The following is a 144,179-nucleotide window of genomic DNA, read 5'->3' on the forward strand; positions in this document are numbered from 1 at the left end:
AGGGGACATTTTATTCTGGGTTCGAGTCAGCTTTTATTTGTTACAAATTAGCAAATACCCACAATCTATTAAAAGGTCTCCCCATACAGTCAATATGTGAAACAACATGTGTTTCAAGAGCCAATATTTGGGGCTTCTGAATTAGTCTTGGCAATTCATTAAGTAGCACTGTGTAGAAAAAGAACCTGACCACCCCTGAAGGTGAGAAAAAGTGAAAAGGGGGGAAAACAACAAGAAGAAAACACAAACCATTTATTGACAGAAAAATATTAAACAACCCTGACTCCTCCCTCCTGGTACTTACACTCACTTCATCCCTTTAACTGAAAGGTATCGTTAAATTGCAGCTTTATTTTATTTTCTCAGTTGATCTCTGACTTGATCAAAGTTTTATTCAATGTACCGGCCATGCAACCAGCGCGGTCCCAAAGGGGCGCAAACCAACTTGAGCAGAGTGGAAACAGCCAACAGGTTTTCCACTTGAGGCTGGAGTCTGATAATGTTGTTGATGCAGGTGGAATGAAAGTCTTCCTTTTTACCTACAATGTTTGTTAGGATGCTCCATTCAGATGGGATTTCATAGCTCCAAGTTCAAGTATTGGTTAAAAGTTGCACAAGAAAAAAGTGAGTCTGGAGTAGGGTTCTTAACTAAATTGTTGCAGGAGCCCCACAAGTCGAGTCTTTATCTATGTTTGCTACATAAACGTCCCTCTATATTTTCTTGCTTGTTTCATCTGAGCCTCAGCACTGTGGAAAGGTGTGGATCCAGCTCCCAGAGAGCCTCCATCAGGACTGAGCTGGCTGCACTTCCTTTTCTTCTCACCGTGTCGATCACGTCTCGTGCTCTGTCTGCTCGGCCTTTCGCTCTGAGTGACTGCATTTCTTCATCATTTATAACGTGAAGCTCCAGGAATTTATCCAGAAGCTGGTTCAGAACAGGATCAGAGACTCTTTTTACAAACTGTGTCCGAACCAACAACAGCTTATCTTCTGGTGGGTCAGCATCTTCTGCTGGGACGCTGTCCTCTGCTGGGACGCTGTCCTCTGAAGGGACAATGTCCTGTGCTCAGAGATTGCTTCTTGGACCTGGAAGATAAAAGATAACAGATGTTTGTTTAATAAACAATGGTTACGTTAAAACAGACTTTAAAATATTTGTCTGAAATTAAAGTTTTTGTCTGCTCTGTAAATCAGCCCTGTCCTCTGTACCTGTCAGACGAACATTACGTTTCCAGACTTCTCTCCTCTCTTGGTCCTGAACAATCAAAGTCATTGTCTCTGGGATTGTAGCCAGGAAAACTTCAAATGTTGGATGGTAATTTGGTCCATACTTCAAGCGAAATGTTGCACTCTGAAAACCAGTAGTGAAGCGTCACTTTCAGGCCTGATAAAATGTTTATCTCAAACTTTCTTGACAGTTTCCAACATGCAGCCAACATAATTCAGTTGTTAAACATGAAACATGTTGACGTGACCTGACTCACCTCAGGCTGTATCTCGAGGCCCTCAGGTTCACAGTGGACACTGTAACTTCGACCAAAGCTGAGAAGACAGTCGGAAGAGAGTCTGACATGCTCAGAGCCTCGCTGTTTCTTTTGAACCTTCAGGAAATATATTTTCTTTAGTTTATGCTCAGATAATCAACTTACTATATTTTTTAGCAGAAGAAATGATGCAATTGTAGAGAAATGTGTACAAATATGTTTCTGGTAACAGGGGGAAACTGATGGAAAGTAACTAATACAGATTATTAATATGTTTGACTTTTGGAGCCCATTATTTAAAACAAATGTCTTGAACATACGCTGAGTGAGGGTTGATAAGGGAAATGGCTTCTTCATATTGTAAGTGACTACATTATTGTGTGTTTGTGATAGTGACAGAGAAAGGGAGGGAAGGGGAAGGCATGCAGCAAAGGAACCAGAGCTGGACTCCAACCCAAGCTGCCACATGTGACAGAGAGCTTTACCTCATCTACCAGGACGTTGTCAGGCAGCAGTAACACATCCAGTACTCGGTACTCTGAGTTCAGAGGTCGGAGGAACAGCAGAACTTGACCCTCTATTGGCAGTGAGATGTTCAGGAACCTTCTAACAAAATCCCAGACCAGACCAAAGGTGGAGAGGTGAGGAACCTTCACCATCACATGAGTTTTTGTGACCTCCAGCGGCTCCAAGAAGCTCATTCCATCATCAGTGATGTGGACGACAGACAACAGGCCGTCAACACCCAATGCTGAGAGAGAAAACAACTGTTCAACGTTTCTTTTACTGATAACGGGTTCATCTATCCTATTTATATTTTACCACACTGGAGCCTCTGTGATGTGCCGGTTCACCTTTATTCTTTAACTTCTATTCATGAATTCTTTGTTATTTTCCTGTCCCACGTTATCAGTCTGGATGTCTGGATGAACTCCATTGTAATCCTTTTTGCATGTCACTAAATGCAGCCAGTTTAAACTAGTAGTAATACACATGAGTTTTAAAAAAGATCTGCACTATTATTTCATTCTTTAACACTGAAGACAGAGATGTCTTTACCTTCCTTTGTTTCACAGTGTGGCAGGTGGAGTTGACAGACAGCAGCATCATCTGAACTCTCGATTCTGAACAGCGGCCCTGCAGCCGTCCTGCCAGCTGATTGGACGAGGCTCTCGTCCCATATGACAGTGTTGTACTGAAGCTCCGCCTCCTGAACCATAACAAACACCAGTCCAGTCAAAGCACACTGGAACACACCTGGACCGGGACACCTGAACCTGTAGGACACAGAAGATATCAATTAATCATACAAGCCTTTATCGGTCTGTGAGTCACATGTGCAGCAGGTTTAAGTCATGATAATACCAGAGAAGAAGCGAAATGTTTCACTCAGCAGTTCCTGTTTGTGTCACCTGGTTTAGTTACAGCCACGCCCCTTTAGGAGACGAGCACAGAGGTCAACCTCCAGGGGCCTTTCTCAGTTCTCTTAGACGCAAGGAAACGAGGATAAATATTAGTCCCGCCCACCAGAGATGCAAGGAAACCAGGCGAGAGGAAAAGTTTTAAGAGACATGAGACGTCCTTTTGTCTGAAGCATCACGTGAAGCGACATATGTTTCTAATAATAATAATAATAATAATAATAATGATAATAAGTCTTTCTCTGCACATGAATAACAAGCTGCATTGTGTATTTATACTGTGAACTGTGTCCTGCTCAGGGCAGGGACTGCCTTTATATTATTTATTTATAGCACATTTATTTATAGCGTCTATATATAGACGATCCTGGTGATAAATTCATTGTTTAATATCCAAGAACATGATTGTGTTGTCTGTGTTTTATCAGGTTAGATGATTAAGGGAAAACGTAAATGATGTTACTCAGCAATGATCAGCCTCACGTGGGACTGATGAAAATGACAAAAGATGTAAAAGTGTTTCTTGCTGAAAGACAGACTCTCATACTCTCTACTGATTTTTTTTTTTTTACTTTAATATTATCCATAACAAATCTGAATAGGGGAAATAACAGATCATCAAAAGAAAAAAGCTTCTAGAGATCTAGATCGTTCTTTTAATTTATTATAGATGTAGAAAGATGTTTGTGGTCTTTTTGTTGTCTAAACACAATAAAACAGATTTTAACTACACGGCGAATCAGAAGATAAATATAAAATATAAAACTTGTGATGATACACTTGAGTTTAATCTGTGATCTGTCTTCACTCCGGTTTGAAACTACAGCGATGTTGATGTATAAGATCAGTCCGATCAGCTGCTGCGTCTAATCAATAACCGATGTCCAGTCAGGGGGCGGGGCCACCGCTAAAAGACTTCCGCATAGGATGCTCTCATGTATCCTCGCTTGTGGCTCCTCCCTCCTTCCTCCTCCCTCCTCCATCCTCTATCTTTCCACCTTCCTCCTCCGAGCACAAATAAGAGCTCTGGGATGGTCGTAAAAATGGCGCATGCAAAAAACTTCCAGTTCAAGCGAGGATCAAAGAGGGAGGAGAGATAAAAAAAGAGAACTGAGAAAGGCCCCAGGTCTGAGTAGTGAAGTAGTGAAGTAGGAGTAGTGACTAATAAAAATTAGACCTATTTTTCACAGGACACGTCTTCTGAACATTCGAACACAAACATTAACTTTTCTGACAGAACAATCAGGAGAAAATTAACTTTGTTCCAGACCTGTCTCTGTCTCAGCAGCTCACTCTATCCAGATCTGGCAACATAGATACCGTTATTGTTACCTGAAATCTCACCAGAAATAACCTTTACAAATGTCCTTGCTAACTAATTTTCATAATGCTAAATGTGACTGTTAGCTTTGAAAATATCTCTCCTTATACATCTAAATAATATAATATAAAAATATAAATAAATTATTGTTGAGGTTCACAATAATTCCGAATGATTGGCGGGAGAGGAACCATGCCCACTGAGGAGACAGGAAGTGAATATGATTACCATGACCGCATATGGTTTCATTGCATTTGATCCTTATTACTTATATGAAACTACATCATATTTATTTATACAGATCCATTCTCCATGCCTGGCTTCTAAGATATATTTTGTTTAAAACGCTAAAATATATATTTATAATCATTACATTCAAGATGTTTTGTTTATCACTCCAGTAGTTTAAGTACACACTTTTAGGAATGGTGACACTGTTTAAAACAAATGTGTCTAGTATGGTATGAACAGGAAGCATTAATGAGGCTTTGGGGTGATGGGGGGTCTCCATTTCAAAAACCTAGAAAACAACTGATGGAGTCACACTTAGAAAATAAAAAATTTCCATGCATGACTTTCATGGACAGGATTTTTTTTTGGTATTGATTTTACATGGTTTGCTGCAGCTGGGTGTTATCCATACTCTGCCAACAGTAATTAGCTCAACTGACCACATACAACACACTCTTGTTTATTATCACAACTTAATGAACCATAAAAAACATTGGAATGGTGTTTTTTATGAGAATACCTGTATGAAGATTCAGTTGTCTGCCCAGGAAAGAAGGATAATGGAGCCTGGAATTAAAAAAGGCACAATGTCAGTTATCTTAGTGATGAAATACTTTACCCACATTGTCATCATTGAACTCCAGCACTTTTTATGGATCAGAGAGGAAATTAAATCAATGGAGAGTTTTCAGTGTAGTGACGTTATAATTGAAAGAGGGTAGTAAAAATATCTTTAATTTAATGTTTAACGTGTTTGTTTAAAAGACACCACTACAATTAAAGACAGCAAGCAGGATTAGAATAATTAGAATACATATAAATTCAGATATTAGTTTTAAAAAACAGTGACAAGACACTGAGCAGCCAGCAAACTTCAGATGTCCCAGAACGATGCAGTATTTCAAGTCAGGTTTACAAAGACAGCCAGTGAGCAGACTAACACTGAGCTTTTTACTTGTGTTTTCTGTTCATAAAACTGAGTGGTTATTAGGTGGTGTGGGTTTGTTGGTGTGCTACAGTGTCACCTGTTGGTCAGGCTAAAGTAAAACAGGTGCTGCAAACATCAGTTGTGATGAGGGACAGTCGAGAGCACACAAACTTCTCTTGTAACAACAGTTTTTTATGTTGTTGCTTGGAAAAATAATTTTAATAATTATGCTGTTTCAGGTCAGAAAGAGCTAAAACTGTACATCAATAATTTAATTTACAATACTTCAAGTGTTATTTTTAAAATCATTGCTGAAACCTCAAAAAATATCCAAGTAAAGACATTTTTGGTTTATACTGTTATATTCTCACCTTTTTGTTTTCTTTGGGCATGTGGAGCTTTTCAAGTTTGACATCAGTGTCATCTGCTGGAGTGAAGAAGTGAAAGAGATATTAATAAAGAATAATAAAAAGATTTTGGGTTCCAACATGGCGGCGACCTGAACACACGCGTCTACGGTTGCTCCCTCAAGCTAACGGCTAATCCTGCAGTCAGTATCCTGAATGCTCACAAATAGACCAGAGAAAATATCGTGTTTGACTCGCTACATCTTCTATGCTTGTAATGGGTAATAGAAAGCAGAAAAAGGACACAAACCAGCCTGCTAATTCCACTGAAGCGGAGCCTCTAGCCTCTGCCTCGTCAGATATGCTAACAACGAGCAGCGAAGCTGGCAACATGGAAAATGATGAGGAAAACCCGGTCATGAAAGCTATATGCGACATGAGAGATGACTTCTCAGCAAAAATTACAGGGGTTCTAACAGCCATAATAAACTCGAGGAGGCTGAACAGCGTATTGGGGACACGGAGGACAACGTCACTAGTTTGCAAAAGTCAGTTGCCGTGCTCCAGAAGCAGGTAGTGTCTCTCACCGCCAAGACGGAAGACCAGGAGAATCGCAGCCGGCGCAACAATCTCCGTCTCATCAACCTGCCGGAGGGCGCAGAGGGGCGAGACGCCGCGGCTTTTCTAGAGAGGTGGCTTCCCGAGGCGCTTGGGGCTGACTCCTTCCCCAATCCGGTCTTCATCGAACGAGCCCACCGCCTGCAGGGTCGCCAAGATCGCAACATCCCCAGAGCGCTAATCATGCGCTTCCTCAACTACAAAGATAAGGAGAGAGTGATCCGGGCAGCCAGGGCCAAAGGAAAGGTGCTGTTTGATCAACAGGAGGTGAAATTCTTCCAGGATGTTGCCAGAGAGACACACATAAAGAGGAAGCGCTTTGATGAAGTGAAGCAGCAGCTTAAAGCCCTGAACGTCCAGTACGGGATCCTACATCCAGCCCGGCTCCGCGTGACACACGCAGGTCGATCCCAGGTTTTCGACACCCCGGAGGAAGCTGCGACGTTCGCCCGGAGTCTCCACGGCGATCGTCATGACGTGACATAGTCACCGGCATAGATCCTGAGTAAAGGTGAGGACAATGACGGGACATTTGAATTTTTTTTTTTTATCGGACTCTTAAGCTTGTACGGAAATAACAAGACAGCTAGAGGAAGCGTGTTTTTGCCTAAGTGCTTTCTTTTTTTTTTATTTCTTTGAGATTGAGCATTCGCTGCTCTTATGCCGTTTAGCGGAGCGACTGATGATGGACATGTGTTTGAGTATCGTTACTCTGCTCCTCTCTGTAGGATCGGACCATCGTTATGTTGTGCTTTCACACGGTTGGGTTTTTGGGAAATGCTGTCAAGTTCCAGATGACAGCAGGGGAGGGATTTTCTCATCCATCTCTGAAATTCAATTTAATATCATAGAGCTACCAGGCCTCTTATTGTTTTCACTTCAAACATTTCACATGTCTCTTAACTGCTTGTATTTAGATGACACTCAGCGTGGTACTTACCATATCTCTGATTTTAAATGATGGGTGATAACTCAAATGTAAAGATAACTACTTGGAATGTGAGAGGCTTAGGGAAACTATCTAAGTTAAAGCAGGTTATGACAAGGCTTAAACATCTTAAATCAACGGTTATATTTTTACAAGAATCTCATTTAATGTCCAGTGACTTGTTAAAAGTAAAGAGGCGTTGGCTGGGCCAAGTTTACTATGCTTCGTTTTCTACTAATGCAAGGGGAGTTATTACTTTAATTCATAGGTCTCTCCCTTTTCAAGTTATAAAAACACTACCAGACCCCACTGGAAGATATCTGATTGTGCAAGGTTCACTCTTTAATGAAAATATTATACTGGTGAATTTATATGGTTCCAACGATGACTGCCCCCAATTTTTTGAAAATCTATTTCTATTATTATCCTCACTGTCAGGGAAATTACTAATTGGCGGAGATTTTAACTGCACAATCGCTCCTCACCTTGACCGCTCTTCTGACATTGATATTACTCATACACAGAGTAGGAAAACGGAGATGGCGATTCCACCCTAAATGGTTAAATGATCCCAGCTTTTTGAAATTCGTAGAAACACAAATAGACTATTTTTTTGACATTAATAAGGATGAAACCTCGGCCTATATAAGATGGGAGGCATTTAAGGCTTATATACGAGGTCAAATAATTAGTTACACCAGTTCAATAACCAACAAAACAAATTTAGAATTGCTTAATTTAAGCAAGTCAATCAAGCGACTTGAGAAGGAGGTAGACAAGACAAATCCCCATACACAGGAATTGGCTACACTTAGGGCCAGATATAATGCACTCTCTGCCTCTAAAGCAGAAAATTCCTTAGTAAGATTGAAGCAAATCTTCTACGAGCAAGGGGAGAAAAGTGGGAAGTTATTAGCTTGGCAAATAAAGAAGTTGGATACAGAAAGAGCCATTAACAGTATTCAATCTCCAAATGGTGATATGATTGTTGATCCTGTAATGATAAATGATACTTTTGCTATGTATTATAAGACCCTTTACGAATCAGAACGATCAGAATTAGGGGAAAAGAGCAATCTCCCTTTCTTAATCAACTTCCCATCCCCACCATACCTGAGCAAGACAAATCCTGGATGGACCGAGCACTTGAAAGTCAGGAAATCTCAGAGGCTATAAACCACATGAAAGGAGGGAAAACAGCAGGTCCGGATGGACTCCCAATCGATATCAAAAACAAATTGATAGGTCCATTAAAGGACATGTATGAAGAATCTTTTCGGAAAGGTATCCTGCCCCCCTCCCTGAGAAATGCACTTATTACATTGATATTAAAACCAGATAAACCTCCTTTAAGGTGTGAATCCTATAGGCCTATTTCACTATTAAACTCAGATATAAAGATAATTGCTAAAGTTTTGGCGCTCAGGCTTGAGAAATGCCTGCCATCTCTGATTCACACTGACCAAAATGGATTCATAAAAAACCGCCAGGCATATTATAACATCAGAAGACTTTTAAATATCATTCAGGAAAAAAAAGAGACGCAAGATTCATGTATTCTGTCGCTGGACGCTGAAAAGGCGTTTGACAGAGTTAAATGGCCATATCTATTTGAAGTACTCTCCCGCTTTGGTTTCGGTGTTCACTTTAGGCAATGGGTCAAACTTTTATACTCAGGACCATGTGCAGAAATTATGACCAATAATTATATCTCCACCCCATTCAATCTTCATCGTGGGACCCGACAGGGCTGTCCCTTGTCCCCCCTGCTTTTTATTTTAGCGCTGGAGCCCTTCGCCATCTCCATTAGAAACCACCCCATTATTAAAGGAATTCAGATAGCAGATACAGAGCTTTGTTTGCAGATGATACATTACTTTTCCTGACAAACTTAGAACAGTCCTTTTCAGCCCTTACTGAGGTGATCAATAGATTTGGGAAGTTTTCTGGGTACAGAGTTAACAAAACTAAATCCTCTGTCCTCTTCCTCAATGAGCGGGAAAGACTCCATCCTACTGTTCGGCATTCATTCATAAATGCACCTCAAGGATTCAGATACCTTGGTATCACTATTACTCCCAATCTAAACTCGTTAATCTCTTCCAATTATGACCCAGTTATCTCAGAAGCCAAGGAGTCTCTTAATAGATGGGTCTCATTCCCCTTGTCTGTGATTGGACGTATAAGTGCTTTCAAGATGAATGTCCTTCCCAAATTTCTTTATCTCTTTCAATCACTCCCACTCCCGCCGCCTCCTTCTTTTTTCCAAGATATGAAAAAAGTTCTTACAAAGTTCATTTGGAAAAATAGGCGCCCGAAACTCCGACTTACACTACTGTACCTCCCATTTGACAGAGGAGGCCTAAAGGTACCAAACCTAATATGGTACTACTGGGCAGCCCAGCTTAGAGCTGCTCGCTTATGGTTCTCATGTCCAGACTTACCTTGGGTAAAAATGGAAGCATTGTCCACAAGAGGGCTAACATTAGATTCTTATTTGTATTCTGACTATCTTAAGAACTTGAAGAAAAATACACTAAATCCATTTGTTAGAAACACCTTGATGGTATGGCATGAAGCTCATAATGCTGTAGGCGATAACCCATCTCTGTCCTGCTTTGCACCCATTTGGGGAAATGCAGAGTTCAAACCTGGTGCAAAAGACTTAGGATTCAAACAATGGTCACACAAAGGGATTAGAAAGATCATGGACCTTTATATTGGTGATACACTGATGTCCTTTAACGAAATCAAAGATAAATTTAACATTCCACAATCACACTTTTTTAAATACCTACAGCTGCGAAGCTTTATTCACTCTAAGCTAAATCATTCATCTAATTGTCCCCCCTTAACGGTATTAGAACGGTTTACTACCCAGCGTCAGCAAACCAAAGGCCACATCTCTACACTTTATGATATATTCTCAACTCATTCTAAAGAATCATCTGACTCAAAAAGGAGGTTATGGAGTGAGGACTTACAGGAATGTGTCCTGGACAGTGAGTGGAGCCAAATATGCTCAAAGTCCAAGAGCCTCTCCATTAACTCTAGATTTAAATTAATACAATATAATTGGATAATGAGGACCTATATTACCCCAGTAAAACTGAATAAATTTAATCCAGATATTCCAGACACGTGTCAAATGTCAAACTCATAAAGGCACCCTCTTCCATTGCATCTGGGAATGTGAGAGGATGCAAAAGTTTTGGAAGGAAGTAATACATATAATTTCCCAAATAATTTCCAAACCCATTCCTATCTCCCCTAAATTGTGTATTTTAGGCCTCTATCCTGAAAATCTCTCCTTGAAATCGCATGAAATCAAATTGATTAATCTCTGCCTTGTCCATTCAAAACGTCTCATTGCTCTGTATTGGAAAAATATTATATGTCCCCCTATTAATCACTGGCTGAAGGAATTATCATCATGTCTGGCTTTGGAAAAGTTAACTTATAGTATTAAACATAGACTTGGTGAATTCTATAAAATCTGGGGCCTTTTTTTTACATTTTCTTGAAAGTGCAGATCTGCAGTGTGCCCTTGACCATTGAATCTTATTGCCCTGTAATTGTCTGTACTGCTGCTCTGATGTCTGCATCTGTTTTTGTTTTTTTTGTTTTGTAGCTGCTATTGTTATCTTAATGGCATTGCATTGTATGTGTGATTATATGGCTCTATGTATCCTCATTTTTTATTATTTTCCACTTGCTCATTTAGTCTTTCTGTTTTAGTTTTTTTTTTTCTTTCTTTTTTGGACCTTGATGGATGAGATCTTTGGTGGGTGGGGTTCGTATTGTTTGTTCATGTCTTACTCAAAATGTCAATAAACATATGTTTAAATAAAAAAAAAAAAAAAAAAAGAATAATAAAAACTTAAAACTGGTGAGAAAAATGTAGACGTTTCTTGAATTTTTTTCCGAACTCTGTTACTTTACATATTTAACTAATAAAAGGAAGACATATTTCCTTTCCTTTTTGCACTGCGGACTGCAGCGGCGCTGGTGAATCACCTTTGAAGGCAGCCACCAATCCCTCAGGGCAGCCACTCTCAGTTGTCATGAAGGGGGCTACAGAGAACAAAACTGTTAACATGTTTATTCATGCTGTAAAGTTGGACAATGAGAACATTGTCATTTCAACATCATTGTTTCAATACTCACACTTTTTATGTTTGTCAGCTGTGATCAACTTGTTGGCAATCCTGTAGAGAGAAGCACAGTCCAACAAGTTTTGGATCAAGTTTCAGATAATTATTTGTTCTTGAAGCAGCCAGCTTGAGAGTCCAGACACAAGCCAACCGATCAAATGCTTGTATCATTACTTCAGTGCAAAGACTACAACTGATCGCAGATACTCATGCTCTGTGTCTGCATGAGAGGAATCTAATATCTAGATCCAGAAAACACTGCAGAAGAACAAAACAAACTGGCCTTTTCACTTGACTGTACATTTCCATATGTCTGATAAAATGTCTGTTGTGTTAGGCTAGGCTACCTGTGAGCAGTGGTACACCACCCCACCACCACAGAAACCTGAGACTTGATTCCCAGTGAAGGGACCTCTGTATTGTCAGCTGTGAGGGTTCTCATCCTTGTTGGCACTAATGGCTGTAAATGTGGATGTTTTGATTTGATTGGATTTGTGTACTGTGTTTTGTGCTTGCTGGACTGGACTCTACTGGAGATCAGGACCACCTGATGACAGAGGAAGACTGACAACAGAAGAGATGAATCAGAGTTCACAGAGACTCCCTTCATCAGCTGTCAGTCAGTGATGCAGCACATCCAGTTTAACCTCCTGAACCAGAGAATTATACAATTTACAGCCTCATTCCATCATTTACAAAGAAACTAATCATCTATTGACAGAAGATATAAATGTAGTAGTGACCTGAAAACAAAGTCTTCAGCTTTCTGAATCAGTAAACGACTCATTTGTTGTCCAAACCTCATCTTTTTACAAAGTATGTTCACAATAAAGTCGTGGAAATATAAACTTTGTCATTGTAACAACATCTTGTGATCAAAAGATTCAGGATCATTTTCATTACCACATAGTTGGTATCGCTGAAAACTAAACATTCCCAGCTTTAAAAGACATTAAATGCACTGTGATTGCATTAACGTCCCATATTTCTGGAGAAATTAAACATATTTCATCTTTAAATATTACAAATGTGTAAATATGGAGTCAGTTATAAAACATGCGGAGAGAACAAACAGATGGACAGATATATATGTGATGTTAAAGCCTGAGCAGTGAAACATCAGCTGTAAACTCTGGACTTCAGCAGCTTCTGCTCTGTAGAAAGACCACATGGTTACTAAATGTAATGATGGTTCTATGAAACAAGAGGCTCTCAGAGCTGTGACAAAGATGAACTGATCAAGTGTTTAGTGTTGAAATGAGAGAACAAACACTTTGAGATCAGATGTGATGAATGAGGACAGCTGTCTGTACATGTTGTGATGCTGTCAGCTGTAATCCACATTTATTTCCTGGAGACATGAACACAACAACTCAAACACATGATCACAACAAGCCTCTGGCTGATCTGATTGGCTGACTGTTCTCTCTCTGTGTTTCTGTCACCATTCTCCTCTCACAGCTTCACTGAGAAGGTCGGAGGTTTACAGGAAATACTGGATCTTTCTCTGATACTAACTGTGTTCAGTACAATACTGCTGAAACCCTCTACTGACCTCAGAGTCTCCAGTCTGCAGTGTGGACTCTCCTTCAGATCACACAGCAGCTTCACTCCTGAATCCTGCAGCTTGTTTCCTCTCAGGTCCAGCTCTCTCAGATGGGAGGGGTTGGACTTCAGAGCTGAGGCCAGAGAAGCACAGCTGATCTCTGACAAACTGCAGGCAATCAATCTGAATAAAGAATAAATTATGTGACTTTAGAAGATAAAGTTCCTGCTTGAAATCATTCAGTGCTTTTCGTCCAGTAACCGGAAGGTTGGTGGTTCGATCCCTGACCATGGCAGCGACATGTCGAAGTATCCTTGAGCAAGATACTGATCCCCAAATTGCTCCCGATGCTGCGTTCATCGGTGTGTGAATGAATTCCCAATGGTGGCAGGTGGCACCAGTGTGCCCATGTAGCCTCGGCCACCAGTATGAATGTGTGTGTAAATGGGTGAATGAACGTAGTGTGTAGTGTAAAGCGATTTGGATAAAAGCACTATATAAGTGCACCCCATTTACCATTTGAACTCAACATGATGGAGGTTAAAAACAAGTTGTGTGAGAACACTGACATCAAATCAGACATGATGTAATAAAGAGATGTGACACGGAGCTGGAATACATCAAACCAATTTGGGAGCACTCCACAGTTAAACAGTTTAAATGAACCATCAAATGTTCTGCTCTCCACCGTTTGTGTGGTACCTTGTAACGCGCTGCTCTAATCGCATTTCTTCATCACATTTCACCTTCACATTACTTCTAACGTCAAATTATTAGAACAACATTCTCTTACATTCAGATTAACTTGTTGTATTTCATCTGATCTAGTTTTCATCATCCAAGAGAGAAAATATACATCACCTACTTTGTATAGTAGCTAGATAACAAAGTTTCATTACAAATATATCAGAATAAACTTTGGGAAAATGGAAACAAAAGATATTTACAATATTTATTTTAGGAATAGTGGAGTCATACATTCAAAGTATCTTCAGTTTAAACTATTCAGTCAGTAGAAGCATCAGATAGCTTCATAACAATGATGGAAAAAGAAAATACTCAATAAAGTTGTTGTTGTCTGACAGTTGAAAGAGATTTTTATAAAAAAAAGATATTTTATTCTCATATTTATCTACAACCTTTTATACTACTTGTGCTTTAATGATATTGTACATGTTCTGTTATTCTCTGTTTCCTGCCCAGGGACTAGAGATGGAAATGAGCTTGTAGCTGACTCTAGTACAGCTAAGAAGCTGTGCATTGTCCCTGTCAAAGAAACAAATACATACAACAAAAACTGTTTAAGATGTTCAGAGTAAATGATCCAGTGGAGGATTTTTCTTCTCATATTCAGGTTTTAAATGTGCAGCTCAACACTGCTCTGCCACAGTTAACGGACTAAACCACTGAAGAGGAAAATGGACTTTAGCATTCAGATCCTCAGTGTGGATCATTATAATTCCAGCCTTATGTCAACACAACTTTCAAATCATATTCATCTCAGCACACGAGGAAAACATAGTGTCTGACCTCAGAGTCTCCAGTCTGCAGTTTGGACTCTGCAGAAGATCACACAACAGCTCCACTCCTGAATCCTGCAGCTTGTTTCCACCCAAGTCCAGCTCTCTCAGATGGGAGGGGTTGGACTTCAGAGCTGAGGCCAGAGAAGCACAGCTGATCTCTGACAAACTGCAGCTCCACAATCTGAATAAAGAATAAATGATGTTACTTTAGAAGACAAAGTTCATGCTCGAAATCATTCAGTGTTTAGTAATGTGTTCAGAGCTGAAGAAGCTTTAGAATGAACAAGTTTAGTAAATGGAAACTCCTGAAAACACCAGGGGCCTCATGTATCAATGCTGTGTACGCACAAAAACATTGTGTACGCTGTTTTTCCCGAACATGCCAGATGTATGAAAACTGAACTTGCCGTGAGAATGTGTCTCTCACAGATAACCTGCCTTAATCACTGCGTCAAAGTCCCGATCCCCGTCTGTTTCCCCTTTGGTTTAACAGATGTTAACGCTGCCTGACACAGAGATCCATGATGCACAGATCCCTCTCCCTGGAGAAAAAACATGTGTGTGATATCCTTTTAGATTAAGTCAGGTGTGCTGCATATTTGATCCCATATGTGAAGTTTAATTGGGACAAGTTAAGTGTATCTTATAAACTGATGCGTAAAAATGATTTTGGCAGCATTAGGCACTGGCAGCTCTGTCAATTTTATTTTCAATTCAATTGGAACAGTGGATTTTAGACGCAGCTTGTGTTGAGGGACACTTCTGCCATGGTGCAGGTATCCGACCCGGCTGGTTAACAGCCACAGTGACACCTTGTTGCTGATCCCAGACCTGAGGCAACAAAAAGCTGATTTTCCTGCCTCCACTTCGGAGATCACCACGTCCACCTCGCTGCAGTGGCAGCATGTTGATTTGCCGTTGTTCTTTCATTAATCAGAGGGCATGCTGGTAGTTTGACACATGGGGAGGTGAGTTTGCGTAAGTACTTTTCTCGTTTTGGGAGTACGCCATCTTTCAGCATGAAAGCTACGCACTCTTTGATACATGAGTCCCCAGTACTCAACATGATTGAGGTTAAAACAAGTTGTGTGAGAACACTGACATCAGATCAGACATGTTGGATTCAAAATGAATTGTTTCCCCTGATTCACAACAATCATATCATATTATGAAAAAACACTAAGACAGATGTTTTTTGGAGTCTAAAATGGTCAAAATGAAATAAATAGGACTTTCTATAATAAATAATAAGTGAGGTAAATTCAGTCACTTCTGACTGTGTCATTTCAAAGCCCAGATTGAGGCTATTCTCATCAACGCACAGCTAAGTGAGTGTGAGCTCTGCTTCATCCTCAGTCCTCTTTAGAACTGGATCAGATGTTCAGAGTAAAGTGAGATACATGTTCTCTTCATCTGAAATGTAATCTAGTAGCTCCCTGAACAAACATACCTGCAGCTCATTATTTATGCTCCTGACAGATAGAGACTTTCTCAAAGTTTTCACAGTGTTTGTTCCTTTTGATGACTGACTATATTTAGAGAGAAACCAGCTGTTCAGGTAACCTGACGCTGCCAGATGTTTTGTTCCACAGAACCGTCTGAGAAGCCGTCATTGGAAACTGTTTGGAAAAAGGCAGATGCTTTCAAAAATATCTGTCAGGTGATTGGATGAACTATGTGTCTATCAGCGTCTATCACAGGCTGCTGAAGCCAGTTGGGAGAAGAGCTAAAACATGTCTTCCATGGAGAAAAGCCTTCAGTCTTCTTTGATCTTCCTTTAATGAAGAAATACTCTCAGTTTGAATACAACTGATATTATTGCAGCTCCTTCGCTCGCCTCTTTCTTTGTTTCATTGTTTTATACAACAACAAGAAAGATTTGACCTGAGCCACATTATTGTTTTCAACAAACTGCTGTCGTCACACACATCTAAAGTGTCGCTATAGCAACCAGTAGCTCCTCACAGGACACTGATTGGTCCAAACACATGACCTGAAGCCTGACCACATGGATTTTTGTGATGTGAGTCCAAGTGCAAGAGAACGGAGCGACAAACTGGGTTCTAGATCTGTGCTCAGGCAAACTCAGAAAACAAAGGAACAAACCAAACTAAATCTGAAACTTCAATTATGATTTAAATTCAGCAGATATACACTGTGTGTGAGCACAACACAGGAACTGACCTCAAATTCTCCAGTCTGCAGTTTGGACACTCCAGTCCAGCACACAGCCGCTTCACTCCTGAATCCTGCAGGTTGTTTCTACTCAGGTCCAGCTCTCTCAGATGGGAGGGGTTGAACTTTAGAACTGAGGCCACGATTTCACAGTCAGTCTCAGAGAGTCGACAGGCAGAAAGTCTGTGATTACAGATAATATAACATTTTAAATATAACCAGTTCTAACACTTTAATCTGATTTCTTTTCATCTCACATTTAATTCATTTAATGACTCCTGATGCATTTATAGTAGAATCACTTCTAAAGATTGTAATATTATCATTTGTTGACTGATTGAAGGGGCTGAAGTTCATGTTTTGGAGCTAAAAATGGGACCAGTGAAATGAAGCTCTGGTTCACTGGCAGAATGAACCTGGAGGTCCCAGCAGCTGACTGTGTGATGAGCTGCTGTCTGAGTACATCAGCTGCTAAATACACAGACACAACACATGTTGAGCTTCATTAAATACACACACATTCACTATTATTAGCATGTGGTTGGACAACGCATTAGTTGAGTTTCGCCACAACACGTGGGTGTACTAGGGGAACTGCCAAGCTAACGCAGCTGGACAGAGCCAAGAGGAGCCGCCGTTTCAACGAGAGACGTAAGGAGACCGGAGCTGTGCGTGTCATCCTGTGGACGGACGTGAGGACGACTGCTGGAGGACGTAACGGCACCTGTGCGGTTGGTTGCAGACACAGACAGAAACGTGAAGGTACTGATTCATTTATTTTGCTCAGCTGGAGCATAACGGTCACTTTGTTTGAGGCCGCAACGAACCCGAGCCATGCATCAGGCCTGCAACTTTATTTTGATTTGCATAATTAAGTAGTGCCGGCTTGTATTGTGTGTGTGTGTGTGTGTGGGCCCACAAAGTGTGTTTGGTGTTCATGAGGGACATTTGAGTGTTTTTCTCATATATTTGAAATAGAGATATGTATTTTGTTTAATATGAGTGAACATAATTGCATAAAAAGTGTAGAAAATAAGTCACTTTAATTTACTATTCTGAATGTGTAAGGACCAAGCCAGCTGTTAAGGCTTTAAACCATGTTTTACTGTCCTTTGTTTCAACCATGAGGGATTATGTTAATTGACGGCCATTTTGATATTGCAAAACTTGTGCGGAGCCCCACCCTGGGGGTCCTCTCCTCAACACTCATTGGCCAACTGACCACTGACCGGTGACGCTCGCAAGAGCTGAGCGCGGTTTACAAAAACCAAACGCAGCCCACTGCTCCTGGTTCTCAGGTATTCCATTGACCTAAAGAGACGTATTCCAGGTACCAGGATTATTTGTTTTCCCTCCTTTTTTTTAACAAGACAAAGGGACCGTAGTTTTTCTAAAGTTTGCTTTTTGGCCAGAGTAAACTCAGATTAATTACCTTTGTGCAACGTTTTAAAGGACTCAGAAAACCCACCGGTTTATTTATTCACTAAGGGACAGTGAATATAACTTTAAAGGAAAAAGGCGACCAGATTCCTTTTTTTCTTTTTCTTTGTCGACACTTTTTCCCTGCATCCTTCATCCGAGGATAATAGACTGTTTATTACTGACGAGTATTAAACACCGCCGTGCCACGAAGCCTGCAGCTGATCGACTCCACGTGTTTCCACGCCGCCGCCATCGCCTAACCGAATCAGCTGAGAAATCACGGATCGATTTCTCTCAAGTAAGGGCTTAATATATCTGGGCAGATTTTAGTTAAGAAAGGTTTTTCTTTTAAATCTGTTTGTGAATTTTGCTGTTTGTGTTACTGTAGTTGTATTACTTTGGTGTGCTGTTTTCTCCATCTCTCTCTCTCTCCCACTGCGCCGGCTCCAATCGGCGCATCTCTCTCTCTCTCTCTCTCTCTCTCTTATTCTTATTTTGCTGGTGTTATTACTGCATTGTAGAGGTGTTATTTGTGTTTGACCGGTACGGTCAGTTTAACTGTGAGCGACCCCCGACCAGCTTATTCGCCGTCTCTCTCTCACTTTCTCTCCCTCTCTCTGCCTCTCTTTTACGCGCGCTGTGCGTAAAGAACCCAAGGCGCTGTTCCGTGGTTGATTTGGTCATTGTGTTCAAACTCCAACGCTAATTCACCCACGTTACTGTGCGCTTTGTTTCTCGACGCCACGTGGGCACTCAACCCCCATTGTTGGCGTGTTTATTCTACCTGGGTAGTACGCGGCAGCCATCTTGCGCGTACCACCCCAAAAGGAGGGGGCGTTCGCAACCCCTCTCTCTCTCCGCCCCTCCTCTCTCTCTTTCTCTCTCCCTCACTCACACACACACACACACACTCTCTCATTTCGTCTACACACACACACACACACACACACACACACACACACTCACCTCAGTACACATAGACGCCTATACTTAGATGCATACATACAAAGTTATACACACATAGCTTCGTACATAAATCCCATTATTAACTATTACTGTGTGCCTTATTTGTAATTTACAGTATTTTACTTGAATGTTATTACCGTAAATAAATTTTTTTCCTATTTTAACAAGAAGTTTCCTGTTATTGTTTATGAAATATTGTGTGAAAGCCAACCTCTGACACGTCAAGGATTCATTGACTTTTAAGATTTGAGACTGTGATTAATTTTGTCAATTTCTGATAGCAAAATTGACCTAAATTAGCTTTTACCCCTACATATGTTTAAAATTGTCTTTTTTATTTGTGGTTAAGTAAATAATTGAGGTTTCTTTACTTCAAACTGGTGCTTGATCATTTTATTTGCATGATTCTGAATAAGGATTTATTTCATAGGTTAAAGGGACAAATAGGTTAAAGATTGATAAAATAATTGATATTAAAACCAGTGAATTAGAGAGTTTAAAAATCAGACGGATAAGATCATAGAAATACAAGATTATATTTAAAGTCTGTACAATTAGGGTTAAAAGTAATATTGATAACAGAATAAAAGAACCCAAAAGCTCTCCCCTTATTAAATATTATTGAGGGAAGCGCTACATACATCTGGCAATTCAATTATGATTTAAATTTAGCAGAATTACACTGTGTGTGAGTACAACACAGGAACTGACCTCAGAGTCTCCAGTCTGCAGTTTGGACTCTCCAGTCCAGCATACAGACGCTTCACTCCTGAATCTTCCAGGTCGTTGTTACTCAGGTTCAGCTCTCTCAGATGGGAGGGGTTGGACTTCAGAGCTGAGGCCACGACTTCACAGTGAGTCTCAGAGAGTCGACAGTTAGAAAGTCTGTGATTACAGATAATATAACATTTTAAATATAACCAGTTCTAACACTTTAATCTGATCTCTTTTCATCTGACATTTAATTCATTTAATGACTCCTGCTGCATTTATAGTAGAATCACATCTAAAGATTGTAACATTATCATTTGTTGACTGATTGAAGGGGCTGAAGTTCATGTTTAGGAGCTAAAAATGGGACCAGTGAACTGAAGCTCTGGAGCTCTGGTTCACTGGCAGAATGAACCTGGAGGTCCCAGCAGCTGACTATGTTGTTGCTGGCGTTTAGCCTTTCAAAAGGCAACATTTCCACTGTGGTGGAAAAAGTGTTTGCTCTGCCGTTTGCTGCACTAAGGGAGGCATCACCTGGACTATCAATGCAGTCTAACAGCACTACACATTACATTTAATTACACTTAGATGCTTCTCTAAAACACCTACAACTTATTGCATCCAATGATAACAGCCCATGTAAAACATGACTAACATCAGGGGGACCCGGTTCATAGAGAAAACAATGAGCAGACTTTAAAAATGCTCCTTATTCATTCATTGTTGGGAACTAAATGTAAAGTTGGAGCTTTTATTGAAGAGAACTGGAGATGTTTTGTTCTTTCAGATGGAGGATGGCATCCCTCCACATCCTCCCAAAACAAGCAAGAATTATAGATTCTGTAGAAACTGGAAACATTCCTTCATATTAAATAGTTCACAAACTGCTGTGAATAAATATGTTAGAAATAATTGATTGAAGCTTCGTTGAGAACAATAAAACTCCAGTGACATAATTTCCAGTAGAAGACAAATACTACATGTCTGTGTGTCTATACACTGTATACTATGTCAAACAGGCTGTGTGTTGTGATTCAATGATGAGTGTGGAAACATTTACAGCACACACTCTTCAGTTTTCTGGGCTGGATTTGTATGAAGCCTCCATCACTCCAACAGAGACAGATAGGAGATGATGACGTTGGCAGTGGAACATGGAGAATGTTTTCAATACGCAGGTTTAATGGTAGTTGAAGAAAACTTTGATAGTGTGCAGCTTTTATACTGTGCATGTGTGTAAAGTGTGTATCTTTACTCTAACACTGATGCTTCAGCTTTACATTGCTGTATAATGTTGATGATCACATCTGGACTTACTCAGCTTTCCTGCAGTTCCTCACAACTGGAATCAGTCTCCATCGTCCCTCGTCTGATGTCTTGTACTTCTTCAGGTTCAACTCATCCAGAACCTCCTCTGAAATCCGCAGCATGTAGGCCAGAGCTGAGCAATGGATCTCAGAGAGTTCCTTCTCTGGTCTGTTCTCTGACTTCAGGAACACTTGGATCTCCTGATTTACTGAGAGGTCGTTCATCTCCATCAGACAGTGGAAGATGTTGATGCTTCTGTCAGGAGAGATCTTCATAGTGTTCATCTCCTTCAGGTTGTTGATGGCTCTCTGGATGACTTTTGGACTGTTGTCTGTCTGACCCAGCAGGCCTCCTAACAGTCTCTGGTTGGACTCCAGAGAGAGGCCATGAAGGAAGCGGACAAACAGGTCCAGGTGGCCATTTTCACTTTCAAGGGATTTATACATGGCTCTCCTCAGGAAGTCATCCAGAGATGACCCCCTATTGTCCCAGTCTGTTCCCAGAAAAGCCTCCAGCACCACTGTGTTCCTGTTGGTGTAACAGTGGAACATGTAGACTGCAGCCAGAAACTCCTGAACGCTCAGATGAACGAAGCAGTAGACTGTTTTCTGGAAGATCACACTCTCTCTTTTGAAGATCTCTGTACAAACTCCTGAGTACAACGAGGCCTCTGTGACATGGAGACCACAGCGCTCCAGGTCTTCTTGGTAGAACATGATGTTTCCTTCCTGCAGCTGTTCAAACGCCAGCCTCCCCAGCTTCAGAAGAACTTCTCTGTCAGCCTGCATCAGTTCCTGTGGACTCGTCTCATGTCCCTCATCATACTTCTGCTTCTTCTTCTTGGTCTGAACCAGCAGGAAGTGTGAGTACAGGTCAGTCAGGGTCTTGGGCAGCTCTCCTCTCTGCTCTGTAGTCAACATGTGGTCCAGAACTGTAGCAGTGATCCAGCAGAAGACTGGGATCAGACACATGATGTGGAGGCTCCTGGATGTCTGGATGTGTGAGATGATTGTGCTGGAGCGCTCTTCATCACTGACCCTCCTCCTGAAGTACTCCTCCTTCTGGGCGTCAGTGAAGCCTCGTACTTCTGTCACCCTGTCGACACACGCAGGAGGGATCTGATTGGCCGCCGCGGGTCGGGAAGTTATCCAGACGAGAGCCGAGGGAAGCAGATTCCCCTCGATGAGGTTTGTCAGCAGCACGTTGACCGATGACTTCTGAGTGACATCAGACACAACCTCCTTGTTGTTGAAATCCAGTGAAAGTCTGCTTTCATCCAGGCCATCAAAGATGAACAGAAGTTTAGAGACGGCGAGCTTCTCTACTGTGACCTTCTGTAATGTTGGATGGAAAACATGGAGCAGCTCCAGAAGACTGTACTGCTCATCTCTGATCAAGTTCAGCTCCCTGAACGAAAGCGGAATCATCACACTGACATCTTGGTTCTCCAAACCCTCTGCCCAGTCCAGACTGAACTTCTGCACCGAGAAGGTTTTTCCAACGCCAGCGACGCCGTTAGTCAGAACCACTCTGATGTGTCCCTGTTGGTCAGGTAAGGCTTTAAAGATGTCCTGGCACCTGATTGGAGCGTCGTGGACGGTCTTCTTCTTGGAAGCTGTCTCCAGCTGCCTCACCTCATGTTGGGTATTAACCTCTTCACTCTGTCCCTCTGTGATGTAGAGCTCAGTGTAGATCCTGTTGAGGAGGGTTCCACTTCCTGTTCCATCACTTCCTTCAGTCACACGTTCACATCTGCTCCTCAGACTGATCTTATATTCATCTAAAACCTCCTGCAGACCACCACACTTGGGATCAGAGTCCTGTCCTGATGAAGCAGACTGGCCACCTGAGGATCCTGGTTCATCACTGGAGTTCAGAGGAGAGTTGGTTACATTTTAGTTGGTAAATACGATTTAGTAGAAATTTAATATGCAGGCACAAAATGAACCTGACATTTTACAGAGGTAAGTAAAAATGAGTCAAAGAAACTCGTTGGTAGCAGTTCTCTTACTCTGTGTCTGAGGGTCCAGGTTCATTACTGAAGGCCATAGGCCAATCTTTGGAGTGGTCACTCTTCATAGACTGACAGCCAGAAACTACAGACTCTGCTCTCTGTCTGGACTGAAATCTGCAAACACAAAATAAGTTTCAGTCATATCACATGAATCATTGATGAATTATCTTTATTTCAGCTCTAAATACACAAACTGCTGTTCCTGCAGATAATAAGGAGGTTTAATAGTTTGTATTCGTGCCCTTAGATTGGATTACAGGTTTCCTAGATGACTAATGATCTTCTCACACATAGACTTCTGTCACTGGCATGTACGGCAGCACTCAAACCCATATAATCTCTCTATAAGAATAAGATTACTTTATTAATCCCACAATGGAGAAATTCAACCTCTGTATTTAACCCATCCTTTTTTACACACAAGTGAACACACCATGCAAGGAGCAGTGGGCAGCAAATTACTGCGACCGGGGAGCTGTGGAGGGGGGTTAGATGCCTTGCTCAAGGGCACTTCAGTCCTAGACCTGTCAGTACTGAGATTCGAACAGGCGACCCTCCAGTTGCAAGCCCGATTCTCTGGATAAAAACCCTTCTCCTTCCATATCTGTAAGACCCTTAAAAAATATAGATAGATTTGCCTGTTTTCTATACAAGAGTCTCCATGGTCTAGCTCCACCGCCGCTGAATAAATTTATAAAGAAAGGGACTCTGGGAGGTGTGAGCTCCAGGGCCTGTGGGAGGAACATGTTATCTATTGTGGGGGGGACATTTGGATCAGTCTTCCCTCCACATTAAGGGAATGTCCCACTTACTCTTCTTTTAAAGGAAATCCAAAACAATGGCTCAAATCACATCAAAAGTGTGACCACTAACTGGATTTGAGACAAATTGAACATTACTTTTTATTGCATAGTTATATCCTGTCTGGGTCTGGTATGTGTTGTGTTGTGTTGTGTGTGTGTTGTCTCCTCTATTTGTATTTTACCTATGTACTTGCTGTCTTTTATACTTGTATTTATTTGTATTTTTTTTAGGGACTACGGATGCAAACTAGCAGCCTTGCTATAATCCGGCATATTTACAAAGATGTTTTTCGATGTTCATTAATGTGCACTGTCCCTATCCAAAATAAAGTATTAAAGTAAAGTATTAAAAGTAAACAGCTGTCACTGATATGAAGAGGAAGATAGAACAAATTATTTATCTTTTTCGTCACAACAAAAACACTGAAATGCGTCATAGAAATGTGTTAGTATCAGTTCTTACTTTGTGTCTGAGGGTCCAGGTTCATTACTGAAGGCCATAGGCCAATCTTTGGAGCGGTCACTCTTCATAGACTGACAGCCAGAAACTACAGACTCTGCTCTCTGTCTGGACTGAAATCTGCAAACACAAAATAAGTTTCAGTCATATCACATGAATCATTGATGAATTATCTTTATTTCAGCTCTAAATACACAAACTGCTGTTCCTGCAGATAATAAGGAGGTTTAATAGTTTGTATTAGTGCCCTTAGATTGGATTACAGGTTTCCTAGGTGACTAATGATCTTCTCACACATAGACTTCTGTCACTGGCATGTACGGCAGCACTCAAACCCATATAATCTCTCTATAAGAAGAAGATTACTTTATTAATCCCACAATGGGGAAATTCAACCTCTGTATTTAACCCATCCTTTTTTACACACAAGTGAACACACCATGCAAGGAGCAGTGGGCAGCACATTACTGCGACCGGGGAGCTGTGGAGGGGGGTTAGGTGCCTTGCTCAAGGGCACTTCAGTCCTAGACCTGTCAGTACTGAGGTTCGAACAGGCGACCCTCCAGTTGCAAGCCCGATTCTCTGGATAAAAACCCTTCTCCTTCCATATCTGTAAGACCCTTAAAAAATATAGATAGATTTGCCTGTTTTCTATACAAGAGTCTCCATGGTCTAGCTCCACCGCCGCTGAATAAATTTATAAAGAAAGGGACTCTGGGAGGTGTGAGCTCCAGGGCCTGTGGGAGGAACATGTTATCTATTGTGGGGGGGACATTTGGATCAGTCTTCCCTCCACATTAAGGGAATGTCCCACTTACTCTTCTTTTAAAGGAAATCCAAAACAATGGCTCAAATCACATCAAAAGTGTGACCACTAACTGGATTTGAGACAAACTGAACATTACTTTTTATTGCATAGTTATATCCTGTCTGGGTCTGGTATGTGTTGTGTTGTGTTGTGTTGTGTGTGTGTTGTCTCCTCTATCTGTATTTTACCTATGTACTTGCTGTCTTTTATACTTGTATTTATTTGTATTTTTTTTAGGGACTACGGATGCAAACTAGCAGCCTTGCTATAATCCGGCATATTTACAAAGATGTTTTTCGATGTTCATTAATGTGCACTGTCCCTATCCAAAATAAAGTATTAAAGTAAAGTATTAAAAGTAAACAGCTGTCACTGATATGAAGAGGAAGATAGAACAAATTATTTATCTTTGCGTCACAACAAAAACACTGAAATGCGTCATAGAAATGTGTTAGTATCAGTTCTTACTTTGTGTCTGAGGGTCCAGGTTCATTACTGAAGGCCATAGGCCAATCTTTGGAGCGGTCACTCTTCATAGACTGACAGCCAGAAACTACAGACTCTGCTCTCTGTCTGGACTGAAATCTGCAAACACAAAATAAGTTTCAGTCATATCACATGAATCATTGATGAATTATCTTTATTTCAGCTCTAAATACACAAACTTCTGTTCCTGCAGATAATAAGGAGGTTTAATAGTTTGTATTCGTGCCCTTAGATTGGATTACAGGTTTCCTAGGTGACTAATGATCTTCTCACACATAGACTTCTGTCACTGGCATGTACGACAGCACTCAAACCCATATAATCTCTCTATAAGAAGAAGATTACTTTATTAATCCCACAATGGGGAAATTCAACCTCTGTATTTAACCCATCCTTTTTTACACACAAGTGAACACACCATGCAAGGAGCAGTAGGCAGCACATTACTGCGCCCAGGGAGCTGTGGAGGGGGGTTAGGTGCCTTGCTCAAGGGCACTTCCGTCCTAGACCTGTCAGTACTGAGATTCGAATAGGCGACTCTCCAGTTGCAAGCCCGATTCTCTGGATAAAAACCCTTCTCCTTCCATATCTGTAAGACCCTTAAAAAATATAGATAGATTTGCCTGTTTTCTATACAAGAGTCTCCATGGTCTAGCTCCACCGCCGCTGAATAAATTTATAAAGAAAGGGACTCTGGGAGGTGTGAGCTCCAGCGCCTGTGGGAGGAACATGTTATCTATTGTGGGGGGGACATTTGGATCAGTCTTCCGTCCACATTAAGGGAATGTCCCACTTACTCTTCTTTTAAAGGAAATCCAAAACAATGGCTCAAAATCACATCAAAAGTGTGACCACTAACTGGACTTGAGACAAATTGAACATTACTTTTTATTGCATAGTTATATCCTGTCTGGGTCTGGTATGTGTTGTGTTGTGTTGTGTGTGTGTTGTCTCCTCTATCTGTATTTTACCTATGTACTTGCTGTCTTTTATACTGCAAACTAGCAGCCTTGCTATAATCCGGCATATTTACAAAGATGTTTTTCGATGTTCATTAATGTGCACTGTCCCTATCCAAAATAAAGTATTAAAGTAAAGTATTAAAAGTAAACAGCTGTCACTGATATGAAGAGGAAGATAGAACAAATTATTTATCTTTGCGTCACAACAAAAACACTGAAATGCGTCATAGAAATGTGTAAGTATCAGTTCTTACTTTGTGTCTGAGGGTCCAGGTTCATTACTGAAGGCCATAGGCCAATCTTTGGAGCGGTCACTCTTCAGAGACAGACAGCCGGATACTACGGACTCTGCTCCGTCGTCCTCTTCCTCCACACGACCACTCATCTTCTGATCTGAAGTCAGTCTGAGAGGGAAAACAGCAGCACTGACTGTTAACTCTGAACATTAAAGGAGAACAAGTTTGGTCAAGAGTCATGCCCAAAACACACACACACAAAAAAGTAAAACACACACACATTGCACATTGCAGCGTCCAGCGCTGAGCATTGCATTTGGCTATGATTCTTTCAATAAATGGTTGACTTTATTCATTTGTTCTGAGTGTTTTGTAAGACCAAGTTTAGAAAAAAGAACCCGGGTGAGAGTTGGGGGCTGTATAAGCTTTACGCTCTAACTGGGGATTTCCACCGGGCGCGTTACAGCAGCAGCACGGCTCCACCGTGGTTTTGCTGCGTCTTCTGCCCGGCGTCAATTCACACCGGGCGCTTTACAGCAGCAGCACATCAGCTTAGCGAGCCGGTCGTATACACGCGAGATAACAAGATCACGCTATAATCCTGACCATACGGGAGACCGCAAGATCCCGTGATAAACTCTAAACTCTATTTATACAGTCTATGGATAAGCTGTCTGTATAAAGTAAACAACAACAACAACAACCAACAGCTTATTTTGCTTCTCTGACGTGAAAGATCTGTTGATCTAACCATCTATCCTTATAAAAACAATATGTTATGTCATAAATGATTGTATGATGTTCCACTTCAACAGTCAGTCTCTTGTCGTCCGTGTCGCCAATCCTCTGAGACCCTTTGATTGATTGATTGATTGATTGATTGATTGATTGATTGATTGATTGCTGATCTGGTGCCCCGGTCATAACATAATGTTGATGTGAAGTAGTTTTAGGCTGCATGAACTGCGTATTGTGTTTTATTTTGAAAGGGGCGTAAGTGTTTTACGTTGATTCTGAGTCGGACTTCCTGTCTTGTGCGATCTGCTCTGTTGAGATTTACGCGATTTGGCAGCGTCTCGCGGAGAAATAGAAGTCCTACCTAATGCTCGCGGAGAGACGCTGCTGAGACGCTGCTGTAACGTTACGCAGCGCGCCCGGTGGAAATGCTCTCATTGATTAGAGTGTTACCTATTTGCAACGGCGAACGCGACGCTGACGTGACGCTGCAGTAACTCGCCCGGTGGAAATCAGGCTTAACACAGTCAACCAAGTTACCATTATTTACTAGATTGAGTCGTATTCTTATCAATAGTTATACAACAAACGTGAAAAATATAAATATATAAAAGAAAAACGGAGTGCCATTTTATATTTTGTGGCAAGGGCACCGCCATCTTGCGGTACATTATCCTGTGACGTCACGGGGTTGGTTGGCTTTGCGGTCCGCATCACACAGAGAGAGATAACAGGAGAGATAACCAAGGGAACGATGGAGACTGGTGAGCCAAAAGAGACGAGAAGACAGAAGGGAGGACACTACTGTATTGTTCCAGGGTCTAAAATGAGTTTTACTAAGTTAAGGCCGAGGACAAAATAGTCCATTTTCACAAACTTTGGCTGAAACGGAGAGCAGTACTGCTGCGCTGACTGGCGGTGAACTTAAAAACAGCTCCAGGCTTTAGTCTTCTGGTCCGGCGGACCACTAGCTTGCCAAAACTCAAAACTCTTCTGCTCTATGAAATCTTCCTCCAGAAAATGCTAACTACAGACGCTGGAGTGTTTTTAATTTCACCGCCATTATAACCGGAGCTCTACTGAGCCACAACACTCTGACAGTGCAGCTGCACCAATCCACCGCAGTGACAGGTAAAGTCAGGTCAGCAGGTATTAAGTCATCAGCTATGTCCAAACTCCAAAACAAACCGTATACACAAACACTAATACAATCATTGAAACGTAGCTCTCCGACTCCGTCCCTCTGTGAGCCTCTTATTAAACATGAACATATCTGCAGCTCAGGATTGGTCTGAAATGACTGTCAAAAATAAAAAATGTAACCAGAACAAAAAATAAAAAAAAAAAAACACCTGTCCTAAAACCCAAATAATCAACACTATTTAATTCCTTAGCCAGAGGTGCTCATCACAGCTGATGCAAACCTCCCAAGAAATGATTAGTTTTACTTATTATTATTTCTTACCGTGACTCCACGTCAGTCAGTCAGGTTATCCTACATTCCACGACCTCCCTCACCACATCTTGCAGGCTATATTCTGGTGATGCGTGCAGTTTAGTATGCGCTATTCCTTTACTTGGCATAACTGCTTCAAATGCGTCTCCATGTGTAGTGGCAGATTTAAAAAAAATAATAAAAAAGCTTTGCCAACACGAACCAACATAATGCACAATCACTTAGTTTTGGAAAAAATATTTCACTCAACAGAAGTATTGACAGTCGCCAGCTAAAAAAAACAAAACACTTGAGGCTCACCTTAGGTCACATGGGTTCCTTTGACCCTTGAACCCACCCGCCCTATTCTGCCTCTGATTGGCTCTGACTCTGACAGCTCAACAACATGAACCAATAGTAGCGCCAGTATACCAAGTATATTATATTAATCAACCTGGCGAATTTTCAGTATTTGAGCCTAGTCCAACTTTTGTATTTGAGATTCTATCATAATCAGTTTCTATAACTATTACTAGCAACTTTTACATCACCTAGTATAAAAACAAACAAAGTGAAGAGCAGAATACAAACCATTAATAAAACATTATACAGGACTTGATGCAAACGCAAAATGTTTTGAAAAATAATTGGATATAGGGATATAACCATAGCTATGCTACACTATGTGCTGTATACAGTGCACAATGATGTTAATATGTTATACACTGTACATAAGTGAAGTCAGGTGGTTATTGTTAATATAGTAAGGTGCATGATTGTCTATAGATGTTAGAAGTAAATGCATATTGATACTTTTGATAGTCACAGAAGAATGTGACATTAATATAATTATGTTCAACATCCCTCAGAAGCACACATTTATCATATGATGACAACACACCAAATAAAGGTAATTTTAGTGATTCAACCAGCACTGGTTGAACTAAAACAACAATTACCCACTACTGTAACAAAATGGAGGAAACATTGGACAGTTTTTATGCATGGTTATTGTAATAAATAAAATCACAACAAAGTGCAGAAAAATATTACAGTAAATCATATTTAATGGCAATCACTTTCATGCAACATTCATAAATCATCATAAGCATACTCAAATCCATGATATACCAGGGGGGGAAACGGCTCTGATGGAGTGGATGATACAGGCTGGAATCAGGATCCTGTTCTTCTTCCCCAAATGCCCCTGGCCCAAAGGGTTAACTGTCTGTACGCAGTCAACCTAAAGAGACTCCAGAACTGCTAGTCATGCTGTCTCAAATGATTACATTCATGAAATAGTTGTTTGTAGTTGTGCAACAAGCTAATAAAAGGTTAATTTATAGGGTGACAGTCCCTGTATATGGGGCTCCGAACCTAACGTTAGCTGGTGCTGTTACCACAGATGTTCCTGCCCCCTCCCCTCCTCATAACGTGCTGGCCGATACAAGATAAACAAACAAGCCAAACAATGCTTCATGGGTCATCATGTTGTCACCCAGACTTCTCACACATGTTTTGCATCACACTCTCTCGTCCACAAGAAAACGTGTTATTGCAACCTAGTCAGCCATTTGATGTCATTGTTAGCTAACGCTAATGTTAGCTAGTAATTAGCTATTACCGTTAGCATGGAGCGACATAAACTAAAATGTTTTCGTCTGATAACTATTGAAAATGGAAACATTGTTCGCATCTTCTCCACCACATTCCTGTCTCACTATAGCGTTTATTTATTATATTTACGTTAAACCACCGGCAATTACTGACGTTAGTTAGCTTGACCTAGTTACCTGCTGTTGACAGGAAGCTCCGGTGTCTCCGCTCGGACATCCTTCAGGGACAGCACGTCCTCCTCCCGGCGCAGTACTCCAAATGTTCGAACATTTGTTACACATGCTTCACCAAGCATGGTATGGTCCAGGTCAGCCTCCTGTCCTGACCACCGCTCCAGTCTCAGCCGTATTAGCTCGAAAGCCTCGGCAATGGGTTTGAGATGTTCACTCAGCCTTTCTACTTCATCTTCATCCATTGTGGTTCTCTTCTGAAATGAATTACGGACGTAGGTGTAGTGTAGTGTAGCTGGAAATACCTATGGGTTGAACCGCGCCGAGAAAACCAACCAACCCCGTGACGTAGGCAATGACGTCACGCCAAAATGGCGGCGCACTGTCGAGCTAGCTAGGTTAAATTACGATATTAAATTGGTAATTTCTGTGGTTTTATCTACTTTTATTTAGTTATTTTTAATCAGTAGGATGTTTTTCGTGTATATTTGAGCGATACAAGTGCCAATTAATGCACGTTTGACTTCCACTTTAAACTTTACCTCAAAATGGACGAGATTGATCACATTGTACTATAAAATGTACAAAATTTTCTCCCGGGGGCCCCCCGGACCCCCGAAATGGTTATTTTTATTTTGAAAGCATTCAGTTTTTCTCTTGTATTGTCCTCTTCTCCTTACAGCAGGTTTTCAGACACTCTTCTTCTGATCTGAAGTCAATCTGACGCCGGGATTCCACTGGATGCGTAACGACTCCGAAAGGGGTCCGTCTGCAACGGCTGCGTATCTACGCAGTCCGTCAACACCCACCGGATCCGTCTGTGTCGGAGCTGTTGCGGACAGCAGAGTCCCGAGGACGCACGAGATCTCGCGAATTCACGCCTAATCAATTGATATAACTGGAAGATAATCAACATCTCCTTGTTAATGACTGGAGACTGGAGAAATCCAGCGACTCACTCGTCTTAACGAGCGCTAACGAGGTCGGCCGGCTTGTTAACAAGAGCCTCTAGTTAATAAGCCTTAGCGATCTCTGTTTGTTTACAACAGCGGTGTCAGTGGGGTGAAAAGACGAGTGAAAACCTCAAACCTGTTGACTTCAGGTCTTCAAGTTATGAAATACGATCCGCCGTGAACCCGAGGTACTTTATTTTGAAAATATACCGGATGTTTTATTTTGTGTCTGTGCACGACTTCCTGTCCCGAACGATCTGCTCTGTGCTGAAATTATGCGTCGTGCTCCGTCATCCGACAAAAATAGAAGCTCTGCGCAACTGTTGCGAGGGCTGTCGGATGGCCCTGCATTGTCGGACTCATTACGCAGCGGATCTGCAGTCGGTGGAATCTCACACATTGATTATAATGGATGCGTAACGGCTCCGACGACGGATCTGCAGCCGTTACGCATCCAGTGGAATCCAGGGGTCAGAGGGAAAACAGCAGCACTGACTGTTAACTCGGAACATTAAAGGAGAACAAGTTTGTTCAAGTCAAGTCACGCCCAAAACTTAGAGAAGAGTTAGTAACACACACACACACACACACACACACACACACACACACACACACACACAGTAAAGCAGTCAGCCCTCCTCTTCCTCTGAGCCTGGTCTTGCTCTCTTTGTTTACAGCAGCTCTACTGTGTATTATTCAGCCATCATGACTTTGTGTGCTGATTAAAACTCACCGCCTCAGCTTCAACTTGTCCTCCTCCCTCTTCTCTTCTCTTCTGTTGCTCAAAATGGAGTCTGAGCTGACTGTTCACTTCCTGTTCTCAGGAGCTGAGAGACCAGGTAAGTGTAACTCCTCCCCTCAGGATGTTTATCAGAGAGAGAGAGAGAGAGAGAGAGAGAGGGAGGGAGAGAGAGAGAGAGAGAGAAAGAGAGTGCGTCACATAGATCAATTTGTGACCATGATGTTTTTCTCTGCTCTTGAACAGGTTAAATTAAAAATACTAATCACTAATCACATTACATTACATCCATTTAGTTTCACACTTTACTACTTTTATCTCTTCTTTTCTTTTACACACTTACAGGACCAACATAAAAAATACAAATATTCATTCTGCTGCATTATGAAACATATTTTAAACCTGTTTCCTGAGTCAAAACTCTTTCATGATCCTAAAAAAGATGGTAGGCAGAAATTACACATCTCCTTGTTTAGTTTGTTCATTAAATTAAATTTAAACAAATATGATAGTATTAAAATGTGCAGCTGTCAGTGTGACTGAAGGACGTTCTGGGTTTTTAAAGATCAGAGAATTGTTTGCTTCGCTCTGTGACTTGACATTACATTACATTACATGTCATTTAGCAGACGCTTTTGTCCAAAGCGACTTACAATAAGTGCATTCAACCTGATGGTACTAGACATAGACCATAGGAATCGAGTAAGTACATAACTTTAAGAGCTAACTGTCATTGCTAAGGAGTGCTATATGTTAAAGAAGAAAAGAAGAGAAAAGAAGAAAAAATTTTTTTTTTTTTTTTTTTTTTTTTTTTTAATATATATATATCTGTTAGGTGACCATGACTTAACCGAGGTATTGTTGGAAGAGATAGGTCTTCAGCCTGCGGCGGAAGATGTACAGGCTGTCTGAGGTCCTGATGTCGGTGGGGAGCTCGTTCCACCATTTGGGAGCCAAGACAGAGAAAAGTCTGGAAGAGGTTTTGAGGCGAGTTGACCCACGCAAGGTGGGAGTCGCTAGCTGTTTGGCTGATGCAGAGCGGAGAGGACGGGCAGGGGTGTAGAGTTTGACAAGGTCCTGGATGTAAGTAGGACCTGAACCGTTAGCAGCAGAGTACGCCAGAGCTAGAGTCTTGAAGCGTATCCGCGCAGCCACTGGTAGCCAGTGGAGGGAGCGGAGGAGAGGTGTTGTGTGTGAAAATTTGGGAAGATTGAAGACCAATCGAGCAGCTGCATTCTGGAATTTACTTGAATTTAAAGGTGAGATTCAGTAGAGCTGCACTTTTATATTATATATATATATATATATATATAATATATATATATATATATAATATATATATATATATTATATTATATTATATATTATTATATATATTATTATATTACTGCAACATGTCTGTTAACATGCAGATTTCTGTCCCTGCTGAGAAATATTATCAATAATTATGTATTGTGTGATATGTTAGAGATGTAGCTAACATCAGTTGTTGAATCATAAATAACTCAGTTTTATAAAATGATTTACAATAATAAGTGACAGAAAGGTCTAGAACAGAGGCTAACGTTAGCTTAGCAAGCTGTTGGGACTGTAACTGGTACTTAGAATAAAAAACTTGATAAAAGATAATGAAGCTCGTCTAATACATGTTATTAGTTCAGTTAACTGGAGCTTCAATATGCCGATATTAGAGCCAACAGACAGAAAAATATGGAAGCCCATTTACACCAGTTATGAAAATAATTAAGAATGAAATTATGAGATAAAAAGTCATAATTATGAGATAAAAAGTTAAAAATGAGATAAAAAGTAAAAAATATGAGATAAAAAGTAATAACAGAGCTGCCAACTCTCACGCTTTCAGCGTGAGACACACACAATTGCCTGTTTTCACACGCACACACGCCACACATCCAATTTCTCACGCAAAAAAAAAAAATCCGATCTTGGGCCGAGACTCGTTCGTTCCTTTTCAAACTCCCGACGGTAGATGGCGCTGAGAAGCGCCACTGTAACCTTCCTCGCTGCATAAACATCCTGTGTAGCGACAGAAGAAGAGCTACAAAGAGACGCGGGAGAAAATCATCATCTCCGATCGGAACAGAGATCAGGTATGTTACAATTAGTGACATATATCGCTGTTTTGTGTTGTAAATGTAAACTCAGCTGTCATAACAAGCAGCAGGAGAGCACCTTGTTAACCTCGTAGTATAGCCTACTGCATGCCCAAAACATCAGCTCATAGCATTGTTTATTTAGTGTTAGTGTTAGTGTTATTTAGTGTTATCTTTTTAGCACTTCGAACTGGTAAGATGTATTCCCAAGATTTTAACATAGACAGGAAAATTGTGCAATAGAAGTAGGCATGTTTTTGCAACTGAGAGTAAACCAACATGTCATGACCATTTGAATTCTTTAAGGTTGCAAAGATGTCTCGTAAAAGACCTTTGCCAGGCCCAGGACAAAAAAGAAATCTGTTATATTATTTAAAGAACCAGCCAAGTCAGAAACAGCCAGAACAGTCAGACCAAATTCGGGAAACAACAGGACAACAGACAGAGGAACAACACACAGGACAGAGAGAGCCGGAGATGGGACAGAGAGATCAACAGACAGGTCAGACTGACAAACAAGTAGAGGAGCAACAGACAGGACCGATAGAAGCACATGCAGAGGAGCAACAGACAGGACAAATAGAACAAACAACAGTGCAGATGGAAGAAGACACAGAGGGACAGGCAGAAGAGACTCCCCCAATCCAACAGCAGGGCCGGAAGAGGTTTGCTCTGGCTGGAGCAGCAACATATAGAACCCTTTTCAAAAATGAGTGGACCACTTCATGGCCATTTATTACCAGAGGGAGCCTCAACACACACTACTGGTGTGCAGTCTGCCGTATTGAAAACTCATGTTGCCACCAGGGTGTGGCAGATGTAATCCGCCACATAAAAAGTAAAGGCCACCTAGAAAAGCAACGAGCTCTTCAGTCCACAGCCACAATGTCCCAATATGTAGTGCCTGTTCCCTCTGTTGGAGGGATGTCAGCACAAGAGGTTAAGGTATGATATGTGTAATAGTCAAGGTTCAGTCAGAGTTTTGTTTTCTAGTTGATCATGGTAAAGTCATGGTTGATAGTTTTGTGGTTTGTATTTCAGTGTAGTGCAGTCCAATTTTCTTCATTTGAGATAGTACTTAGTTACTGAATGAGTTTTTACCTATGCCCTATTATTCACAGGTGTCCATTTGAAAGGAACTGTGGTCTTTTTGGAGGATTAATAATTTTTAATTTCTTACAGACAAGAAGGGCTGAGGTCAAAATGACAGCTGGGTTGGTTGTTCATAATGTTCCTCTCGCCTTTGCTGACCACCTGGGGCCTCTCCTAAAAGACTGTTTTGGAGATTCGAAGACGGCGCAGGACTACAAGTGTGCCAGGACTAAGTCATCCTGCATTACTAATGAAGCGCTCGGGCCTTATTTTATAAGAGAGCTTGTAAAGAATCTCAAAAACGGCCCGTATACCCTTGTTACAGATGGGTCAAATGACACAGGTATTTCCCAAACTATTGTCACTTCTGCAAAACATTTGTTTTGTGTAAACATCGAACAACATTTGTATAATTCTAACTTGTCATTATAGGAGTGCAAAAGATGAACCCGCTTACTGTCCGGGTCTTCATGGGAAGCAAAGTTGTCCACCAATTTTTAAGCATGTGCACAACAAGTGGGAAGACATGTGGGACGGCAAGTGAGATCTTCGCCAAAACGAACTCCACCTTAGAGGAGCATGGTATCCCTTGGGAGAACTGTGTTGGTCTCTCAGTTGACAATGCAGCTGTGAACGTCGGACCACACAATTCCATCGCCTCTAGGGTGCTCCAGAAACACCCCAACACCTATATTCATGGTTGTCCTTGTCATGTGGCACATAACACCGCCAAAGCTGCAGGAGTGGGATTTTTTAAAGTGAGTTAAGGCCTAATTTATTTTAACATGTAACTTTATATTTGTATCCTAATCACATGCATTGACTGAATGTGTTATGATTTGATTAATGCATTGCAGGTGTCTGGTTTTGATTTGGAGGACATGGTAGTGGACATCGGTTACTGGTTCAAAGGTAGCACAAATCGGAAAGGACACCTGACCGGTATGCATGTTTGATACTATTAAGTGTAATATTGAAATGCAGAGCTTTAGAAAAGATATGATATGGAGTTAAATGTTTGAAACAGAGTTTTGTGAGCTGCATGAAGCGGAATACATGGAGGTCCTCCTGCACATCTCAGTTCGTTGGCTAAGCCTTGAACGATGTGTGACCAGGATCCTGAGGCTATATGAACCACTGGCCAGCTACTTCAAGTCTGCTAGTATGGTCATCAATTTTCAATTTCATTATGCAGCGACTACATGGATTGTTAGTCACATACTTATTGACAACCTCTTGTTTTATGTTATTTATTGATTGATTCAAGATGAGTCACAGGCAAGATTCAAGAGGCTTGTGCAGGCATTTACTGACCCCATGACGGAAGTGTACCTGCTGTTCTTCCAAGCCACCATACCAACCTTCACCGATTTCAACTTGCTTCTGCAGAGAGAGAAGTCAGCAATATATTTGTTACATGATGAGGTGGGTTTGGATCTTGCTGTTTTTTTTCCATTCTATGTTTCTTGCTGATATCTGCAGGGATCTAATACTATTTTTGTAAATGTCTGTCATAGATGGTGAAATTCGTACGCAAGCTGTGCTCCAAATTTATGGTTCCAGCAGCTCTGCAAGGCCATGGGGATCCATGTGAAATAGCCTATAAGGAGAAGGCAAACCATTTGCCAGGTTAGTGTTTGACTATTATGATCATACACTGTGATATGTAATAGATAAAATATGATATTTAGCCTTGTATCCAGCCTTTTGGGTAGAAACCTATGGTTTGTGGCAGTCCTTCCAACAGTGAGCCTCTGGTTGGATTTAATGCCCTATGTGTCAACCTGATATTGCTGCATCAGTATGTTAAACCATTTATGTTAACCTGATGTTGTATCTGTTCAGGAAAAAAGTTGAACATTGGGTTCACAACCAGGGCTAAACTCAACAGACTACTCGACGAAGGTGATGTCACACCACAGCAGGTGGTTTCATTCCATGAAGCTGCGTTGGGTTTCCTAACAAGTGCTGTGGACTATGCACTTAAGAAGCTACCACTTAAAGAGCCACTGATCAAACACACACAATTTGTAGATGTACGGCAGAGGACTGAAAGTGGCATTTAAGATGTCCTCTACTTTGTTGAAAGGTTAGTTTTTTTCTTAAATTATTGTCTATCATCTTAGCTAAAATACATTTTATGATGAGGTATGTTCACTCCTAAACTGCACATGAGTTATTCCTATATAGCTTTTCCTCAAAGATGTGTATGAACTGCTGCTGGTTGATGACAGTTTACCTAAAACTTAACAGCCTGTAACTCTACTTTCATAAATAGGTTTCCCCATCTCCTCCCATACCATGGGCCAGAGGAGCATGACAGGCTGGGTGAGGAGTTCCTGAACTTTCAGACCATGCCAATTACCTCTCTTCAGGATGAATCAGAGATGGAAAGCTTCTGGGCTGAAATGGCAACGCGGACACATAAGGTACACATTTTGTTTGTCTTTCTTTTTGGCAGGTGTGGCTTATTGGCTACATCTGTTGCTTTTAAAATTGATGCATGCATATATGATGCAAACTATGCATGCTGTACTGTATCTGAACTTTGTTACAATATGCTTACAGTATTAATGAAAAATATGGTATGTTTCTCCATTTTGTTCTTGGTTCATTTTCCATAGGTGACAGGAGCCAAAGAATTTAAAAGGCTTGCTGCCATCGCCAAGCTGGTGCTGGTGTTGCCCCACTCGAATGCAGATGCTGAGAGGGTGTTTTCACTTGTGGGGCTCAACAAAACCAAAACCAGAAATAGCCTGGCATTGGATGGCACCCTGTCCTCCATCATGGCCACAAAGATGGCAGGCCTGGAGCCCTGCTTCCGATGGGAGCCCCCCACAGAGATCATCAAGGCCTCCAAGAAGGCCACAGGCCAGTACAACCTGGCCCACAGATCTCATTTTTAGTTATTTTCATGTGTTATTCCGTTGTATCTTTTAAGCACGTTAAGCACCTTATTTGTTGTTTTGTTGTTGTGGGAGGCTTTGAATAATGAAAAATATTTCTCCCTAACTTATCTTGTGTCATTTTTTTGCTACACATAAATCATTAAGTGCTCTTAAGAAAACAATTAATAACAATATAGGTTAGGTTTCAGTGATCAATGTAATCAAAATGTCAATCAACCTACCTTGGTCAAATCTTAAACACAAGTCTATAATTTAATAAGGCTATATTGTGGTACATAGACATTCATTGAGGCACAACAATAGTTTTCTGGTTGACTGTTCAGCTCAAGTTTAGAAGGCCCTACAAGTCATGATCAGATGAACAAGTTCAGGTATGACACATCTTTAGCATACCACCCAAAAATCCACTTGAATGCAGGAAATCACATCAACTTAAACCAAAATTTCCTGGGGGTGGACCTTCAGCTATGTCTTTGCTTCACAGAACGTAACCAATGTTGTCCATCTCCAGTAGGCCGCCCCTATCAATGGCTTTGGGCCCCACAAACCACCAGAGTGACATGGGTACAACGCCAAATTAATTCTAATTCCCTGATATTTGAGCCACCAACATGTGTGGCTGCGTGCAGGGAAAAATTTTGGTCACCCCCGACAAAATCTCACTCTAAGGTTTTTTGAAAAGTTGGCAGCTCTGTAATAATTATGAGATAAAAGTTGAAAATGTGAGATAAAAAGTCATAAATATGAGATAAAAAGTCAAAATTATGAGATAAAAAGACGAAAATATGACATAAAAAGTTGAAATTATAAAAAATAAATACCAACTCCAAAGTGAGCGTTAGCCGTTAACACTAACGTTAGCTACATTTCTTTGCTAACAACCAAAGTTAACTAACTTTTATAAAACTTCTTCTAATAGTTAACTTAAAATACTCACATAGATTGAATAAATAAACGTGTTTTCTCTTCGACTGCAGTAAAAAACATCCTTCAGCTCGCTCCCATACTGCTTCAATTACACCCTGAACACCGGGAGTTACCGTTTCTGGAACATTTTCCCTTACTGTCGCTAACGGTTACCACATCCGCCGGCACTGCTTTTCAAGATAAAACTTGAACGGTTTTACTCCAAAAACACTCGCCTGTCTGCTCAGGCATAGCAACAGTAACTAAGGGGCGGAGCTGTCAATTTTATATTCATTTAACGGACATTTATTTAGTTTACTTTTCTCTATTTTTATAAAATAATATTTTAATAATTTTGACTTTGATCTCTGTCTATTTTAATTGAATGTTTTTCATTATTATAGCTTTTTGTTTTGGACTTTGGACTGAATTTTTCTTTTTTTTGTTTACAAATATTTCATTTTTGGCTGCCTTTAATCTCTTTAACTTAACTTCTAGTTTATTTCACTTTACTTTCATTATTATTATTATTATTATTATTATTGGGCCTCGGGGAAATCGCACCGAGCACTGGTCCCATACAGCAATAGCTGTGGATTTCTTCTTATTCCTCTTCCGGATGCAATTTCGTCCCGCTACTAGTCCTACAACTTAAAGAGTTGCAGGACAAATTATATATCAAAACGTGCGGTTTGATCGGGATCGGTGTGCTATTACTTTTCTCTACAGAATACGAATTGCCCAAAATTTTGCATTGAAATGAATGGGACGGCCGACAAAAAATGAGCGAAAAAGAACAATAATTGGAGATTTTTAAACGTCTACTTCTCCGGCATAATTTCACCTAGAGACTCCATTTAAACTTTAAACAGTAGACACAAGTCTTGTGTATCGGTGTATTAATCCACGTTTGATAGGTCATATAGTTTTTTATCAATCCCTGTTCAATGACCATGATCATTTTTGGAGAAATTCTGAGATTATAATGGGTGTGTATTGCACGGAATGTTCGTGTCAGAGTGTGTGATGTCATCGCTCAGAGTGTAGAGGGAGAGGTAAAACTGTCAAAAAATAAATTTGAAAACTGCGCTCCAGGCCGCAAATTCCACTCTACAGAAATAATTTATACATAGAAATGTAGGAAAATTTGTCTTCTCACTCACAATCCTCTGGTAAAGCTGTCAGAGTTATAGTTTGGGCGTACGACGCAAAGATGCGCCACCAAAACCACCAACTGCCTCATTGGGTCCCATATTAAAAACGCAGGGAGATATTTAAAAAAGGGAGATGGAACAGTTGTTTTAGATCGCTCTAACAAAGCTATTTTTTTCATTTTTCTGGAAAAAAACATATGTAGACGTTCAGGAAGAACTCAGGACGCTCAAAGTGAAGTCGAATCAATGATAGGTATTATGGTTTTGCCAAAAATGCTTTCTGTTCGAGGCCAGAAATTCCAGTCCACCTCTGGCTGCTGTCACTCCTTCGGAACTTTAACAGGTGGTATCAGTTAATTCTGTTGATTGCTTTGATCTTTGATGTGATTACAGTTACAGATACACACACACACATGCGCGTAAGTGCGCACACTCCTCACACATGCATACAAGTGCTGGTCAACGAATTAGAATAATTTGAAATAGTGCAATCATTAAATTCTTTGAATGCATTTTTTGTGCAGAAAGCAAATCAGGTGTTCACCGCACCTGTCCTACTCGTTAGACTAATCACAGAACTCGTTACCTGTAAAAAATTTGCTCAGCTGAGCTTTCCAAAAGGCCCATTTAGGCCATTTAACTGTGACACTGTTGTTTTATTGAATTAGAATAATGGAGAAACCGTTTCATTGAATTAGAATAATTTTTATTATAATTAGAATCATCACTTTCTCAGTATTTTGTGGCTGCCCCCTTGGCTTGTATGACTGCCTGAAGTCTCTGCGGCATCGATTTGACCAGCTTGTCGCAAGTTTCCGCACTCACAGCTTCCCAGGCAGTGGCGATGTTCTGCTTCAGTTGGTCCAGCGTAGTAGGCTTTCTGTCGCGAATTTTCCGCTTGACGATGGCCCAAAGGTTTTCAATGACATTGAGGTCAGGCGAGTTGGCCGGCCATGCCAAAACTTCAAGCTGTTTTTTAGTGAACCAATCTTTGGTTGACTTTGCCGCATGAGCCGGTGCAAGATCCTGTTGAAATATGAAGTCTTCTTCGCCGAACTGTTCCTCAACAGTCGGAATCAGGAACGTTTCCAGAACATCTTGATATACGGCAGCATTGACAGTCTTCTTGAGGAAGCAGAGTTTCCCTACACCTCGAGCGGACATGCATCCCCAGACCATAACGCTCTGGGGAAACTTGACGGATCTTTTCACGCACTCGTGGTTGTAGGTTTCGCCACCACGACGCCAGACACGAGGACCTTGGTCACCGAAGGAGATGCAGAAGCGTGATTCGTCACTGAAGACCACTTTCTGCCAGTCTTCAGCAGTCCACTCGCCGTGTTCTTTGGCCCACTTCAGCCGTTTCGCCATTTGTTTCTTGTTCAGCATCGGTTTTACTGCTGGAACGCGAGATTTGAAGCCGAGTTCGCGCAGACGACGGTAAGTGGTTGATCTGGAGACGTCAGCGCCGGTCTGCTTGTTCCACAAGTCGGTGAGCTCGGAAGTAGACTTGAACCGGTTGCTGACTGCGATCTTTCTCAGCTGCTTGTTGTCGCGATCAGAAGTTTTTCGGACGCCGGAACAGTTGGTGCGCTTGCTGCAGTTTTTCTTGAGAGCTTTGCAGACGGAAGACTGGCTGATGCCGAGCTGCTCAGCAATTTTAGTTTGGGTCAAGCCTTGTTGGCGAAGGGCTTGAATTTGAGCCACTATTCCGGTTGAGAGGTCGCGCTGCTTACCCATGATTGATTTTACAACTTAGAAATTCTACTCAACCCTGACTTTATACTGCACAGTGAACACTCTTCACAGAAAACAAAAATTCGAGCATTTATTCTAATTCAATGAAACGGTTTCTCCATTATTCTAATTCAATAAAACAACAGTGTCACAGTTAAATGGCCTAAATGGGCCTTTTGGAAAGCTCAGCTGAGCAAATTTTTTTACAGGTAACGAGTTCTGTGATTAGTCTAACGAGTAGGACAGGTGCGGTGAACACCTGATTTGCTTTCTGCACAAAAAATGCATTCAAAGAATTTAATGATTGCACTATTTCAAATTATTCTAATTCGTTGACCAGCACTTGTACACCTGCTTCAAACACGCACACACGCACACACAGGTAACTTTGTGATTTTAATTACACACACAGGTAACTTTATGCGATTTTCGCTACACACACACACGTGTAACTTTATGTGATTTTAATTACACACACGTGTAACTTTATGTGATTTTAATTACACACACACGTAACTTTGTGATTTTAATTACACACACACACGTGTAACTTTATGCGATTTTCGCTACACACACACACAAATTCGTGCGTATGCGCGCACACTCCTCCACATACATGTTTCTCTCTCACACACGCACACATTTTGAGGTTAAAGGGCATAGTTTGAAATCTCTGAAGAATCTCATCATAGTGTACACACACCGGCAGTAGCCCGCGTGGCCCTTTCAAAATTTACCCAGAGGAAATTTTCTAGTTATTATTATTATTTTAGTTATACCTATTTTTTTCTGGACTTTGCCGTTTCTTTCTCTTTGTCTTTATTTATTTATTCTTTTTTTTATGGCTGCCTTTTCTTTTCCTAACATTATTTCAGTTTAATTTTACTTTAATGTTTTTTTTATTATTGTTATTTATTTTTCTGGATTTATTTTTCTTTCTTTTAAAAAAATATTTTTCTTTTGGCTGCCTTTAATCTTCTTAACTTTATTTCTAGTTTATTTCACTTTACTTGCGGTATTTTTTATTTTTTTTATTTTACTTATAACTGTTTTTTTCTGGACTTTGCAGTTTCTTTCTTTCTTTCTTTCTTTCTTTCTTTCTTTCTATTTATTTATTTATTAAATTTGTTGGCTGCCTTTTCTTTTCCTACCATTATATCATTGATTATTGTTATTTATTTTTCTGTACTTCAATTTTTCTTTCTTTTAAAAAAAAATATTTTGATTTTGGCTGCCTTTAATCGTCTTAAATTAACTTGCATTATTTTTTGTATTTTACTAAATGTTTTTTTCAGTTTTCTTTGCAGTTAATTTCTTTCTTTTCTTTATATGTATTTATTTATTACTTTTTTCGCTGCCTTTTTTTAACATTATTTAAGTTAAATTTTAGTTTTTAATGTTTTTATTATCTCTATCTTATATTATCTTTCTCTTCTTAACTTAAATTCTAGTTTATTTTCACTTTACTGTCATATTTTTTTTTTATTTTATTTTACATGTAACTGTTTTTTTGGGGGGGGACTTTTATTTTAGTTTAATTTTACCTATTTTATTATTGTTTACTTTTTTGGCTGCCTTTTCTCTTCTTAACTTTACTTCTATTTAATTTCACGTTATATTGTTTATTTTTATTGTTATTTTACTTTTATTGTCTCTTTTTCTCTGTATTGTTTTCCTTTTTATTTTTATTTAACTTACTTTCTTTCTTATTTAATTCTGGTTTATTTCACTTTACCTGACGTTATTTTATTTTAATATCTACTATATTTCCCGGGCCTCTTGTCATTATTAATTCTACTTTTTTTATATATATATTTTCGCCGCGGTGAAGTTTGACCCTCGCAGGGCTCCGTCGTGCATCAAAGATCGTCTCCGTAGGGAGAGATAAGTCACTCGGCTGTGACGTCACCGCCGAGCCGTCCCGCCTGGCCTTACGTTACTTTACGTCAGCGTGGCCGGATCCTGAAAACGTGCTCAGAGTGAGACCTCCTCCTTCCTGTTTCACCTCCGACAGAGAAAAACAACAGCACCGTGCTGAGGAAGTGGACGGTTTTTTTTTTTTGTTTTTTTTATTGACAAAGAATCATGTACAAAATGTCATGGCATATTAACAACAAGTAACATCTCTCAGCAGGGCACATAATAAATAATATATATAAAATAATATAGAGAACAGAAAAATAAACAAAAAAAACAAAAGCTTAAATAAAAAAAATAAAGAATACAAATTAGGAGGTAAACAGGTCAATACATCATACAATTAGGGGTCTATGAATATATTAAGATCTTCATACGCTGCAAGGAGAGACAGTGCATGTTTGTGTGTCATCAGTTTTAAGGAACTGAGGTGATTGTCCACAAGAGTCTTTTTAACAACATTAAAAAGTGGTTTTGTTTTTCTCCATTTGGATGTGTGGATGAAGAATTTTGCCAGGATTATCAGGTTGTTTACAATCAAATCACATTTAGCATCTTTCAAAATAATACCAATCACAACATTTTCTCTTGTGAGATGAGTAAGTGTGATTTTAGTTGATAGCCAGTCCTGCAGATCCTCCCAAACAGTCCCAGAGTGTATGCAGTGGAAAAACAAGTGATCAGTAGTTTCAATTTCAGTGTCACAGAAAGCACAGTTGTTGTGATCAATACCAAATCTCAATCTTAGCAGTTCACTGGATGGATAAATATTATTCATGATTTTGAAATGAACTTCTTTTGTTTTGGGGCTTACAGGATACTTAAGATATTTGGCTTTCAATTTGTTATGGTACGCATTATGATGCCAGTTAGGAAAAAAAATTTGGAGTGTTTTTTTGTCTTAAAATAGACAAAATAAAAATAATCTGAAGAAATGTTATAATTCTTTTTTTTTTCTTGGAAGTTTTTGGGTTTGTTGTCTATCGGCAACATAGTACCATAACGGTGCACAAGTGAAAAAGGAAGTTTTTAAAATTAATTTTAACATCAACAACAGGAAACATTGTACCATTGAACCAACGACCCATTGAAATGAATGTCTTGAACAGTCTAAGTTTATGAAACTATCAAAAATGAAGGACTACTCATCTATCAGTCGGAATATATTTGTTTCCAGATTGCAAAGGGCCAGAAAATGACGTTTTGAGTGATTTTTTTAGTGGTGCAAAATGGCAAAGCTGTTTCCTTTGGAAAAGTCTGCAAAATAGGGTTTCAATATGGCCTCCTGTAGATCATGTGACAAATTAAAGCATTGCTATTGGTTCCTTATACTCTTCCCTCTTTTTAAAAGTATCGCATCACTCAAAAACATGCATTGGAGAAATTTAACAGGCCAAAAATGGGTATGTTGCCTGAGAGCAACATCGTACCATAGAGGGTAATGTCTGATTTAGGAAATAGTTGGATAATGGAATTTCTGTTTGATTGTATTGGGAAAAGAATTTTGGTCAGGTGACTACGCATGGCTAAGTTTGAACAACCTCTAGCCAGAAAGTCAAGGCCATAGAAATTAAGTGCAGGAAGATTTATCACGCCAGAGTGCGTGTCTATGTTTTGGACTAGCCTTCTAACTGCTTCAGGGATCGCTTTAATTACTTTATTAAACTGGGCTTGTGTGCAGGTTAAATCATATTTTAAACAAAAATCTGTGTAAGAGAGCCGATGTCCCTGGTCTTTAATTAGATGAGTTATGGACCAGATATTTTTATCCATCCAGTTGTGCAAGAAGAGAGATTTGCCATTGCTGGTGACATATCTGTTATTCCATATTGGGGTTTGATGAGGAGTTAAACTGTGTGTGAACATGAGTTTCCAACATAATAAAACCTGTTTGTGAAATGAGGACAGTTTGGTTGGCAATCTTTCAACCTGAAAATCACATTTGAGGACAAACTCTATACCACCCATTTTTTTTAAAACACCTCTGGGGAGACAATACCAAATACAGTTTTTGTTCATCAGGAAAGATTTTAGCCACTTTAATTTTAATATAGCATTTAAACACTCAAAATCAATAGCTTTCAGACCGCCATCTTCATACTCTTGGACCATTTCTGACTTTTTAATGTAATGTACCCGGTTTTTCCAAATAAAATTGAAGTTCAATTGGTTAATAGTTTTAATGAATTTATTAGATATGGGCATAGAGTATGCAGGGTAAATACATCGAGCTTTTCCATTTTAGCTAACTATGTTCTACCAAAGACAGTTAGGTCTCTTTGTAACCACATGTTGAGTTTGGATTTACATTCAGTCATTTTGTCTTGTAAATTTAATGTTTCACGATTTTTTTCATCTTTGGTTATATGAACACCAAGATATTTCACAGAGGATCTGATGGGAATGTTATAAGCATTTGTAAGGTTGCAGTCATGTTTGGCCATTAATTCGCATTTATGGCGATTAAGTGTTCAGCCTGATGCTTTAGAGAAAGTATCAAGTAGTTCAAAGAATTTGGGGATTTGTTCCAAGTTTTTTATAAAGATGGTGGTATCATCAGCTAGTTGACTTATAATAATTTGTTCATCAAAAACATCTAGTTTGGGAACATCCAAATTTTTAATATAAATTGCAAGCATTTCTGCTGCCATAATAAACAAGAATGGTGAAATATTGCAGCCTTGTTGAACTCCTGGTTCATGGTGAATCTAGGGGATGTGCCATGTGGGAGTGCTACTGAGCTGCTTGTATCATTATAAAAGGATTTTAGTATGTTACAAAAATTGGGGCCAAATCCATACATATGTAAGACCTTGAACAGAAATTGATGCTCTGACATCATCAAACGCTTTGTAGAAATCAAGGAATAGAATAAATCCTTCATCCTCCATCAGATGGCGATAATCTAAAAGGTCTTGCACCACTCTTATATTATTATGTATAGATGTGTCTTTTACAAATCCTCTTTGTGTTTCACTAATGATTTGATCCAGGCCTCCTTTTAATCTCTTACTGTAAATGTATGTCAGTCATTTATAATCATAGTTTAGTCATGAAATTGGACGGTAATTATCTAATAATTGACTATCTTTTCCTGGTTTTGCTATAAGTGTAATGATTCCTTGTTTCATGGTAACTGGCAGTGAAAAATTAGTTGTAGCTTCTCTAAAGACTTCAAAAAGAACATTTCTGAGCAAACTCCAGAAGTGTCTGTAAAAGTTAGCTGTTAGAGCGTCAGGGCCAGGAGATTGATCTCATTTTAGACACACAACAGCTTTATCTAGCTCTTCTATAGTAAGAACCTTTTCACATTCTTCTTTGAAACCACTGTCGATTTGTGGAACAAAATCCTTAATTTTATTCAGGAAGAAGTCACAATCTGTTATGGAGAAGGATGATTTATATGTTAAGTTTTGATAGAACATACTTATTTCTCTTGCTATAAGTTTTGGGTCTGTGCAGTCTACATCATTAATTGTAAGAGTTTTAATAGAATTCCTCTCCTGTCGTTTTTTTTCCACTTTACAGAAATACGCAGAGTTTTTTTCCCCTTCTTCGATCCACTTAGACCTTGATCTGATAAACGCCCCTCTGGCTTTTCTTTCATATATTTTGTCAAGTTTAGATTGTAATGAAGAAAGTTTATTTCTCGTTCTCTGTTAATAATTGTTTGTTACTGACCAACTGTATCTCCTTTATGATATTTTCTTCCTCTAAACTATGTATCCTTTTAATGTGTTTACTGAAGGAGATTGAGTATTGGCATATTTTGTGATTTATAAAGTCCCATTTTTGAGTGTATGAAAGTATGGAGTCATCCTGTAATATTTCTTGGATCAGGTCTTTGATGCCGTTATTGTACTCGACATGTTTTAGTAGACTGGCATATTTGATTAAGCATTGTGTCTGCTACTAACCACTAATCTCATCTAGATTTTACTGTGGCATCTGGTTTGAACCAGGAAAAGTGTTGATGATTTGGATTATTTTCCCTCCATGGATCATGTCCGTTGTACATTGTACTCCCATTTAAGCGTACAGCCAATCATATCGTGTGACGTAATCAAGAGGCTAAGGACCGCGAGCCGATCTGGTACCTCCAACCATAGATATCTATGAGAAAGGCTGGATGGCTCGAGGCGGAGTCACCAGCGTCCGTACACGGCGGCCATCTTGCCACAGGCAGCTCGCCCACTCATAACATCAGTCATGGTGCACGTAGCATTTAAATAACCATAGTTTGCTTCATTTAAAGAATAATTTTAACTATGGACTTTCATAAAAAAAAACATGAAGCAGATAGGTAGAGCAATAGCTATAGGCCTATACACACAAGGTAGTTAGCCTATATTAAATCATTTATGAAACATTTAATCATTCCATGTATGTTATATTAGTAATATTTCTATTATAATGATAACAATAATGACACATAACATTAACATATATGTATTTATTTTCAATATAAATATGTCTTATGCCTTTCTGTCTATCCATATACATACGCACATACATATATATATATACACACACATATATACACATATATATATACACACACACACACAATAATTATATTGTAATTGTTATTACTATTGTTATCATAATTATGTTATTTTATTATTGTTGTCGCTATTGCGATTATTATTATTATATTATTATTTTTATTGTAATTATATCACTATTATCATCTATGAGTGAAATAACTGGGGGATGCAGATCTCGGCAAGTAAAATATGAGTCATGCACCATAACTTTGTCTGTGGATATCTGGGAGTGAAATGCTTTTACCAGTTCATATTTTAGACTGTTTTGAGGGGACGGTTCATACATTTAATAGCTACCTGGTCTGAGAAAGGAACGATGCAGATATCGGCAGGTAATAAAATATAGTCCCACCTCTGCATATTGCTTCCACATTGTAACTTTATTTCAGCACATATATTGAGCCATTTTCAAATTGATAGTGTGAGTTACATTAATTTAATAAGGTAACAGGATTTAGGGATGATGCATATAAAATAAATAAAACTGCCATAGGAATCAAAAGGTATTATCAGCACTTATTTGACTGACTTTTTATAAATAAATAAAAAACAATTGTAACAAATGACAGTCTATTAAAACCTTGTTGAGTCTAAACTTCCATACAGCAGGTTATATATGGTCATTGATGAAGCACACACAGAGTATTATATGGTTTTTAGGCTTCTTAATGTGTTTGAGAGAATCAAAAGAAAAGGAAGAATCTAAAATCTAAAACATATTCTGGTTTGTTTCATACTTTCTTGTTTCCTACATTATCCCATATGAGCTCCATCATAGTTCTGACTTTTAAAATATAATAAAGAGAAATAAAAAGCATTGGATGAGTCCAAACTTTAGACTGCTAGTGTAAATATGAACATCAAGGCTTTGATATGAAACCATTTATTAGGATTATTTCAACTGCATTTTCCTGCAGCTGAGGATCATTTATCTGACAGTTGACTAAATCTTTCTCATTTCCAGCCCAAGTTGTCGTGAGTGGCTCAGTTTTATTTCCCTCCTGAACAAAATCTACATTTTTAAAATATAAATGTCCTGGAGTGACTCAGAAGGGCGGGGCACACCTGACAGCAACATTATTAATAAATGAATGAAATATTATAAAGCTGAGCTGTGCTTGAGCAGCTTTCACGTCTTGTTCTCAGAACAGGAAGTGAGATAATTCACTCTGTTTACATCCATTTAAATTACGCTCTCATAGAAATCTGACAAAAACCTCGGACATAACTTTAATGGGCCACACTTTCATAAGAATATATTTTAATAAAAATGATTATGACAGTAAATATTCTGTGTATCAGTAAGTATTTTGTGTTTTCAAGACTTTTCACTCATTTTTTAATAGTTTGAAGTTATGAATTCTTGTCTGGGACACAGTGCAGGATTAGAGTGTTAAAAACAATAAACACACCAACAATATTTAATAAACAAGAGTTATAATGGGAGGTTTTTGTAGCACATGATTAGTCACATTCTCCAGACAAAGTGATAAACAAACAGGCTGCATGCAACAATAATGTGTCTGATGAGTTTTTTCAGCAAAGAAACACTTCAATGTTCTTCTGGCTCATTAAAAATGTCCCATGATGATGTCATGATGATGTCATGATGTTCATGTTCCTGCTGGACAGGAAGTCTCTGCTTCACTGAGGAGCCTGTTGTCAGTGGATGTGCAGCAGCTGCTTCAACTTTCTACATCACACTTGTACAAGTTGCTCATTGGACCGGATCAAACAACAAAATGTTGGAGCCACAAATCCTGCTGGTAGGCCCCGCCCCTTCAAATCAGACTTCATATCATTATTTATTGACTGTTTTTATTTATTCAAGGACAAAGATGAGAGAATAAAACGTTTCAAATAATAACACAAGCAACAGGCAGAAAGACAAACAAACAGCAGTCTTGAAACAAACATAAAGTCAGCAGTGATCAATAACAGGACAAGAACATGAAACATCATCTGTCTGTTCTTTCTGTTGGTTACAAGCAAATATTCATCTGTTAGAATATGAGAAAGGTGTGATATTGATGGTGAAAAGGAAAGATCAAGCTGTTGTTATTGACTAATCTGTGGACATGAACTGTAATCCCCCATCATTCCACAGGGTGGAGCTGTGACACAACACAAGGCAGAAAGATGCATTTAAATGTGTTGATGGAGAGTCATGTTGTCATGAAGAGAACTCATCTGTTGAGGAACTCTGACTTCACATTCTCTGAATGAATGAAGCAGCAGACGGAGGAGGAGGAGGAGTCTCAGTGTGTCTGCAGAGAGAAGGAGAGAGCAGCAGCAGAGCAGTCCACCTCCTCTGATGATCCTCTGGCACATCACAGGAACACAGGGACCATGTGGACTGGACTCTACTTGAGATCAGGACCAGCGCATTTGAGAAGAAGTCTTCCAGCTGATTTGAGAAGAAGACAGACAGCAGAAGAGATGAATCAGAGTTTAAAGATTCAGGATCATTTTCATTATGGCATAGTTGGATTCGCTGAAAACTAAAAATTCCCAGCTTTAAAAGACAATAAATGCACTATGATCGCATTAACGTTCCATATTTCTGGAGAAATCAAACATATTTCATCTTTAAATATTACAAATGTGTAAATATGGAGTCAGTTATAAAACATGTGGAGAGAACAAACAGATGGACAGATATATATTTGATGTTAAAGCCTGAGCAGTGAAACATCAGCTGTAAACTCTGGACTTCAGCAGCTTCTGCTCTGTAGAAAGACCATGTGGTTACTAAATGTAATGATGGTTCTATGAAACAAGAGGCTTCAGTCAGACTGATCTCAGAGCTGTGACAAAGATGAAGTGATCAAGTGTCTAGTGTTGAAATGAGAGAACAAACACTTTGAGATCAGATGTGATGAATGAGGACAGCTGTCTGTACATGTTGTGATGATGTCAGCTGTAACCCACATTTATTTCCTGGAGACATGAACACAACAACTCAAACACATGATCACAACAAGCTTCTGGCTGATCTGATTGGCTGACTGTTCTCTCTCTGTGTTTCTGTCACCATTCTCCTCTCACAGCTTCAGGTCGGAGGTTTACAGGAAATACTGGATCTTTCTCTGATACTAACTGTGTTCAATACAATACTGCTGAAACCCTCTACTGACCCCAGAGCCTGCAGTCTGCAGTGTGGACTCTCCTTCAGATCCCACAGCAGCTTCATGTCTGAATCCTGCAGGTTGTTCCAGTTCAGGTCCAGCTTTTTCAGATGGGAGGGGTTGGACTTCAGAGCTGAGGCCAGAGAAGCACAGCTGATCCCTGACAACCAGCAGTGACTCAATCTGGATAAAGAATAAATGCAGAAAAAATAGATTTATAATCCGATCAGATGTGTTCAGGTTTTAATGTGCAGCTCAACATTACTGTGTCATAATCAATGAGCTTTTCTCTAAAATGAGTTGAGTGACTGATATTGTGTTATTGTGGATCATCATGATGTCAGCCTTCTACAGACATCATCCAAATGTCACCACAACATTCATAAAACTATTCATGTCACCACAGATTAATAACATGCTGCTGCTCTCAGTTAGGTCTGTCATCAGAGGATCAATACTATATTGATCCTTGAAACAGCTGTGTGTGTTCTGAAGGATCAATGTTCATCATACAACATTATTTTAGAAAACATTAAAATAACTTCATCAGTTTAAATCAAACATTAGTTAAGAGGATCTTCTTTCCACAGATGTGACCATTAACAACAATTATAAACATTAATTTACTTTAAGAACTAACAGAAGACATTTTATACACTTTATTCAAAAAGTCTTTAGTGACTGCACATTACATTTAGTACAAGAATTACTGCATGTCATTCATACAAAAAATGATCGAGGAATTTCTTCTGCCGCAAAGCCTCATTTAATTAAATTTAAAGCTCACGTTTGGTAGACTTTGGCAGCCCGTCATAGTCTCATGTGCTGCGCTAACGTCACATTTCAACCTACTGACAGTATATCTACACTATTCATCATATAAAGTTATTTTCGTTGTGTCTCTGCTCAGCAGAGTGTCTGTCACCCATCAGTCAATCAAACCCCGCCCACCTCTCCGTCCTATAAATGATGTCCAGTCAGGGGGCGGGGCCACTGCTAAAAGACTTCCACATAGGATGCTCTCATGTATCCTCGCTTATGGCTCCTCCGATATGCCTCCTCTATCCTCTATCCTCTCTCCTCATTCCTCTCTCCTCTCTCCTCTATCCTCTGAGCACAAATAAGAGCTTTGGGATGGTCGTAAAGATGGCAGACGCGAAAGACCTTCCGGTTCAATCGAGGATAGAGGACAGAGGATTGAGGATAGAGGAGACATAAAATAAGGGACATGGTACGTGTGCGTCTCTGTGCGTACTGAACTAAATCCTATTAACCTGCCCGGGCCGTCAGAGGTCCAAACACACTGTTGCAATATGCCGTTTGTTAGCTGCGAGCTAACATTAGCGAACAATTAAAGTTGTTTTAATCACAAAAAGTTACTATTACTTCCTGTTGCTAAAGATTGCAGCTTTCAAAATAAGAGCACAGAATCCACCACAGAATTTACAAGAAGACTGTCAAAATAAGATGCCTTAAATAAAACATACAAGAACCTTTATTCTCCTTTATAATAATTAATTAAAATATGCAATGATTAAGATCAGTATATGATGGAATAGTTGCATTAGAATGTGTGAGAGGCACCAAATTTGGGCTTTTATGAAAAAAATGTCTCTAGTCCACACAGTCTGGCTGCTTCATGTCCTAGTGGAAAGCCCTGTTGACTGTGAAAAATGTTATGCGAGTTGTTTGCTTACATTTAGCTCTCAAAATGGACGAGATTGATCACATTGTACTATAAAATGTACAAAATTTTCTCCCGGGGGGCCCCCGGACCCCCAAGATGGTTATTTTTTATTGTTTGCTAATACTCAAGTAATTTTTTTGTATTTGAAAACTGTTGAGATTAGCAATTTACATTTACATTTTTTATTTTGTTGTACGATTTCTATTCATTTATACAGACTAAAAAATCTTTTTCTATATATTTTTCAGTATTTCTTAATATCGTCAAGTATATCGTTATCGCAAAAATACTCTGAAATATCGTGATAATCTTTTAGGGTCATATCGCCCACCCCTAGCAGATATACACCGTGTGTGAGCACAACACAGGAACTGACCTCAGAGCCTCCAGTCTGCAGTTTGGACTCTCCAGTCCAGCACACAGCCGTTTCACTCCTGAATCATGCAGGTCGTTGAAGCTCAGGTCCAGCACTCTCAGATGGGAGGGGTTGGACTTCAGAGCTGAGGCCACGACTTCACAGTCAGTCTCAGAGAGTCCACAGCCAGAAAGGCTGTAATTACAGATGATATAACATTTTAAATATAACCAGTTCTAACACTTTGATCTGATCTATTTTCATCTCACATTTAATTAATTTAATGACTCCTGTTGTATTTATAGTAGAATGACTTCTAAAGATTGTAATATTATCATTTGCTGAAGTTCATGCTTTGGAGCTAAAAATGGGACCAGTGAACTGAAGCTCTGGAGCTCTGGTTCACTGGCAGAATGAACCTGGAGGTCCCAGCAGCTGACTGTGTGATGAGCTGCTGTCTGAGTACATCAGCTGCTAAATACACAGACACAACACATGTTGAGCTTCATTAAATACACACACATTCACTATTATTAGCATGTGGTTTATTTTAGGAGCCCATCTATGAGTGATGATCTCCCCTCGCTGTATCACAGATGCTCTGCAGTCACAGAGAGAGAGAGAGACGTTCTCTGCTAATAAAGGAACGTTAGAGGACGTGGACATGGAGCCATATGACAATGTGATTTCCATATTATATTAGTTTACAAAGGGACTAACAGAGCCACTAGTGTGTGACAGAGCGTGCTCAATGTAACATTACTACAGAGCTGAAGCCGGCAACATAAAGCAGATCAGTAGAGGTGGAGGGGCTCAGAGGATGTTGGCTTTGTTTACTGGAAAGTTCACCTCTTCATTGACTTTGTCTCAAAGAAAACTCAAACTGGACAATATGGAAATATTTTGGACAAAAGGTGAGCCTCGCTCTCTTCTCTTTCATCCTCTTGTTTTCTTATTGTTCTTCTTCTGTGTATTGTGGGTTGAAAAGCAGCTTAGAGGTAAATTAGCGCCACCATCTGGACTGGAGTGGCTTCTCTCTAATTCAAACAGCTGCTGCACCTGCTGCTAAAAGTGTCCAAAGGTTTAAAAAGCCCAATAATGTAGATGAAGAACAAGGTGGAAAGAGAGGGATGTTGAGGGACGATGAGGGACTTGTGTCTTCCAAACGTCTCCAATAACCTCAGAGCGTTGAAAAGTCCACATTTATTTAAAGCAGACAGACGCAATCGTTTCCAAGATTCACAACATGTTTTATCTGAGGAAATATTCTGCTTCAGTTTATTGTTGCTGGCGTTTAGCCTTTCAAAAACAACATTTTCACTGTGGTGGAAAAAGTGTTTGCTCTGCCGTTTGCTGCACTAAGGGAGGCAGCACCTGGACTATCAATGCAGTCTAACAGCACCACATTACATTTAATTACACTTAGATGCTTCTCTAAAACATCTACAACTTATTGCATCCAATGATAACAGCCCATGTAAAACATGACTAACATCAGGGGGACCAGGTTCATAGAGAAAACAATGAGCAGACTTTAAAAGTGTTCCTCATTAATTCATTGTTGGGAACTAAATGTAAAGCTGGAGCTTTTATTTGTTTAATTGGAACAACAAGTGTATCTTATAAACCAGTGTCCAGGCCTCGGGAAAAAAATATATGCCAAAAATAAACGATGTATCCAGTCATTCAGAAATCAATAATAATTTCCGTTTGGGAGCCTCTGTGTAGCACTGTTGTTCTGCAGCGCGACCAGAGCGCGACCTGCTTTGTTTGCTACACAGCCATCTGGTTGCCTAGTAACACTGCTGAGAGCGCGAGACGCAAGCATATTACGGGATGGTAAGCTAACGGTTATTTTTTTTTCCCCACAATATTTTTATTTTATTTTCAGTTTATAACACTTTGACATACAGCTTTTGCATTCATGTATCGCCATTCAACTTCCATATTTTAAGATAGCTGCATTTACATAGACAGAAAAATAAAAACAAACAAAACATAACACTTCGAACAGGTTTGCTCCTCCTATTAAAGAAAATGGTCATCTATATACAATTGAGTATCGTTTGTAATTGGTGTGAATTAAAACACATATATAGAAAAGCAATATGAATCTGACAAGACCGGAATCTGCATTGTCCACAAAGACTAGTTATCCACTTCTTCATCCGTTAAATCTAAGTCTTTAATGTAGTTAATGAAAGGCTCCATATGTCCTCAAATACATGCCGTTTAGCCTTTAATATGCAAGTTATTTTCTCTAAAGGAAGGCTTGCTAACATCTGTCTTATCCATTGAGTAGTACTTGGTCTATAAATCTTTATCCACAATAATGCAACACATTTCTTAGCATAAAGCAAGCTGAGGTCTATAAATGTCCGCAAATTCCTACTATAGTTATGTTTCTCTGGGTATAAGCCAAACAAAAAAAGTTTAGGGTCTAGTAATATTTGTTTTGAAATAATCTTCTCGACTATATCTCTTACCTCTTCCCAGAATATTTTAATCTTTCTGCATTGCCAAATGCAGTAAAACAAAGTTCCTCTGGATTCCATACATTTCGTGCATACATCTGGTATATTTTTATTATATCTATTTAAATCCATCGGTGTCACATATGTCCGCATTAACCATTTGTACTGTATAAGTTTAAGATGTGTACTTATGGACATAGTGTGAGCCTTTGCACAGGCTGCTTCCCAATCCCCATCCGAAACTTCTAATTGCAAGTCTTCCTTCCATGCATTCAATTTATACTGTGCATTTTCTGATGAATGAGACGAATGAATGAATGAATGAATTTTATTTTAGGACAGACAGTACAGAGCATTAAACATTGCAACATTCACCCGGCTGTCCGTGAAGAGACCTGGGTAGGCAAGATGTTTTTGTAAGATTAAAATGTCTTGTTATATTATTAAAATAGCAATTTTGCTAAATTTAAAATGCTTTTTTGATATTATAAAACAGCGTTCAGTGGTTTGTTGGGCCGACCTTACCTTGATGGTAGCGCCGGTGCAACTGGCCACTTGTGTAACTGTTTTTGTAAAATTGTCAATGATTATAAAAAAGCAAATTTAGTAGGTAGGTTGCGTTGACCTTACCGTTATGGTAGCGCCGGTGCAACTGGCCACTCGTAAGAGATTTTGCTAACTTCAAAATGCTTTTTCATATAATAAAGTTGTTTAAAATTGTTATGTTATAAAATAGCAGATTTAGCTTTTTGATATTATAAAAACAGTGTTGTTTAAAAATGTTTTTGTGTAATTGTCCCATTTTTCAGTGACTTTATGTGTTGGGGGAGTTCATTCCATTCTTTTGTAGCTATATAGCGGTTTGCGTAGAGAAGCGGCTGAGGCAGGTTAGGTTGGAGGCTGGTGTCAGGATAAATCGTGCTGGTGCAAGCAAGCTTGCTGCATCAGCAGATGGTGTTTGGTCTCCGTGGAGAACTGTTTGGTAGAAGAGCAGGCCCTGATAACTGGTGGTAGAGTGTTCCATAGTTTGACACCTTGGTAGGAGAAGCTGTTTTGGCCGTGAGCGGTGCGTTTCTTAGGTAGGCAATAATTGCCATTGGCGGCACCTCTAGTGGAGAGAGTATTATTTGGCTTTATTAAGAGTGTGTGGAGTGGGATCGGGGCTTCCTTTTGGGTTATTCTGTATGCTAGGGTGAGGTTGGCTAGTGTGGTTAAGTTTTTCAAGGATAAGAGATTATATTTTCCAAGTATTTTGCAGTGGTGATGTGTTAGTTTTTTTTTATCAAGAATTTTGAGAGCTCTTTTGTGTAGTGATTCAATTGTATTGATGGAGTCGAGGGTCGCAAAGCCCCATGTAGAAATACAATAGGTAATTCTGGTGATAATTAGCGCGCTGTAAAATGTTTTGGCCGCCGTGGTGGAGAGAGAGTCTCTGATTTGTTTAGAGTAAGTTTTAGTTTATTGGAGAGACTTTTAGCATGTTTGTGGAATTTTAGTTGGCTGTCAATAATCAGACCTAGGTATTTGGTTTCAGTTACGTTTTGTATTGTCTCATTTCTAACCACGAGAGTTAGGTTTTGGTTGGGGGCCAGATTTTTTATAGAGAATAGCATGGCCATGGTTTTTTTCACGTTGAGGGAGAGGTGGTTCAGTTCGAGCCAATTTGCGATTTTGTCCATGGCTATATTTAGTGTTTCTGATATTTTGTTTATATTTTTGTCTTGGGCGATAAGGACTGTATCATCAGCGTACATCTGTATCGTGATGTTCGGGCAAATGGACGGTATGTCATTAATATATATGCTAAATAAGAGGGGGGCCAGGGTGGAGCCTTGCGGAACCCCCATGTGGCAGCCACCTTGGGATGATGTGCTGCCGTTGATAAGTACACATTAGGATCTGTTTCCTAGGTAGGAGGCGAGCCAATCTCTAGTGTTGTTAGAGAAATTGTATAGTTTTAGTTTTTCAATGAGAGTGTTTCAGAGAGAGTGTGTCAAACGCCTTTCTAAGGTCAATAAATATGGCGCCTACTTTTAGCCCTTTATCAAGGTTGTTTTTGATATGCTCCACTAGATGGCAGCATGCCATCTCTGTGGAGTGGTGCGGGCGGAAACCAAACTGCAATTTATGGAGAAGGTTATTTTTTTCTAGGAAATTGGTCATTTGTTTGGCTACTGATTTCTCGATAATTTTAGAGAAAATTGGCAGAATGCTGATGGGTCTGTAATTGTTGACATCCTGGGGGTTCCCAGCTTTTAATATTGGCGTTACAATTGCTTTTTTCAGCGAGTCGGGAAAGGTATTGTTTTCAATGGATTTGTTGGTGAGGGTAGTAAGGGGAGGGGTGAACGCGATTTTGTTGCGTTTTAATAGGACAGCGTCCAGACCATATATGTCTTTTGCCTTGGAGTTTGATAGGAATGAGATGGTGTTTAGCTTGAAAAATGTTTCCCGTTGAGGCCAAATTTAAAGCACAACTCCTGGAATGACATCATATTACCTGAGTCTGTCAAGTAAAGATCTTGGACCATTTTAAGTCCCTTAGAGTGCCACAATTTAAACGCTGTAACCGCTCTCCCTGGTACAAAAAAACGATTACCCCATACTGGACTATATTGAGATAATGTATGCTGTTCCTTTAAGTATTTTTGAACATCATACCATATCTTTAACATATGCTTTACTATTGGGTTTTTAGTGTGTTTCTTTAATCTTTTTACTGTGTCTGAGTACATGTATGAGGGAAGAGGCAATACTCCATTTCAGTCCAATGTGGAGGTTCATTTGTTGAAAAGTAGAACATAACAGACCTCAGCTGCGCAGCCCAGTAATACCACAATAGGTTTGGACACTTTAAGCCCCCTCTGTCATACGGCAAATATAACAAAGACAAACGAAGTCTTGCCCTCCTATTCCTCCATATAAATCTCACAAACATATTTTTAGAGGAATATTTTGAAATAAATAGAGTAGCTTTGGCAGTATATTCATTTTTAGAATATGAATTCTCCCAATCATAGATACTGGTAGTGACATCCATCTATCGATTGATTCATTAATTTCCATCATCAAAGGTTCATAATTGGCTTCAACCATGTTTTCCAATCTTGGCAAAATCTGTACTCCCAGATACTTAAACTGATCTACAACATTAAATTGAATTACGCTTCGAATTGGATTCTGTCTTTCATTTGAGTTGAGTAGTAATATAGAAGATTTTGTGTTATTCACCTTATATCCTTAAACATCTCCAAACGATTTGATTAGCTGCAACACTGCCGGTATTGATTGATTTAAATTTGATATGAATAAAATAACATCATCAGCATATAAGGATATTCTATGTTCTGTCTGCCCCACTCTTATACCACAAAATTGCTGTTGTGAACGCACTCCTATTGCGAGAGGTTCAATTGCTAGTATGAACAATAGAGGAGATAGTGGACAACCTTGCCGGCACCCTTTACTTATTTTTATTGGTTTTGAAATATTTCTATTTGTCAAGATTTCTGCAGTAGAATTGTTATATAACACCCTAACCCATTTTATGAAATTACTTCCAATTCCAAACCTTTCTAAAACATTGAAAAGATAAGGCCATTCGACCCTATCGAAGGCCTTTTCCGCATCTAATGATAAGAGTGCTGCATCCGACATTTCTTTGTTTGTATGAATAATGTTCAATACTCTTCTTACATTGTGAAAACCCTGCCTTCCTACCATTTTGATCTCTATTAATAATATTTGGCAGTAACTTTTGTAAGCGTGTTGCCAACAGTTTACATAATATCTTAAGGTCAGTATTTAACAAACTTATTGGTCTCATGTTTTCACACTTGTTAGATGGTTTACCTGGCTTTGGCAATAAAGTAATCAAAGCACTATTCATAGAGGGTGGAAAACTGTCTTTCTGAAATGCCTCCAGAAACATTTCGAAATGAGGTATTAGCAACTTCTTTTTGAATTTTTTATATAGATCGATTGGGAGACCATCTGGTCCTGCACTTTTTCCTGACTTCATATTATCAATGGCACACCCTATTTCCTCTTGAGTAGTTTCCCTCTCCAGATCTTCTTTATCTTCGTTAGGTAAATTAGGTATAGATAGTTCATCCAAAAAACTATTCAGATTTTGCACATTAACCTTGTTTTTAGTGTCATATAATTCTTTATAGTAACCTCTAAAGGCACCATTTATTTCTATAGGGTCCACTATATCTTCCCCATTAGATATAATGGATGTAATTGATGTTTTGGTTTACAGTTGTCTAATCTGCCATGCCAATAGTTTACCCGATTTGTCATTGTGTTCAAAGAAAGATTGCTTTAGTCTTAGAAGACTAGAGGCAGCTCTGGAAGCAGACAGCTTATCATATTCAGCCCTCAAAATCAGTAATTCACTTTCCATTCATGGGTAACTTTTCTCATAAACTTTTTCCTGGAGAGTCTTTATTTTATATTCCAATTGTACTCTCTCCTCACGTCATGATTATAACTGACAACTAATGAAAATCCCAAATTCAGTATCTCAGAAAATTAGAATATTGTGAAAATGTTCAATATTGAAGACCCCCGGTGCCACACTCTAATCAGCAATTAACCCAAAAGGCCTTTAAATGGTCTCTCAGTCTAGTTCTGTAGGCTACACAATCATGGGGAAGACTGCTGACTTGACAGTTGTCCAAAAGACGACCATTGACACCTTGCACAAGGAAGGCAAGACACAAAAGGTGATTGCTAAAGATGCTGGCTGTTCACAGCTCTGTGTCCAAGCACATTAATAGAGAGGCGAAGGGAAGGAAAAGTTGTGGTAGAAAAAAAGTGTACCAGCAATCGGGATAACCGAACCCTGGAGAGGATTGTGAAACAAAACCCATTCAAAAATGTGGAGGAGATTCACAAAGAGTGGACTGCAGTTAGCTCTGTAGCAGTACAGTGTGTATGTGCTAACAGGCTAACAGTTAGCTCTGTAGCAGTACAGTGTGTATGTGCTGCTGCTGCAGGAGGTGTTCACTTAGCGATCTCTGTTTGTTTACAACAAGCACCGGAGTGAGCGGTGTCAGTGGGGTGAAAAGACGAGTGAAAACCTCTAACCTGTTGACTTCAGGTCTGTCCCCGCCCATCATGACTTCTTAAGGTTGTGAAATACGATCCGCTGTTAACCTGAGGGACTTTATTTTGAAAATATACCTGATGTTTTATTTTGTGTCTGTGCACGACTTCCTGCCCCGAACGATCTGCTCTGTACTGAATTGATATGCGCCGTGCTCTGTCGTCCGACAAAAATATAAGCTCTGCGCAAGTGTTGGAGGGCTGACGGATGACCGTGCAACGTCGGACTCACTACGCAGCGGATGAGGAGCCGGTGGAATCTCACACACTCTGGCTGTGTCCCAATGTCAAGGAAGGATGCTCAAACGGCTGGATTATAGGGACACTACGTCATCGACATCCACCAAAGGACTGTCCCAATGTCAAGGGTGCTCCGGAGGACAGAGTCCTTCTTTTGAGCAAATTCCAAGGATGCATGTGTGTATCCTCCGTGCGCTCCCATTACCCATAAAGCATTGCGAACACCAGTTTACCGGGAGATTTAAAAATGGCGAGCGTAGAAACAGCGACGCCGGCGGCACAATATGCATTTAAATATATAAGTATTTTCAGTTTACACTGAATGTTATCACATAACTTATTAAACATGTGTTCAAAGTCAAGCAAAAACATATACATAAACAAATGCCAGAATATTTAGCTAAAGATAATAAACGTCATCTTGATACATTGCCGGTTAAGTTAATTAATGCCGTCTCAGTCGCTAAAGTTATTGTTAATTGATTTATATGCATCAGATGATGATGTACTATGTGCAACTATGCCATTCAGAAAGTTATACATTTCTTTATTGTGTTTACAGGGACCGAAAGTCCGCTATTATCCGTTATTGTTATTTATAAATAACTGTTATTGTACTGTACTGTAAAATAAAAATAAAAAAACCACAGAACATATTTCCATGATGAATTATGCGCCGCTGCTTTTATGAAACTAAGTAAATTCAGCCAGGATCAGTTAAATATTCAGGTTTAATCCACTTTGTGGCTTTTACTTACTAAATCGTGGAGATTCAACCTTAAAGCATCTTCTTCCATTTTCACAAATATGTGTCAGAGTGCTGATGCCAAAGACACATCCATGTCATGAACTGATTTTGAAATTGCGGCGCTGAATTTATTTATTTATTTATTTATTTTAAACTGATAAAAACAAATAATACACTTGATCTTAGCCAAAAGGCCGAGAGCGGCGCTGAATTTAAGCAGGACGTCCAATTACGCAATGACGCACAGCTGCACACTCCGAAGGCTGTCCCATTTGTGCGTTACACCAGTGAAAGGAAGGACTCTTGCCTCGCCTCCGGAGGACCCAACTCCGAAGGAAGGATCCTACCAAGGAAGGATCCTTGACATTGGGATACAGCTATTGATTATAATGAGCGTGTAACGGCTCCGCCGACGGATCTGCAGCCGTTACGCATTCAGTGGAATTTCAGTCTGCAAATTAATCGTGCATGCAAAGTCACCACTGGTAGTCTGTTTTGGGTCACTTTTGCCAGTTCCTAGGCCAGATAAAGGAGGAGGGTTGGAATTGTGACAGATGACAAATGTAGTTCTAAACATATTTAGGGTGTTTTTTACTGTCTTTTTGACATTTTTGTTTGGTGGTGTGCCGTGTGATTTTTCTAATGTAAAATATGTGCCGTGGCACAAAAGAGGTCGGGAAACACTGCATTAGAAGACACGCCAGTTACAGGTGAGACAGAGGAAGGGGGGGCAGACGGCGGTGGGGAGGGACTGGGAGGCTGCTTGACCGTCACCGGCAAATCTAGTTTGGCTGACTCCGGTCACAGTATGGTGAGCTTGGTCAGCTGTATCCCTACCTGAGCAAGCTTGCTGCCATTGCACTCACTGTTCCTGTGGGCAGTGTGAACTGTGAGCGAGATTTGTCCACCATGAACAGGGTACACACAGCTCACACACACAGAATAGCAATATAAACTAGAAAATTTCCTCTGGGAAAATTTTGAAAGGGCCAAGGGGGCTACTGCCGGTGTGTGTGTGTGTAATGAAAATCACATAAAGTTACTGTGTTTGTGTGTGTGTGTGTGTGTGTGTGTGCGTGCGTGCGTGCACATGCGTGTGTTTGAAGCATTTGTATGCATGTGTGAGGAGTGTGCGTGCTTACGCGCGCGCGCGTGTGTGTGTGTGTGTGTGTGTGTGTGGGTGTATCTGTAACTGTAATCACATCAAAGATCAAAGGCAATCAACAGAATTAACCGACACCTGTTCCGGCATAGTGACAGCAGAGGTGGACAGACAAGGTGGGGCAGAGGTGGACAATTTCTGGTCTCGAACAGAAAGCATTTTTGGCAAAACCATAATACCTATCATTGATCCGACTTGTCCTGAGTTCTTCCCGAACGTCTACATATGTTTTTTTTTAAAAGAAAAATGAAAAAATAGCTTTGTTAGAGCGATCTAAAAAAAATGTTTTTTTTTCCTTTTTCCGAAATCTTCCTGTGTTTTTAATATGGGAGCCAGTGAGGCTGTTGGTGCGTGTTGGTGGATCATCTCTGCATCTTACGCCCAAACTATAACTCTGACAGCTTTACCAGAGGATTGTGAGTGAGAAGACAAATTTTCCTACGTTTCTATGTAAAAATTATTTCTGTAGAGTGGAATTTGCGGCCTGGAGCGCAGTTTTAAAATTTATATTTTGACAGTTTTACCTCTCCCTCTACACTCTGAGCGATGACATCACACACTCTGAACACCGTGCAATACACACCCATTATAATCTCAGAATTTATCCAAAAATGATCATGGTCATTTAACAGGGATTGATAAAAAACTATATGACCTATCGAAACGTGGATTAATACACCGATACACAAGACTTGTGTCTACTGTTTAAAGTTTAAATGGAGTCTCTAGGTGAAATTATGCCGGAGAAGTAGACATTTAAAAATCTCCAATGACTTCTTTTTCGCTCATTCTTACGTCGCAAAAAATTCATATTCTGTAGAGAAAAGTAATAGCACACCGATCCCGATCGAACTGCACGTTTTGATATATAATTTGTCCTGCAACTCTTTAAGTTGTAGGACTAGTAGCGGACGAAATTGCGCCCGGAAGAGGAATAAGAAGAAATCCACAGTATAACAGTAGTGCTCGGGGCTTTGCCGGGCTTTTCCCCGAGCACTGGTCCCCACAGCTATTGCTGTATGGGACCAGTGCTCGGTGCGATTGCCCCGAGGCCCTAATGATCCTTAAAGAAGATCCTTAGAATTTACTAAATAAACATTCTGCACTTTTGGTAGGTGAAAACAGACCTCAGGAACAGGCTGCAGGGTGAGCATTGGGGGCCTGCATGAAGATATCAATAAATGGTCCTCCTGTGGCAAAGTTTGCCTACCATGATGCCTTGGTGAAATTTTTCTCCAAACCAAGAAAAATCAAGTGCAGCAGGGAACCATGCACACTGTGTGGATGAAATACTTTAGTGGAAATATATAAGTTTTAGTTTATGCAATAAATGCACTTTATTAAGTCATTCTCTCCTTGTGATCTTGAATATATGGTATTAAGTGAACAAAAAATTGAACGCAGACTTCTTGCTGCGTCATTTGACTGCACCAATATGCCGTCCCGCGCGTCACGTCTGTTTGCGTTTTTTTTGGTGGGTACCACCGGGCCTGAAAAAAATTCTAGGGGATTTTAGCAGCATTACACACTGGCTGCTCTATCGATTCTGGAGTAAATGAACAACGGTGGAGGTCAACAGCCACAGTGACACCTTGTTGCTGACCCCAGACCTGAGGCAACAAAAAGCTCATTTTCCTGCCTCCACCTCGGAGATCACCACGTCCACCTCGCTATCGTGGCAGCACGTTGATTTGTTGTTCTTTCATTAATCAGCGGGCATGCTGGTGATTAATAGTCATTTGCATGTCATCTGCGTATTGATCTGTGGGAGGAGTGAAATACAGTGTGAAAGGGTCAAAGTTATGGGACCAAATCGGTAAACGTCCTCTTTTCTATCTATATAACGTTATATATAACTTTATTGACACGTTTCCATGGATACGCATTGTTCTGCTTCTCTCCTGATGACGGCTCGCCTTGTCAGTGACCTGTCAATCAAAGCTAGAAACGCCCCAAATCATACGATTCTTTATCTTCTATTTTCTTCTAAATGGGGCCATTATTAGAACTATTGACATCAAAATGTCTTGAAGAAGATTTTTTACTAGCGATTGAGACCATAGTAAAAGGTTTTCAAATTCAGCACTGAAATGAATGGGCAGATTTCTTTTGCAGCCAAACTTAGCACCCCCTACTGGAATTTTTCGGTGAATTGCAGGCTTTATGTACTTCCTGGTGGCTTCCATGCTCAGGCACGGAGATTGCCGCCTGTTTGATACATGTGGAGGTGAGTTTGCGTACGTACTTTTCTAGTTCTGGGAGTACGCCATCTTTAGTATGAAAGCTACACACTCTTTGATACATGAGGCCCCTGAACTCAACATGATGGAGGTTAAAACAAGTTGTATGAGAACACTGACATCAGATCAGACATGTTGGATTCAAAATGAACTGTTTCCCCTGATTCCCAACAATCATGTCATATAAAAGACACTAAGAAAGATGTTTTCTTTGGAGTCTAAAAATGGTCAAAATGATATAAATAGGACTTTCTATAATAAATAATAAGTGAGGTAAATTCAGCCACTTGTGATTGTGTCATTTCAAAGCCCGGATTGAGGCTATTCTCATCAACACACAGCTGAGTGAGTGTGAGCTCTGCTTCATCCTCAGTCCTCTTTAGAACTGATCAGAGTTTCAGAGTAAAGTGAGATACATGTTCTCTTCATCTGAAATGTAATCTAGTAGCTCCCTGAACTAACATACCTGCAGCTCATTATTTATGCTCCTGACAGATAGAGACTTTCTCAAAGTTTTCACAGTGTTTGTTCCTTTTGATGACTGACTATATTTAGAGAGAAACCAGCTGTTCAGGTAACCTGACGCTGCCAGATGTTTTGTTCCACAGAACCGTCTGAGAAGCTGTCATTGGAAACTGTTTGGAAAAAGGCAGACGCTTTCAAAAATATCTGTCAGGTGATTGGATGAACTATGTGTCTATCAGCGTCTATCACAGGCTGCTGAAGCCAGTTGGGAGAAGAGCTAAAACATGTCTTCCATGGGGAAAAGCCTTCAGTCTTCTTTGATCTTCCTTTAATGAAGAAATACTCTCAGTTTGAATACAACTGATATTATTGCAGCTCCTTCGCTCACCTCTTTCTCTGTTTCATTGTTTGATACAACAACAAGAAAGATTTGACCTGAGCCACATTATTGTTTTCAACAAACTGCTGTCGTCACACACATCTAAAGCGTCGCCGTAGCAACCAGTAGCTCCTCACAGGACACTGATTGGTCCAAACAACTGGTGGTTCAGACCCAAACACATGACCTGAAGCCTGACCACATGGATTTTTGTGATGTGAGTCCAAGTGCAAGAGAACGGAGCGACAAACTGGGTTCTAGATCTTCACTAAGGCAAACTCAGAAAACAAAGGAACCAAACTACATCTGAAACTTCAATTATGATTTAAATTCAGCAGATATACACTGTGTGTGAGCACAACACAGGAACTGACCTCAGAGCCTCCAGTCTGCAGTTTGGACTCTCCAGTCCAGCACACAGGCGCTTCACTCCTGAATCCTTCAGGTCGTTGTAGCTCAGGTCCAGCTCTCTCAGATGGGAGGGGTTGGACTTCAGAGCTGAGACCACGACTTCACAGCCAGTCTCAGAGAGTCGACAGTTAGAAAGTCTGTGATTACAGATAATATAACATTTTAAATACAACCAGTTCTAACACTTTAATCTGATCTATTTTAATCTCACATTTAATTCATTTAATGACTCCTGTTGCATTTGTAGTAGAATGACTTCTAAAGATTGTAATATTATCATTTGTTGACTGATTGAAGGGGCTGAAGTTCATGTTTTGGAGCTAAAAATGGGACCAGTGAACTGAAGCTCTGGAGCTCTGGTTCACTGGCAGAATGAACCTGGAGGTCCCAGCAGCTGACTGTGTGATGAGCTGCTGTCTGAGTACATCAGCTGCTAAATACACAGACACAACACATGTTGAGCTTCATTAAATACACACACATTCACTATTATTAGCATGTGGTTTGTTTTAGGAGCCCATCTATGAGTGATGATCTCCCCTCGCTGTATCACAGATGCTCTGCAGTCACAGAGAGAGAGAGAGACGTTCTCTGCTAATAAAGGAACGTTAGAGGACGTGGACATGGAGCCATATGACAATGTGATTTCCATATTATATTAGTTTACAAAGGGACGAACAGAGCCACTAGTGTGTGACAGAGCGTGCTCAATGTAACATTACTACAGAGCTGAAGCCGGCAACATAAAGCAGATCAGTAGAGGTGGAGGGGCTCAGAGGATGTTGCTTTGTTTACTGGAAAGTTCACTTCTTCTTTGACTTTGTCTCAAAGAAAACTCAAACTGGACAATATGGAAACATTTTGGACAAAAGGTGAGCCTCGCTCTCTTCTCTTTCATCCTCTTGTTTTCTTATTGTTCTTCTTCTGTGTATTGTGGGTTGAAAAGCAGCTTAGAGGTAAATTAGCGCCACCATCTGGGCTGGAGTGGCTTCTCTCTAATTCAAACAGCTGCTGCACCTGCTGCTAAAAGTGTCCAAAGGTTTAAAAAGCCCAATAATGTAGATGAAGAACAAGGTGAAAAGAGAGGGATGTTGAGGGACGATGAGGGACTTGTGCCTTCCAAATGTCTCCAATAACCTCAGAGCGTTGAAAAGTCCACATTTATTTACAGCAGACAGACGCAATCGTTGCCAAGATTCACAACATGTTTTATCTGAGGAAATATTCTGCTTCAGTTTATTGTTGCTGGCGTTTAGCCTTTCAAAAACAACATTTTCACTGTGGTGGAAAAAGTGTTTGCTCTGCCGTTTGCTGCACTAAGGGAGGCAGCACCTGGACTATCAATGCAGTCTAACAGCACCACACATTACATTTAATTACACTTAGATGATTCTCTAAAACATCTACAACTTATTGCATCCAATGATAAGAGCCCATGTAAACCATGACTAACATCAGGGGGACCAGGTTCAAAGAGAAAACAATGAGCAGATTTAAAATGTTTCCTATTCATTCATTGTTGGGAACTAGATGTAAAGTTGGAGCTTTTATTGAAGAGAACTGGAGATGTTTTGTTCTTTCAGATGGAGGATGGCTTCCCTCCACATCCTCCCAAAACAAGCAAGAATTATAGATTCTGTAGAAACTGGAAACAATTCTTCATATTAAATAATTCAGAAACTGCTGAGAAGAAATATGAGAGAAATAATTGATTAAAGCTACGTTGAGAACAATAAAACTCCAGTGACATAATTTCCAGTAGAAGACAAATATTAGATGTCTGTGTGTCTAAACAAAGAATAATAAATAGAGAGGTTATAGAAACATGATGCAGACACTGTATACGATGTCAAACAGGCTGTGTGTTGTGATTCAATGATGAGTGTGGAAACATTTCCAGCACACACTCTTTAGTTTTCTGGGCTGGATTTGTATGAAGCCTCCATCACTCCAACAGAGACAGATAGGAGATGATGACGTTGGCAGTGGAACATGGAGAATGTTTTCAATACGCAGGTTTAATGGTAGTTGAAGAAAACTTTGATAGTGTGCAGCTTTTATACTGTGCATGTGTGTAAAGTGTGTATCTTTACTCTAACACTGATGCTTCAGCTTTACATTGCTGTATAATGTTGATGATCACATCTGGACTTACTCAGCTTTCCTGCAGTTCCTCACAGCTGGAATCAGTCTCCATCGTCCCTCCTCTGATGTGTTGTACTCCTTCAGGTCCAACCTAACCAGAACCTCCTCTGACATCTGCAGCATGTAGGCCAGAGCTGAGCAGTGGATCTCAGAGAGTTTCTTCTTTGATCTGTTATTCTTCTTCAGGAATTCTTGGATCTCCTGATGTACTGCGACGTCGTTCATCTCCGTCAGACAGTGGAAGATGTTGATGCTTCTGTCAGGAGATTTCTCCTCAGTGTTCATCTTCTTCAGGTTGTTGATGGCTCTCTTGAGGACTTCTGGACTGTTGTCTGTCTGACCCAGCAGGCCTCCTAACAGTCTCTGGTTGGACTCCAGAGAGAGGCCATGAAGGAAGCGGACAAACAGGTCCAGGTGGCCATTTTTACTTTCAAGGGATTTCTCCATGGCTCTCCTCAGGAAGTCATCCAGAGATGGGCGATCGAAAGAATTGGAAAGCTTCTTGAGCCAAGGCATCTTTGACTTTGTGTGTTTGTTTTCATTGTCCCAGTCTGTCCCTAGAAAAGCCCTCAATACCTCTGTGTTCCTGGTGGTGTAACAGTGAAACATGTAGACTGCAGCCAGAAACTCCTGAACGCTCAGATGAACAAAGCAGTAGACTGATTTCTGGAAGATCACACTCTCTCTTCTGAAGATTTCTGTACAAACTCCTGAGTACACCGAGGCCTCTGTGACATGGAGACCACAGCGCTCCAGGTCTTCTTGGTAGAACATGATGTTTCCTTCCTGCAGCTGTTCAAACGCCAGCCTCCCCAGCTTCAGAAGAACTTCTCTGTCAGCCTTGGTCAGCTTGATTGACCTTTTCTTACGTCCCTCATCATACTTCTGCTTCTTCTTCTTGGTCTGAACCAGCAGGAAGTGTGAGTACAGGTCAGTCAGGGTCTTGGGCAGCTCTCCTCTCTGCTCTGTTGTCAACATGTGGTCCAGAACTGTAGCAGTGATCCAGCAGAAGACTGGGATCAGACACATGATGTGGAGGCTCCTGGATGTCTGGATGTGTGAGATGATTGTGCTGGAGCGCTCTTCATCACTGACCCTCCTCCTGAAGTACTCCTCCTTCTGGGCGTCAGTGAAGCCTCGTACTGCTGTCACCCTGTGGACACACGCAGGAGAGATCAGATTGGCCGCCGCGGGTCGGGAAGTTATCCAGACGAGAGCCGAGGGAAGCAGATTCCCCTCGATGAGGTTTGTCAGCAGCACGTTGACCGATGACTTCTGTGTGACATTAGACACAACCTTCTTTTTCTTGAAATCCAGTGAAAGTCTGCTTTCATCCAGGCCGTCAAAGATGAACAGAAGTTTAGAGACGGCGAGCTTCTCTGCTGGGACCTTCTGTAATGTTGGATGGAAAACATGGAGCAGCTCCAGAAGACTGTACTGCTCATCTCTGATCAAGTTCAGCTCCCTGAACGAAAGCAGAACCACCACACTGACATCTTGGTTCTCCAAACCCTCTGCCCAGTCCAGACTGAACTTCTGCACCGAGAAGGTTTTTCCAACGCCAGCGACGCCGTTCGTCAGAACCACTCTGATGTGTCCCTGTTGGTCAGGTAAGGCTTTAAAGATGTCCTGGCACCTGATTGGAGCGTCGTGGACGGTCTTCTTCTTGGAAGCTGTCTCCATCTGCCTCACCTCATGTTGGGTATTAACCTCTTCACTCTGTCCCTCTGTGATGTAGAGCTCAGTGTAGATCCTGTTGAGGAGGGTTCCACTTCCTGTTGCATCACTTCCTTCAGTCACACGTTCACATCTCCTCCTCAGACTGATCTTATATTCATCTAAAACCTCCTGCAGACCACCACACTTTGGATCAGAGTCGTGTCCTGATGAAGCAGACTGGCCACCTGAGGATCCTGGTTCATCACTGGAGTTCAGAGGAGAGTTGGTTACATTTTAGTTGGTAAATACGTTTTAGTAGAAATTGAATATTCAGGCACAAAATGAACCTGAGAGATTACAGAGGTAAGTGAAAATGAGTCAAAAAACTTGTTGGTAGCAGTTCTCTTACTTTGTGTCTGAGGGTCCAGGTTCAATACTGAAGTCCAGAGTATCATATTTCGACCGGTTACTCTTCATAGACTGACAGCCAGGAACTACAGACTCTGCTCTCTGTCTGGACAGAAATCTGCAAAGACAAAATAAAGTTTCATTCATATCACATGAATCATTGATGAATTCTCTTCATTTCAACTCTTAAGACACAAACTGCTGTTCCTGCAGATAATAAGGAGGTTTAAAAGTTTGTATTAGTGATCAGATTGGATTACAGGTTTTCTAGGTGACTAACAGCTGCCACTGATATGAAGAGGAAGATAGAACAAATGATTTATCTTTGTGCCACAACAAAAACACTGAAATGAGTCATAGAAATTAGTTAGTATCAGTTCTTACTTTGTGTCTGAGGTTCCAGGTTCATTACTGAAGGTCATGGCTAAATCTTTGGAGTGGTCACTTTTCAAAGACAGACAGCCGGATAATACAGACTCTGCTCCGTCCTCCTCTTCCTCCACACAACCACTCATCTTCTGATCTGAAGTCAGTCTGAGAGGGAAAACAGCAGCACTGACTGTTAACTCGGAACATTAAAGGAGAACAAGTTTGTTCAAGAGTCACGCCCAAAACTTAGACCAAAAGAACCAAGAAAAACAGGTTTGTTCAAAGGTTACGCAAGACTGAGAGAACAGGAACACACAAACATTTGTACTTCTATACTTGTGAGGACACTGACTTACATAACCCATTCCTGAGCTCCTTACCATCACATGCCTAACCCTCAGCTGTTACCCCTATACCTCACTCTAACCTGAGCCTTAACACCCAGTCTGAACCCTCAAACAGGTTCTGAACGTCTGTCAGTGAGTGAGTATCTGCCAAAATGTCCCTGCTTTACAAAACTTTCTTCACTCAGCAGGATGTACAAGAATACACACACACACACACAGTACAATTAAGTCAGTTTTCTTTAAATCTGTACTTGTGTTCTTGGGTTGCTGCAGGTTAATTATTGTGTATATTATTCAGCCAGTCACGTCTTTGTGTCTACAGATGAATCAAGCAGAGTCAGTTTTCTCTCTTGAGGCTGAAGAGGAAATACCTGTTAGATTAAACCCAACAGAGACTTTAACAGTAAAATATTTTAATGTCAGATAAACACTCACCCCGCCTCAGCCACTTCAGTTTTCCTCGTCCTGCTGTGTCGACTCAGAGTGGAGTCTGAGCTGACTGAACTCTGTGTGTGTTGGTTCCCTCCCTGTTCTCATGCACCTGGATCACCTGTTCAGTGCTGCTCCTCCCCTCTCCATTTACAGGAAATCAGGCTGAGTTTACCTGAGGTTTGTGGGTGTGTGTGGTGTTCACACAGATTCACTTTTTAACATGATGAGCATCTCTTTCTGCTACAACAGCTGAAATAAAAGGAGTTTTGGTCGTAGATATAGCTGTATTATTGTCTCATACAACATTATACATATGTTAAAAAACAATAAAACAACATATATTTACAAACAGATAAAAACAACTTTTTTATCTTCAACTGAAAAAAGAAATTTCTGTTATTGCAGAATCCTAAAAGACTACTCTGAACATCGAGATGAAAAATAATTTTGCCAGTTGCATGTAGTTAGTTTACTGCTTAGAAAGCTATCTAAAACCAAGTTATCTTAGTATAAATAGTTACCAGCTGAGTAAACCCATTACTGAAGATAGTTAACTAAATGTTACTAAACCTACTTGTGTTAGTGAATTAGAGGATTTGTTGAAGATCTAAACATGTTTTTAATGTCTTAGATGGCAGATAAAACAGTTAAAACTATGAGAAGTTACCAGATTAATAGTAAACAACTATCAGCAAACCAACTTTGGTTTTGTTAATGACTGTAACTAGCTGACAAATACAGTTAGCAGCTAACTTAATAATCTTGTTTAGTAAACTTAGCTGAAAACACACAGCTTTTACCTCTTTTTAAAAACAGACGGTCTAACAACCAAACTGTTAACCGTTAACACTAACGTTAGCTACATTTCTTTGCTAACAACCAAAGTTAACTAACTTTTATAAAACTTCTTCTAATAGTTAACTTAAAATACTCACATAGATGGAATAAATAAACGTGTTTTCTCTTCGACTGCAGTAAAAAACATCCTTCAGCTCGCTCCCATACTGCTTCAATTACACCCTAAACACCGGGAGTTACCGTTTCTGGAACATTTTCCCTTACTGTCGCTAACGGTTACCACATCCGCCTTCACTGCTTTTCAAAATAAACTTGAACGGACATACAAAATAAAAGCTTATGAACTAAAACTTTCCAGCTCCTCCTAAAGTTCAGTTTGGGTAATTTATCTGACAGTTGTAATAACATGTGAAACACACAGCTTTTACCTCTCTTCTCCAAAGACAGCCGGTGGAACAACACGGCAGAGTTCATCCAGAATAAAAGACGTTAGCTAACGGGAGGCTAAGCTAGCTGGCTAACAGTTCCCGCTATTTCAGCCCGCTAGCTTAGCATTAGCTCGTTATCAACAGTCCTGAGTTGGTCACTTTGTCCCAGTGAAAGTTTTCTGAGCTTTCCTATAAATGAAACAATAAAAACAGACAGCTCCGGGATGGTTTGTTGTCGCTCCGCTCTCATCCATCGAACCTTCTAGAAGCTTCCACACAAACACAAGCTGCCAAAAGTCTAAATAAAGAAACACAGACTCAATAAAGAGCTTACACATTCATTTAATATACAATTATATGTGCCAGAAATAATATTAAACAATGTAGGCATTCATTGGTACAACAAAACATTAATGTATATAATTATTTTATTTTCCCTTTGCATTTTTCTTCTTTCTCATTAAACTTCTTTATTTTTCCATTTATATTTATATTTTTTGTTTTTCATTGTCCAATGAAAGCACCTTGCTATTTATATTCCTTTTTTGTCTTTGTATAAACACTTATATTAAAAATGAAATGCAGGCATTCATTCATATAATGCAACATGAATGTAAATGTCTGTTTTTGTTTATTATTTATATATTATTGTCCCTTTGCATTTCCCCCCTTGTCTCCTCAAACTTAATTTTTTGTGTTAGTTTTTATTCTATTCTTTTATCCTAATTTATATTTTTATGTATTATTTTCATTGTCAGATTAAAGCACTTCTAGAAGCTTCCACACAAACACAAGCTGCCAAAAGTCTAAATAAATATAGACTAAATAAAGAGCTTAAACATTCATTTAATATACAATTCTATGTGCCAGAAATAATATTAAACAATGTAGGCATTCATTGATATAGGAAAAAATAAATGTATATTTGCTTTTATTTATTTATATTTTTTTCCCTTTACATTTTCCATGTCTTTAAACTTCTTTTTTTTCATTTGAAATTACCTACATTTTCCCAAATTAATATTTTTATGTATTATTTTTCATTGTCCAATGAAATCACTATTATTTTAATTCCTTTTACATAATTTTTTTTTTTATGTATATACACTGATATTAAAAATGAAAGTCGGCATTCATTCATATCATTATCATGTACATGAGGACCAGGAGAGATCAGAACATGCAGACTCCACACAGAAGAGCACAAAGCCAGGTTCAAACCTGTGACCCTGTGAGATGAAAGTACAAACTGCTGCACCGACGGTTACCAACATTTTATTTTAACAATGGATCACATGACGACATGATTTAGGGTCTTTGGTTTTGACAAAACCACCGAAAGTTATCAGCTGGCTTTGCAGAGTCTTTAAAAACAGGATATAGTCTGCACATGACGATAATAATATTCAAGTTTGGAGAGTAATAATACCATTTAAGGAAGATTTAAGAAGAAAGCAGCTTAAAACAGTGACAATTTCTTCACACAAATCAAAACAGAATCCTGTTTCAGTTGGTAGACTTCAGTGAAACTTTGATTCAGTTCACACTTTTTATAGTTTTCTCCTCCTGTCCAGGTGGACAAAGTGTCAGATCCAGAGGAACACACAGGGAGGATGGTGGACTGGACTTTACTGGAGATCACTTCCACCTGATGAGAGAAGACAGACAACAGAAGAGATAAATCAGAGTTTACAGAGACTCCCTTCATCAGCTGTCAGTCAGCAGGGACTTCAGCCCTGTTCAGACAGGAAGTGGAGCTGCTTTCAGCGTGGCCTTCTTCCTTTCAGCTCTCATGTTAAAGTAAAGCTCACAGACCCGCAGAGAGTTTGGACATCAAGTCTATTTTCTCTGCCGATTTCACTTAAGTATGAAGTGAAAATGAAGCGCTACAGAGAAATACAAAGACTCTCAGCCTGGCTTCTGTCCACAGCAGGAAACAAGGTCAAGAATCTCAATTTGAACCCTGACCGGTGCTACAATTCAATCATTTGCCCTTTCCTGCTGTGCAAACAATCTTTTGTGGTAGAATTAAACTAGCAAAAGTTGGTTTAATGTAAAAAGTAACGACAAAACACACACTTATCACATACAAAGAGTGTTTAATGGCCTATAAAATTTTTAAAAAATATATAAAAAAGTAAGACCAGGCCCAGCCAGTGGAGTTTACCAAATTGAAATGATATGACACTGTTGTAATGAGGGAGAAAGTGATAATTTAGAAAATAAGGAGGAGATTCACCAGAAAGGAGGAAATTAGAGTTATATAATTTGATACCAATATATAAACAGATGCAAAGCTTTTCCGAAGATCAACTCGGGTGTATTCTTGTTTGAGAATTAACTCCTTTTGCCAAGTTTCCGGTTTAGCAGCGGCCAAGATGGCAGCTTAAGAGAGAGTCTCCCCAACTACTAGGACTTGAGTGCCCATTAACTCAATGAACTCGATTTAAAACTGACGTAAAAGCATGGTTAAGGGCAAGACAGGCAGAGGAAATCCAAAGTTATTTGCACAGAATGCTGAAACACACGGAAAACAGAGTCCGGAGTCGTCCCCAGCTAGCTGTAGCTTAATGGCTAATGATAGCGGAGAGGAAGACAAAGCTAACATGGGGGCAAACCTGAATACCATTCTCGCTGAGATAAAAGACTTTCAACAAGACAATAAGCAACAACTCCAGGAAATAAAAGAGGAGATCAGAAAAACTAAAAAGAGACTCGACAAAGTAGAAGATCGTGTTTCAAACACGGAGGAGAGAAGATGTGACGGAGGAGCTGATAAAACTCCAAGCCCACCTGGAAGAAAGACAGGACGACCAGGAGGGAAGATCCAGACAAAATAACATTAGAGGATGGACTGACTCAAAACGTCTACCTACTCAAGAGTCTCCAGTCTGCAGTTTGGACTCTCCACAAGATCATACAGCTGCTTCATGTCTGAATCCTGCAGGTAGTTTGAAGCCAGCTCCAGCTCTCTCAGATGGGAGGGGTTGGACTTCAGAGCTGAGGCCAGAGAAGCACAGCTGATTCCTAACAAACTGCACATACTCAATCTGAATGAAGAAAAAAATATATAAGTTTAGAATACAAAGTTCCAAAGGAAATAATTTAATGTTTAATATCAGTTCAGGACAAGGATTTCTCAACACTGCTCTGCCACAGTCATTCGACTGATTTACTGAAGAAGCAAACAGACTTCAGATACTCAGTGTGGATCAGTTTAATATCACCTCAGAGTCTCCAGTCTGCAGTTTGGACTCTCCAGTCCAACACACAGCCGCTTCACTCCTGAATCCCGCAGCTTGTTTGTACTCAGCTCCAGCTCTCTCAGATGGGAGGGGTTGGACTTCAGGGCGGAGGCCAGAGAAGTACAGCTGGTCCTTGACAAACGGCAGCGCCACAATCTGAAGAAAGAGTAAATGATGTGACTTTTGAAGACAAAGTTCCTGCTTGAAATCATTCAGTATTTAATAATGTCTTCAGAGCTGACGACAGTTTTGCAGAGAAACAAAAGAAATGGAGTCTGACCCAAGAGACTCCAGTCTACAGTTTGGACTTGCTAGTCCAGCCGACAGAAGCTTCACTCCTGAATTCTGCAGCTTGTTGAAGCCCAGGTCCAGCTCTCTCAGACTGCAGAGGTTAGACTTCAGAGTTGAGGCCAGAGAAGCACAGCTGATCTCTGACAAACTGCAGTAAATCAGTCTGAGGAAAGAAAAAATGATTAGATAGATTTAGAGGACAATGTTACTCTTTCAAATTATTTGCTTGATCACTGTAGTGAAGAGAGAGCCAAGACAGAAAGTGAATCCCTTGATCTACATTCTGACCCCTTCATGGTGCTGAGCTTTGGATAGTGGCTGACAGAATGTGATATGCGGATACAATCAGCTGAAATGAGTTTCCTCTGTAGGGTGTCTAGGCTCAGGCTCAGAGATAGGGTGGGGAGCTCAGACATCTGGGAGTAGAGCCGCTGCCCTCTCCTGAGAGTGGCCAGCTGAGGTGGTTGGGGCATCTGATCAGGATGTCTCTCTGTTCATCAGGATGTTTCTCTGGACAGATCATATCTCTCATCTGGCAGCGGGGAAATAGGCTTCAGGCCTGAATTGAGGCTGAATTCACACCAGATCTGATACTGTGGTAAAAACGCAAATTATCCCATTCATCTAAGTGGAAGTAGTCCATTTAGGCTACAGCGGTCTGCACTCCGTAAAATATTAAAAATAAACAATGAGCTACACTGTTGAACTGGGTGTCATGTTTCTTTATTACCACACATACTGTTGTTTATTTTGACTCATACACACCTGCCACAAATACTCACAAGTGCACCAAATGTGGATTAACCCACCACTGAGAATACAACTCTAGACTCCCAGTCTTCTCAGCAGACACACAGAATCTAACAAAAACTTTTCACTTGATTAGCTTTGACTAGTAGCTCTATGTCTCTGTCCAGGCTACACTGAGCCCTGGTCAGTCAGACTTCAACCATATGGTTATTAAATGTAATGATGGTTCTATGAAAGAGAATGAACCTATTACTAGCTTCACTGAGGAAAGCACCTACTAAGAAGGTGTACAGGAAACACTTGATATCTGATTTGATACCAACTGTGTTCAGTACAAAGCTACTGAAACCAGCATGGACTGACTCCAAACATCTACTTACTCAAGAGTCTTCAGTCTGCAGTTTGGACTCTCCAGAAGATCACACAGCAGCTTCACTCCTGAATCCTGCAGCTCGTTGAAGCTCAGGTCCAGCTTTGTCAGACTGGAGGGGTTGGACTTCAGAGCTGAGGCCAGAGAAGCACAGCTGATCTCTGACAAACTGCAGTCCAACAATCTGAAAGATAAAAAAACTCAACCATTACAACTTTAAAAGACAGTAGTTTCCTCAGAACTCTTTCAGATTGTAAAATCAAATGTTTTCAGAATTTGTTCTGCTCCAAATGGTTGTTCCTTCCACACTAAATAGTTAGTTCTGTAACTGTTCTATTCAATATTTAAGAAGAGACTGAAGACCCAACTCTTTATTGAACACCTTCACACTTGATCTACACTGATGACTAAGACAATTTTCGCACTGACCACTCTAGCAACCTAATAGCACTTGTGCCCTAATGGACTCAAACTTAACCCACGGCACTTACTCTTGCTATGTTTCATGACTTCATCCTTGCTTGTGTTGTATTAACTCTCATTTGTATGTCGCTTTGGATAAAAGCATCTGCTAAATGACATTGTAGAATTGTAGACTTTAAAAGAACCTGCTTAACTCCATCATCTTCTCCACACTCATCGAAACACTATCCTTGTGCTACAACGGCTTGCTAGGCAGTTTTAGAAAAGAGAGCTGGTGAAATAACGTTGCAGTCACTTTTGAAAAATTGGTAACATTAGCTAGTTTGACACCAAGACTACTGTTAAGAGCACACAAGGTTCCCTATATTTTGCTGCTGGCTTGTAGCTGCCCTTAAAACTGAGGTTGTTGAAACGGAAGGTGTAGTCATATATTGTTTGAGTGACGGCTAGTTAGTTTCTGCCCGTGTGAAATTATTTTATTGCTTTTAGAAGTAAAAATGGTGTCTAACCTCAGAGTCTCCAGTCTGCAGTTTGGACTCTGCAGAAAATCACACAGCAGCTTCACTCCTGAATCCTGCAGCTTGTTTATACTCAGCTCCAGCTCTCTCAGATGGGAGGGGTTGGAGTTCAGAGCTGAGGCTAGAGAAGCACAGCTGATCTCTGACAAACTGCAGCTCCTCAATCTGAAGAAAGAATAAATGATGCAGATAGAAATCATTCCATTTGCAAGCTTAACATGTTGTTTTCAATGGGGTTTTCCCTAAATTGAGCAGAGAGTTATGATTCTGTTATTTTTGATCATCATGTCAGCCTTCACCATCACTCTGGAATTAGGGAGCGTGCTTTTACGCCCCAAGTCCTCATTTAATATTGACTATCTGCAGATACGGAGTCCTGATTTAAGACTTGTACATGCTTTAAGCACATTAAAGTTATTAAAATCAATCCAGTGTATGTGCATGACAAGTGAATATCTTTGCTTTTTCATTAAGAAAAAGTGCCTGTTCCTTCAGGTCCCTCCCCCATCTCATTTGTTATTTTTCTACAAAATAAAGCACAATAAAAACAAACCCTCTCTTTGGCCTTGTTACTGTCTCAAGGGAATTTCTCTCTTTTGTCCTCCACCATTGGATGATTTGTTAAAGTTATCTGAAGAAACGGATTTCCATTCAGTGTTTGTTTTTGTCGTCTGTTCATCTTTTGCAGAGATTTCAAGTTACCCTTACTGTCTTTTTGCTCACAGTGCTGTGCCGCTGCATCAGGTAAATATCTTAAACAGCCAATTTCTGCGCTTGGCTGTTTTAATTGCGTGCATCGTTCTGCCGCTTCAGCCCATGCTCTAACAGAGGGGAGGAGAGGAGAGTTGAGACACCATGGCTGCATATGTTGCATGTGTATTAAAGCTCTAATCAGCTGATGAAGAATCAACTGTTAAACATATTAAACATATGAGATCAATAAGAGTCGGTGAACTGACCTCAGACTCTCCAGTCTGCAGTTTGGACTCTCCAGAAAACCACACAGCAACTTCACTCCTGAATCCTGCACCTTGTTTACACTCAGCTGCAGCTCTCTCAGATAGGAGGGGTTGGACTTCAGAGCTGAGGCAAGAGAAGCACAGCTGATCTCTGACAAACTGCAGCCCCACAATCTGAAAAAATCAAGATGTAGCATAAGAAGACAAAGTTCCTGTTTGAAATTATTTAACATCTTACAATGAAGTAGGTTTAAAATAAACAAGTTTAGAAAACACCTAAAGTCAACAGGATGCAGGTTAAAAACTGGAGAATAGAAAAAGTGAAATAGAGCTCTCATTAACAATGACAATGTGCTGCTTTTTCAATAAAGACAATATGACTTCACCTCTTTAACTCTTTTTTCCATCTATACAAACTCATGTTGTGCAGCCAAATAAATAAAAACCACAGAAATCGTAATAGTGGAGATGATGGTGGAGCCCAGCCTCTCCTGCCCCCATCACTCTGTGTGACTCCCCAGTCACCCAGTGGAGTCATTCAGCTTCCTGGGCTCCATCCTCACCAAGACCTGAAGTGGGCAGCAGGAGGCTGCAGTTCATCACCAGAACAGCTTCTTTCCCGCAGCAAAAAGGCCAGAGACTCTCCCTCTCCTCTCCGTTTACAGTAAGTCAAAGTCAAAGTCAAAGTCAAATTTATTTATATAGCGCATTTACAGACGGCTGAGCCGCACCAAAGTGCTTCACATAAAAGTGCAAAAAGTGCAATAAAATACAGAATTGACAAAGGTAAAAAGAGACTAAAACTAAACAAAACAGTAAGATAATGCACCAAGATAATGACCATATCTAACCAGCACATTCCAGCTCTTTCCCTCATTTAAATAACTCAGTTTTTGTTCTTTTGCACCAATACACCACAGCAAATTCCCTGCATTTTATTCTTACTAATCTCATCACGCCAGTATAAAAATGGTGTCTGACCTCAGAGTCTCCAGTTTGCAGTTTGGACTCTGCAGAAGATCACACAGCAGCTTCACTCCTGAATCCTGCAGGCTGTTTGCTTTCAGCTCCAGCTCTCTCAGATGGGAGGGGTTGGACTTCAGAGCTGAGGCCAGAGAAGCACAGCTGATCTCTGACAACCCGCAGGAACCCAATCTGCACAAAGAACAAATTATGATGATGATACAAAAATTAGCCAATTACAAATGTTTTAGTTTCAAATGTGTCACTCAACATTACTATGTCCTCATCGAAGAGTTTTTTCTAAAATGAGTGGAGTGACTTTCTGTCGTTCTGACAAATTTCACCACATTCATAAGACTATTCATGTGAACACAGATTAATAACCTGGTGCTCTCAGTCAAAATTTGGTAGCTCAGCAGTTATTGTCATTAAAATAAGAGGTCCATATTATTATTATTATTTCTGTTGGTCACTGTTCCTCAATTGAACCAGGAAAAATGGTCAAACACAAAATACTGCTCAAGCATGATATTAGTTTCAGGTAAACAGAGATGTTTCCAGTGTAGTCTAGATTTCTTGTTGCAATCCAAAGGTCTTTGGCTGTGAGAAATTTCACAATTAACTAATATATTTTTGGGCTGGAATGTGTAATGTGCACCAATTTGCATCAATATGATGCTGCAAAGGTGCTCAGAAGGCTGTTTTCTCACAGAAATAACTTAATTACAAAATATTTGATATTATCATACATTGTTAAGTATTATTAAAGAGTTCCTTTTGTTCAAGTTAGCACAGGAGAAAAAAAAGAAATGTAGTCTGACCTCAGAGTCTCCAGTCTGCAGTTCGGACTCTCCAGTCCGGCACACAGCTGCTTCACTCCTGAATCCTTTACATTGTAGTTGTGATCCAGGTCCAGCTCCCTCAGATGGGAGGGCTTGGACTTCAGAGCTGAGGCCACAATTTCAAAGTGGGTCTCTGAGAGTCCACAGGCAGGGATTCTTTCATTGCACATAGATGACAAATCATGTTATCAGAAAGAGGACAATTTATATTTATTTCATGCATTTGATAACAAAACTATTTAGAAAGACAAACTAGTCTGAAGAGAGAGAAAATAATGTTACATTTAGACTTTCATCATTTCTGATCCCATGTCTGTTTCCAGGTTAGAGATATGCAACACTTTGAGTTCTGACTGCAACCTGCAGGAAGTTGTTCCTTTATAATATGCACATTTTTTCAGGCCTTCCTGCTGTTGGACTAACAAACAAAGTATGTAATAATAGCTAGCTTCCTTTGTCAATCAGCTAATAATACATATATATATATATATATCATCAGTAAAATGTATGTTACTGATGATGGGAAAACGTTGTCACTGTGTCATTTCTACGTAAAATGTAACAATTACTAGAAACAAATACAACTGTCAACATTAACTTGAAACCTTTAAACACAACCAACTGAAAAGTAACAACTTTTTTTTTGCTCTTGCAACATCTGAAACACGTCAACAACATCGAACACATAATTGTGTTGTACTCATTATACTGACTTGTAGTGTAAATAACATCTGGACTTACACAGCTTTTCTGCAGTTCCTCACAGCTGGAAGCAGTCTCAGTTTTCCCTCCTCTGAGGTCTTGTACTTCTCCAGGTCCAACTCATCCAGAACCTCCTCTGACATCTGCAGCATGTAGGCCAGAGCTGAACAGTGGATCTCAGAGAGATCCTTCTCTGATCTGTTCTCTGACTTCAGGAACTCTTGGATTTCCTGATGTACTGAGAGGTCGTTCATCTCCGTCAGACAGTGGAAGATGTTGATGCTTCTGTCAGGAGAGAGCTCCTCAGTGTTCATCTCCTTCAGGTTGTTGATGGCTCTCTGGATGACTTCTGGACTGTTGTCTGTCTGACCCAGCAGGCCTCCTAACAGTCTCTGGTTGGACTCCAGAGAGAGGCCATGAAGGAAGCGGACAAACAGGTCCAGGTGGCCATTTTTACTTACAAGAGATTTATTCATGGCTGTTCTAAGGAAGTCATCCAGAGATGATCCCCAGTATTTCCCCAGAAAAGCCTCCAGTACCTCTGTGTTCCTGGTGGTGTAACAGTGGAACATGTAGACTGCAGCCAGAAACTCCTGAACGCTCAGATGAACGAAGCAGTAGACTGTTTTCTGGAAGATTACAGACTCTCTTCTGAAGATCTCAGATTGCACCGAGGCCTCTGTGAAATGGAGACCACAGCGCTCCAGGTCTTCTTGGTAGAACATGATGTTTCCTTCCTGCAGCTGTTCAAACGCCAGCCTCCCCAGCTTCAGAAGAACTTCTCTGTCAGCCTCCATCAGCTCCTGTGGACTCGTCTCATGTCCCTCATCATACTTCTGCTTCTTCTTCTTTGTCTGAACCAGCAGGAAGTGTGAGTACAGGTTAGTCAGAGTCTTGGGCAGCTCTCCTCTCTGCTCTGTAGTCAACATGTGGTCCAGAACTGTAGCAGTGATCCAGCAGAGGACTGGGATCTGACACATGATGTGGAGGCTCCTGGATGTCTGGATGTGTGAGATGATTGTGCTGGAGCGCTCTTCATCACTGACCCTCCTCCTGAAGTACTCCTCCTTCTGGGCGTCAGTGAAGCCTCGTACTTCTGTCACCCTGTCGACACACACAGGAGGGATCTGATTGGCCGCCGCGGGTCGGGAAGTTATCCAGACGAGAGCCGAGGGAAGCAGATTCCCCTCGATGAGGTTTGTCAGCAGCACGTTGACCGATGACTTCTGTGTGACATCAGACACAACCTCCTTGTTGGTGAAATCCAGAGAAAGTCTGCTTTCATCCAGGCCGTCAAAGATGAACACAAGTTTAGAGACGGCGAGCTTCTCTGCTGTGACCTTCTGTAATGTTGGATGGAAAACATGGAGCAGCTCCAGAAGACTGTACTGCTCATCTCTGATCAAGTTCAGCTCCCTGAATGAAAGCAGAACCACCACACTGACATCTTGGTTCTCCAAACCCTCTGCCCAGTCCAGACTGAACTTCTGCACCGAGAAGGTTTTTCCAACGGCAGCAACGCCGTTCGTCAGAACCACTCTGATGGGTCCCTGTTGGTCAGGTAAGGCTTTAAAGATGTCCTGGCACCTGATTGGAGCGTCGTGGACGGTCTTCTTCTTGGAAGCTGTCTCCAGCTGCCTCACCTCATGTTGGGTATTAACCTCTTCACTCTGTCCCTCTGTGATGTAGAGCTCAGTGTAGATCCTCTTGAGGGTTCCACTTCCTGTTGCATCACTTCCTTCAGTCACACGTTCACATCTCCTCCTCAGACTGATCTTATGTTCATCTAAAACCTCCTGCAGACCACCAGGCACTAGAAAAAAAATCCAAAAAACAACAACAAAGAAAACATACATGTAAAAACAAAATGTTACAATGAACAGCGATGAAAATCAATAATAATAATAATAATAATAATAATAACATGTAAAAGCTGCAAGAGAGTAGCTTTTATATGGTAACATTATCAGCTTTTTTTTAACTTTATTTATTTATGATGGACGAAACGATTTTTGAATCCGACCCTTAGCCTATTCCCGCATGTCTTCCCCTCTGTCTGTCACTGTCAATAAAGCCTTAAAGATGGCCAAAAAAGTATATTTAAAAAAAATAGAGCCAGATTTATAGTTTTGTATCCATAGACAAAAAAAACAGCATTCTGGTGGTTGATACAAAGACAGGAGGTGATCTCATCAAAACAAAATATACTGAATATACATTTATTTATTTTGGGTTTGGCTTTTGTATGTTATAGCAGACAATTATAATTTGGGTGGGCTTAAAACATGAAGGTATTAATACTTATTTAAAATATCCATGTTCAAACAGGTCCTGTATTCAGAAATGAAACAGAAAGATTGATACTCTTACTGGTTCTGGATGTTTGTCCACACTGGGGACAGGAGGAGTCTCCTGGTGAAGCAGACTGGTCCCAGTATGAGCTGATGCACCATCTGCAGAACCAATGTCCACAGCTGGTAGAGACGGGATCCTTCAGGACGTCCTGACACAAAGCACAGCAGGACGGCTGCTCCTCCTCACAAACATCACTCCTCTTCTTCCCCCTGTGAAGACATTCCGTGATAACTAAAATGATTTGTTGATTGTTGTTGAGATCTAAATGAGAGAAAACACCTAACATTACATTTTCAGTCAAAGCCCAAATTTAGTGGCCTCTCGCAGATTCTAATGCCACTATTCCATTATATACACTGATCTTAATCATTGCATATTTTAATGAATTATTGTAAAGGAGAATAAAGGTTCTTGTATGTTTTATTTAAGGCATCTTATTTTGACAGTCTTCATGTAAATTCTGTGGTGGATTCTGTTAACACACTGTGCTCTTATTTTGAAAGCAGCATGTGTTTAGCGACAGGAAGTAATTCAGACCGTTGATTAAAACAACTTTAATTGTCAGCTAATGCTAACCGAACGCCGCATGCAACAGTGTGTTTGGATCGGTTTGGATCACCTGTGACCGGCCCGGACAGGTGGATGGTATTTAGTTCGGCGTGCACACATGCACACGGAGAGCTGATGTGGGACAGGACTGATACAGATAAGGAGGCATTCATGTGTCTCTGATTTGGCGCAATATAGACAATAAAATTAACTTGATCGTCAAGGGGGGCGGGGGGTGCTGTTTGGGGGGGTGGGCCACCCCCCCTCATATAATGGTAGGGGAATCACTTTCTGCAAGTTACTTCACATAATAAGCTCCTTATTAGAGATATTAGAGAGAGTTAGTTATGCCCTTTATTGGTTGTGCCCCGTTCAGTTGAACTTGAGTTATTTATGTTTGAAATTAGGTTAGAAATGGTCCAAACATTGAGGCAGACCAGCATTCTAAGACATATAAATACAATATACACAAAAAATAAATTAGTTAGCATCAGGTCTTACTTTGTGTCTGAGGGTCCAGGTTCATTACTGAGGTCCAGAGGAAAATCTTTGGACTGGTCACTCTTCACAGACAGACAGCCGGATACTACAGACTCTGCTCCGTCCTCCTCTTCCTCCACACAACCACTCATCTTCTGATCTGAAGTCAGTCTGAGGGAAAACAGCAACAGATAATGTGAATAAAGAACACGTAAAGGAAACAAGTTTCCAAGTTTCAAGACTCATGCAGGTATATGTAATTGGCCTCTTAATTTAGTTTAATCTAGTTTCAAAAGCTTCTCATGTTAAATTGGTAATTAATCATTAAATAAAATGGACATTTCAGGCATCTGACTACTGAGCATGAAACTTTCTACAGAAAATGTATTTTGGCTTTGCAATCGGGTTTCTACTTTTAAATGTTAAAGGTTGAATATCAGTATAGCAGCTGCCTAAAAGAACCTAGCTCTTTGTGTTAAATACTGACACAACATGTTAATATTTAACAGAGATCCTGGGCCATAAAACAGACCTTTGGTTAGATTCATATGTTTAACTGAGGCTGTATTAAGTTATATGGTGCAATGCTATTTAATTCAGTAATAAAACACTGTCACCAATCACCTCCTGGACTTCAGTCAGAGACACAACCTGTACTGCATGTACTGTACCCCAGTTGTTCACATTCACTCTGTCCCTCTGTGATGTAGAGCTCAGTGTAGATCCTGTTGAGGAGGGTTCCACTTCCTGTTGCATCACTTCCTTCAGTCACATGTTCACATCTCCTCCTCAGACTGATCTAACGTTCATCTGAAACCTCCTGCAGACCAGTATCTGCTGGAAGAGAAGAATATTATTATTTTCATGACCAAGTATTAAAATAAAACTAAAGGTATTCATTTTATGAGTTTTATCAAAATGTTATTCTTGTTCTGTACAACACAGACAGACACTCACAACAAAGTCTGAACAATAATTTAGCCGCAGAACAGTGGCTGATGGATTCAACCACACGGCGGGAAAAAAAAACAGATTTTCAATAAATATTTGTCACGAGACCGTTGACCGTTAATGTTTTTAACAGGATCTGGTTTATTTTAAATGACACATGGAGAATAAAGACATTCTGACACTAATATCACTATTTTATAGGGCTGCACCTAACAAAAAAATTTTTAATCGATTAATATAACAAAGAATTTACCCCAAATACATTTTAAAAACTTGTCATTTATATTTCAATACTACATTCAATCATCTTCTCTGAAAGTGTTTAACAGTCTCTGCAAAATAAAATGTGATGCAGGAGCTTGTTCAAGTAAAAGGAAGGTAATTATAAATCTACATTTAGCAATCAGACAACATAAATAATGAAAAACAAAGTACAATTCAATGGACATTCTAGAGGAATACAAAAAAAACAGTGTAACCTCAAGTTTAGCCCTCTGTGAGGAAATCAACTTCTACTAAAAATATAATTTAAGTATCCCTGAAAGTTTTTTTTTTCAGTAGTAGTAGTTCAGGGATGGGCAACTTAAATGCTGCAGGGGGCCACAGTTTATCATGTCCACTACCACAGGGCCACATATAGGAGCGTGCACTTAACCAGATATGATGAAACTGACATTTTAAATATGTTTACAGTGCAGTAACTTAACATATTTCATGCTCAAATGCATGTATAACAGTATAAATAGGAGTACAAAAGGTTTGAAGCAAATAAAAAATAACCACTTACTGTGATTTCTTTTCTTTTTTTTTCAGTGCAAGAACAGCAGACCAACATTAATTACAAGAAGTCATTTTGTGCATTTTTACACTGAACTTTTAAGATTTCATGCTCAAATGCATGTAGTTGTACTGAGGGCCACTTCAAGTGAGGGTGCGGCCCAAATGCGGCCCCCGGGCCTCCAGTTGCCCGTCCCTGAAGTAGTTTAATCAACTCTCAGCAACAAACCCAAGCAGGCACAGACACAATGCCTCCTCCTCCTCCTCCTCCTCCTCCTCAGACAGAGAGATGGAGGAGGAGTCTCTGAACTTACACTGTGTAGAAGCATAGACTGTATATAAATGTGGAGAAGGCTTTACAGCAAACGCGGCAGAGAACTTTCTTTCAGCAGTTTTTATTCCCAACTTCCGACTCATCGACGTCCGTACATTGCGTAAAATGACGCATTTACGCAGCCGATGACACTGACGCGTCGCCTCACTGCTCCACTTTTAAAGGGATAGCTCAGATTTATTTTGCACTGAGGTTGTTTGAGGCACTGACACACATTCAGTGTGTTATGCTCCCGAAACATCAAAAGACTTTGAAAAGATTTGGAAAAGACTCTATCAGCTCACATCTAAAGACAAGAGTTAGAGTTTTTAGCCTCACACTGAGATTTTAGGCAGACTGTGGAACTATTTACAAGACTACAACTAGATTCTTTTAGCAGTTTTTTCCCATCATACTCTTAGTAAAAACTTAGAAAAGCAGCTTTTGGCTCCAGCTGCTCCAGTGTGTGACTCAGTGGTTTGTGGTGGAAAAAATAAAACAAAAAGAAGAGAAGACACCACAAAATGCCCCTCACAAAGATGAAGAAGGGTTTTTTGTTTTTATCACAGTAAAAATAGATATAAGGAAGAGTAAAGGAAAGGAACATTTAGGAATGAATTCATCATATACATTTATGTCCTATTTATTATATTTTGTTTAATCGAGTAATTATATTTATCAGTTCTATCAACTTTAATTTAGTTAATCATACATTAATCATTGATTATTTATGACATATTTATGTATACATTTATTGATACATTTTAACTGGGTCTCCTTACTGTTCTCTTTACTAAGAAACATCTAAATATATGACATCACTATATTTTTATTGAGGCATTATTGTGATGTTCCTTTTTCCTCTGGAAGTGGTTTTACTGGTTTTACTGGCCGGTCTGGAACCGGTCTGGAACCGGTCTGGAACAAGTCAGAAACCGGTCAGGAACCGGTCTGGAACCAGTCTGGAATCTGTCTGGAACCAGTCTGGAACCAGTCTGGAACCAATCTGGAACCAGTCAGGAACCGGTCTGGAACCAGTCTGGAACCAGTCAGGAACCAGTCTGGAACCAGTCAGGGACCAGTCAGGAACCTGTCTGGAACCAATCTGGAACCAGTCAGGAACCGGTCTGGAACCAGTCTGGAACCAGTCAGGAACCAGTCTGGAACCAGTCAGGGACCGGTCAGGAACCGGTCAGGAACCGGTCAGGAACTGGTCAGGAACCAGTCAGGAACCAGTCTGGAACCAGTCAGGGACCGGTCTGGAACCGGTCTGGAACCAGTCTGGAACCGGTCAGGAACCAGTCAGGAACCAGTCTGGAACCAATCAGGGACCAGTCTGGAACCGGTCTGCAACCGGTCCGGAACCGGTCAGGAACCAGTCTGGAACCGGTCTGGAACCAGTCTGGAACCAGTCTGGAATCTGTCTGGAACCAGTCTGGAACCAGTCTGGAACCAATCTGGAACCAGTCATGAACCGGTCTGGAACCAGTCTGGAACCAGTCAGGGACCAGTCTGGAACCGGTCAGGAACCAGTCTGGAACCTTTGCTGATTATCTGGAAGAAATCCATGTGGTTCTACGACCAAACAGAGAGACATGGAGACCCCATTTTGATATCCACTGAAGTTACCAAATATAGTTCTTCACCCCATAAAGGGTTAAGCTTTGTTTTGGTTACTTTTTCAAACTTTCATAACCTTTGATGCGTTCAAGGACTGTTGGAAAGACGACGCCTGTTTTTAGTTTCTCTCTATGATGAACGGTGTATTATTGGCAATTGATTAAAGAAAACATGATTTTTTATCCCGGTTCAGAGGGTGAGGAGTCATTTTCCAGTAAATCTGTTTACTTTAACGTAATAAACCAGAACCCGACAGTGAAATAATATGAGTAATGATGTAAAACTTACCCAGCGTCACCATTGTTCCTCAACGAGCGACGTCTGAATTAATCTAAGTCGTCCGAGTTACAATAAAAGCACAATACAAATCAGGAGTGTCTCAACTGACGGCAATAAATGTGACCTTTGTACTGCATAATGTTTACCTGGATATTATCTCCACACTGGGGTGTGTCTCTGACTCACGTACACACACACTCTCACCTGAACTGAACTTCTTTCACACCTGAAATGTAGTTTTTCCACATTAGAAGGCTCACAACAGTTAAGATTTAAACATTCAGAATCATTGATGTTTATTCTTAGACAGCCTGAGAACTGAGCAGCTCTCAAAACTTCCACAAAAAAAGTCCACAGAGATAATTCAAATAAATAGGCTTAATTTACACCAAAATGCAGGAAAGTCTTATTTATACAAGCTGGAGATTTATATCACTTTTGAAGAAAGACAAGATGTATACATCAGGATTTGTTTTTATACATTTTAAAACGAACAGGAATGTACATTATCTTACTCTAAAAAATCAAACTTAGGTTCAAAGTTTTTATGTTATATTTTTATTATTTCACATCAGAAGAAAAAAAGGCTGATACAACATGTCATTAAAATGTTCTGGTGTTCAAGTGTTACAAACAACAAACAGCACTATATTTTCACTAGAATCCAGTGATATTTCAGAAACAGAAAACTACTGTAATCAGTATTTTTATTTGAACAGGGCTCACATGACAAGGTGAAAGGAAGTCACTCATAGGGACAAAGCCAATTTAATTATCAGCCGACTTTGCAGTTCTTTAGTTTTCTACCAAAACACAATCTGTTGGGAAATACCAGAAAGTTAGATTTCATACAATAGCTAATAGATTTACTCAAATAACTTGGACACTGTCCTTTTATCTGCCTTTTCCTTTTCCTTTCTGCAGGTGTTACACTTTGAAAAATGTCTACAGTTTGTAGTAATAATCAGAACTTTAATTCTCTATAATTCCACAAGGTGGAGCTGCAACATAATGTAACACAGTGACAAGCACAGAGAGGACATTTAAAATGCTGCAGATTTATAGTTGTCGTAAGGTCTTCAGTTGGAGGAGGAGTCTCAGTGTGTCTGCAGAGACTGTGTCGAACAGGGGTCTCAAACTCAAATTACCTGGGGGCCGCTGGAGGCAGTATCAAAATGACCAAAAAGACACAAAATTACTAAAAGAAGACACTAAATGACAGAAAAATAACGAAATTACTTTAAAAAAGACACAAAATGACCACAAAATACACAGAATTACCAAAAAAGACACAAAATGATGTAAAAAAAAATACACTAAATGACACAAAAAACCCACAAAATGACCCAAAAAAAGACACAAAATGACCAAAAAAGACACTAAATGACCAAATACACAAAATTATTTAAAAAGACCCAAAATTTAAAAAACTAAATTACTTAAAAAAGAATGAAAATGACCAAAAAAAGACCCAAAATTATTTTTTTAAAACAAAGATGATCAAAAAAAAACACAAAATTACCAAAAAAGACACAAACTTTTTTTTAAAAAGACACAAAATTATTAAAAAAAGACACAAAACTATTAAAAAAAGACATTTTTTAAAAAGACACAAAATTACCAAAAAAGTAATTAAAGGGACCTTCCACACACAACACAGTAAAACATATACAAACACACATATAACACACATATACACATATAAAACTCACATTAAACTTTCATATCAAGGTCGGGGCCACAAAATATCGTCATGAGGGCCACAATTGGCCAGCGAGTTTGAGACCCATGGTGTAGAAGGACAGAGCAGCAGCAGAGCAGCCCACATACTCTGATGATACTCTGATCCAGAGATCCAGAGGAACACACAGGGACCATGCTGGACTGGACTTTACTGGAGATCACTACCACCTGATGAGAGAAGACGGACAACAGAAGTTTAGCTGTCAGTCAGCCCATTCCCCCTGAGGGGGAAACAATCACCACTCTCCATTGACTGAAAGAGCCTTCTCTCAGTCACATTATATTTACTTTTAAATATTACAAATGTGTAAATATGGAGTCAGTTATGAAACATGTGGAGAGAACAAACAGATGGACAGATATATATGTGATGTTAAAGCCTGAGCAGTGAAACATCAGCTGTAAACTCTGGACTTCAGCAGCTTCTGATCTGTAGAAAGACCACATGGTTACTGAATGTAATGATGGTTCTATGAAACAAGAGGCTTCAGTCAGACTGATCTCAGAGCTGTGACAAAGATGAACTGATCAAATGTTTAGTGTTGAAATGAGAGAACAAACACTTTGAGATCAGATGTGATGAATGAGGACAGCTGTCTGTACATGTTGTGATGCTGTCAGCTGTAATCCTCATTTATTTCCTGGAGACATGAACACAAAAACTCATACACATGATCACAACAAGGTTCTGGCTGATCTGATTGGCTGACTGTTCTCTGTCTGTGTTTCTGTCACCATTCTCCTCTCACAGCTTCACTGAGAAGGTCGGAGGTTTACAGGAAATACTGGATCTTTCTCTGATACTAACTATGTTCAGTACAATACTGCTGAAACCCTCTACTGACCTCAGAGTCTCCAGTCTGCAGTGTGGACTCTCCTTCAGATCCCACAGCAGCTTCACGTCTGAATCCTTCAGGTGGTTGACCCAGGTGGTCCAACCCCTCCCATCTCTCAGATGGGAGGGGTTGGACTTCAGAGCTGAGGCTAGAGAAGTACAGCTGATCCCTGACAACCAGCAGCGACTCAATCTGAATAAAGAATAAATGATGCAGATAAAAATAGATTTATAATCCAATCAGATGTGTTCAGGTTTTAATGTGCAGCTCAACATTACTGTGTCATAATCAATGAGCTTTTCTCTAAAATGAGTAGAGTGACTGTAATTGTGTTATTGTGGATCATCATGATGTCAGCCTTCTACAGACATCATCCAAATGTCACCACAACATTCATAAAACTATTCATGTCACCACAGATTAATAACATGCTGCTGCTCTCAGTCAGGTCTGTCATTAGAGGATCAATACTATATTGATCCTTTAAACAGCTGTGTGTGTTCTGAAGGATCAATGTTCATCATACAACATTATTTTAGAAAACATATTAAAATGATTTCATCAGTTTAAATCAAGGATCGTCTGTCTACAGATGTGGCCATTAAAAACAATTATAAACATTAATTTGCTTTAAGATCTAACAGCGGACATTTTATACACTTTATTTAAAAAGTCTTTAGTGACTGCACATTAAATTTAGTACAAGAAAAAAAAATTAACCAAATGAAATGTACATGTATGAATGTTATGAAATGTTGTTTGTACATAAATTATGTTCCATTGTTGATGAAACATATTAGTAGGGCTGCAACGATTCCTCGAATATTACGATTACAAACAATGATGGAGGAATTTCCTCTGCCTCGAAGCCTTGTTTAATTAAATTTAAAGCTCACGTTTGGTAGACTTTGGCGGCCCGTCATAGTCTCATGTGCTGCGCTAACGTCACATTTCAACCTACTGACAGTATATCTACACTATTCATCATATAAAGTTATTTTCGTTGTGTCTCTGCTCAGCAGAGTGTCTGTCACCCGTCAGTCAAACCCCGCCCACCTCTCCGTCCAATAAATGATGTCCAGTCAGGGGGCGGGGCCACCGCTAAAAGACTTCCACATAGGATGCTCTCATGTATCCTCGCTCATGGCTCCTCCGATATGCCACCTCTCTCCTCTCTCCTCTCTCCTCTATCCTCTGTCCTCCGAGCACAATTAAGAGCTTTGGGATGGTCGTAAAGATGGCGCACGTGAAAGAACTTCCGGTTCAATCGAGGATAGAGGACAGAGGATAGAGGATAGAAGAGACATAAAATAAGGGACATGGTACGTGTGCGTCTCTGTGCGTGCTGAACTAAATCCTATCAACCTGTCAGAGGTCCATTATGCCGTTCGTTAGCCACGAGCTAACATTAGCTAACAGTTAAAGTTGTCTTAATCACAAAAAGTTACTATTACTTCCTGTCGCTAAACAATGCAGGTTTGAAAAATAAGAGCACATAATCCACCACAGAATTTACAAGAAGACTGTCAAAATAAGATGCCTTAAATAAAACATACAAGAAACTTTATTCTCCTCTACAACAATTAATTAGAATATGCAATGATAAGATCAGTGTATATGATGGAATAGTGACATTAGAATGTGTGAGAGGCACCAAATTTGGGCTTTTATGAAAAAAATGTCTCCAGGGTGGCATTGAGTGTTAAAAAATGTTATATGAGGTGATAGCTCACATTTATCAGGTCTCTCTTGAGAATGAAACCCTGTGTCTCAATGAGATTACCTGTATAAATTAAAGGTTAAACAAAAAAACATTTAGCACTCAAAGTGGATGAGATTGATGCATTTAACTTAAAAATGTACAAAATTTTATCCCAAGGGGGGCATGCCCCCTGGATGTTTTTTTGTTTTTTGTTTTAATTATTTGCTTACACTTTGTTTTGTTTTAATTATTTGAGTTAAGAGCATGTTTTTTGTATTTGGCAACTGTTGAGATTAGCAAATAACATTACATTTTAGATTTATGATTGATTGATTTTTATTTAACATTTTTTATTTTATATTTTTCAGTATTTTGTATCACATTTATATTTATCGCAAAAATACCCTGAAATATGGTGATATTCTTTTAGGGCCATATCGCCCTGCCCTAGCATGTAGATATGCTCAACTTCCTTCACTGCAACCAAGTGCTTCTAAAAGCACACAAGTCAAGAGAGACTGTAAAGGGGGTGTAAGACTCTTGCTCCAAGTCCCGGTCCACAGCCAAGCATTTCTGTTCAAACCTATTGGTTCTGATTCTGAATGTGAGCTTACACAATTTAAAGGCACTGTTGAAGAATCTGAATTTTTATATATTTATTTTTGATACTTGAAACAATGTTATTTATTTGTATTTCATTTTGTCTCTCAGGAAATGTTAAGTTTGAAGTAATTTTATTAATTTTTATTGGAAATTTTGACTGAAACAGTTTACTCCTTTGCATAATATGTATAACTAGAAAATTTCCTCTGGGGAAATTCTGAAAGGGCCACGGGGGCTACTGCCGGTGTGTTTACACTATGATGAGATTCTTCAGAGATTTCAAATTATGCCCATTAACCTCAAAATGTGTGTGTGTGTGTGTGTGTGTGTGTGTGTGTGTGTGTGTGTGTGTGTGTGTGTTTGAAGCATATGTATGTGTGTGAGGAGCGCTTACGTGCATGTGTGTGTGTGTGAGTGTATCTGTAACTGTAATCACATCAAACATCAAAGGCAATCAGATCAAAGCAATCAACAGAATTAACTGACACCAACTGCCAATGCCCGTAACAGAGGTGGACAGACTGGAATTTCTGGCCTCGAACAGAAAGCATTTTTGGCAAAACCACAATACCTATCATTGATCCGACTTCACTTTGAGCGTCCTGAGTTCTTCGAGAACGTCTACATATGGGTTTTTTTTTTAAGAAAAATTAAAAATAGCTTTGTTAGAGTGATCTAAAAAAACTGTTACATCTCCCTTTTTCAGAAATCTTCCTGCGTTTTTAATATGGGAGCCAATGAGGCAGTTGGTGCGTGTTGGTGGCGCATCCGTGCGTCCTACGCCCAAACTATAACTCTGACAGCTTTACCAGAGGATTGTGAGTGAGAAGACAAATTTTCCTAAGTTTCTATGCATAAATTATTTCTGAAGAGTGGAATTTGCAACCTGGAGCGCAGTTTTCAAATTAAATTTTTTGTAAATTTTTTCTCTCCCTCTACACTCTGGTGATGATGTCACACACTGTGACACGAACATTCCGTGCAATACACACCCATTATAATCTCAGACTTTCTCCAAAAATGTTCATGGTCATTGAACAGGGATTGATAAAAAAAACTATATGACCTAACTGACGAGTTTCACACTACTTTCAGACAAACAGACAGACAGACTCACACACAGACAGAACAGACACACAGAGACTTGCTTTATTATCTTCCATGACTTCCTCCTCATTTCATTCTTGTGACTTCGACTTTTTTTCATTATTTTGACTTTTTTTGTCGTTATTTTGACTTGGTTCTCGTGACTCCGACTTTTTTTTCTCATTTTGACTTTTTTTTTAGACTTCGGCTTTCACTTTTTCATTTTTACTTTTTTTTCATGGTTTTGACTTTTTTTTCCTCATTTTTACTTTTTTTCCGTTATCTCACACACACACACACAGACACACACACACACACACACACACACACACACAACACCACTTGCTTTAATATCTTACATGACTTCCTCCACTTTTCCATTTGAAAACAGTTCAAATTGTAATCTAATAATTTATGGGGGAGAGTCATGGTCCAGAGTCAAGCACACTCAAAATTTCTTTAGAAATGTTCTAGTTTGTATTAGTGATCTTAGATTGGATTACAGGTTTTCTAGGTGACTAACAGCTGCCACTGGTATGAAGAGGAAGATGGAACAAATGATTTCTCTTTGTGTCACAACAAAAACACTGAAATGAGTCGTAGAAATGAGTTAGTATCAGTTCTTACTTTGTGTCTGAGGGTCCAGGTTCATTACTGAGGTCCAGAGGTAAATCTTTGGAGCGGTCATTCTTCAGAGACAGACAGCCGGATACTACAGACTCTGCTCCGTCCTCCTCTTCCTCCACACAACCACTCATCTTCTGATCTGAAGTCAGTCTGAGAGGGAAAACAGCAGCACTGACTGTTAACTCGGAACATTAAAGGAGAACAAGTTTGTTCAAGAGTCACGCCCAAAACTTAGAGAAGAGGAAGTCACACACACACACACACACACACACACACATACACACACACAGTAAAGCAGTCAGCCCTCCTCTTCCTCTGAGCCTGGTCTTGTTCTCTTTGTTTACAGCAGCTCTACTGTGTATTATTCAGCCATCATGACTTTGTGTGCTGATTAAAGCGTCACATAGATCAGCTTGATGTTTTTCTCTGCTCTTGAACAGGTTAAATTAAAAATACTAATCATGAATCACATTACATTACATCCATTTAGTTTCACACTTTACTACTTTTTCTGTCTTCTTTTCTTTTACACACTTACAGGACCAACATAAAAAAAACTACAAATATTCTCACTACTGCATTATGAAACATATTTTAAACCTGTTTCCTGAGTCAAAACTCTTTTTCATGATCCTAAAAAAGATAGTAGCCAGAAATTACACATCTCCTTGTTTAGTTTGTACATTAAATTTAATTTATTAAAATATGATAGTATTAAAATGTGCAGCTGTCAGTGTGACTAAAGGACGGTCTGGGTTTTTAAAGATCAGAGAATTGTTTGCTTCGCTCTGTGACTTGAATTTAAAGGTGAGATTTGGTAGACTTGCACTTATATTATATTATATTATATATTATTATATTACTGCAACATGTCTGTTAACATGCAGATTTCTATCCCTGCTGAGAAATATTATCAATAATTATGTATTGTGTGATATGTTAGAGATGTAGCTAACATCAGTTGTTGAATAATAAATAACTCAGTTTTAGAAAATGATTTACAATAATAAGTGACAGAAAGGTCTAGAACAGAGGCTAACGTTAGCTTAGCAAGCTGTTGGGACTGTAACTGGTACTTGGAATAAAAAACTTGATAAAAGATAATGAAGCTCGTCTAATACATGTTATTAGTTCAGTTAACTGGAGCTTCAATATGCCGATATTAGAGCCAACAGACAGAAAAATATGGAAGCCCATTACACCTAGGGTTGCCAACTCCCCGAAAAATAAATAAGGGACACTTCATTGGCAGGGCCGGCCGACCCGATTGCCTTCACCCATCCTGGCGTGGTGGAATTTTTTAGCCCCTTTTTTGTAGGTAAAATGATTTTTTAACAATTTGACTCGAACCTGAATTGAATTAGATGCATATTTTTGTGTGACATGAATACATAGAAAACAAATGATTATCCAGCAATTCACTTTAACACAAAATAACAATTAGCCTGTTTTTCAAAGATGTAGTGGAGTTTGCTGATAACAATTTGATTCACTCCTTTAGTTGGCTTTTAAAATGCAGCATGTATGCAATTGAATGGCCATTTTGGAAGATTATAGCATTCCATAATTCCAAATTGGTTCAGTAAAAAGGCATTAAATTCATGTCATGAACACATGGGGACCTGGTCTTCAAGAATGCACTGGAGTTTGCTGATAACAAATTGATGTATTTATTTTATTGGAGCAGCATGAATACAATTGAATGGCTATTTTGGAGTCATGCAGCTGACAAACGGGCCGTAAAGTACAATGTAATTGCGCACTAAAATTTAAAGTGCAGATGGCGTGACCGCAGTACTGGAAGCATGTTGTTTCAGATCAGTCAGTCCACCATGGACTAAGGAAAAAGAGCGCCGGCACAACGTGCAGTGTGCTTTACAGATGTTATCACGCACTTTTCCACCCAGGTGCTTCCTTTTACACATTCTTCTGTATTTTTGCATCCTTTTCTGTTTTTTTCTCGGAGGGGTACTAGACACATTGCTGCTCGAAGGTGTAGCGCCCCGTAAAGCAGTGTCGGCGTCTGTGTCACTGTCACCTACGCTTGCTGCTTTGTTGTCTTCTGCTATCTTCTCCTCGACCAATGGGATGAGCGTATTCTGTATCGTCATACTCGTGTGTGAATATGCTGTCAGTTCATTGGTCACAAAGCAGGACGGGGCCTGGGAACAAGTTTACCGTAAGTTTACATATAAAGCGCCCTGTTATTAAATTTTCATTGGCATTTACTGACTATTTTTTGACTGTCACAATAATACGGGACACAGTGCGTCCCTTTTCACCTCAATACGGGACGGGTGCTTTTGTTTCTAAATACGGGACGATTCCGTTTTTCAAGGGACGGTTGGCAACCCTAATTACACCAGTTATGAAAATAAAAAGATGTCGAAATTATGAGATAAAAAAGTTGAAAATATGAGAGAAAATTTTGAAATAATAAGATAGAAAGTCAATACCAATTCCAAAGTGACCGTTAACCGCTAACACTAACGTTAGCTACATTTCTTTGCTAACAACCAAAGTTAACTAACTTTTATAAAACTTATTTTAATAATCAACTTATGGAGTAAATAAACTCTCTTGTTTTCTCGCTCCCATACTGCTTAAGTTACACCCTAAACACCGGGAGTTACCGTTTCAGGAACATTGTCCGTTACTGTCGTTAACGGTTTCCACATCCGCCTACAATGCCTTTCAAAATAAACTTTAACAGACATACAAAATAAAAGCTCATGAAGTAAAACTTTCCAGCTGCTCCTAAAGTTCCGTTTGGGGTAATTTATCTGACAGTTGTAATAACATGTGAAACACACAGCTTTTACCTGTCTTCTCCAAAGACAGCCGGTGGAACAACACAGCCGAGTTCACCCAGAATAAAAGACGTTAGCTAACGGGAGGCTAAGCTAGCTGGCTAACGGTTCCCGCTATTTCAGCCCGTTAGCTTAGCATTAGCTCGTTATAAACCGTCCTGAGTTGGTCACTTTGTCCCAGTGAAAGTTTTCTGAGCTTTCCCATGAATGAAACAATAAAAACAGACAGCTCCTGGATGGTTTGTTGTCGCTCCGCTCTCATCCATTAAACCTTCTAGAAGCTTCCACAAAAACAGAAGCTGCCAAAAGTCTAAATAAAGAAACAGACTAAATAAAGAGCTTACAAATTCATTTAATATCCAATTATATGTGCCAGAAATAATATTAAACAATGTAGGCATTCATTGATATAGGAAAAAATAAATGTATATTTGCTTTTATTTATTTATATTTTTTTCCCTTTACATTTTCCATGTCTTTAAACTTCTTTTTTTTCATTTGAAATGACCTACATTTTCCCAAATTAATATTTTTATGTATTATTTTTCATTGTCCAATGAAATCACTATTATTTTAATTCCTTTTACATAATTTTTTTTTTTTAATGTATATACACTGATATTAAAAATGAAAGTCGGCATTCATTCATATCATTATCAGGTAGGCTACATAAGGACCAGGAGAGATCAGAACATGCAGACTCCACACAGAAGAGCACAAAGCCGGGTTCAAACCTGTGACCCTGTGAGGTGACAGTACAAACTGCTGCACCGACGGTTACCAACATTTTATTTTAACAATGGATCACATGACGACATGATTTAGGGTCTTTGGTTTTGACAAAACCACCGAAAATTATCAGCTGGCTTTGCAGAGTCTTTAAAAACAGGATATAGTCTGCACATGACGATAATAATATTCAAGTTTGGAGAGTAATAATACCATTTAAGGAAGATTTAAGAAGAAAGCAGCTTAAAACAGTGACAATTTCTTCACACAAATCAAAACAGAATCCTGTTTGAGGTAGACTTCAGTGAAACTTTGATTCAGTTCACACTTTTTATAGTTTTCTCCTCCTGTCCAGGTGGACAAAGTGTCAGATCCAGAGGAACACACAGGGAGGATGGTGGACTGGACTTTACTGGAGATCACTTCCACCTGATGAGAGAAGACAGACAACAGAAGAGATAAATCAGAGTTTACAGAGACTCTCTTCATCAGCTCTCAGTCAGCAGGGACTTCAGTCCTCCAATCATTTGCCCTTTCCTGCTGTGCAAACAATCTTTTGTGGTAGAATTAAACTAGCAAAAGTTGGTTTAATGTAAAAAGTAACGACAAAACACACACTTATCACATACAAAGAGTGTTTAATGGCCTATAAATTTTTTTTAAAATATATAAAAAAGTAAGACCAGGCCCAGCCAGTGGAGTTTACCAAATTGAAATGATATGACACTGTTGTAATGAGGGAGAAAGTGATAATTTAGAAAATAAGGAGGAGATTCACCAGAAAGGAGGAAATTAGAGTTATATAATTTGATACCAATATATAAACAGATGCAAAGCTTTTCCGAAGATCAACTCGGGTGTATTCTTGTTTGAGAATGAACTCCTTTTGCCGAGTTTCCGGTTTAGCAGCGGCCAAGATGGCAGCTTAAGAGAGAGTCTCCCCAACTACTAGGACTTGAGTGCCCATTAACTCAATGAACTCAATTTAAAACTGACGTAAAAGCATGGTTAAGGGCAAGACAGGCAGAGGAAATCCAAAGTTATTTGCACAGAATGCTGAAACACACGGAAAACAGAGTCCGGAGTCGTCCCCAGCTAGCTGTAGCTTGCTGGCTAATGATAGCGGAGAGGAAGACAAAGCTAACATGGAGGCAAACCTGAATACCATTCTCGCTGAGATAAAAGACTTTCGACAAGACAATAAGCAACAACTCCAGGAAATTAAAGAGGAGATCAGCAAAACTAAAAAGAGACTCGACAAAGTAGAAGATCATGTTTCAAACACGGAGGAGAGAAGATGTGACGGAGGAGCTGATAAAACTCCAAGCCCACCTGGAAGAAAGACAGGACGACCAGGAGGGAAGATCCAGACAACATAACATTAGAGCATGGACTGACTCAAAACGTCTACCTACTCAAGAGTCTCCAGTCTGCAGTTTGGACTCTCCACAAGATCATACAGCTGCTTCATGTCTGAATCCTGCAGGTAGTTTGAAACCAGCTCCAGCTCTCTCAGATGGGAGGGGTTGGACTTCAGAGCTGAGGCCAGAGAAGCACAGCTGATTCCTAACAAACTGCACAAACTCAATCTGAATGAAGAAAAAATTATATAAGTTTAGAATACAAAGTTCCAAAGGAAATCATTTAATGTTTAATATCAATTAAGGACAAGGATTTCTCAACACTGCTCTGCCACAGTCACTCGACTGATTTACTGAAGAAGCAAACAGACTTCAGATACTCAGTGTAGATCAGTTTAATATCACCTCAGAGTCTCCAGTCTGCAGTTTGGACTCTCCAGTCCAACACACAGCCGCTTCACTCCCGAATCCCGCAGCTTGTTTGTACTCAGCTCCAGCTCTCTCAGATGGGAGGGGTTGGACTTCAGAGCGGAGGCCAGAGAAGTACAGCTGGTCCTTGACAAACGGCAGCGCCACAATCTGAAGAAAGAATAAATGATGTGACTTTTGAAGACAAAGTTCCTGCTTGAAATCTTTCAGTGTTTAATAATGTCTTCAGAGCTGACGACGGTTTTGCAGAGAAACAAAAGAAATGGAGTCTGACCTAAGAGACTCCAGTCTACAGTTTGGACTTGCTAGTCCAGCCGACAGAAGCTTCACTCCTGAATTCTGCAGCTTGTTGAAGCCCAGGTCCAGCTCTCTCAGACTGCAGAGGTTAGACTTCAGAGTTGAGGCCAGAGAAGCACAGCTGATCTCTGACAAACTGCAGTGAATTAGTCTGAGGAAAGAAAAAATGATTAGATAGATTTAGAGGACAATGTTACTCTTTCAAATTATTTGTTTGATCACTGTAGTGAAGAGAGAGCCAAGCCAGAAAGTGAATCCCTTGATCTACATTCTGACCCTCTTCATGGTGCTGAGCTTTGGATAGTGGCTGACAGAATGTGATATGCGGATACAATCAGCATATAAAAAAATATATGAAAAGGTAAGACCAGGCCCAGCCAGTGGAGTTTACCAAATTTAAATGATATGGCACTGTTGTAATGAGGGAGAAAGTGATAATTTAGAAAATAAGGAGGAGATTCACCAGAAAGGAGGAAATTAGAGTTATATAATTTGATACCAATATATAAACAGACGCAAAGCAATCAGCTGAAATGAGTTTCCTCTGTAGGGTGTCTGGGCTCAGCCTCAGAGATAGGGTGGGGAGCTCAGACATCTGGGAGTAGAGCCTCTTCCCTCTCCTGAGAGGGGCCAGCTGAGTCTCCGGATGTTTCTCTGGACAGATCATACCTCTCATCTGCCAGCGGGGAAATAGGCTTCAGGCCTGAATTGAGGCTGAATTCACACCAGATCTGATACTGTGGTAAAAACGCAAATTATCCCATTCATCTAAGTGGAAGTAGTCCATTTAGGCTACAGCGGTCTGCACTCCATAAAATATTAAAAACTGACAATGAGCTACACTGTTGCACTGGGTGTCATGTTTCTTTATTACCACACACACTGTTGTTTATTTTGACTCATACACACCTGCCACAAATACTCACAAGTGCACCAAATGTGGATTAACCCACCACTGAGAATACAACTCCAGACTCCCAGTCTTCTCAGCAGACACACAGAATCTAACAAAAACTTTTCACTTGATTAGCTTTGACTAGTAGCTCTACGTCTCTGTCCAGGCTACACTGAGTCCTGGTCAGTCAGACTTCAACCATATGGTTATTAAATGTAATGATGGTTCTATGAAAGAGAATGAACCTATTACTAGCTTCACTGAGGAAAGCACCTACTAAGAAGGTGTACAGGAAACACTTGATATCTGATTTGATAACAACTGTGTTCAGTACAAAGCTACTGAAACCAGCATGGACTGACTCCAAACATCTACTTACTCAAGAGTCTTCAGTCTGCAGTTTGGACTCTCCAGAAGATCACACAGCAGCTTCACTCCTGAATCCTGCAGCTCGTTGAAGCTCAGGTCCAGCTTTGTCAGACTGGAGGGGTTGGACTTCAGAGCTGAGGCCAGAGAAGCACAGCTGATCTCTGACAAACTGCAGCGCCACAATCTGAAGAAAGAATAAATGATGTGACTTTTGAAGACAAAGTTCCTGCTTGAAATGAAAAGACAGTAGTTTCCTCAGAACTCTTTCAGATTGTAAAATCAAATGTTTTCAGAATTTGTTCTGCTCCAAATGGTTGTTCCTTCCACACTAAATAGTTAGTTCTGTAACTGTTCTATTCAATATTTAAGAAGAGACTGAAGACCCAACTCTTTATTGAACACCTTCACTCTTGATCTACACTGATGACTAAGACAATTTTCGCACTGACCACTCTAGCAACCTAATAGCACTTGTGTCCTAATGGACTCAAACTTAACCCACGGCACTTACTCTTGCTATGTTTCATGACTTCATCCTTGCTTGTGTTGTATTAACTCTCATTTGTATGTCGCTTTGGATAAAAGCATCTGCTAAATGACATTGTAGAATTGTAGACTTTAAAAGAACCTGCTTAACTCCATCATCTTCTCCACACTCATCGAAACACTATCCTTGTGCTACAACGGCTTGCTAGGCAGTTTTAGAAAAGAGAGCTGGTGAAATAACGTTGCAGTCACTTTTGAAAAATTGGTAACATTAGCTAGTTTGACACCAAGACTACTGTTAAGAGCACACAAGGTTCCCTATGTTTTGCTGCTGGCTTGTAGCTGCCCTTAAAACTGAGGTTGTTGAAACGGAAGGTGTAGTCATATATTGTTTGAGTGACGGCTAGTTAGTTTCTGCCCGTGTGAAATTATTTTATTGCTTTTAGAAGTAAAAATGGTGTCTAACCTCAGAGTCTCCAGTCTGCAGTTTGGGCTTTGCAGAAAATCACACAGCAGCTTCACTCCTGAATCCTGCAGCTTGTTTATACTCAGCTCCAGCTCTCTCAGATGGGAGGGGTTGGAGTTCAGAGCTGAGGCTAGAGAAGCACAGCTGATCTCTGACAAACTGCAGCTCCTCAATCTGAAGAAAGAATAAATGATGCAGATAGAAATCATTCCATTTGCAAGCTTAACATGTTGTTTTCAATGGGGTTTTCCCTAAATTGAGCAGAGAGTTATGATTCTGTTATTTTTGATCATCATGTCAGCCTTCACCATCACTCTGGAATTAGGGAGCGTGCTTTTACGCCCCAAGTCCTCATTTAATATTGACTATCTGCAGATACGGAGTCCTGATTTAAGACTTGTACATGCTTTAAGCACATTAAAGTTATTAAAATCAATCCAGTGTATGTGCATGACAAGTGAATATCTTTGCTTTTTCATGAAGAAAAAGTGCCTGTTCCTTCAGCCCCCTCCCCCATCTCATTTGTTATGTTTCTACAAAATAAAGCACAATAAAACAAACCCTCTCTTTAGCCTTGTTACTGTCTCAAGGGAATTTCTCTCTTCTGTCCTCCACCGTTGGATGATTTGTTTAAGTTATCTGAAGAAACTGATTTCCATTCAGTGTTTGTTTTTGTCGTCTGTTCATCTTTTGCACAGATTCCAAGTTACCCTTACTGTCTTTTTGCTCACAGTGCTGTCCCGCTGCATCAGGTAAATATCTTAAACAGTCAATTTCTGCGCTTGGCTGTTTTTATTGCGTGCATCATTCTGCCGCTTCAGCCCATGCTCTAACAGAGGGGAGGAGAGGAGAGTTGAGACACCGTGGCTGCAAATGTTGCATGTGCATTAAAGCTCTAATCAGCTGATGAAGAATCAACTGTTAAACATATTAAACATATGAGATCAATAAGAGTCGGTGAACTGACCTCAGACTCTCCAGTCTGCAGTTTGGACTCTCCAGAAAACCACACAGCAACTTCACTCCTGAATCCTGCACCTCGTTTACACTCAGCTGCAGCTCTCTCAGATAGGAGGGGTTGGACTTCAGAGCTGAGGCAAGAGAAGCACAGCTGATCTCTGACAAACTGCAGCCCCACAATCTGAAAAAATCAAGATGTAGCATAAGAAGACAAAGTTCCTGTTTGAAATTATTTAACATCTTATAATAAAGTAGGTTTAGAATAAACAAGTTTACAACACCTGAAGTCAACAGGATGCAGGTTAAAAACTGGAGAATAGAAAAAGTGAAATAGAGCCCTCATTAACAATGACAATGTCCTGCTTTTTCAATAAAGACAGTATGACTTCACCTCTTTAACTCTGTTTTCCATCGAAACAAACTCATGTTGTGCAGCCAAATAAATATAAACCACAGAAATCGTTATAGTGGAGATGATGGTGGAGCCCAGCCTCTCCTGCCCCCATCACCCTGTGTGACTCCCCAGTTACCCAGTGGAGTCATTCAGCTTCCTGGGCTCCATCCTCACCAAGACCTGAAGTGGGAGCAGGAGGCTGCAGTTCATCACCAGAAACAGCTTCTTTCCCGCTGCAAAAAGGCCAGAGACTCTCCCTCTCCTCTCCGTTTACAGTAAGATAGCGCACCAAGATAATGACCGTATCTAACCAGCACAATCCAGCTCTTTCCCTCATTTAAATAACTCTGTACTTGTTCTTTTGCACCAATACACCACAGGAAATTCCCTGCATTTTATTCTTACTTATCTCATCACGGCAGTATAAAAATGGTGTCTAACCTCAGAGTCTCCAGTTTGCAGTTTGGACTCTGCAGAAGATCACACAGCAGCTTCACTCCTGAATCCTGCAGGACGTTTGCTATCAGCTCAAGCTCTCTCAGATGGGAGGGGTTGGACTTCAGAGCTGAGGCCAGAGAAGCACAGCTGAACTCTGACAACCCGCAGGAACCCAATCTGCACAAAGAACAAATTATGATGATGATACAAAAAATTGCCAAATTACAAATGTTTTAGTTTTAAATTGTCACTCAACATTACTATGTCCTCATCGAAGAGTTTTTTCTAAAATGAGTGGAGTGACTTTCTGTCATTCTGACAAATTTTACCACATTCATAAGACTATTCATGTGAACACAGATTAATAACCTGCTGCTCTCAGGCAAAATTTGGAAGTTCAGCCGTTATTGTCATTAAAAGAAGAGGTCCAGATTAATTTTTGTTGATCACTGTTCCTCAATTGAACCAGGAAAAATGGTCAAACACAAAATACTGTTCAAGCATTATATTAGTGTCAGGTAAACAGAGATGTTTCCAGTGTAGTCTATTTGATTTCTTGTTGCAATCCAAAGGTCTTTGGCTGTGAGAAATTTCACAATTAACGAATACATTTTTGGGCTGGAATGTGTAATGTGCACCAATTTGCATCAATATGATGCTGCAAAGGTGCTCAGAAGGCTGTTTTCTCACAGAAATAACTTCATTACATGATATTTGATATCATCATACATTGTTATTAAGACAGATTTCCTTTTGTTCAATTTAGCACAGGAGAAAAAAAAGAAATGTAGTCTGACCTCAGAGTCTCCAGTCTGCAGTTCGGACTCTCCAGCCCTACACACAGCTGCCTCACTCCTGAATCCTTTACATCGTAGTTGTGATCCAGGTCCAGCTCCCTCAGATGGGAGGGCTTGGACTTCAGAGCTGAGGCCACAATTTCAAAGTGGGTGTATGAGAGCCCACAGGCAGGAATTCTTTCATTGCACATAGATGACAAAACATGTTATCAGAAAGAGGACCATTCATATTTATTTCATGCATTTGATAACAAAACTCTTTAGAAATATAAACTAATCTGAAGGGAGAGAAAATAATGTTACATTTAGACATTCATCAATTCTGATCCCATGTCTGTTTCCAGGTTAGAGAAATGCAACAGCTTTGAATGGAAAGGACTAACAAACAAAGTATGTAAAAATAGCTAGCTTCCTTTGTCAATCAGCTAATAATACAAATATATATATACATATATATATATATATATATATATATATATATGTATATATTTGTTGTAAAATGTCTGTTACTGATTTCTACGTAAAATGTAACAATTACTAGAAACAAATACAACTGTCAACATTAACTTGAAACCTTTAAACACAACCAACTGATAAGTAACAACATTTTTTTTGCTCTTGCAACATCTGAAACAGGTCAACAACATCAAACACATAATTGTGTTTTGTTTTTTGTTTTTTGTTTTTTATTAAAGGATCCCCATTAGCTTGTGCCGTGGCAGTTCGCTAGTCTTCCTGGGGTCCACGTGTGTGTTGTACTCATTATACTGACTTGTAGTGTAAATAACATCTGGACTTACACAGCTTTCCTGCAGTTCCTCACAGCTGGAAGCAGTCTCCGCTGTCCCTCCTTTGAGGTCTTGTACTTCTCCAGGTCCAACTCATCCAGAACCTCCTCTGACATCTGCAGCATGTAGGCCAGAGCTGAGCAGTGGATCTCAGAGAGTTCCTTCTCTGATCTGTTCTCTGACTTCAGGAACTCTTGGATCTCCTGATGGACTGAGAGGTCGTTCATCTCCGTCAGACAGTGGAAGATGTTGATGCTTCTGTCAGGAGAGATCTCCTCAGTGTTCATATTCTTCAGGTTGTTGATGGCTTTCTGGATGACTTCTGGACTGTTGTCTGTCTGACCCAGCAGGCCTCCTAACAGTCTCTGGTTGGACTCCAGAGAGAGGCCATGAAGGAAGCGGACAAACAGGTCCAGGTGGCCATTTTTACTTTTAAGGGATTTCTTCATGGCTCTCCTCAGGAAGTCATCCAGGGGCAGGTCAATGTATTCATCGTACCAATCTGTACCCAGAAAATCCTCCAGTCCCTCTGTGTTCCTGGTGGTGTAACAGTGGAACATGTAGACTGCAGCAAGAAACTCCTGAACGCTCAGATGAACGAAGCAGTAGACTGTTTTCTGGAAGATTACAGACTCTCTTCTGAAGATTTCAGATTGCACTGAGGCCTCTGTGACATGGAGACCACAGCGCTCCAGGTCTTCTTGGTAGAACATGATGTTTCCTTCCTGCAGCTGTTCAAACGCCAGCCTCCCCAGCTTCAGAAGAACTTCTCTGTCAGCCTCCATCAGCTCCTGTGGACTCGTCTCATGTCCCTCATCATACTTCTGCTTCTTCTTCTTGGTCTGAACCAGCAGGAAGTGTGAGTACAGGTCAGTCAGGGTCTTGGGCAGCTCTCCTCTCTGCTCTGTAGTCAACATGTGGTCCAGAACTGTAGCAGTGATCCAGCAGAAGACTGGGATCAGACACATGATGTGGAGGCTCCTGGATGTCTGGATGTGTGAGATGATTGTGTTGGAGCGCTCTTCATCACTGACCCTCCTCCTGAAGTACTCCTCCTTCTGGGCGTCAGTGAAGCCTCGTACTTCTGTCACCCTGTCGACACACGCAGGAGGGATCTGATTGGCCGCCGCGGGTCGGGAAGTTATCCAGACGAGAGCCGAGGGAAGCAGATTCCCCTCGATGAGGTTTGTCAGCAGCACGTTGACCGATGACTTCTGTGTGACATCAGACACAACCTCCTTGTTGGTGAAATCCAGAGAAAGTCTGCTTTCATCCAGGCCGTCAAAGATGAACACAAGTTTAGAGACGGCGAGCTTCTCTGCTGGGACCTTCTGTAATGTTGGATGGAAAACATGGAGCAGCTCCAGAAGACTGTACTGCTCATCTCTGATCAAGTTCAGCTCCCTGAACGAAAGCAGAACCACCACACTGACATCTTGGTTCTCCAAACCCTCTGCCCAGTCCAGACTGAACTTCTGCACCGAGAAGGTTTTTCCAACGCCAGCGACGCCGTTCGTCAGAACCACTCTGATGTGTCCCTGTTGGTCAGGTAAGGCTTTAAAGATGTCCTGGCACCTGATTGGATCGTCATGGACGGTCTTCTTCTTGAAAGCTGTCTCCAGCTGCCTCACCTCATGTTGGGTATTAACCTCTTCACTCTGTCCCTCTGTGATGTAGAGCTCAGTGTAGATCCTGTTGAGGAGGGTTCCACTTCCTGTTACATCACTTCCTTCAGTCACACATGCACATCTCCTCCTCAGACTGATCTTATGTTCATCTAAAACCTCCTGCAGACCACCAGGCACTAGAAAAAAACAACAACAAAGAAAACATACAAGTAAAAACAAAATGTTACAGCGATGAAAATCAATAATAATAATAATAGTTATAGTAACATGTAAAAGCTGCAAGAGAGTAGCTTTTATATGGTAACATTATCAGCTTTTTTTTTACTTTACTATGAAATTATTTTTGACTGATTTCTATCAAAATTTGAGCCAGGGGAGTCCCGGTGGCACACCTGGTAGAGCGCATACCACAGAAGCTTAGTCCTCGCGAGCGGGTAGCCCGGGTTTGAATCCGACCCTTAGCCCATTCCCGCATGTCTTCCCCTCTGTCTCTCACTGTCAATAAAGCCTTAAAGATGGCCAAAAAAGTATATAAAAAAAAAAAATAGAGCCAGATTTATAGTTTTGTATCCATAGACAAAAAAAAACAGCATTCTGATGGTTGATACAAAGACAGGAGGTGATCTCATCAAAACAAAACATACTGAATATACATTTATTTATTTTGGGTTTGGCTTTTGTATGTTTAAGCAGACAATTATATTTCGGGTGGACTTAAAACATGAAGGTATTAATACTTATTTAAAATATCCATGTTCAAACAGGTCCTGTATTCAGACATAAAGCAGAAAGATTGACAGTCTTACTGGTTCTGGGTCTTTGTCCACACTGGGGACAGGAGGAGTCTTCTGGTGACGCAGACTGGTCCCAGTATGAGCTGATGCACCGTCTGCAGAACCAGTGTCCACAGCTGGTAGAGACGGGATCCTTCAGGACGTCCTGACAGGAAGCACAGCAGGATGGCTGCTCCTCCTCACAAACATCACTCCTCTTCTTCCCCCTGTGAAGACATTTCGTGATAACCAAAATGATTTGTTGATTGTTGTTGAAAGCTGAGTGGGTCACAGACAAACAGAATGAGTTTTGTTACTTTTCTGTTTGGAACTAAAATGTTGCTTTAATTCATTCTCCTATTTTAATAAATACAAATTAACTGAAGTTTCCTGTCTGGCTGTCTTGCAACGCATTTACTGAACTGGCTGTACTTTGTCAATACCAGGGTTTCCCCTAGGTTTACAGCTTTGGGGGGGACCACATATTTCACAACGAGCATACCCCCCCCCCCCCCCCCATTTTGTACATTTTTAAGTAAAATGCATCGCTCTTCTGCACCTTGAGATCTAAATGAGAGAAAACACCTCACATTACATTTTCAGTCAAAGCCCAAATTTAGTGGCCTCTCGCAGATTCTAATGCCACTATTCCATTATATACACTGATCTTAATCATTACATGTTTTAATGAATTATTGTAAAGGAGAATAAAAGTTCTTGTTTGTTTTATTTAAGGCATCTTATTTTGACAGTCTTCATGTAAATTCTGTGGTGGATTCTGTTAACACACTGTGCTCTTATTTTGAAAGCAGCATGTGTTTAGCGACAGGAAGTCATTCAGACCGTTAGGCACAGTTTAGCCTTTTGTGATTAAAACAACTTTAAGTGTCAGCTAATGCTAACCGAATGCCGTATGCAACAGTGTGTTTTGGATCAGTTTGGATCACCTGTGACCGGCCCGGACAGGTTGATGGGATTTAGTTCAGAGTGCACATGTGCACACGGAGAGATGATGTGGGACGGGACTGATACAGATAAGGAGGCATTCATGTGTCTCAGCTCGGTAAATGAAGTGCGTGTGAATGTGCGCGGACGTCTCGGAGGAGGACGTTTCAGTCGTAGGCAATCAATGACAAACCCTGGTGCACTTGTGAAATTAAATGACACGCTGTCGTGTAAATAGGATAAATAACATAAGCTTATTTAGTTTGTTAAATAAAAGGAAAAGATATAGGAAAGGTAACCTTAAATGACTTATGTTTGTGTATGTGATTTGGCGCAATATAGAAAATAAAATTAACTTGATTGTCAAGGGGGGCGGGGGTGCCGTTTGGGGGGGATCACTGAATACAACTCAACACTTTCTGCAAGTTACTTCACATAATAAGCTCCTATTAGAGAGAGTTAGTTATGCCCTTTATTGATTGTGCCCCGTTCAGCTGAACTTGAGTTATTTATGTTTGAACTTAGGTTAGAAATGGTCCAAACATTGAGGCAGACCAGCATTCTAAGACATATGAATACAATATACACAAAAAATAAATGAGTTAGCATCAGGTCTTACTTTGTGTCTGAGGGTCCAGGTTCATTACTGAAGTCAAGAGGAAAATCTTTGGAGCGGTCACTCTTCACAGACAGACAGCCAGATACTACAGACTCTGCTCCGTCCTCCTCTTCCTCCACACAACCACTCATCTTCTGATCTGAAGTCAGTCTGAGGGAAAACAGCAACAGATAATGTGAATAAAGAACATGTAAAGGAAACAAGTTTCCAAGTTTCAAGACTCATGCAGGTATATGTCATTGGCCTCTTCATTTAGTTTAATCTAGTTTCAAAAGCTTCTCATGTTAAATTGGTAATGAATCACTAAATAAAATGATGACAATTCAGGCATCTGGGAAGTTACCCTGAAACTTTCTACAGAAAATGTATTTTGGCTTTGCAATCGGGTTTCAACTTTTAAATGTTATAGGTTGAATATCAGTATAGCAGCTGCCAAAAAGAACCTAGCTCTTTGTGTTAAATACTGACAAAACATGTTAATGTTTAACAGAGATCCTGTTAAATAAAAGGTCCATAAAACAGACCTTTGGTTAGATTCAGATGTTTAACTGAGGCTGTATTAAGTTATATGGTGCAATGCTATTTAATTCAGTCATAAAACACTGTCACCAATCACCTCCTGGACTTCAGTCAGAGACACAACCTGTACTGCATGTACTGTACCCCAGTTGTTCACATTCACTCTGTCCCTCTGTGATGTAGAGCTCAGAGTAGATCCTGTTGCATCACTTCCTTCAGTCACATGTTCACATCTCCTCCTCAGACTGATCTAATGTTCATCTGAAACCTCCTGCAGACCACTATCTGCTGGAAGAGAAGAATATTACTATATACATGACCAAGTATTAAAATAAAACTAAAGGTATTCATTTTATGAGTTTTATCAAAATGTTATTCTTGTTCTGTACAACACAGACAGACACACACAACAAAGTCTGAACAATAATTTAGCCACAGAACAGTGGCTGATGGATTCAACCACACAGCGGGGGGGAAAAAAACAGATTTTCAATAAATATTTGTCACGAGACCGTTGACCGTTAATGTTTTTAACAGGATCTGGTTTATTTTAAATGACACATGGGGAATAAAGACATTCTGACACTAATATCACTATTTTATAGGGCTGCACCTAACAACATTTTTTTAATCGATTAAACAAAGAATTTACCCCAAATACATTTTAAAAACTTGTCATTTATATTTCAATACTACATTCAATCATCTTCTCTGAAAGTGTTTAACAGTCTCTGCAAAATAAAATGTGATGCAGGAGCTTGTTCAAGTAAAAGGAAGGTAATTATAAATCTACATTTAGCAATCAGACGACATAAATAATGAAAAACAAAGTACAATTCAATGGACATTCTAGAGGAATACAAAAAAAACAGTGTAACCTCAAGTTTAGCCCTCTGTGAGGAAATCAACTTCTACTAAAAATATAATTTAAGTATCCCTGAAAGTTTTTTTTTTTTTTTTAATCAAAGTAAGTAGTTCAGGGATGGGCAACTTAAATGCTGCAGGGGGCCACAGTTTATCATGTCCACTACCACAGGGCCACATATAGGAGCGTGCACTTAACCAGATATGATGAAACTGACATTTTAAATATGTTTACAGTGCAGTAGCTTAACATATTTCATGCTCAAATGCATGTATAACAGTATAAAAAGGAATACAAAAGGTTTGAAGCAAATAAAAAATAACCACTTACTGTGATTTCTTTTCTTTTTTTTTCAGTGCAAGAACAGCAGATCAACATTAATTACAAGAAGTAATTTTGTGCATTTTTACACTGAACTTTTAAGATTTCATGCTCAAATGCATGTAGTTGTACTGAGGGCCACTTCAAGTGAGGGTGCGGCCCAAATGCGGCCCCCGGGCCTCCAGTTGCCCGTCCCTGATGTAGTTTAATCAACTCTCAGCAACAAACCCAAGCAGGCACAGACACAACGCCTCCTCTTCCTCCTCCTCCTCCTCCTCCTCAGACAGAGAGATGGAGGAGGAGTCTCTGAACTTACACTGTGTAGAAGCATAGACTGTATATAAATGTGTAGAAGGCTTTACAGCAAACGCGGCAGAGAACTTTCTTTCAGCAGTTTTTATTCCCAACTTCCGACTCATCGACGTCCGTACATTGCGTAAAATGACGCATTTACGCAGCCGATGACACTGACGCGTCGCCTCACTGCTCCACTTTTAAAGGGATAGCTCAGATTTTTTTTGCACTGAGGTTGTTTGAGGCACTGACACACATTCAGTGTGTTATGCTCCCGAAACATCAGAAGACTTTGAAAAGATTTGGAAAAGACTCTATCAGCTCACATCTAAAGACAAGAGTTAGAGTTTCTAGTCTCACACTGAGATTTTAGGCAGACTGTGGAACTATTTACAAGACTACAACTAGATTCTTTTAGCAGTTTTTTCCCATCATACTCTTAGTAAAAACTTAGAAAAGCAGCTTTTGGCTCCAGCTGCTCCAGTGTGTGACTCAGTGGTTTGTGGTGGAAAAAATAAAACAAAAAGGAGAGAAGACGCCACAAAATGCCCCTCACAAAGCTGAAGAAGGGTTTTTTGTTTTTATCACAGTAAAAATAGATATAAGGAAGAGTAAAGGAAAGGAACATTTAGGAATGAATTCATCATATACATTTATGTCCTATTTATTATATTTTGTTTAATCGAGTAATTGTATTTATCAGCTCTATCAACTTTAATTTAGTTAATCATACATTAATCATTGATTATTTATGACATATTTATGTCTACATTTATTTATACATTTTAACTGGGTCTCCTTACTGTTCTCTTTACTAAGAAACATCTAAATATATGACATCACTATATTTTTATTGAGGCATTATTGTGATGTTCCTTTTTCCTGTGGAGGTGGTTTTACTGGTTTTACTGGCCGGTCTGGAACAGGTCTGGAACCAGTCTGGAACCGGTCTGGAACAAGTCAGAAACCGGTCAGGAACCGGTCTGGAACCAGTCTGGAATCTGTCTGGAACCAGTCAGAAACCAGTCAGAAACCGGTCAGGAACCAGTCAGGAACCAGTCTGGAACCAATCTGGAACCAGTCTGGAACCGGTCTGGAACCAGTCAGAAACCAGTCAGAAACCGGTCAGGAACCAGTCAGGAACCAGTCTGGAACCAATCTGGAAGCAGTCTGGAACCGGTCTGGAACCGGTCTGGAACCAGTCTGGAACCAGTCTGGAACCGGTCTGGAACCAATCTGGAACCGGTCTGGAACCAGTCTGGAACCAGTCAGGAACCAGTCAGGAAGACTTTCCCCCGCTCATCTATTGGTTGGTGATTGTGTTACGTCACTGAGACTTGAGATAATATCAAATATGTTTGATATGATCCAAACCCAAGACTATAAAAGACTGATATGAAACAGATTACTACCTTAAACTGAACGATGGAGATGACGGAGCGCCGTGACTCCAGTAAAACTAGATATACTAAAGACTTTCAGTTTTTAGTCTGGGACTGTGGAAATCGTTTGGTGTAAGTCTAACATTACCTGCAGTAGATGATGGTGGACGGGGACACAAAACCTATTTTAACGCCCCTAAACAAAGACCCACCCTAAAGATGTTCTATCTGATGTGTACACTATATTAATAATATATAAATGTATATTTGGTACTACTTTCTCTCAATTGTAGAACTTCAGTTTCAGCTGTTTTGGTCAAAATCCAGTCGGCTATTTTTGTAAGAAACAAAAGAGAAACAAGAAATGATTATAACAGAGACAGTGAAATCAATATGGAGACAAAAGGGATTCTTTATGAAAAAACGGAAAGATAATTTTGTAGATGGAGACTGAACGGGCTGAGAGAGAGAGAGAGAGAGAGAGAGAGAGAGAGAGAGAGAGAGAGAGGGGAAACTTCTGTAGAAACTAGACCCCAAGATGAAGAAGAAAGAGCCCAAGCTGGGCAACAAAAATCAGTGGACAGATCACTAATATAGCGTACACATAAAAAGGTGTAACATCTTTAGGGTGGGCCTTTGTTTAGGGGGTGATAATAGGTTTTGTGACAGTTCCAGTCTGAAGTCTGTTTCCTGTCTGGTTCTCCAAACAGGGAACATGTAGACCATCATCTACTGCAGTAACACACTGACTGTGGGTCAGAGCCTCATACAACCTCAGGACAAAAAAATCAGAACTATCCCTTTAACCCTTAATAGGACTCATTGAAATACTTGCAAATTCCAAATTTCAACCCTAGAGAATATTGGAGGATATTACATACAGTCAGAATGTGTAAAAAAAAACCCCAAAACATACAGACCTGGGGGAGGGGGGTCATATTTTGAGAAAATAGTTTACCAGATTAAAGTGCCAAATCTAGGAGAAAAAAATGCGCAGATTTATGAGATTGAAAGCGTTTTTCACTTTTTTCCTCATAAATCTTTGACTTTTTTCGCACTGATTTGACACTTTAAATCTCTTAAATCTGCACATTTTTTCTTGTAGATTTGCCACTTTAATATAGTAAAATTGCAACTTTTTTCTCAAAATATTGAGAATCTGATCTTTGCTGATTAGCTGGAAGAAATCCATGTGGTTCTACGACCAAACAGAGAGACATGGAGACCCCATTTTGATATCCACTGAAGTTACCAAATATAGTTCTTCGCCCCATAAAGGGTTAAGCTTTGTTTGTTGCTTTTTCAAACTTTCATAACCTTTGATGCGTTCAAGGTCTGTTGGAAAGACGCCTGTTCTTAGTTTCTCTCTATGATGAACGGTGTATTATTGGCAATTGATTAAACATGATTTTTTATCCCGGTTCAGAGGGTGAGGAGTCATTTTCCAGTAAATCTGTTTACTTTAACGTAATAAACCAGAACCCGACAGTGAAATAATATGAGTAATGATGTAAAACTTACCCAGCATCACCATTGTTCCTCAACGAGCGACGTCTGAATTAATCTAAGTCGTCCGAGTTACAATAAAAGCACAATACAAATCAGGAGTGTCTCAACTGACGGCAATAAATGTGACCTTTGTACTGCATAATGTTTACCTGGATATTATCTCCACACTGGGGTGTGTCTCTGACTCACGTACACACACACTCTCACCTGAACTGAACTTCTTTCACACCTGAAATGTAGTTTTTCCACATTAGAAGGCTCACGACAGTTAAGATTTAAACATTCAGAATCATTGATGTTTATTCTTAGACAGCCTGAGAACTGAGCAACACTCAAAACTTCTTAAAGTCCACAGAGGTAATTCAAATAAATAGGCTTAATTTACACCAAAATGCAGGAAAGTTATATTTATACAAGCTGGAGATTTATATCACATTCGAAGAAAGAAAAGATTTACATATCAGGATTTGTTTTTATACATTTTAAAACGAACAGGAATGTACATTATCTTACTCTAAAAATCAAACTTAGGTTCAAAGTTTTTATGTTATTTTTTTATTATTTCACATCAGAAGAAAAAAAGGCTGATACAAAATGTCATTTAAATGTTCTGGTGTTCAAGTGTTACAAACAACAAACAGTCTTTTCACCAGAATCCAGTGATATTTCAGAAACAGAAAACTAATGTAATCAATATTTTTTATTTGAACAGGGCTCACATGACAAGGTGAAAGGAAGTCACTCATAGGGACAAAGCCAATTTAATTATCAGCCGACTTTGCAGTTCTTTGGTTTTCTACAAAAACACAATTTGTTGGGAAATACCAGAAAGTTAGATTTCATACAATAGCTAATAGATTTACTCAAATAACTTGGACACTGTCCTTTTATCTGCCTTTTCCTTTTCCTTTCTGCAGGTGTTACACTTTGAGAAATGTCTACTGTTTGTAGTAATAATCAGAACTTTAATTATCTATAATTCCACAAGGTGGAGCTGCAACATAATGTAACACAGTGACAAGCACAGAGAGGACATTTAAAATGCTGCAGATTTATAGTTGTCGTAAGGTCTTCAGGTGGAGGAGGAGTCTCAGTGTGTCTGCAGAGACTGTGTCGAACAGGGGTCTCAAACTCAAATTACCTGGGGGCCGCTGGAGGCAGTATCAAAATGACCAAAAAGACACAAAATTACTAAAAGAAGACACTAAATGACAGAAAAATAACGAAATTACTTAAAAAAAAGACACAACATGACCACAAAATACACAGAATTACCAAAAAAGACACAAAATGATGTAAAAAAAAAAATACACTAAATGACACAAAAACCCCACAAAATGACCCAAAAAAAGACACAAAATGACCAAAAAAAAGACACAAAATGACCAAAAAAGACACTAAATGACCAAAAAGACAAAATTATTTAAAAAGACCCAAAATTTAAAAAAACTAAATTACTTAAAAAAGAATGAAAATGACTAAAAAAAGACCCAAAATTATTTTTTTAAAACAAAGATGATCCAAAAAAACACAAAATTACCAAAAAAGACACAAAATGACCAAAAAAGTAATTAAAGGGACCTTCCACACACAAAACAGTAAAGTGCCATTCATATAAAACTCACATTAAACTTTCATATCAAGGTCGGGGCCACAAAATATCGTCACGAGGGCCACAATTGGCCAGCGAGTTTGAGACCCATGGTGTAGAAGGACAGAGCAGCAACAGAGCAGCCCACATACTCTGATGATACTCTGATCCAGAGATCCAGAGGAACACACAGGGAACATGCTGGACTGGACTTTACTGGAGATCACTACCACCTGATGAGAGAAGAAGACGGACAACAGAAGTTTAGCTGTCAGTCAGCCCATTCCCCCTGAGGGGGAAACAATCACCACTCTCCATTGACTGAAGGAGCCTTCTCTCAGTCACATTATATTTACTTTTAAATATTACAAATGTGTAAATATGGAGTCAGTTATGAAACATGTGGACAGAACAAACAAATGGACAGATATATATGTGATGTTAAAGCCTGAGCAGTGAAACATCAGCTGTAAACTCTGGACTTCAGCAGCTTCTGCTGTGTAGAAAGACCACATGGTTACTGAATGTAATGATGGTTCTATGAAACAAGAGGCTTCAGTCAGACTGATCTCAGAGCTGTGACAAAGATGAACTGATCAAGTGTTTAGTGTTGAAATGAGAGAACAAACACTTTGAGATCAGATGTGATGAATGAGGACAGCTGTCTGTACATGGTGTGATGCTGTCAGCTGTAATCCTCATTTATTTCCTGGAGACATGAACACAAAAACTCAAACACATGATCACAACAAGGTTCTGGCTGATCTGATTGGCTGACTGTTCTCTCTCTGTGTTTCTGTCACCATTCTCCTCTCTCAGCTTCACTGAGAAGGTCAGAGGTTTACAGGAAATACTGGATCTTTCTCTGATACTAACTGTGTTCAGTACAATACTGCTGAAACCCTCTACTGACCTCAGAGTCTCCAGTCTGCAGTGTGGACTCTCCTTCAGATCCCACAGCAGCTTCACGTCTGAATCCTTCAGGTGGTTGACCCAGGTGGTCCAACCCCTCCCATCTCTCAGATGGGAGGGGTTGGACTTCAGAGCTGAGGCTAGAGAAGTACAGCTGATCCCTGACAACCAGCAGCGACTCAATCTGAATAAAGAATAAATGATGCAGATAAAAATAGATTTATAATCCAATCAGATGTGTTCAGGTTTTAATGTGCAGCTCAACATTACTGTGTCATAATCAATGAGCTTTTCTCTAAAATGAGTAGAGTGACTGTAATTGTGTTATTGTGGATCATCATGATGTCAGCCTTCTACAGACATCATCCAAATGTCACCACAACATTCATAAAACTATTCATGTCACCACAGATTAATAACATGCTGCTGCTCTCAGTCAGGTCTGTCATTAGAGGATCAATACTAGATTGATCCTTTAAACAGCTGTGTGTGTTCTGAAGGATCAATGTTCATCATACAACATTATTTTAGAAAACATATTAAAATGATTTCATCAGTTTAAATCAAGGATCGTCTGTCTACAGATGTGGCCATTAAAAACAATTATAAACATTAATTTGCTTTAAGATCTAACAGCGGACATTTTATACACTTTATTTAAAAAGTCTTTAGTGACTGCACATTAAATTTAGTACAAGAAAAAAAAATTAACCAAATGAAATGTACATGTATGAATGTTATGAAATGTTGTTTGTACATAAATTATGTTCCATTGTTGATGAAACATATTAGTAGGGCTGCAACGATTCCTCGAATAATTCGATTACAAACAATGATGGAGGAATTTCCTCTGCCTCGAAGCCTTGTTTAATTAAATTTAAAGCTCACGTTTGGTAGACTTTGGCGGCCCGTCATAGTCTCATGTGCTGCGCTAACGTCACATTTCAACCTACTGACAGTATATCTACACTATTCATCATATAAAGTTATTTTCGTTGTGTCTCTGCTCAGCAGAGTGTCTGTCACCCGTCAGTCAGTCAAACCCCGCCCACCTCTCCGTCCTATAAATTATGTCCAGTCAGGGGGCGGGGCCACCGCTAAAAGACTTCCACATAGGATGCTCTCATGTATCCTCGCTCATGGCTCCTCCGATATGCCACCTCTCTCCTCTCTCCTCTATCCTCTGTCCTCCGAGCACAATTAAGAGCTTTGGGATGGTCGTAAAGATGGCGCACGTGAAAGAACTTCCGGTTCAATCGAGGATAGAGGACAGAGGATAGAGGATAGAAGAGACATAAAATAAGGGACATGGTACGTGTGCGTCTCTGTGCGTGCTGAACTAAATCCTATCAACCTGTCAGAGGTCCATTATGCCGTTCGTTAGCCACGAGCTAACATTAGCTAACAGTTAAAGTTGTCTTAATCACAAAAAGTTACTATTACTTCCTGTCGCTAAACAATGCAGGTTTGAAAAATAAGAGCACATAATCCACCACAGAATTTACAAGAAGACTGTCAAAATAAGATGCCTTAAATAAAACATACAAGAAACTTTATTCTCCTCTACAACAATTAATTAGAATATGCAATGATAAGATCAGTGTATATGATGGAATAGTGACATTAGAATGTGTGAGAGGCACCAAATTTGGGCTTTTATGAAAAAAATGTCTCCAGGGTGGCATTGAGTGTTAAAAAATGTTATATGAGGTGATAGCTCACATTTATCAGGTCTCTCTTGAGAATGAAACCCTGTGTCTCAATGAGATTACCTGTATAAATTAAAGGTTAAACAAAAAAACATTTAGCACTCAAAGTGGATGAGATTGATGCATTTAACTTAAAAATGTACAAAATTTTATCCCAAGGGGGGCATGCCCCCTGGATGTTTTTTTGTTTTTTGTTTTAATTATTTGCTTACACTTTGTTTTGTTTTAATTATTTGAGTTAAGAGCATGTTTTTTGTATTTGGCAACTGTTGAGATTAGCAAATAACATTACATTTTAGATTTATGATTGATTGATTTTTATTTAACATTTTTTATTTTATATTTTTCAGTATTTTGTATCACATTTATATTTATCGCAAAAATACCCTGAAATATGGTGATATTCTTTTAGGGCCATATCGCCCAGCCCTAGCATGTAGATATGCTCAACTTCCTTCACTGCAACCAAGTGCTTCTAAAGGCACACAAGTCAAGAGAGACTGTAAAGGGGGTGTAAGACTCTTGTTCCAAGTCCCGGTCCACAGCCAAGCATTTCTGTTCAAACTTATTGGTTCTGATTCTGAATGTGAGCTTACACAATTTAAAGGCACTGTTGAAGAATCTGAATTTTTATATATTTATTTTTGATACTTGAAACAATGTTATTTATTTGTATTTCATTTTGTCTCTCAGGAAATGTTAAGTTTGAAGTAATTTTATTAATTTTTATTGGAAATTTTGACTGAAACAGTTTACTCCTTTGCATAACATGTATAACTAGAAAATTTCCTCTGGGGAAATTCTGAAAGGGCCACAGGCCCTTTCAGAATTAGCCGGTAGCCGGTGTAATTAGCAGTAGCCGGTGCAAACACACCGGCTACTGCCGGTGTGTTTACACTATGATGAGATTCTTCAGAGATTTCAAATTATGCCCATTGACCTCAAAATGTGTGTGTGTGTGTGTGTGTGTTTGTGTGTGTGTGTGTGTGTGTGTGTGTTTGAAGCATATGTATGTGTGTGAGGAGCGCTTACGTGCATGTGTGTGTGTGTGAGTGTATCTGTAACTGTAATCACATCAAACATCAAAGGCAATCAGATCAAAGCAATCAACAGAATTAACTGACACCAACTGCCAATGCCCGTAACAGAGGTGGACAGACTGGAATTTCTGGCCTCGAACAGAAAGCATTTTTGGCAAAACCACAATACCTATCATTGATCTGACTTCACTTTGAGCGTCCTGAGTTCTTCGAGAACGTCTACATATGGGTTTTTTTTTTAAGAAAAATAAAAAATAGCTTTGTTAGAGTGATCTAAAAAAACTGTTACATCTCCCTTTTTCAGAAATCTTCCTGCGTTTTTAATATGGGAGCCAATGAGGCAGTTGGTGCATGTTGGTGGCGCATCCGTGCGTCCTACGCCCAAACTATAACTCTGACAGCTTTACCAGAGGATTGTGAGTGAGAAGACAAATTTTCCTAAGTTTCTATGCATAAATTATTTCTGAAGAGTGGAATTTGCAACCTGGAGCACAGTTTTCAAATTAATTTTTTTGTAAATTTTTTCTCTCCCTCTACACTCTGGCGATGATGTCACACACTGTGACACGAACATTCCGTGCAATACACACCCATTATAATCTCAGAATTTCTCCAAAAATGTTCATGGTCATTGAACAGGGATTGATAAAAAACTATATGACCTAACTGATGAGTTTCACACTACTTTCAGACAAACAGACAGACAGACTCACACACAGACAGAACAGACACACAGAGACTTGCTTTATTATCTTCCATGACTTCCTCCTCATTTCATTCTTGTGACTTCGACTTTTTTTCATTATTTTGACTTTTTTTGTCGTTATTTTGACTTGGTTCTCGTGACTCCGACTTTTTTTTCTCATTTTGACTTTTTTTTGAGACTTCGGCTTTCACTTTTTCATTTTTACTTTTTTTTCATGGTTTTGACTTTTTTTTCCTCATTTTGACTTTTTTTCCGTTATCTCACACACACACACACACACAGACACACACACACAGACACACACACACACACACACACACACACACACACACACACAACACCACTTGCTTTAATATCTTACATGACTTCCTCCTCTTTTCCATTTGAAAACAGTTCAAATTGTAATCTAATAATTTATGGGGGAGGGTCATGGTCCAGAGTCAAGCACACTCAAAATTTCTTTAGAAATGTTCTAGTTTGTATTAGTGCTCTTAGACTGGATTACAGGTTTTCTAGGTGACTAACAGCTGCCACTGGTATGAAGAGGAAGATGGAACAAATGATTTCTCTTTGTGTCATAACAAAAACACTGAAATGAGTAGTAGAAATGAGTTAGTATCAGTTCTTACTTTGTGTCTGAGGGTCCAGGTTCATTACTGAAGGTCATGGGTAAACGTTTGGAGCGGTCACTCTTCAGAGACAGACAGCCGGATACTATAGACTCTGCTCCGTCCTCCTCTTCCTCCACACAACCACTCATCTTCTGATCTGAAGTCAGTCTGAGAGGGAAAACAGCAGCACTGACTTTTAACTCACATCACAAGAATCAAGCCAAAAAAGTTTGTTCAAAGGTTACGCAAGACTGATAGAACAGGAACACACACACATTTGTACTTGTATACTTGTGAGGACACTGACTTACATAACCCATTCCTGAGCCCCTTACCATCACATGCCTAACCCTCAGCTGTTACCCCTATACCTCACTCTAACCTGAGCCTTAACACCCAGTCTGAACCCTCAAACAGGTTCTGAACATCTGTCAGTGACTGAGTATCTGCCAAAATGCCCCTGAGTTACAAAACTTTCCTCACTCTAGAGGTCTTAAACTCCATTTGGTCCTCACAAAGCAGGATGTACAAGAAGACACACACACACACACACACACACACACCAACAGCCGCTTTATTATCTTACATGACTTCCTCCTTTTTTATTCTCATGACTAAGAAATTATTCTCGTTATTTTGACTATTTTCTCGTTTAGATTTTTTTTCTCGTGGCTTCCACTTTTTTTTGTGACTACGACTTTTTTTTTTCTCATTTTGACTTTTTTCCCGTTATTTTGACTTTTTTCTTGTTATTTTGACTATTTTCCTGTTATTTTTACTTTTTTTTCTCTTGTGACTTCGACTTTTTTCTTCTCTTTTTTTCTTTTTTCTTTTGGTCGCAATTACACTAAAACTGTATCTAATCGACCGGCTCGGCCATGTCAAGTGTGCTTTAACTTTTCTAAGGGTTTTCGACAAACTTTTTTCAAATTATTCTGCAAAAACACGCCAAAAAATCCCCCCCAATGTTACCCTATGGAGAGATGACAGTGGATGACATCATCCCTAGAGTGCAGTGGGAGAGAAAAATTTGTCAAAAAATACATTTGGTAACTGCACTCGAGGCTGCAAATGCCACGCTACACAATAATTTATAGATAGAAATGTAGGAAAATTAATCTTCTCACTCATATTGGTCTGCTAAAGCTGTCAGAGTTATAGTTTGATGATCCACCAACACCACCCACAGCCTCATAGACCGCCATGGGAAAAAGGAGGGAACATTTCTGGAGGAAAGCAGAGCTACCAGTTTCTTCTGATCGCTCTAAAAAGACAATTTCTTCAGTTTTCTTCACAAAACACACACATATATATATATATATATATATATATATATATTGAGGATGCTCAAAGTGAAGTTAAAACAATGATAGGAATTATAGTAGTTTTGCCCAAAAAACTCTTTTCAAGAACGTTTTGCTATTTTTTTGCTCCCTGTCATCGGCTTCACAGCAGCAGTTGATTTCAGTTGTTTACTCTGCTCTGATTGGTGGCTGCCAACTGGCCCTGGTTGCTTAGCTACCCCCCCCACACACACCCCAACACACACACACTAACTGAAAACAGTCAGTTTACACTAACTGACGAGTTTTTCCACACAAACTGACGAGTTTCACATTACTTTCAGACAGACAAACCGACGGACAGACAGACAGACAGACGGACAGACAGACTCACACACAGACAGAATAGACACACAGACACTTGCTTTATTATCTTACATGACTTCCTCATTTCATTGTTGTGACTTCAAGTTTTTTTTCGTTATTTTGACTTTTTTTGTCGTTATTTTGAGTTGGTTCTCATGACTTCAACTTTTTTTTGCTCATTCTGACTTTTTTTGGAGACTTGGACTTTTTTTCTCATTTTGACTTACAAAATTAGAACAAATTATTTCTCTTTGTGTCACAACAATAACACTAAAAATGAGTCATAGAAATGAGTTAGTATCAGTTCTTACTTTGTGTCTGAGGGTCCAGGTTCTTTACTGAAGGTCATGGGTATAGCCGGATACTACAGACTCTGCTCCGTCCTCCTCTTCCTCCACACAACCACTCATCTTCTGATCTGAAGTCAGTCTGAGAGGGAAAACAGCAGCACTGACTGTTAACTCGGAACATTAAAGGAGAACAAGTTTGTTCAAGAGTCACGCCCAAAACTTAGGGAAGTTGAGGTGAGGGCTGACTGCTTTACACACACAGTAAAGCAGTCAGCCCTCCTCTTCCTCTGAGCCTGGTCTTGTTCTCTTTGTTTACAGCAGCTCTACTGTGTATTATTCAGCCATCATGACTTTGTGTGCTGATTAAAGCGTCACATAGATCAGCTTGATGTTTTTCTCTGCTCTTGAACAGGTTAAATTAAAAATACTAATCACGAATCACATTACATTACATCCATTTAGTTTCACACTTTACTACTTTTTCTGTCTTCTTTTCTTTTACACACTTACAGGACCAACATAAAAAAAACTACAAATATTCTCACTACTGCATTATGAAACATATTTTAAACCTGTTTCCTGAGTCAAAACTCTTTTTCATGATCCTAAAAAAGATAGTAGCCAGAAATTACACATCTCCTTGTTTAGTTTGTACATTAAATTTAATTTATTAAAATATGATAGTATTAAAATGTGCAGCTGTCAGTGTGACTAAAGGACGGTCTGGGTTTTTAAAGATCAGAGAATTGTTTGCTTCGCTCTGTGACTTGAATTTAAAGGTGAGATTTGGTAGACTTGCACTTATATTATATTATATTATATATTATTATATTACTGCAACATGTCTGTTAACATGCAGATTTCTATCCCTGCTGAGAAATATTATCAATAATTATGTATTGTGTGATATGTTAGAGATGTAGCTAACATCAGTTGTTGAATAATAAATAACTCAGTTTTAGAAAATGATTTACAATAATAAGTGACAGAAAGGTCTAGAACAGAGGCTAACGTTAGCTTAGCAAGCTGTTGGGACTGTAACTGGTACTTGGAATAAAAAACTTGATAAAAGATAATGAAGCTCGTCTAATACATGTTATTAGTTCAGTTAACTGGAGCTTCAATATGCCGATATTAGAGCCAACAGACAGAAAAATATGGAAGCCCATTACACCTAGGGTTGCCAACTCCCCGAAAAATAAATAAGGGACACTTCATTGGCAGGGCCGGCCGACCCGATTGCCTTCACCCATCCTGGCGTGGTGGAATTTTTTAGCCCCTTTTTTGTAGGTAAAATGATTTTTTAACAATTTGACTCGAACCTGAATTGAATTAGATGCATATTTTTGTGTGACATGAATACATAGAAAACAAATGATTATCCAGCAATTCACTTTAACACAAAATAACAATTAGCCTGTTTTTTAAAGATGTAGTGGAGTTTGCTGATAACAATTTGATTCACTCCTTTAGTTGGCTTTTAAAATGCAGCATGTATGCAATTGAATGGCCATTTTGGAAGATTATAGCATTCCATAATTCCAAATTGGTTCAGTAAAAAGGCATTAAATTCATGTCATGAACACATGGGGACCTGGTCTTCAAGAATGCACTGGAGTTTGCTGATAACAAATTGATGTATTTATTTTATTGGAGCAGCATGAATACAATTGAATGGCTATTTTGGAGTCATGCAGCTGACAAACGGGCCGTAAAGTACAATGTAATTGCGCACTAAAATTTAAAGTGCAGATGGCGTGACCGCAGTACTGGAAGCATGTTGTTTCAGATCAGTCAGTCCACCATGGACTAAGGAAAAAGAGCGCCGGCACAACGTGCAGTGTGCTTTATAGATGTTATCACGCACTTTTCCACCCAGGTGCTTCCTTTTACACATTCTTCTGTATTTTTGCATCCTTTTCTGTTTTTTTCTCGGAGGGGTACTAGACACATTGCTGCTCGAAGGTGTAGCGCCCCGTAAAGCAGTGTCGGGCCGGCGTCTGTGTCACTGTCACCTACGCATGCTGCTTTGTTGTCTTCTGCTCTCTTCTCCTCGACCAATGGGATGAGCGTATTCTGTATCGTCATACTCGTGTGTGAATATGCTGTCAGTTCATTGGTCACAAAGCAGGACGGGGCCTGGGAACAAGTTTACCGTAAGTTTACATATAAAGCGCCCTGTTATTAAATTTTCATTGGCATTTACTGACTATTTTTTGACTGTCACAATAATACGGGACAAAGTGCGTCCCTTTTCACCTCAATACGGGACGGGTGCTTTTGTTTCTAAATACGGGACGATTCCGTTTTTCAAGGGACGGTTGGCAACCCTAATTACACCAGTTATGAAAATAAAAAAAAATGAAATTCTGAGATGTCGAAATTATGAGATAAAAAAGTTGAAAATATGAGAGAAAATTTTGAAATAAGATAGAAAGTCAATACCAATTCCAAAGTGACCGTTAACCGCTAACACTAACGTTAGCTACATTTCTTTGCTAACAACCAAAGTTAACTAACTTTTATAAAACTTATTTTAATAATCAACTTAAAATAAATAAACTCTCTTGTTTTCTCGCTCCCATACTGCTTAAATTACACCCTAAACACCGGGAGTTACCGTTTCAGGAACATTGTCCGTTACTGTCGTTAACGGTTTCCACATCCGCCTACAATGCCTTTCAAAATAAACTTTAACAGACATACAAAATAAAAGCTCATGAAGTAAAACTTTCCAGCTGCTCCTAAAGTTCCGTTTGGGGTAATTTATCTGACAGTTGTAATAACATGTGAAACACACAGCTTTTACCTGTCTTCTCCAAAGACAGCCGGTGGAACAACACAGCCGAGTTCACCCAGAATAAAAGACGTTAGCTAACGGGAGGCTAAGCTAGCTGGCTAACGGTTCCCGCTATTTCAGCCCGTTAGCTTAGCATTAGCTCGTTATAAACCGATCTGAGTTGGTCACTTTGTCCCAGTGAAAGTTTTCTGAGCTTTCCCATGAATGAAACAATAAAAACAGACAGCTCCGGGATGGTTTGTTGTCGCTCCGCTCTCATCCATTAAACCTTCTAGAAGCTTCCACAAAAACAGAAGCTGCCAAAAGTCTAAATAAAGAAACAGACTAAATAAAGAGCTTACAAATTCATTTAATATCCAATTATATGTGCCAGAAATAATATTAAAAAATGTAGGCATTCATTGATATAGGAAAAAATAAATGTATATTTGCTTTTATTTATTTATATTTTTTTCCCTTTACATTTTCCATGTCTTTAAACTTCTTTTTTTTCATTTGAAATGACCTACATTTTCCCAAACTAATATTTGTATGTATTATTTTTCATTGTCCAATGAAATCACTATTATTTTAATTCCTTTTACATAATTTTTTTTTTTAATGTATATACACTGATATTAAAAATGAAAGTCGGCATTCATTCATATCATTATCAGGTACATAAGGACCAGGAGAGATCAGAACATGCAGACTCCACACAGAAGAGCACAAAGCCGGGTTCAAACCTGTGACCCTGTGAGATGACAGTACAAACTGCTGCACCGACGGTTACCAACATTTTATTTTAACAATGGATCACATGACGACATGATTTAGGGTCTTTGGTTTTGACAAAACCACCGAAAATTATCAGCTGGCTTTGCAGAGTCTTTAAAAACAGGATATAGTCTGCACATGACGATAATAATATTCAAGTTTGGAGAGTAATAATACCATTTAAGGAAGATTTAAGAAGAAAGCAGCTTAAAACAGTGACAATTTCTTCACACAAATCAAAACAGAATCCTGTTTGAGTTGGTAGACTTCAGTGAAACTTTGATTCAGTTCACACTTTTTATAGTTTTCTCCTCCTGTCCAGGTGGACAAAGTGTCAGATCCAGAGGAACACACAGGGAGGATGGTGGACTGGACTTTACTGGAGATCACTTCCACCTGATGAGAGAAGACAGACAACAGAAGAGATAAATCAGAGTTTACAGAGACTCCCTTCATCAGCTGTCAGTCAGCAGGGACTTCAGTCCTGTTCAGACAGGAAGTGGAGCTGCTTTCAGTGTGGCCTTCTTCCTTTCAGCTCTCATGTTAAAGTAAAGCTCACAGACCCGCAGAGAGTTTGGACATCAAGTCTATTTTCTCTGCAGATTTCACTTAAGTATGAAGTGAAAATGAAGCGCTACAGAGAAATACAAAGACTCTCAGCCTGGCTTCTGTCCACAGCAGGAAACAAGGCCAAGAATCTCAATTTGAACCCTGACCGGTGCTACAATTCAATCATTTGCCCTTTCCTGCTGTGCAAACAATCTTTTGTGGTAGAATTAAACTAGCAAAAGTTGGTTTAATGTAAAAAGTAACGACAAAACACACACTTATCACATACAAAGAGTGTTTAATGGCCTATAAAAATTTTTTAAAATATATAAAAAAGTAAGACCAGGCCCAGCCAGTGGAGTTTACCAAATTGAAATGATATGACACTGTTGTAATGAGGGAGAAAGTGATAATTTAGAAAATAAGGAGGAGATTCACCAGAAAGGAGGAAATTAGAGTTATATAATTTGATACCAATATATAAACAGATGCAAAGCTTTTCCGAAGATCAACTCGGGTGTATTCTTGTTTGAGAATGAACTCCTTTTGCCGAGTTTCCGGTTTAGCAGCGGCCAAGATGGCAGCTTAAGAGAGAGTCTCCCCAACTACTAGGACTTGAGTGCCCATTAACTCAATGAACTCAATTTAAAACTGACGTAAAAGCATGGTTAAGGGCAAGACAGGCAGAGGAAATCCAAAGTTATTTGCACAGAATGCTGAAACACACGGAAAACAGAGTCCGGAGTCGTCCCCAGCTAGCTGTAGCTTGCTGGCTAATGATAGCGGAGAGGAAGACAAAGCTAACATGGAGGCAAACCTGAATACCATTCTCGCTGAGATAAAAGACTTTCGACAAGACAATAAGCAACAACTCCAGGAAATTAAAGAGGAGATCAGCAAAACTAAAAAGAGACTCGACAAAGTAGAAGATCATGTTTCAAACACGGAGGAGAGAAGATGTGACGGAGGAGCTGATAAAACTCCAAGCCCACCTGGAAGAAAGACAGGACGACCAGGAGGGAAGATCCAGACAACATAACATTAGAGCATGGACTGACTCAAAACGTCTACCTACTCAAGAGTCTCCAGTCTGCAGTTTGGACTCTCCACAAGATCATACAGCTGCTTCATGTCTGAATCCTGCAGGTAGTTTGAAACCAGCTCCAGCTCTCTCAGATGGGAGGGGTTGGACTTCAGAGCTGAGGCCAGAGAAGCACAGCTGATTCCTAACAAACTGCACAAACTCAATCTGAATGAAGAAAAAATTATATAAGTTTAGAATACAAAGTTCCAAAGGAAATCATTTAATGTTTAATATCAATTAAGGACAAGGATTTCTCAACACTGCTCTGCCACAGTCATTCGACTGATTTACTGAAGAAGCAAACAGACTTCAGATACTCAGTGTAGATCAGTTTAATATCACCTCAGAGTCTCCAGTCTGCAGTTTGGACTCTCCAGTCCAACACACAGCCGCTTCACTCCCGAATCCCGCAGCTTGTTTGTACTCAGCTCCAGCTCTCTCAGATGGGAGGGGTTGGACTTCAGAGCGGAGGCCAGAGAAGTACAGCTGGTCCTTGACAAACGGCAGCGCCACAATCTGAAGAAAGAATAAATGATGTGACTTTTGAAGACAAAGTTCCTGCTTGAAATCTTTCAGTGTTTAATAATGTCTTCAGAGCTGACGACGGTTTTGCAGAGAAACAAAAGAAATGGAGTCTGACCTAAGAGACTCCAGTCTACAGTTTGGACTTGCTAGTCCAGCCGACAGAAGCTTCACTCCTGAATTCTGCAGCTTGTTGAAGCCCAGGTCCAGCTCTCTCAGACTGCAGAGGTTAGACTTCAGAGTTGAGGCCAGAGAAGCACAGCTGATCTCTGACAAACTGCAGTGAATTAGTCTGAGGAAAGAAAAAATGATTAGATAGATTTAGAGGACAATGTTACTCTTTCAAATTATTTGTTTGATCACTGTAGTGAAGAGAGAGCCAAGCCAGAAAGTGAATCCCTTGATCTACATTCTGACCCTCTTCATGGTGCTGAGCTTTGGATAGTGGCTGACAGAATGTGATATGTGGATACAATCAGCATATAAAAAAATATATGAAAAGGTAAGACCAGGCCCAGCCAGTGGAGTTTACCAAATTTAAATGATATGGCACTGTTGTAATGAGGGAGAAAGTGATAATTTAGAAAATAAGGAGGAGATTCACCAGAAAGGAGGAAATTAGAGTTATATAATTTGATACCAATATATAAACAGACGCAAAGCAATCAGCTGAAATGAGTTTCCTCTGTAGGGTGTCTGGGCTCAGCCTCAGAGATAGGGTGGGGAGCTCAGACATCTGGGAGTAGAGCCTCTTCCCTCTCCTGAGAGGGGCCAGCTGAGTCTCCGGATGTTTCTCTGGACAGATCATATCTCTCATCTGGCAGCGGGGAAATAGGCTTCAGGCCTGAATTGAGGCTGAATTCACACCAGATCTGATACTGTGGTAAAAACGCAAATTATCCCATTCATCTAAGTGGGAGTAGTCCATTTAGGCTACAGCGGTCTGCACTCCATAAAATATTAAAAACTGACAATGAGCTACACTGTTGCACTGGGTGTCATGTTTCTTCATTACCACACACACTGTTGTTTATTTTGACTCATACACACCTGCCACAAATACTCACAAGTGCACCAAATGTGGATTAACCCACCACTGAGAATACAACTCCAGACTCCCAGTCTTCTCAGCAGACACACAGAATCTAACAAAAACTTTTCACTTGATTAGCTTTGACTAGTAGCTCTACGTCTCTGTCCAGGCTACACTGAGTCCTGGTCAGTCAGACTTCAACCATATGGTTATTAAATGTAATGATGGTTCTATGAAAGAGAATGAACCTATTACTAGCTTCACTGAGGAAAGCACCTACTAAGAAGGTGTACAGGAAACACTTGATATCTGATTTGATAACAACTGTGTTCAGTACAAAGCTACTGAAACCAGCATGGACTGACTCCAAACATCTACTTACTCAAGAGTCTTCAGTCTGCAGTTTGGACTCTCCAGAAGATCACACAGCAGCTTCACTCCTGAATCCTGCAGCTCGTTGAAGCTCAGGTCCAGCTTTGTCAGACTGGAGGGGTTGGACTTCAGAGCTGAGGCCAGAGAAGCACAGCTGATCTCTGACAAACTGCAGTCCAACAATCTGAAAGATAAAAAAACTCAATCATTACAACTTTAAAAGACAGTAGTTTCCTCAGAACTCTTTCAGATTGAAAAATCAAATGTTTTCAGAATTTGTTCTGCTCCAAATGGTTGTTCCTTCCACACTAAATAGTTAGTTCTGTAACTGTTCTATTCAATATTTAAGAAGAGACTGAAGATCCAACTCTTTATTGAACACCTTCACTCTTGATCTACACTGATGACTAAGACAATTTTCGCACTGACCACTCTAGCAAACTAATAGCACTTGTGTGCTAATGGACTCAAACTTAACCCACGGCACTTACTCTTGCTATGTTTCATGACTTCATCCTTGCTTGTGTTGTATTAACTCTCATTTGTATGTCGCTTTGGATAAAAGCATCTGCTAAATGACATTGTAGAATTGTAGACTTTAAAAGAACCTGCTTAACTCCATCATCTTCTCCACACTGATTGAAACACTGTCCTTGTGCTACAACCGCTTGCTAGGCAGTTTAAGAAAAGAGAGCTGGTGAACTAACGTTGCAGTCACTTTTGAAAAATTGGTAACATTAGCTAGTTTGACACCATGACTACTGTTAAGAGCACACAAGATTCCCTATGTTTTGCTGCTGGCTTGTAGCTGCCCTTAAAACTGAGGTTGTTGAAACGGTAGGTGTAGTCATATATTGTTTGAGTGACGGTTAGTTAGTTTCTGCCCGTGTGAAATTATTTCATTGCTTTTAGAAGTAAAAATGGTGTCTAACCTCAGAGTCTCCAGTCTGCAGTTTGGACTCTGCAGAAAATCACACAGCAGCTTCACTCCTGAATCCTGCAGCTTGTTTATACTCAGCTCCAGCTCTCTCAGATAGGAGGGGTTGGAGTTCAGAGCTGAGGCTAGAGAAGCACAGCTGATCTCTGACAAACTGCAGCCCCTCAATCTGAAGAAAGAATAAATGATGCAGATAAAATTCATTCCATTTGCAAGCTTAACATGTTGTTTTCAATGGGGTTTTCCCTAAATTGAGCAGAGAGTTATGATTCTGTTATTTTTGATCATCATGTCAGCCTTCACCTTCACTCTGGAATTAGGGAGCGTGCTTTTACGCCCCAAGTCCTCATTTAATATTGACTATCTGCAGATACGGAGTCCTGATTTGATGTTTTAAGCACATGAAAGTTATTAAAATCAATCCAGTGTATGTGCATGACAAGTGAATATCTTTGCTTTTTCATGAAGAAAAAGTGCCTGTTCCTTCAGCCCCCTCCCCCATCTCATTTGTTATGTTTCTACAAAATAAAGCACAATAAAACAAACCCTCTCTTTAGCCTTGTTACTGTCTCAAGGGAATTTCTCTCTTCTGTCCTCCACCGTTGGATGATTTGTTTAAGTTATCTGAAGAAACTGATTTCCATTCAGTGTTTGTTTTTGTCGTCTGTTCATCTTTTGCACAGATTCCAAGTTACCCTTACTGTCTTTTTGCTTACAGTGCTGTCCCACTGCATCAGGTAAATATCTTAAACAGTCAATTTCTGCGCTTGGCTGTTTTTATTGCGTGCATCGTTCTGCCGCTTCAGCCCATACTCTAACAGAGGGGAGGAGAGGAGAGTTGAGACACCGTGGCTGCATATGTTGCATGTGCATTAAAGCTCTAATCAGCTGATGAAGAATCAACTGTTAAACATATTAAACATATGAGATCAATAAGAGTCGGTGAACTGACCTCAGACTCTCCAGTCTGCAGTTTGGACTCTCCAGAAAACCACACAGCAACTTCACTCCTGAATCCTGCACCTCGTTGTCACTCAGCTGCAGCTCTCTCAGATAGGAGGGGTTGGACTTCAGAGCTGAGGCAAGAGAAGCACAGCTGATCTCTGACAAACTGCAGCCCCACAATCTGAAAAAATCAAGATGTAGCATAAGAAGACAACGTTCCTTTTGAAATTATTTAACATCTTATAATAAAGTAGGTTTAGAATAAACACGTTTACAAAACACCTGAAGTCAACAGGATGCAGGTTAAAAACTGGAGAATAGAAAAAGTGAAATAGAGCCCTCATTAACAATGACAATGTGCTGCTTTTTCAATAAAGACAGTATGACTTCACCTCTTTAACTCTGTTTTCCATCGAAACAAACTCATGTTGTGCAGCCAAATAAATATAAACCACAGAAATCGTTATAGTGGAGATGATGGTGGAGCCCAGCCTCTCCTGCCCCCATCACCCTGTGTGACTCCCCAGTTACCCAGTGGAGTCATTCAGCTTCCTGGGCTCCATCCTCACCAAGACCTGAAGTGGGAGCAGGAGGCTGCAGTTCATCACCAGAAACAGCTTCTTTCCCGCTGCAAAAAGGCCAGAGACTCTCCCTCTCCTCTCCGTTTACAGTAAGATAGCACAATAGCACAATCCAGCTCTTTCCCTCATTTAAATAACTCTGTACTTGTTCTTTTGCACCAATACACCACAGGAAATTCCCTGCATTTTATTCTTACTAATCTCATCACGGCAGTATAAAAATGGTGTCTAACCTCAGAGTCTCCAGTTTGCAGTTTGGACTCTGCAGAAGATCACACAGCAGCTTCACTCCTGAATCCTGCAGGACATTTGCTTTCAGCTCAAGCTCTCTCAGATGGGAGGGGTTGGACTTCAGAGCTGAGGCCAGAGAAGCACAGCTGAACTCTGACAACCCGCAGGAACCCAATCTGCACAAAGAACAAATTATGATGATGATACAAAAAATTGCCAAATTACAAATGTTTTAGTTTTAAATTGTCACTCAACATTACTATGTCCTCATCGAAGAGTTTTTTCTAAAATGAGTGGAGTGACTTTCTGTCATTCTGACAAATTTTACCACATTCATAAGACTATTCATGTGAACACAGATTAATAACCTGCTGCTCTCAGGCAAAATTTGGAAGTTCAGCCGTTATTGTCATTAAAAGAAGAGGTCCAGATTAATTTTTGTTGACCACTGTTCCTCAATTGAACCAGGAAAAATGGTCAAACACAAAATACTGCTCAAGCATTATATTAGTGTCAGGTAAACAGAGATGTTTCCAGTGTAGTCTATTTGATTTCTTGTTGCAATCCAAAGGTCTTTGGCTGTGAGAAATTTCACAATTAACGAATACATTTTTGGGCTGGAATGTGTAATGTGCACCAATTTGCATCAATATGATGCTGCAAAGGTGCTCAGAAGGCCGTTTTCTCACAGAAATAACTTCATTACATGATATTTGATATCATCATACATTGTTATTAAGACAGATTTCCTTTTGTTCAATTTAGCACAGGAGAAAAAAAAGAAATGTAGTCTGACCTCAGAGTCTCCAGTCTGCAGTTCGGACTCTCCAGCCCTACACACAGCTGCCTCACTCCTGAATCCTTTACATCGTAGTTGTGATCCAGGTCCAGCTCCCTCAGATGGGAGGGCTTGGACTTCAGAGCTGAGGCCACAATTTCAAAGTGGGTGTATGAGAGCCCACAGGCAGGAATTCTTTCATTGCACATAGATGACAAAACATGTTATCAGAAAGAGGACCATTCATATTTATTTCATGCATTTGATAACAAAACTCTTTAGAAATATAAACTAATCTGAAGGGAGAGAAAATAATGTTACATTTAGACATTCATCAATTCTGATCCCATGTCTGTTTCCAGGTTAGAGAAATGCAACACTTTGCAACAGCTTTGAATGGAAAGGACTAACAAACAAAGTATGTAAAAATAGCTAGCTTCCTTTGTCAATCAGCTAATAATACAAATATATATATATACATATATATATATATATGTATATATTTGTTGTAAAATGTCTGTTACTGATTTCTACGTAAAATGTAACAATTACTAGAAACAAATACAACTGTCAACATTAACTTGAAACCTTTAAACACAACCAACTGATAAGTAACAACATTTTTTTTGCTCTTGCAACATCTGAAACAGGTCAACAACATCAAACACATAATTGTGTTTTGTTTTTTGTTTTTTATTAAAGGATTCCCATTAGCTTGTGCCGTGGCAGTTCGCTAGTCTTCCTGGGGTCCACGTGTGTGTTGTACTCATTATACTGACTTGTAGTGTAAATAACATCTGGACTTACACAGCTTTCCTGCAGTTCCTCACAGCTGGAAGCAGTCTCCGCTGTCCCTCCTTTGAGGTCTTGTACTTCTCCAGGTCCAACTCATCCAGAACCTCCTCTGACATCTGCAGCATGTAGGCCAGAGCTGAGCAGTGGATCTCAGAGAGTTCCTTCTCTGATCTGTTCTCTGACTTCAGGAACTCTTGGATCTCCTGATGGACTGAGAGGTCGTTCATCTCCGTCAGACAGTGGAAGATGTTGATGCTTCTGTCAGGAGAGATCTCCTCAGTGTTCATATTCTTCAGGTTGTTGATGGCTTTCTGGATGACTTCTGGACTGTTGTCTGTCTGACCCAGCAGGCCTCCTAACAGTCTCTGGTTGGACTCCAGAGAGAGGCCATGAAGGAAGCGGACAAACAGGTCCAGGTGGCCATTTTTACTTTTAAGGGATTTCTTCATGGCTCTCCTCAGGAAGTCATCCAGGGGCAGGTCAATGTATTCATCGTACCAATCTGTACCCAGAAAATCCTCCAGTCCCTCTGTGTTCCTGGTGGTGTAACAGTGGAACATGTAGACTGCAGCAAGAAACTCCTGAACGCTCAGATGAACGAAGCAGTAGACTGTTTTCTGGAAGATTACAGACTCTCTTCTGAAGATTTCAGATTGCACTGAGGCCTCTGTGACATGGAGACCACAGCGCTCCAGGTCTTCTTGGTAGAACATGATGTTTCCTTCCTGCAGCTGTTCAAACGCCAGCCTCCCCAGCTTCAGAAGAACTTCTCTGTCAGCCTCCATCAGCTCCTGTGGACTCGTCTCATGTCCCTCATCATACTTCTGCTTCTTCTTCTTGGTCTGAACCAGCAGGAAGTGTGAGTACAGGTCAGTCAGGGTCTTGGGCAGCTCTCCTCTCTGCTCTGTAGTCAACATGTGGTCCAGAACTGTAGCAGTGATCCAGCAGAAGACTGGGATCAGACACATGATGTGGAGGCTCCTGGATGTCTGGATGTGTGAGATGATTGTGCTGGAGCGCTCTTCATCACTGACCCTCCTCCTGAAGTACTCCTCCTTCTGGGCGTCAGTGAAGCCTCGTACTTCTGTCACCCTGTCGACACACGCAGGAGGGATCTGATTGGCCGCCGCGGGTCGGGAAGTTATCCAGACGAGAGCCGAGGGAAGCAGATTCCCCTCGATGAGGTTTGTCAGCAGCACGTTGACCGATGACTTCTGTGTGACATCAGACACAACCTCCTTGTTGGTGAAATCCAGAGAAAGTCTGCTTTCATCCAGGCCGTCAAAGATGAACACAAGTTTAGAGACGGCGAGCTTCTCTGCTGGGACCTTCTGTAATGTTGGATGGAAAACATGGAGCAGCTCCAGAAGACTGTACTGCTCATCTCTGATCAAGTTCAGCTCCCTGAACGAAAGCAGAACCACCACACTGACATCTTGGTTCTCCAAACCCTCTGCCCAGTCCAGACTGAACTTCTGCACCGAGAAGGTTTTTCCAACGCCAGCGACGCCGTTCGTCAGAACCACTCTGATGTGTCCCTGTTGGTCAGGTAAGGCTTTAAAGATGTCCTGGCACCTGATTGGATCGTCATGGACGGTCTTCTTCTTGAAAGCTGTCTCCAGCTGCCTCACCTCATGTTGGGTATTAACCTCTTCACTCTGTCCTTCTGTGATGTAGAGCTCAGTGTAGATCCTGTTGAGGAGGGTTCCACTTCCTGTTACATCACTTCCTTCAGTCACACATGCACATCTCCTCCTCAGACTGATCTTATGTTCATCTAAAACCTCCTGCAGACCACCAGGCACTAGAAAAAAACAACAACAAAGAAAACATACAAGTAAAAACAAAATGTTACAGCGATGAAAATCAATAATAATAATAATAGTTATAGTAACATGTAAAAGCTGCAAGAGAGTAGCTTTTATATGGTAACATTATCAGCTTTTTTTTACTTTACTATGAAATTATTTTTGACTGATTTCTATCAAAATTTGAGCCAGGGGAGTCCCGGTGGCACACCTGGTAGAGCGCATACCACAGAAGCTTAGTCCTCGCGAGCGGGTAGCCCGGGTTTGAATCCGACCCTTAGCCCATTCCCGCATGTCTTCCCCTCTGTCTCTCACTGTCAATAAAGCCTTAAAGATGGCCAAAAAAGTATATAAAAAAAAAAAATAGAGCCAGATTTATAGTTTTGTATCCATAGACAAAAAAAAACAGCATTCTGATGGTTGATACAAAGACAGGAGGTGATCTCATCAAAACAAAACATACTGAATATACATTTATTTATTTTGGGTTTGGCTTTTGTATGTTTAAGCAGACAATTATATTTCGGGTGGACTTAAAACATGAAGGTATTAATACTTATTTAAAATATCCATGTTCAAACAGGTCCTGTATTCAGACATAAAGCAGAAAGATTGACAGTCTTACTGGTTCTGGGTCTTTGTCCACACTGGGGACAGGAGGAGTCTTCTGGTGACGCAGACTGGTCCCAGTATGAGCTGATGCACCGTCTGCAGAACCAGTGTCCACAGCTGGTAGAGACGGGATCCTTCAGGACGTCCTGACAGGAAGCACAGCAGGACGGCTGCTCCTCCTCACAAACATCACTCCTCTTCTTCCCCCTGTGAAGACATTTCGTGATAACTAAAATGATTTGTTGATTGTTGTTGAAAGCTGAGTGGGTCAGAGACAAACAGAATGAGTTTTGTTACTTTTCTGTTTGGAACTAAAATGTTGCTTTAATTCATTCTCCTATTTTAATAAATACAAATTAACTGAAGTTTCCTGTCTGGCTGTCTTGCAACGCATTTACTGAACTGGCTGTACTTTGTCAATACCAGGGTTTCCCCTAGGTTTACAGCTTTGGGGGGGACCACATATTTTCCAACGAGCATAACCCCCCCCCCCTCCATTTTGTACATTTTTAAGTAAAATGCATCGCTCTTGTGCACCTTGAGATCTAAATGAGAGAAAACACCTCACATTACATTTTCAGTCAAAGCCCAAATTTAGTGGCCTCTCGCAGATTCTAATGCCACTATTCCATTATATACACTGATCTTAATCATTGCATATTTTAATGAATTATTGTAAAGGAGAATAAAAGTTCTTGTTTGTTTTATTTAAGGCATCTTATTTTGACAGTCTTCATGTAAATTCTGGGGTGGATTCTGTTAACACACTGTGCTCTTATTTTGAAAGCAGCATGTGTTTAGCGACAGGAAGTAATTCAGACCGTTAGGCACAGTTTAGCCTTTTGTGATTAAAACAACTTAAAGTGTCAGCTAATGCTAACCGAACACCGTATGCAACAGTGTGTTTTGGATCAGTTTGGATCACCTGTGACCGGCCCGTACAGGTTGATGGGATTTAGTTCAGAGTGCACATGTGCACACGGAGAGATGATGTGGGACGGGACTGATACAGATAAGGAGGCATTCATGTGTCTCAGCTCGGTAAATGAAGTGCGTGTGAATGCGCGCGGACGTCTCGGAGGACGTTTCAGTCGTAGGCAATCAATGACAAACCCTGGTGCACTTGTGAAATTAAATGACACGCTGTCGTGTAAATAGGATAAATAACATAAGCTTATTTAGTTTGTTAAATAAAAGGAAAAGATATAGGAAAGGTAACCTTAAATGACTTATGTTTGTGTATGTGATTTGGCGCAATATAGAAAATAAAATTAACTTGATTGTCAAGGGGGGTGGGGGTGCCGTTTGGGGGGGGATCACTGAATACAACTCAACACTTTCTGCAAGTTACTTCACATAATAAGCTCCTATTAGAGAGAGTTAGTTATGCCCTTTATTGATTGTGCCCCGTTCAGCTGAACTTGAGTTATTTATGTTTGAACTTAGGTTAGAGATGGTCCAAACATTGAGGCAGACCAGCATTCTAAGACATATGAATACAATATACACAAAAAATAAATGAGTTAGCATCAGGTCTTACTTTGTGTCTGAGGGTCCAGGTTCATTACTGAAGTCCAGAGGAAAATCTTTGGAGCGGTCACTCTTCACAGACAGACAGCCAGATACTACAGACTCTGCTCCGTCCTCCTCTTCCTCCACACAACCACTCATCTTCTGATCTGAAGTCAGTCTGAGGGAAAACAGCAACAGATAATGTGAATAAAGAACATGTAAAGGAAACAAGTTTCCAAGTTTCAAGACTCATGCAGGTATATGTCATTGGCCTCTTCATTTAGTTTAATCTAGTTTCAAAAGCTTCTCATGTTAAATTGGTAATGAATCACTAAATAAAATGATGACAATTCAGGCATCTGGGAAGTTACCCTGAAACTTTCTACAGAAAATGTATTTTGGCTTTGCAATCGGGTTTCAACTTTTAAATGTTATAGGTTGAATATCAGTATAGCAGCTGCCTAAAAGAACCTAGCTCTTTGTGTTAAATACTGACAAAACATGTTAATGTTTAACAGAGATCCTGTTAAATAAAAGGTCCATAAAACAGACCTTTGGTTAGATTCAGATGTTTAACTGAGGCTGTATTAAGTTATATGGTGCAATGCTATTTAATTCAGTCATAAAACACTGTCACCAATCACCTCCTGGACTTCAGTCAGAGACACAACCTGTACTGCATGTACTGTACCCCAGTTGTTCACATTCACTCTGTCCCTCTGTGATGTAGAGCTCAGTGTAGATCCTGTTGCATCACTTCCTTCAGTCACATGTTCACATCTCCTCCTCAGACTGATCTAATGTTCATCTGAAACCTCCTGCAGACCACTATCTGCTGGAAGAGAAGAATATTATTATATTCATGACCAAGTATTAAAATAAAACTAAAGGTATTCATTTTATGAGTTTTATCAAAATGTTATTCTTGTTCTGTACAACACAGACAGACACACACAACAAAGTCTGAACAATAATTTAGCCACAGAACAGTGGCTGATGGATTCAACCACACAGCGGGGGGAAAAAAACAGATTTTCAGTAAATATTTGTCACGAGACCGTTGACCGTTAATGTTTTTAACAGGATCTGGTTTATTTTAAATGACACATGGAGAATAAAGACATTCTGACACTAATATCACTATTTTATAGGGCTGCACCTAACAACATTTTTTAATCGATTAATATAACAAAGAATTTACCCCAAATACATTTTAAAAACTTCATTCGTCATTTATATTTCAATACTACATTCAATCATCTTCTCTGAAAGTGTTTAACAGTCTCTGCAAAATAAAATGTGATGCAGGAGCTTGTTCAAGTAAAAGGAAGGTAATTATAAATCTACATTTAGCAATCAGACAACATAAATAATGAAAAACAAAGTACAATTCAATGGACATTCTAGAGGAATACAAAAAAAACAGTGTAACCTCAAGTTTAGCCCTCTGTGAGGAAATCAACTTCTACTAAAAATATAATTTAAGTATCCCTGAAAGTTTTTTTATTTATTTTTTTAATCAAAGTAAGTAGTTCAGGGATGGGCAACTTAAATGCTGCAGGGGGCCACAGTTTATCATGTCCACTACCACAGGGCCACATATAGGAGCGTGCACTTAACCAGATATGATGAAACTGCAATTTTAAATATGTTTACAGTGCAGTAACTTAACATATTTCATGCTCAAATGCATGTGTAACAGTATAAATAGGGTTACAAAAGGTTTGAAGCAAATAAAAAATAACCACTTACTGTGATTTCTTTTCTTTTTTTTTCAGTGCAAGAGCAGCAGACAAACATTTATTACAAGAAGTAATTTTGTGCATTTTTACACTGAACTTTTAAGATTTCATGCTCAAATGCATGTAGTTGTACTGAGGGCCACTTCAAGTGAGGGTGCGGCCCAAATGCGGCCCCCGGGCCTCCAGTTGCCCGTCCCTGAAGTAGTTTAATCAACTCTCAGCAACAAACCCAAGCAGGCACAGACACAATGCCTCCTCTTCCTCCTCCTCCTCCTCCTCAGACAGAGAGATGGAGGAGGAGTCTCTGAACTTACACTGTGTAGAAGCATAGACTGTATATAAATGTGTAGAAGGCTTTACAGCAAACGCGGCAGAGGACTTTCTTTCAGCAGTTTTTATTCCCAACTTCCGACTCATCGACGTCCGTACATTGCGTAAAATGACGCATTTACGCAGCCGATGACACTGACGCGTCGCCTCACTGCTCCACTTTTAAAGGGATAGCTCAGATTTTTTTTGCACTGAGGTTGTTTGAGGCACTGACACACATTCAGTGTGTTATGCTCCCGAAACATCAGAAGACTTTGAAAAGATTTGGAAAAGACTCTATCAGCTCACATCTAAAGACAAGTGTTAGAGTTTTTAGCCTCACACTGAGATTTTAGGCAGACTGTGGAACTATTTACAAGACTACAACTAGATTCTTTTAGCAGTTTTTTCCCATCATGCTCTTAGTAAAAACTTAGAAAAGCAGCTTTTGGCTCCAGCTGCTCCAGTGTGTGACTCAGTGGTTTGTGGTGGAAAAAATAAAACAAAAAGAAGAGAAAACGCCACAAAATGCCCCTCACAAAGATGAAGAAGGGTTTTTTGTTTTTATCACAGTAAAAATAGATATAAGGAAGAGTAAAGGAAAGGAACATTTAGGAATCAATTCATCACATACATTTATGTCCTATTTATTATATTTTGTTTAATCGAGTAATTATATTTATCAGCTCTATCAACTTTAATTTAGTTAATCATACATTAATCATTGATTATTTATGACATATTTATGTATACATTTATTGATACATTTTAACTGGGTCTCCTTACTGTTCTCTTTACTAAGAAACATCTAAATATATGACATCACTATATTTTTATTGAGGCATTATTGTGATGTTCCTTTTTCCTCTGGAAGTGGTTTTACTGGTTTTACTGGCCGTTCTGGAACCGGTCTGGAACCAGTCTGGAACCGGTCTGGAACAAGTCAGAAACCGGTCAGGAACCGGTCTGGAACCAGTCTGTAATCTGTCTGGAACCAGTCTGGAACCAGTCTGGAACCAATCTGGAACCAGTCAGGAACCGGTCTGGAACCAGTCTGGAACCAGTCAGGAACCAGTCTGGAACCAGTCAGGGACCAGTCAGGAACCTGTCTGGAACCAATCTGGAACCAGTCAGGAACCGGTCTGGAACCAGTCTGGAACCAGTCAGGAACCAGTCTGGAACCAGTCAGGGACCGGTCTGGAACCGGTCTGGAACCGGTCAGGAACCGGTCAGGAACCGGTCAGGAACCAGTCAGGAACCAGTCTGGAACCAGTCAGGGACCGGTCTGGAACCGGTCTGGAACCAGTCTGGAACTGGTCAGGAACCGGTCAGGAACCAGTCAGGAACCAGTCTGGAACCAATCAGGGACCAGTCTGGAACCGG

At 39.9% G+C, this 144,179-nt stretch overlaps 4 protein-coding genes, 1 long non-coding RNA gene, 1 other non-coding gene and 1 pseudogene across 12 annotated transcripts; all 7 read right to left on the reverse strand.

Annotated features, from left to right (window-relative positions):
- Positions 1 to 462: 462 nt before the first annotated feature.
- On the reverse strand, positions 463 to 31,054 carry LOC131962400 (protein NLRC3-like; annotated as a pseudogene).
- A 19,888-nt stretch (positions 31,055 to 50,942) lies between these two features.
- LOC131962401 (protein NLRC3-like) lies at positions 50,943 to 72,005 on the reverse strand. The gene is made up of 8 exons (XM_059327400.1): positions 71,875 to 72,005; positions 71,492 to 71,608; positions 69,434 to 71,347; positions 67,250 to 67,415; positions 54,454 to 54,521; positions 54,069 to 54,242; positions 52,015 to 52,188; positions 50,943 to 50,991 (listed from the first exon to the last, which is right to left on the reverse strand). Exons 1-8 carry the CDS (start codon positions 72,003 to 72,005, stop codon positions 50,943 to 50,945), a joined length of 2,793 nt encoding a protein of 930 aa, XP_059183383.1.
- Positions 62,640 to 62,829, reverse strand: LOC131962496 (U2 spliceosomal RNA). The gene has a single exon (XR_009389934.1). It is a non-coding gene; the product is annotated as a U2 spliceosomal RNA (small nuclear RNA).
- A 2,452-nt stretch (positions 72,006 to 74,457) lies between the features above and the next one.
- LOC131962179 (NACHT, LRR and PYD domains-containing protein 12-like) lies at positions 74,458 to 88,437 on the reverse strand. 3 transcript variants are annotated; one of them, XM_059327146.1, is made up of 14 exons: positions 88,050 to 88,437; positions 86,936 to 87,148; positions 86,333 to 86,482; positions 85,298 to 85,491; positions 82,967 to 84,740; positions 82,205 to 82,381; positions 81,402 to 81,575; positions 80,421 to 80,594; positions 79,453 to 79,626; positions 78,531 to 78,704; positions 77,390 to 77,563; positions 77,092 to 77,265; positions 76,741 to 76,914; positions 74,458 to 75,512 (listed from the first exon to the last, which is right to left on the reverse strand). In XM_059327146.1, the coding sequence occupies exons 3-14, from the start codon at positions 86,461 to 86,463 to the stop codon at positions 75,503 to 75,505; spliced, it is 3,504 nt and encodes a 1,167-aa protein (XP_059183129.1). In that variant the 5' UTR covers positions 86,464 to 86,482; positions 86,936 to 87,148; positions 88,050 to 88,437; the 3' UTR covers positions 74,458 to 75,502. The 3 variants fall into 3 exon arrangements, with proteins under 3 accessions (XP_059183129.1, XP_059183130.1, XP_059183131.1); XM_059327147.1 differs by having other exon boundaries at positions 88,354 to 88,432; XM_059327148.1 differs by lacking the exons at positions 76,741 to 76,914; positions 77,092 to 77,265; positions 77,390 to 77,563 and having other exon boundaries at positions 86,936 to 87,145.
- A 2,355-nt stretch (positions 88,438 to 90,792) lies between these two features.
- On the reverse strand, positions 90,793 to 92,937 carry LOC131962181 (uncharacterized). Its single transcript, XR_009389916.1, has 3 exons — positions 92,840 to 92,937; positions 91,964 to 92,162; positions 90,793 to 91,409 (listed from the first exon to the last, which is right to left on the reverse strand). It is a non-coding gene; the product is annotated as an uncharacterized LOC131962181 (long non-coding RNA).
- A 7,055-nt stretch (positions 92,938 to 99,992) lies between these two features.
- LOC131962178 (NACHT, LRR and PYD domains-containing protein 12-like) lies at positions 99,993 to 114,173 on the reverse strand. 4 transcript variants are annotated; one of them, XM_059327142.1, is made up of 14 exons: positions 113,747 to 114,173; positions 112,696 to 112,839; positions 112,033 to 112,182; positions 110,502 to 110,695; positions 108,080 to 109,871; positions 107,280 to 107,456; positions 106,486 to 106,659; positions 105,658 to 105,831; positions 104,691 to 104,864; positions 103,749 to 103,922; positions 102,452 to 102,625; positions 102,154 to 102,327; positions 101,803 to 101,976; positions 99,993 to 100,816 (listed from the first exon to the last, which is right to left on the reverse strand). In XM_059327142.1, the coding sequence occupies exons 3-14, from the start codon at positions 112,161 to 112,163 to the stop codon at positions 100,807 to 100,809; spliced, it is 3,522 nt and encodes a 1,173-aa protein (XP_059183125.1). In that variant the 5' UTR covers positions 112,164 to 112,182; positions 112,696 to 112,839; positions 113,747 to 114,173; the 3' UTR covers positions 99,993 to 100,806. The 4 variants fall into 4 exon arrangements, with proteins under 4 accessions (XP_059183125.1, XP_059183126.1, XP_059183127.1 ...); XM_059327143.1 differs by having other exon boundaries at positions 112,649 to 112,839; XM_059327144.1 differs by having other exon boundaries at positions 112,033 to 112,836; positions 114,054 to 114,167.
- Positions 114,174 to 128,605: 14,432 nt separating this feature from the next.
- LOC131962323 (NACHT, LRR and PYD domains-containing protein 14-like) lies at positions 128,606 to 142,889 on the reverse strand. 2 transcript variants are annotated; one of them, XM_059327312.1, is made up of 14 exons: positions 142,802 to 142,889; positions 141,437 to 141,577; positions 140,774 to 140,923; positions 139,247 to 139,440; positions 136,826 to 138,617; positions 136,037 to 136,213; positions 135,243 to 135,416; positions 134,436 to 134,609; positions 133,479 to 133,652; positions 132,557 to 132,730; positions 131,260 to 131,433; positions 130,962 to 131,135; positions 130,611 to 130,784; positions 128,606 to 129,382 (listed from the first exon to the last, which is right to left on the reverse strand). In XM_059327312.1, exons 3-14 carry the CDS (start codon positions 140,902 to 140,904, stop codon positions 129,373 to 129,375), a joined length of 3,522 nt encoding a protein of 1,173 aa, XP_059183295.1. In that variant the 5' UTR covers positions 140,905 to 140,923; positions 141,437 to 141,577; positions 142,802 to 142,889; the 3' UTR covers positions 128,606 to 129,372. The 2 variants fall into 2 exon arrangements, with proteins under 2 accessions (XP_059183295.1, XP_059183294.1); XM_059327311.1 differs by having other exon boundaries at positions 141,390 to 141,577.
- Positions 142,890 to 144,179: the final 1,290 nt, after the last annotated feature.

The sequence above is a fragment of the Centropristis striata genome, chromosome 23, assembly GCF_030273125.1.
Source record: "Centropristis striata isolate RG_2023a ecotype Rhode Island chromosome 23, C.striata_1.0, whole genome shotgun sequence".
NCBI lineage: Eukaryota > Metazoa > Chordata > Actinopteri > Perciformes > Serranidae > Centropristis > Centropristis striata.

What these genes read in the sequence shown, in the direction of transcription:
- LOC131962401 (XM_059327400.1), bottom strand. Translation starts at nt 72,005, where the DNA reads ATGAGTGGTTGTGTGGAGGAAGAGGAGGACGGAGCAGAGTCTGTATTA. An exon ending in CCTGGACCCTCAGACACAAA is followed by an intron (nt 71,348 to 71,491) that starts GTAAGAGAACTG and finishes TCTGAACTCCAG; the next exon opens with TGATGAACCAGGATCCTCAG. An exon ending in TGCAGACTGGAGGCTCTGAG is followed by an intron (nt 52,189 to 54,068) that starts GTCAGTTCCTGT and finishes TTCTTTATCCAG; the next exon opens with ATTGAGTCACTGCTGGTTGT.
- LOC131962179 (XM_059327146.1), bottom strand. Translation starts at nt 86,463, where the DNA reads ATGAGTGGTTGTGTGGAGGAAGAGGAGGACGGAGCAGAGTCTGTAGTA. An exon ending in CCTGGACCCTCAGACACAAA is followed by an intron (nt 85,492 to 86,332) that starts GTAAGACCTGAT and finishes ATGTCTTCACAG; the next exon opens with GGGGAAGAAGAGGAGTGATG. An exon ending in TGCAGACTGGAGACTCTGAG is followed by an intron (nt 78,705 to 79,452) that starts GTTAGACACCAT and finishes TTTATCTTTCAG; the next exon opens with ATTGTTGGACTGCAGTTTGT.
- LOC131962178 (XM_059327142.1), bottom strand. Translation starts at nt 112,163, where the DNA reads ATGAGTGGTTGTGTGGAGGAAGAGGAGGACGGAGCAGAGTCTGTAGTA. An exon ending in CCTGGACCCTCAGACACAAA is followed by an intron (nt 110,696 to 112,032) that starts GTAAGACCTGAT and finishes ATGTCTTCACAG; the next exon opens with GGGGAAGAAGAGGAGTGATG. An exon ending in TGCAGACTGGAGACTCTGAG is followed by an intron (nt 103,923 to 104,690) that starts GTTAGACACCAT and finishes TTCTTTCTTCAG; the next exon opens with ATTGTGGCGCTGCAGTTTGT.
- LOC131962323 (XM_059327312.1), bottom strand. Translation starts at nt 140,904, where the DNA reads ATGAGTGGTTGTGTGGAGGAAGAGGAGGACGGAGCAGAGTCTGTAGTA. An exon ending in CCTGGACCCTCAGACACAAA is followed by an intron (nt 139,441 to 140,773) that starts GTAAGACCTGAT and finishes ATGTCTTCACAG; the next exon opens with GGGGAAGAAGAGGAGTGATG. An exon ending in TGCAAACTGGAGACTCTGAG is followed by an intron (nt 134,610 to 135,242) that starts GTTAGACACCAT and finishes TGATTTTTTCAG; the next exon opens with ATTGTGGGGCTGCAGTTTGT.